This window comes from Dromiciops gliroides, chromosome 2, assembly GCF_019393635.1.
Source record: "Dromiciops gliroides isolate mDroGli1 chromosome 2, mDroGli1.pri, whole genome shotgun sequence".
Lineage (NCBI taxonomy): Eukaryota > Metazoa > Chordata > Mammalia > Microbiotheria > Microbiotheriidae > Dromiciops > Dromiciops gliroides.
Genome location: NC_057862.1, coordinates 518374981 through 518519159, shown reverse-complemented (window position 1 = coordinate 518519159; position 144179 = coordinate 518374981). Strand labels below are relative to the sequence as shown.

The following is a 144179-nucleotide window of genomic DNA, read 5'->3' as shown; positions in this document are numbered from 1 at the left end:
TATCTTTTGAAAAGAAATCTTTAGAGAAACTGGAAATAGGTATGATATTTGTTCCAGCAACCTTTTTAGATGTTAGAAACATAAAGATGTATTCTATCTCACATAGTTTGCTCACAAAATTGCCATGTTTGGTTTTTCAATTTTAAAAGTATACTTTCTTCCAAAAACTTTTTGGATGGCAAAGGCCGAGAGGAGCCAAGTTCTAATTCAAGTTCAATTTCACAACCCTTACCCTTGTCTTATTTTTCTCTGTAATTTTGTCATTTAGAAAAAAAAGAACACCTTCTCCGGATTGTTCAAATCACCATAGGAATAAATGGATGCTATTATAGGGGGCAGCATAGTAGGAAAGAAGTGGAATAAACATTTATTAAACACCAGCTATGTGGCAAGCACTGTACAAATATTATCCCAGTTTATCTTAAAAACAACCCTGTGAAGTCTGTGCTATTATTGCCCCCACTTTATAGTTGAGGAAACTAAGGCAAATAGAGATTAAGTGCTTTGCCCAGCTAGAAAATATCTGAGGTTTCATTTGAACTCAGGTCTTCCTGACTCCAGGCCAGGCCCTCTACTCCACCACCTAGATGCTGCCTCAATACACTGGATCTGGAGTCAGAGGATCTGGGTTCAAATCCCACCTTTGACACTACCTATGTGAACTTGTACAAGTTACTTTGCCTCTGAATGCCTCAGTTTCTTCATATGTAACATTAAGGAGGAAAGGGACAGACTAGCAGATCCCGGTGTCTCTTTCAGTTCTAGATCTATGATTCTATATTTTTTTTTCTCAGCCCTCTAAGGAAGGAAAAAGCTTCTCCATCAACCTCTAGAGCAAAAGACTAAAAAAACAACAACAACCCAAAAAGCATTGAATTCTTCCTTCTTTTCTTGAGAAAATGGCTATGCCCTCCTACTCCCAGAGTTAGGAATGATACATGGTAGGAGCTATACAGAGCTGCTTACCTCTGTGTGGTGGATCATCATGATCTATTACTATAGTTTGTTTTATATGAAGATTCCTACTACATACTTTCTAAATCGGGGAGGAGGAAAGTCAATGAGAAAACTGAGTAGCAACATATGAATATACATTGTGATAATAACAATATCTTAAATTCAAGTGGCATGTTATAGGTTACCTAAGCACTTTCACATGTAGCCAGTATACAGGCTGAGTTCTGTCCAGGGTCTTCTCTTTTCTTTCTCTACCCTCTCTCTCTCTCTAAATGACCTATTTCTTCTGTTGTAATTGGCCAAACTCTTGTAACTACAAAGATGACTCATAAATCACCATATCTAGCCCTCATATTTCTCCAGAGCTCTAGGAAAACATCACCAGCTGGTTGTTGGATATCTTCACTTGGATGGGCCATATGCATCTCTAACTAAACCCACTCTTCTTAGTTTCCCTCTTGCTGTCATGGGAACTACCATTCGGCTCTTCACAATAGTTCAAAACCTACTGAAGGAGTCATCTTCCATTTTCCACTCTCACTCCCCACCCCTTATCCAGTGAGTTTCCAATCTACCTAGTGTAGATCAGGCCTTCATTATGCCTTGCCCAGGCTATTAAAATAGCCTCCTACTCAGTCTCTCTGCACCTAGCTTCTCTTTCCAATCAATCCTCATATATGTGACACAGTTCTATTCTTTTTTTTTTTGTGGGGCAATGGGGGTTAAGTGACTTGCCCAGGGTCACACAGCTAGTAAGTGTCAAGTGTCTGAGGCCGGATTTGAACTCAGGAACTCCTGAATCCAGGGCTGGTGCTTTATCCACTGCGCCACCTAGCTGCCCCCAGTTCTATTCTTAAGGCATAAGTCTCACCATGTTATTTCTCTGGTCAAGACACTTCAGTGGCTCCTCCTTTCTTCTACTCTGCTTGGTATTTAAAGCCTTCACAGACTGCCTCCAGCCTATTTTTTTTCCAGGCTAATTATTCATTCCTCTCCCTTACCCACTGTCTAAGTTACAGGCAAACTGGTCTACTTGCCCTTCTTGGTTCACAACATTTCATATCCTGTCTTTCATATTAGCACAGGTAAGCAAACATCCCCATGCTCATAATTCTTGGCCACCTCATGGCTTGCTATCCTCACAGTTCAGGTCAAGAGGCCTTCTGCTCTCTCTCCCAGTTGTTAGTTCCCCTATCTCTAACATTCTCCTTTTCTTATCAAATTACTTTGTATTCATTTTGTATATATCTTTTATTTACTTACCTGTGAATAGATTCTAATTCCTCCCACCCTAAACAGAATGTAAGCTCATGGAAGGCAGAGACTACCTCATAATTGTGTTGGTATTTGTATCTGGCTTGGACTGGGATTGTTCAATTATTAATTCTCTTATTTGAGTCCTGTGAAGTACAAGTAAAATAAATTTCCCACCATCACATTTCTAAGAGTATAGTATAGTCTAAGAGAAAGAATCCTGGATTCAGAGAGAACTAGGTTCTGGTTCCCACTGGATAACTCTGTGGCCTCAGGTAAGTTCCTTCCCCTACCAGACTTCAATTTCCTCCTATGTAAAACCAGGTTTGATTTGATATTAAGATCCATCTCTAACATGTTTTAATTCTATGGATGAAAATATAATTATACCTTAAATAATTTACAGTTCTATAAATGAATGGATAGGAATCTAGAAAAAATATTACAAGAAGGTAAAAAGAATCTAGAAAGAATCTTGGATAGACCCTCTTCTGACTTTCCAGTACAGCTTTTTCCTTTATATGATGCTGCTCCATTATTAAATAATGCAAAATGCTTCTTTAAAAACAAAACAAAAAACACCCTCTGTGCCGCGCATATATATATATATATATATATATAGACATTTTTTCCCCAATTTCCCCCCTTTTTCCTAATCCAATTCCCCAATCCTCAGTGACATGTCTCTAGCCATGGCCAGTTCCGTGTCCTCTGTGGGATCCTGAGCATGAAATAACCTTTGTTTCCTGATCTATAAAGTAGGAGGAATATTATACCTTTGACAAGGGCATGGCTAAGGTAATGAATGCAAAGTGGGTGGCACAGTAGAAAGGGCCATATCTTCATAATTAAAAGTCCTGGTTTTAAACCTAGTTTTAAACTTTGCCACCTATACAACCTGTGTGACCCTGAACAAATCACAATCTCTTTTGGCCCTCTGTTCCTCCTCTATAAAATGAGGGAATTGGGTGAGATGACCTCTGGGGACCATTTCAGCCTTAAATCTATAATCCTATTAAGTGCTATACAAACATAATGTAATAATTTACAACTAGTCACTGCAGCCCCACCCATATCCCCAACCAGACCATTTTGGAAATTGCCAAGTTCAGACTAGACAAAAGGGGACCCTGGAAAGCTGGGGGGGGGGTATATTTGGATACAGATTGGGCTCCTTAGGGTAGGCCAAAAGTCACAAAGGAGTCTGATGTTTTAATAACTTTTTGAAAAGTATTTTTTTCTTTATTCTTCACCATTGATGAGATTTGATTTTTCACACATAATATAAATTCATTTTCTATGTATACTGTATATGACTCTATAGTATTGTAAATTTAAAACAACAAATAAAGGCGTTGTTAAATCTTCATAATTTTTGGCCCACCCTGTACTATAGGCAATAATCTTTTGGAAACCCTCTACTGGATCATTCTGTATGCTCCCATCACAAGGAAAAATATAGTCAAGGCACCTAGAACTTTGCAATGACACAATTTAGTCCCCAAAAGGGAGAAAAGGGGCTAGGTTCAAAGGGAAGTTTTTTCTGACTAATTGCCTTTCATGTTTTATTTCAAGGTTTCATAGCATATCACATTCATTTTGTTCTTTGGAATTCACAGCAACCTGATGACATAAAGAAAGCAAATAGTGCTATCCTCATTTTGCAGCAGAGGAAACTGGGGTTCAAAGTAGTGCCCAAGTGGCATGTCTGGGATTCAAACCAAGGTTTTCTGACTTCCCGGTTCTCTTCACTACATGCTATGCCCCTGAGGGATTTGATGATTTGGATTTGGGAATAGGGAGTTAGGCGTTCCCCTCAATGCAGTCAGTTCTTCCGAAGGAATCAAAAGCAGCCCTCAATTTGCTTGAAAATTAGGGATTTAGTATAGATCCAGAAGTGGCCTTATGAAAAACCAAATGCCCTGCATTTGCAAGTTTTTCCTTCACCTCTGAATGTATTAAGGGAAGCCCTTGCTGAATTACTGAACCACTTCTCTTATCTATTTTTCCTGTTATCTAATTCTCAGGGAATTGCTGGGAACTCTGAGAGAGCAAGGAGACAGTCTCTGCTTTGGAGCTCTCTCCCCTCCTGATTTCCAGAACACACTGGAGTCACCCTAATCCGGCCAGTACTGGATTCCTGATTTTGCACAGCAGAGAGAAGCAGCGGATCAACTTAGCTGTTAGGGTAAGCCACCTTCCTGGCTTTTCAGGAGCCACCCCTTTCCTCTTTGTGAGTCCATCCCTATAACTAATGGTGGAGACAACTGAGAAAGGAGAGAGGGAAAACACAAGGAGGTCTGAAAGAATGAAAGACAGAGTCCATCTAAGGATCACTCATGGAGAAATCTAAGTGGGTCAGAATGGACAGCTCTGTAGTGCCTATTAAATATAAAATTGAAACGTATTTTGGGATATTACCAATATGGGAATTTGTATTGCTCGACTATGCTTATTTGTTACAAGGGTTTGGTTTGTTTATTGTTGTTGTTGTTGTTGTTTTTCCCCTGGGGGGAGGGGGAAGGGAAGGAAGGAAAAAACTAATGATTTAAAATAGAAAAATGTAATTAAAAATAAAAGATCATATTACATTTTAAAAGATAAAGTTGTAAGAAAGAAAAAGAAGGAATTTGAAAGAAAGAAGGACTGAAGGAGCAATCGTTAGGCATGCTGTTACCATGCAGAGGGCCATTTCCTCTGGCCAGAACAACTTGTATTTCCAAGAAAGGAAGACCATCATCTCTGAGTCTTTCTCGATCTCTGTCTCTCTTATTTTTCTTAACAACACTAAAATGTTTTAATTTATCTTTGCCCCTGTGCGAGCTTCCCTCCCCTTATTTGATAAATGGACTTGAAGCAGGATGGTGTTTCTTTGGGAGAGTTTTTTAAAAAATACAATAAGGACATGAAATCAATAAAAAGGTCATTTCTATTTGGTCAGGTGCCCTAAGGGTGCTAGAACCTTAGCCCCTTTACATAAAAACCAGATTGTTTGCATTTTCATTACTATTGGGCTTGGTGTCAAAATCTCTTTGGAAAAGTTATATAATTCCTTTCCCCTAAAACTCCAGCCCAGCATTTCTTTCCTATGCTCTTTGTTTTGAAGACTGCTTTTTTCAAGGTAGGAGTTAGTGAGCAAGTTAACTACTTCATAACTTAGCTCTCCAGCTAGTTAATCAGTTAATTGGGAGGTGGGAGGGGGTGCTCGGGTTACAGTCTGTGTGTAGGATCTCATAGGATCCCATAGTTGACTTTGATTTTTATTAGTTCTGTTGAAAAAAGGATCTCTCTCCTACCACTACATTAAACAGAGTGTTCTTGCTTAATAATGGCAAATTTGTTTTACTGAAAGGGAGAGGAGACAAGCATAGAGTTTTCATTTTCTCCAGAGTCCCCCACCCCACCCCATTAGCTGCAGGATACTGTATGCAATAAGCAATGTGGCCAAGAGAGGCTGCACGATTCAAAATTACCTCATTTCTGTAAACCTAATATTTTTAATACTTACCTCTCAGTAGTTAATTTACCATCAATCTTCAGGAGTTCAGAATAAAATACAAAAGAAGATGGGATGAGGGATGAAGGGACTGTGAAAAAATCAGGAAGAAAACATGCACATTCAAAAACTGGTAGGTATCTGAGTTCTACACACAGCCCCCTCCCCCAGCCAATCAATGTAATATTATATTTTTTAGATGCACATGTATAAAAATAGGCAGTGGCCATAGCTCAGTACTTCTGAGACTGAAAGTACTTAAAATCCTGGGATTCTTTTTTGCCATCTGGTATGATATAGTGGGTTGTATGGTCTTCTGGATCCCTGGGCAGTAAGTACAAACCTCATTTTTGCTCATCTAAGAATAGGTCACTGTGCCCCTTGGGTTCTGCTATTCTCTATAACCTCTAGCACCAAATAGTGCCTGGATCCATTGAAGACAAAAGTAAAATATCTAAGGGGAAAACTGACTATCTGCCGTCTTTCTCCTTCCCACAGGATTCCCTATGCTTTCTCAATTGATTTTGCTGATCTTCAGAATGTATACATACACACATGCATACATACATACAAACACACATATACATATATACATATATATGTCAGAAATAAGGAAAAAAGAAAGTTCCTCATTTGGAATATCAAGAAAGTGTCACAATCTTAATTAAGAAATGATTGAGTTTTTCCTAGATCTTGTGACTAATATAGATTTTTAAAAGTCATTGTTATTAATGTCCCTTTCTATTTCAACTTGCTCTGTCGAAAATTAGGTTCTGGAAAACATTATTAAAAAAAGGAACTTGTTTTAACAACAGAAAAGCTCTGTGCTGAAACTCAACTCAACTAAATCATATTGAAATGGAAAGGAACAATAATTCAATCAGAAATGAAAAGGAATAAGAATCGAATGAAATAACGTAAATACTTCGCAAATCTTAAAGCACTTTATAAATGCTAGGTGTTATTGTTATTTTTTAAAATCTATATTAGAATGAAAGAGGCAGGAAATATTTAGCTTTTCCCATTTAGGGAATTCCTATTTCCAGTAGAGGTGAGTGGGAAGGTAGAAAAAATGCCTTAAGAGACATTAGAATGCATTGAGTGTTTGTATACTTAGATCCCTAACTTTTACTGTTCTATTTCTCAAACTACAGACCAGACTAAAATTCAATTGAAGTATTGTTTCTGGAAGATTTGGAATGTCTATGTAACCTATAGTGGACAGTGAATGTAGAACATAACATAGTATTTTTGCATTTTAGAAAGCATTTCCGTCTTCGGGGCTCAAATCGTAAGTAATGAGGCAGTAAAATATCCAGGAGGCAATTGGAGTTTTTTTGTGTCTGGGAGAAAGAAGTACCAAAAATGAGCGAGATATTTGAAGTAATTATCTAGATAATTCAAGAAGCACTCTGTTCACTGAAAAATCTAGACTAGAAAAGTTCTCTAAGTGTGGTCTGGGGACCCCCGCTCAGACCTTTTCAGGGGGTCCTTGAAGTCTAATATTTTGATAATAATGTTAAGACTAACGCAGACAAAAAAAAAAAGACTAACGCTGGCAAATATCTATAGCATAACCCACATAAACAAAAGCTGTTTGGGAGGATCCTCGATAATTTTTAGGAGTGCAAAGGCGTCCTGAGACCAAAAAAACAAACAAAAAAAGGTTTTTGTTTTTTGTTTTTGAGAATCGCTAGACGATTGAGGCAAAACAAAAGTAATTTTTGTGCTTGAATTCATTGACACTTCTCTTCACTTTGCTGCGGATCGAAAGGAAGCTTCTCTGATATTGAGGACAGGGGGGAAGGTACACTTAGAAAGGAGCTTAAAGCAGATTTATACACCCATGCAGACACACATACAAAATGTAAAATGGAACGTATATCCCAGGATGGATTCCTCACAGACGGGATAGAGGTCCTAGTGATTTAAAATCAATAAACCAGGTGGCGTCGGTCTCCCGGGTTCGACCTGGAGGTAGTTTAGTGATAAGTATCAGAGAGATGAATAGTAGGGTGAAATAAATGGGGTTTTAAATGGGAGTGGGAGGGAGACAGAGCTAGAGGATGCAATAAAACATACCTCCCCTTTATTTTGCATAGAAGTGTAAGACTATGGGGGAAGAATGTTTCATACATTGTCCGACGTTCATTGCTTAGCTGCTTTTCATTGTTAAAGCGGAGGACAAAATTGTAGAAGGCAAGAATAAACAAAACTTGATGCAAAACAAGAGACATTAATAAAACATTTCAATGCATTCTTTAGTAGCCGAGGAAGGAAGGAAGGAAGGAAGGAAGGAAGGAAGGAAGGAAGGAAGGAAGGAAGGAAGGAAGGAAGGAAGGAAGGAAGGAAGGAAGGAAGGAAGGAAGGAAGGAAGGAAGGAAGAGAGCTGTCCAGGACGGGGAATGTTGTCACTCCTTGGCTTGCTGTCTCCCCTAAAGATTCTCTAAGTTTGCTCCAACTGGGCTAGGAGACCTGGCTCTTCCAGGGAACAATTCAGAAGCGGAGAAGCAGTCCTTTAGCTGCTTTGTCTGTCCAGGCAAGCACGTCGGGGTGGTGGAAAGCTGGGGAAAGAAGATCCCAGATGTCAGACCTCTAGCTGTCCCGCGACCACGAGCTCCCAGCCTCAGTTCTGGGGAGACCCGGAGACTACAGATAAAGAGAAAAGGCAGGAACAGCCTTCTAGACGCCGCCAACAGCGCGGCGCCAGCCCAGCCCAGCCGACCCAGTAGATACTGACAGGACAGGGAGAACACAGAGGGAGCCCCTGGCTGCCTGCTGGCGGTGAAGACTAGAGCAAGTGGTCCTCAGGGAGGTGGAAGTAGCTCCCCCTAAAAAGCTCCTCACGCCCCCCAAAGAGGCCAAGAGCTTCTGCGGAATGGGCCGGGTCTTCATGAGTAGCTTCTAGTTCCCTTTCCCCAGTCTTAAGGTACTGCTAGTCCTTTAATTTCGCCCCACCCGGGCATCACCCCTAAGCTTTATCCAAGCACAACCTCTCATTGGATAAATATTGTGTGCTACATTGAGTATAGGAATGATGAATGTACAATTGTTATTTCTCCTCTGAGCAATCAGTTTGAAGTCCTTGACACTGGAAGCCTCTTTACGAAGCCTTTCAGGTCCTTACATCCTTAAAACAACCGGAGGATCATCCCAAGTCAGATCCGCGAAAGAGATCTTACAAAATAACTCGTACAACCTCTCACTTTGCAGAGAAAACGGAAACCCAGGGAAACAAGGGGAGCTTGTCGAAGGTAGCATTGCCCCTGTTTCTAAAATCTTGGTTTTCTGACTCCTAATCTCATTCATTGCCCTTTTCTTTTACCAGACTGAGGTAGACAAGACAGGCATACCCGTTTTTCAGATGAGGGGGAAAGGTTCCCCTAATAAATGGCAGTCAGGCTAGGTAGAACTCAGGCCTTCCACCTCCACTGTTATGCGGTATTGTTAAAAGAAACTAATGGGGGAGGGGATACGACGGAGAAGGAATGTCTAGTGGAAACGGGGGAGGAGAGCGAGAAAGTACTAAGGAAGGAGCTAAAGAAAATGAATGTGGGGGAAATGAATAAATTAGAGATAAACCCCGGCCTTTTCCCCAAGGGATATCTAACTAGGGACCTAACTTGGCATCTTTTCTAAATGTATTACTTACAGATTGAGACATCACGTAGAGATTTCTTTGCTCACAAAGGATGAGAACAGCTGACCCGGAAGAGCCCAGGCTCAGGGAGCAAAATGCTTGACTGACACATAGGGTCTCCCTAAGACCTTATTGAGATGGGTTGAATTGAGCTTACCTTTCACTAATGAGGCATGGTAATCATTTCCTCCTTTAGGAGGAGGATTTCCTTCTACCACTGAATGAAAGGTATGATTATGTATGGACCCTTTGGGTCATTACAATTATGACAAGGACCGGAGGAAGGAGCCAAGTAATCCAACGAGCACCTTCTAAATCAGGACCAACGTGCACTAGTTAAGGGCTATATATTCAGAAGCACTGCATTGTTTCGTTTGCTTGTTATCCTGATCTTTATACTGAAAGAAAGACAAAAAGTCTTCCGTCGAAGAAGTTAAATATCAGCTATACGACTTTAGGGGGAAGAAGTTTCCTCCCTCTGCGCCTTACTTTCCTTTGCAAAATGACATCGTTGCACGTCCTAGTTATGACATTTACTAATAGTTCTTGTGGGAATCATGGACATAGTAGGGCTTGGAGCTCGGATGGATCTTAGAGTTCATCTCTGTTTCAGCACCCTTGTTTCACAAAGGAAGCATGGCCAGAATAGCGAAGGAGTGTGATCTTCCCAGGATGCCTCGAGGAAGGGGGAGGATGTTTGCTCGTTAACTAAAATAAATTCACCTAAACTTATTATGCGGTGTCCCCTGAAAACCTTCTTAGGGAAGAAAAGGTGGGAGACCACAGGGTACAGACATCCTCTCCCCAGGAAGCCAAAACTATAGGAATGAATGGGAGCAGCCTCGACCGTGTTCTGAGGATCTTGATTTGGACTCATCGTCTAGAAATGGGTATATCCAGCCTTAGAGATAACTAACTATTCAGTCTTGTTAGAAAAAAGGAAAGTGGGGGCTAGGGAAGGGAAGTAACTTGACCCAAGCCAGACAGCAAAATCACTGAGCTAGGACTATCAGAGAAATGGTGCAGAATGCGTCCGTACCGATTCTTCTGCGGTGTTTGGACCCGGTCCTGGCTCGGAAATCCAAGGCCGCCTACCTGCTGCCTTATCGGCTCCCGGGAAATGAGTTTAGGGTTTTGTGTATGTGAGTCTTTCGTAAGTATTTCAAGAGGTCTCAGAATCCCCAGGAAGCGGCGCGGAATGGACTAGGCTCTGGGCAAGGCAGGGAAAAAGGGACAGAAGGGAGAGGTGCTGGACACGACAGTCAGGGAGGCAGCTTTGGGGCCTTTTCTCATCATTAACCATTGCTTTTTAGGATGCTAATGAAAAAATCGAGATTGAGCTGCGGTCTCCCCGGGAAAGGTGGGGCGCGAGACCAACGTTTCAGGGAATTGCATCCCTTTTCCTAGGCCAACTGCCACCAGAAAAAAAAAAATTTCCAAGGGCCACAGTCCCCACCCTATATCACTGAATTTTCGAGCCAAATTCTGGAGACATGAGTCCCCTTCTTAGACCTCTGCCGCCGGACACAAGGGTTCACCTTTCCCTCTAGGTCGCGACTCTTCCGGGGTCAAGGGACTGAGTTTAGGTACAGAATCCTGGACGTTAGTTCCGATGGAAGTGAATTCCCAGGGCTGATGTGAGCAGAGAACGCGCAATGGGTTTGGGCGAGATGAGGTTACAGATGGTGGGTCTGTGTCTTGTTCTCCATTCCAAACCAGGATGGTTAGTAGGGTCCCTCAATTGTGCCCGTCACAGCACACTATCGAGTAAAAGAAGAGAAGAAAATCTTCCCCATACTTGTTTCCAGACAGCCCTGGAGTACTTCTAGAAGCCCCAAAGGCCCGGGAACCTAAGCCATAACTGTCTCGGTCCCAGCCGGGGCTAGCGAGTGGGGAGGTCGTGCAGCAGAGGAAAGCTTCGGGGCTTTCTTAGGCTGAACTCCCGCGAAGTCGGAGTAGGGCTGTGGACAGCGCTCAGGCTCAGCACCCTTCCAACCCCCCGTGCTAGTGAGAATGAAGGAGGTACCCAGAGTTCCTGGGGGTGCTCAGAAACCCCGGATCCGAGGTGTTCGCAAAACCCAAGGAAGGGTTGTCTGCAGTCTTTCTGTGGGATAATTCGGTATTGTCTCTTTCTCTTCTCCTTAGGTCTCCGAATTTTTTTTCAGGTTTTTATCATTTTGCTCCCGTTTCTCTTCTATATTCCGTATTTCTTCTCTACCCTGTTTCCTTCCCTCTGATTTCTTTCACTCACCTGTACTTAGAGGATGGAAACTCAGTCTTTTCTTTTTCTTTCGTTCTTTTTGCCTTTCAATCCCTTCCCTCCTCCTGGTGCCTTTGTGTAAATATCCATTTTCTTCTTCCCTTTTATGTCTATATTTTCTTTCCTATTATTTTTTTCCCTTTGTCTATAGATTCACTACACTAAGTTCAGAGGCTCTCACAACCAAAAAGTATATCCCAGGATGTCTCTTGGGCCAGTGAATACATAGTTTCTTTTTAAAAACATGCAAAACAGAAAAAACAAACAAACAAAAAACACCCACGCTATTGCCTGACTCCCCCAACCCCAAGCCTGAAGTAGTTCTTTATTAAAGGAACACTGAATGCAGCCTAATCTACATACCGTGTATTATAACAGTAGGAATCCACTACTGACTATTAGTTTAATCAGTATTTTTTTAAACTGGAAAACGGTAGACCAGTTAATTTGCAGTTATGAAAACGCAGCTACTTAGCAGCCTCTCCTGGTTCCTGAGGGATTTCTCAAAGTTGTAGGTTCCACCAACCTCAAAAGAGTCTATCCCAAATAGTTTTTTTTTAATGGCACGGTCGTCTATTGAACCCGCTTCAAGAAATAAATAAATGTGTACATGCACGCACACATACACACACACACATACATACATACATACACGCATACATATGGAACCTGAAAAAAAATGAACTAGACTGTTTTCCTGCCTCGAGTTGATGATGACTTCCTATTAACTCCCGGGATTTAACAGGAAATTGATACGATATAAATAGATAACTTCCTCTTTTTTTTCCCCTTTTGGTTTACTGGCCGTTTCAGTTGCCTTCCATCAGATCAAGAGAGTTAACTATAATAATGATTGAGCAATTAGCTCACTTTTTTTTTTTTAGTGAGGCAATTGGGGTTAAGTGACTTGCCCAGGGTCACACAGCTAGTAAGTGTTAAGTGTCTGAGGCCGGATTTGAACTCAGGTACTCCTGACTCCAGGGCCGGTGCTCTATCCACTGTGCCACCTAGCTGCCCCAATTAGCTCATTTTTGATAGATGAAAAGTTTGACAATTTGTAAATGTACGTATGTAGTGTGTATGTGTATATGTAGTAGGTATACATACACCATAGATACATCCTGGGACTGACTAGAATATGCCAAAGAACACTTCTAGAATAAACTTTCTATGGCTATGTCTAGTGAGCCTAGGAGATGAGTCTAGGAGATAGCAAAGTCTTCTTATAGACTCTAAGTTTCTTGGGGATAGAACTGTGTTTTATTTAATGTTGTACTCACCCCTCACCCTTTATCCCTCCGCATACAAAGGCTTCACATTTCATTATTTATTGACTTTAAGTCAATGAATTGTTTTCCTTATGGAATAGAAGTCCAATCTGTTATATTATCTTTTTTAAAGATGTGTCTTTTGCATTCAATAAATAATTAGTTACATCGAGTCTAATTAGATTAGATAAGGAACTCTAAAGGCAGCATAACTTTATTAGCTAGAGAGCTGGTAGAGTCAGGAATACTTGCATTTAAGTCCTGCATTTGATACATCCTGAATGTGTGATCCTGAGCAAGTCACAACTTCTCAGTGTCCCCAGGTAACTAACTCAGCAACCTAATGGAGAAGACAATGTGCAAACATCCATGTACAAACAAGCTACATACAAGATAAATTGGAAAAATCAACAGTGGGAAGTGACTAGAAAGATGTCCATAGAAGGTGGAATTTTAGCTGGGACTTGAAGAAAGCCAAGAAAGACAGGAGAGAAAGATGAGGAATGAGGGACAACCAGTAAAAATGTCCAGAGTTGGATGTGTGCACCCTTTGATCCAGCAATACCACTGCTAGGTTTATATCCCAAAGACATCCCCAAAAGAGAAAAAGAGCTATTTGTACAAAAATATTTAGAGCAGTTCTTTTTGTTGTGGCTAAGAATTGGACATCAAAGGAATGGCCATCCATTGGGGATTGGCTAAACAAGCTGTGGTATATGATAGTGATGGAGTATTATTGTGCTATAAGAAATGACAAGAAATATGACTTCTGAAAGGCCTGGAAAGACATGTATGAACTGATGTATAGTGAAGTGAGCAGAACCAAGAGAACATTGTACAGAGACGGCAATATTGTTGGATGAAGAACTGTGAATGACTTGACTGTTCTCAACAATACAATGATCCAAGACAATCCCAAAGGACTATTGATGAAACATGCTATCTACCTCCAAAGAAAGAACTAATATTGGTGAAACAGACTGAAGCATGCTATTTTTCACTTTCTTGTTTTTATTTTAATCAAGTTTTCTTGTACAAAATGACAAATATGGTAATGTTTTACATAATCATAAATGTATAACCCATATATGATTGTTTGTCAACTTGGGGAGAGGGGAGGGAAAGAGGGATAAAAATTGGAACCCAAAACTATAAATAAAAGTGTTTATTATTTTTTAAATGTCCAGAGTTAGAAGATGGAATGTGTTTTATGAGGAGGAACAACAGAACAACATGGAGGCCAGTGTCACTGGGGACAGTGGAGATTAAAGGGTAGGAAAGGTAGAAAGGCAGGTTATAAAGAACTTTGAAAAACAGAGAATTTTATATTTGATCATGGAGGTGATAGTTATTCCACTCAAGTTTATTGTCACCACTTAGTGAAATATGCTCTGAGGGAAGGGTCCAGCATAGCAACTGTTCTTGTAACATAAAGTCTTGGAGAATTCCTGGGGCAATTCTGAGAGGTTAAATGGCTTACCCAGAGGAGAGGAATTAGTATCAGAAACAAGACTTCAATCTCCATTTTCCTGGCTCTGAGACTTATCCACTATGCCAGTGTTACCTCTGTGAAAGCCATTATGAGAAAGAAATTAAGCAGCTGGTTTGAGATGGTTGAATGTTAGAACTGAACGGGGATTTAGACATCTGATATAGATCTCCTTTTACAAATGAGGCAGCTAAAACCAAGAGATTTACCAAATGTCATATGGATTGTAAATGAGAGCTGGGATTAGTTTCCCAGGCTAGTATTCTGTCGGCTCTGAGAGAGAAAGCCCAGAAACAACCTGAAGGTGTCTTGGCCTTCCCTGGAAGGCCATGGAACTCCTAGGACCTACAGCAAGCCTCAGCAGCTCCTTCATTCTCCTTATCGGGATAACTTCCTTAGTAACCTACCAACTTCTTATTGTCATACTAATAGAGCACTCAGTGTCAGCTGAGGTTTTCCCCAGTCCAGATAACTTGCTGTCTCCCTATCTAATCTGGAAGGCAACATGAACAATCTATTAGACCTCAGCATTTTACAAGGGGGTGGGATGGGGGAAGAGAGAAGGAGGAGGAAGAAGAGGAGGAGGAGAAGAGGGAGGGCTAAAGGGAGAAGGAGTTGGAGGGGCAAAAAGAATGAGGATGGGGATGCAGACTAAAGCCCAGAATAAATGCCTGGCTGCCTCTGTAGACAGTGAGTGGAATTGAGTCCTGGTCTCAAAGCAGTGAAATGTTGGCTCCCAGTGTATGTTCAAAACATGTCTAATTGTATAGTGATTGTGTTTTGTTGTTGATGATGGTAGTTATTGTTATTCTATAAGTAATGACAATAATATTAACTGCTAGGTTTCCAAAGTGCTTTACAAACTGTTGCATTTGATCCTCACAACAATGCTAAGTGGTAGGTGCTGTTATTATCCTCATTTTAGAGATAAGAAAGCTGAGACTCAGAACAGTTAGGTGATTTTTTTAAATTTAATTCAATTTTTGGGTTACATTTTAAATTCTGAACTGTCTCTTCCCCCCCCTCCCCAACCTGTACTAGAGAAAGGCACCATTTGACATGGAGTAAATAGATCGATAGATAGATAGATCGATCGATGATAGATAGATAGATAGATAGATAGATAGATAGATAGATAGATAGATAGATAGATAGATAGATAGATAGATGGATGGATAGATAGATGGATGGATAGACGGATAGACGGATGGATAGATGGATGGATAGACAGACATATATGAACCTATACACACATTTGTATAAAAATATACTATGCATACTTCTATTTATCAGCTCTCTAGAAGTGAATAGCATCTTCCTTCATAGGTCCTTTGTAATTGATTTGAATATTTACAATACTCAAAATAGCTTAGTCACTCACAATTATTCTTCAAGCAATATTGCTGCTACTGTATACAATGTTCTCTTGGTTCTGCTCATTTCATTATTCATTATTTCATGCCAGTCTTTCCATGTTTTTCTTTTTTTTTTTAATGGAGCAATGAGGGTTAAGTGACTTGCCCAGGGTCACACAGCCAGTAAGTGTCAAGTGCCTGAGGCCAAATTTGAACTCAGGTCCTCCTGAATCCAGGGTCAGTGATTTATCCACTGCGCCACCTACCTGCCCCACCCCCATGTTTTTCTAAAATCAACCTGCTAATCCTTTCTCACAGCACAGTAATATTTCATCACAACCATATACCACAACTTGTTTAGCCATTCCCAAATTGGTGGGCATGCCCTCAATTTCCAGTTCTTTGCCATCACAAAGTAAGCTTCTATAACCATTTTAGAATACATCCATTCTTTTCCTCCCTCCCCCCTCCCCCCGCCAATCACCTTAAGAAACAGACCTGATAGTAGTATTGCTGAATCAACAGAAATACAGTTTTATAACTCTTTGGGCATAATTCTTTCTTTCTTCCTTCCTTCCTTCCTTTCTTTCTTTCTCTCTTTCTTTCTTTTTGCGGGGCAATTGGGGTTAAGTGACTTGCCCAAGGTCACACAGCTAGTAAGTGTCAAGTGTCTGAGGCCAGATTTGAACTCAGGTACTCCTGACTCCAGGGCCGGTGCTCTATCCACTTTGCCACCTATTACTCTCCAGTAATCAGTTCACAGTTCCACCAATAGTTTATTAATGCCCCAATTTTTCCACCAACAGTTGTCATTTTCCCCTTCTATCATTTTAGCCAATGTGATAAAAGTTAGGTGATTTGCCCAGGGACACATAGCTAGTTAAATATATGAGACAGAATCAGATTTTTTTTATTTTTTCTTTAAAATTTGTTATTTTGAATTTGACAAACATCAAAAAGTGTGAGCATTTCCATATATGCAGAAATGAGAAAGAGGATTGTACATGAAACTATTAATCTCCATTATGTCTGTTTCATTTTTAAAGACTATGATTAATTCATGTTTCATTAAATTAGTTTCAAAACTCTTCCATGACTCCTGAATCTGACTCAATATTTGAACCCAGGTCTTCTTAGTCCAGTATTCTATCATGTGTTTATTATGATATAAGCAAAATGTTTTTTGTTTTGTATTGTTGTTTTTTTTTGTGGGGTCTCATAACCATGGATGTTTCAAGGGACCTTAGCGGTCACTTAGTCCCACTCATTTTCCATTTTGCAATTGAGGAAACTGGGATCCAGAAAGAAGAAATAATTTTGCTAAGTTACTTAGCTGGTTAGGGAAAGGGAGGAGGGAAAGAAAGTCTCCTGGGTCAATGTTCTTTTCCTCCAAATACAACAGTAATAGCAGGGCTTTGGCATAAGCACTGAATTAAAAGACAAATTACTTGTATTTAGGTCTTGGTTTTTCTACTTGTTGTCTATGGATATATCATTTCCTCTCTATATGGATATCAGTTTCTTTCTTCTTGAGCTCCCAGTGTTTACCACTGTTGACCACCCCTGCCTTCTGAATAGTCTCTATTTCCTGGGTTTTCAAAACACCCCTGGTTCTTCTACCTGTCTGACAGATGTTTCTTAGTCTTTCATGCAGACTCTACCTATACTATTAAAATAACCTTCTGATTGGTTTTCCTTCATTTAGCCTTTTCTCTTTCTAAACCATGCTCCCTGAAGCCGCCACATTGATATTTCTAAACCACAAATCTAATCATGTCATTCCCTTGTTCAAGATGCTTTAGTGAGTCCCTATTGTCTCTTGGCAAACATGGCATTTAAAGCCCTTCACAACATAGCCTCAAACTACCTTTCTATTTTTGAACTATTTATCTATTACTCCCTTCCGTGCAACCTAAACCCTAGCCGAACTGACCTGTTTGTCATTCATCACACATAAAATTCTATCCCTCACTACATTTTTGCCTCTGCACAGTGATTCATGTGCCCCATAGTGGGAAAACTGTCCCACCTTAGCTCTGCCCGTTGGAACTCTCAGCTTCTTTCAAGGCATAATATAGTGCCACCTTTTTCAAGGAGCCTTTCACAAATCCCCTATTTCTTGGTGTTGTCCCCCTCCCCAAAAACTATTTTCTCTTTATTTTGTATTTATTTATCTGTATACATATTGTTCTCCCCCCCCATCCTCCCTCCCCCAGTAAGATGTAAGTTCTTTGAAGTCGAGCACCATTTTACTTTTATCTTAATTCACAGTACATAGAACAGTGTCGGACATGTTGCAGTTATCGAATCAATGTTCATTGAATTTCCTTATTACTGTAAAATGGGGGGATTAGAGCATCTCTAAAATCTCTTCCAATTCCTTCGAAGGCTCCTTGCGTTTCCAGGTTCAGTGTGAGGAAGTAAAGGCAGAAGTTCCTGAACCCGTTAGCGTCAGATGAACAACATTCATGGGACCCAGGGTAGCATTATAAACTCACTCTCTTCCTTTTGGTTCAGAGTGCCCTGGACACACTACCTGCTGTGGTAAAATAATAAGCTCAGCATTCAATTGTTTTAAAAAGAAAAGCTACAAGAATAAGCTTCCTAGACAATGAACTCATTAGCACAAAGTCAAGTCTGGGAAACCTTTGGAGGCTAATGGAATTCATATTGATTTAAATTGACTTTTCAGCCTAGTTCTTGACAGACAAGGTCCAAAGTTGGATCCATTATGAGTTTAGCTAAATGGGGATCCTCCTTTGACAGAGGCTCAATACCCCTTTCTCCCAAAAGATAGTAATACTTCCCCCTCTTCCCCAGATTTTATGAGTAAAATACAAAGATTTGTCAATGAATTTCATTGAAATACTTAGATTGGAGAAAATACTGAGTTTGAAGCTGACTACAGATAGCTGTCTGAAAAGGATGAGTGTATGTCCCTGTGTGTGTGTGTGTGTGTGTGTGTGAATGCTGCTAAAATGAGCTGTAAATAGGGGGTAAGGGGAGGAATGTAACAGAAAAACAAAATAAAATGGGAAAGAAAAACATTTTTCAAGACCTTTTCCCTTTCCTTTTCAAAACTGGAGAGGAGAAAAAGGAAGAAACAATTTACTTACAAAGCTTTTTAAATTTCCAACTCTACCAAATATGATATATTTTTAAACAAACGAAGTATTATGTAACACCTTTACATGTTCCTAAACTAAGAAAAAGCTCATAGAAGGGTTGGTTTTTTACATTTATGGCTTCAAAATTTCCAGAAGTTTTACACATCTAGTAAGAAGTAGGAGGATTTGGCCAGAATTAGGCTATGCTGAGCTTTCCAAGAAACTGTGAGTCTTTTTTTGGGGGGGGGGGGGCGGGAAAGGTGGGCAAAAATTTATGACCTTCATGGAACCCAGAATACTGAAGCAGAAATAAATGAACAGACAGAGTCTGAGACCCAGACAAGGATTTTCACAATTTGTGGGAGTGATTTTTCCACATAGAGATTTTTCTTTTCTTAAAAAAAAAAAAGCTTTTTACAACTCTCCAAATCTTCTCTGAATTTTGCTTGCAGCCTTGACTGTTTCTGAAATAGAAAACAATGGTCTGGATTCTTGTAACTTTTTCTTCTTTTTAAAACTCCCTTTTCTGGCAAGGGAGTGAGGTGTAATCGAAGGCCAGGTGTATATCCAGCTGCAGAGAAAGGACAATTATTCAGCTCTTTCCCTCCTCCTCCCCATTAACCAAACGTGGAGGAGATTAAGAGGGGCCTGTAGGGAGAAGAGAAAGAATTTACAGGGATAGCAAAATGAACAGCTTCTATGGAATAATAGAATGTTCAAACTTGAAGGGAATATGAAGGGATGGAGATCATCTAATCCAACCCTCTCATTTTACATGTAAGGAAACAGGCACAGAAAAAGGAAGACATTTGCCTCATGTCATATGGGGAGCAGAGACTTCATCTTCAGACTCAAAGTACAGGGATCTTTCCATTACTTCATGCTGCCTCAGTTGGACTTGGAAGGGGCTTCCACAGAATAAAGAAGATTTTGTGAAGATAGGGAAGTTAAACCACAAGAACAAATGGACTGACCAGAAAGAATCTAAAATGATAATAATTGACATTTATATAGCACTTTAAGTTTTACAAAGCACTTTATATCTACTAACCAGCAATAATAATAGCTAGCATTAGGTTTGTGAAGCACTTTACAGGCATTATCTCATATTCTCTCATTTGATAGAACAACCTTCGGAAATAAGTCTTGTTATCTCTATTTTAAAGATGTGGGCTCAGCAGCTTGCCCATGTTCACAAAGTTCCATAGTTCGTGTTAGAGACAGGGTTTAAACTCAGGTCTGTGCTATCTTCAAATTCAAAACTTTTCCCACTGCCTAAATGTTGTGAAAATATATTAATTAGCTAAAACAAATAAATAGCATATTAGAGACCTATCCATATATCCATCCATTCCACAAATACATAGTTCTTGCCATTTGCAGAGAATTATATAAAAGGAACTACCAAAAAATAAAAGATAAATACATTAATCTATCAATGCATCTGTGATCTCATTGATTTGGATTCTCTCTTCAGTGACACAGCTTGTAATCAACCATGTTTTCCATTCCTTTATAATTCTTGTCTGTCATTCCATAATTGGTCTACCCAATACACAAAGGTACTTCCTCTAGGACTTTTACTATTCAATAATAATAAGATCTGGGGCTTGCTATGTACCAGGTGCTTTGCAAATATTTCATTTGATCCTCACAGTAACTCTAGAAGTTAGGTGCTATTATCATTCCTATTTTATACTTGTGGTAACTGAGGCAAGCAGAAGTTAAGTGACTTACCCAAGATCACACAGCCAGTAAGTGTCTGAGGATAGTTTTGAACTCATATATTCCTGACTCCAGATCCAGTGCTCCATCCAGTGGGCTACATAGTTGCCTATTTTGTAAGTAACAGTACAGCATTCAAAGTTTCCATTTGTAGATTCATCACTCTCACTAAATGACTGGCCTGTATATTTACCTATTTCTACATTTTGTGGATAATACTATTAGTACCTCTTCTTAAGTGTGTCCTCATTAGTAATAAACCATAGGTTAATGATGTCTCTCCTGTGACCTTCTATTGCCCATCACCCATAATTTTAATTTTTTTAGAATATTGTTATATTCTATAATTTATACCATATAATATCACTTGATGATTGGAATATCAGTGTTTAAAAGATATTTTATAAGTGTTTATAGTATTTATAAGATATTTTATTTCTGCATATCTTTTATAATTTCCAAACATAATCCAGCCCATTTCTTCCTCCTTTTTTTGTTCTTACCATATATTTTTTATTTTATTTTATTTTTGCAGGGCAATGAGGGTTAAGTGACTTGCCTAGGGTCACACAGCTAGTAAGTGTCAAGTGTCTAAGGCTGGATTTGAACTCAGGTCCACCTGAATCCAGGGATGGTGCTTTATCCACAGTGCCACCGAGCTGCCCCTTGTTCTCACCATATAGAAACTTTTAGGTTCTTGACATATGCATGGGAAATAACTTATTGGAAGAGAACATTTAATGTTTTGTTTTAATCAGCAAACAAAAAGCACAGTAATAATTTGTATTTTCTACCTCTTTCAGTCAGTTGTGATCTCTTAAATGCCACAGCTGATGGTCTTTTCTTAATCCTAATCCTTTTTAATTTATTTGCTTCATTGGACCACTGCTGATCATCCTCTCCTCCTTCCCTCTGGATTTTCACAACACAGCTCTATCCTGGATCACCTCCCACTTACTCCTTCTCAGTCTCCTTTGGTGGCTAATCATCTATATCATGCCTCCTACTATGGGTATTCATCAAGGTTCTCTTTTCCTTATGCATCCCCCCTATAGGTAACCTCATTGGCTTCCATAGGTTTAACTATCATCTCCATAAGTATGACTCTCAGATCTATGTATCCTGCCCTGGTCTCTACACTGAACTTGAGTTCCATAAAACTAATTGTCTATTGAACTTTTCAAAATGGATATCCCAGAGGCATCTTAAATTAACCCCTCCCCTCTTCCAAATTTGCTTGTTAATGTTGAAAGCATCATGATCCATTTAGTCTCCCAGATTTGTAACTTCAGCACTTTTGTTAAACCCACATATCCAAACAGTTGCCATATCTTGCCTTTTCCACTTTTACTGTATATTATACATCCATCTAATCCCTTCCTTTCGCTCACACAGCTGCCACCTTACCTCCTCGAATCACTTCTCACCTAGATTATTACCACAGCCTCCTAATCTCCCTGCCTTTAGTCTTTTCTTACTCCAGTTCATTCTACATGCTGCTGCTGAAATAATTTTTCTTAAACAAAATCTAATTGCATAACTTCCTTAATTCAATCCAATGCAGTGGTTTCCTATTGCCTCTAGGTAAAAATATAAATTCTTCTGTTTTGTTTTTAAAGCCTTACACAGCCTGGCTGTACCTAACTTTCCAGTCTCTTTGGACATTACTTTCCCTCTCACATTCTGCAATGTAACCAAACTGACCTCTGTATTCCTCACATACATTTGATCTCCTATTTCCCTGGCTTTGTACTGTCTTTCCTACATTCCTGGGAATGCTATGCACTCTCTCCCTCTCTTCCTCAAAGATGCAACTCAAACACTATCTCCTACATGAAATCTCTCTGGATCCCCTCAATTTCTAGTGCTCTCTTTCTTAAACTACCTTGTGTTTAACTATTTTGAATTTGTATTCATTCTTTTCATGTTTATGCCACACATACTTTTATGTATGCGTAAAACATATGTGTATTTATTTATGATATTTCTTTCTTGTTTCCCCTATTGGAATATTAGCTCCTTACAAGTAGGGATTATTTCTCATTTTTAAAAATTTAGGGAGATAAAGTAAGTACATATAGATTTGTAGTTATGGAATACTTTTTGAGTAATAAAAATATTGTGATTTTTTTCTCATTTCTCTGATGTCTCTTTCAGAGATCTTAAAAATCGAGCCTTGGATTCAGGGGGACCTGAGTTCAAATTTAGTTTCAGACACTTGACACTTACTAGGTATGTGACCTTGAGCAAGTCACTTAACCCTCATTGCCCTGCCCCACCCAAATCTATGCCACAGTGCTTTCAAAACTGTATTTTGCCTAGCAGAAAATTTCTTCTATATATATTTGCTATCATCCACCTGCTTTGTCCAGTTGCAGTTCTTGCTTTTCCATTTCTTCACATTGGATATTGAGATATTAGAGTCCAAATGTGGTGTTTCAACTATCATCACTTATGGAAATAAATCACTTAAAAATATAATCACATTTTTTCAAAATTTTTTGCCTATTTATTGTCCTTTTCCTAATTAATCTGTAAATGCTTTGGAATGATCTTGCTGAGTTGAGTTTCACACTAAGTTTTCAACAGATTCTTTTTCTCCTGTCATATCGCTTCACTATTTTGGGAAGTGTTACTTCTTTTTTTTTTTTTTAGTGAGGCAATTGGGGTTCAGTGACTTGCCCAGGGTCACACAGCTAGTAAGTGTTAAGTGTCTGAGGCCAGATTTGAACTCAGGTCCTCCTGACTCCAGGGCCGGTGCTCTATCCACTGCGCCATCTAGCTGCCCCCGAAGTGTTACTTCTTACAATATTCTACCGTTTTCCTCCATTTGAGGGTGAGGAGGATTCAGAATTGTGCTTTCATTGATGCAAGGAACACCAAAAAAAGAACTCTACCAACCCAGATCAGCAACTATCCTATAATTTTTTTTTGGTGGGGCAATGAGGGTTAAGTAACTTGCCCAGGGTCACACAGCTAGTAAGTGTCAAGTGTCTAAGGCTGAATTTGAATTCAGGTCCTCCTGAATTCAGGCCTGGTGCTTTATCCACTTCACCACCTAGCTGCCCCTAGCCTAAAATTCTTTTAGGGAGTTCCCTAGGGCACTGAGATGTTAAGTGACTTGCCCAAGGTCACATGATTGGTGAATTCAAAGACAGTACTAGAATTATGTCTAATTGATAAAAAGGGGGGCAGCTAGATGGCGCAGTGGTAAAGCACCGACCCTGGATTCAGGAGTGCCTGAGTTCAAATTTGGCCTCAGACACTTGACACTTACTAGCTGTGTGACCCTGGGCAAGTCACTTAACCCTTATTGCCCTGCAAAAAAAACCCCAAAAAACCAAACTAATTGATAAAAAGACAGGTTTCCTATCTAGTATACCAGACTGCCTCTTATCCTCCTCCATAACATTTTTGCAAATGAGTATATTCTGAACTTGTATTATTAATGGCTGCCTTGTCTTACCACTTGGCAAGGAAATTATGTTTCTATCTGAGATAGTTCCTGAACACTTTATCAGGGTAATTGCTTTACATGAGCTGATCTTCTGTAGGAAATGATGATAACCAGAGTTAATGCCTTTATAAATATCTATTTTCACTACCAATAGTGTGCTTGAAAAGGTAAAGTTTGAATAATAGTATTAGTATGCCATGTCTTCACATTTTTATCCTTCTAATTTGGTGCTGATTTTAACCTTTGCTCTATGCAGTCAATGGTTTGATTGCCTACAGATAATTGAATTCAAAATCACTCCAGTCTTATCCTTCCTCTTAAAACACAACCAATTTTTTTGTGTAATGTTGTTTTGTACTCATCATTTACAGTCCCTTGTGATTCTTTTCTGGAGGAAACTATTGATATTATATAGATGTGAGCATTCTACAGGCCTTTGACCTTTGAGTTTAATTCCAAACAATGTTTTGCAGTATATTTTTTACTTTCCTACTTTGTGCCTACCTTTGCATTGGAGTCACTGGACATCAATGTACATGTTGAACTGGTTTGCAAGATTCTGTTAAGTTATTCATAGAATTTATCTAACTTTTGATCCTTTGCAAGCGATGTTAGAAAAGACTTCAATAATCCCCATTGTGGTGTTTTTTGGTTGTTTTTGTTTTTTGTTTCTATATATGATGAACAATTCAAGGCAGGATAACCTTTTGCCCCCCATGAAATTATGTTTCTTGTAGCATTTGGGTATATAATAAAAACAACTTATTTATTGGTCTCTCCAACATTAGCTATAAGCCACTGCTCCATTTGCCTGCAACTTCCTTATGTCTTCTGGTGTCATTTAAAATGAAAACGTCAATAAAAATGTGATTCAGTTTTTCCAATACCATAACTCATTGGTTGTTGGATAAGGTTCTAGAATACCAACAGAGGAGTGTATGTTTATAAATATTCTAAATACTTTTTGCTTCTTAAGAAAGTCTGGTCCCAGGGGGCAGCTAGGCAGTGCAGTGGATAAAGTACTGGCCCTGGATTCAGGAGTACCTGAGTTCAAATCTGGTCTCGGACACTTGACACTTACTAGCTGTGTGACCCTGGGCAAGTCACTTAACCCCCATGGCCCCGCAAAAAAAAAAAAAAGATATCAAGAAAAAAAAAGATATCAAGAAAGTCTGGTCCCTGGTCCCCTTTCTACCATTTTGTCACTAACTCCAGGGAGTTAAAAGAGATGCTCAAAGGATTAAGGGCCATTTTGTGTTTTTCTCTGTTTCATGGATTACTTCTATTGTTCAGTTGTTTCAGTTGTGACTAACACTTTGAAACCCTACTTGGGGTTTTCTTTATTTTTATTTATCTATCTATCTATTTATTTGTTTGTTTGTTTATTTTTGTTGTGGGGCAATGGGGGTAAAGTGACTTGTCAGGGGTCACACAGCTAGTAAATGTCAAGTGTCTGAGGCTGGATTTGAACTCAGGTCCTCCTGAATCCAGGGCTGGTGCTTTAGCCACTGTGCCACCTAGCTGCCCCTTGGGGGTTTTCTTGATAAAGATACTGGAGTGGTTTGCCATTTCCTTCTACAGAGGATATACTGGATCCATTTTGTCAGGCAATCAGAGATAAAATGACTTTCCCAGAGTCACACAGTCCGAAGTTGGATTTGAACTCAGGTCTTCCTGACTCACATTGCTCTATCCACTGAACCACTGAGTGCTTCTCATGGACCACTATAGCCAAAGAATGTATTGCCTGGTGATAAGCCTCTATGTTCTTAGCCAGATTTTTCTTTAATCTGACACTAGAATTTGTTCATGATAAATTAATAAGTTTTTAAGTTCAATGTTATTCCAAACCATGGAATTATGGACTGTTCAAATTTAAAGAGACCTTAGAAATCATCTAGTCTAATATCCTCATTTTATGCATGAGGAAACTCAGGTCTGAGAAGATAAATAATATATCCAAAGTCATATATCTAATGTGAGAAATGACCAAAATAATTTAAAAACTTTAGTTAAAAGAAACTTCCTAGAAACTGACCAAGCCCATTTTTATGATGATTTTAAGCAGGTTAATAAGTATACAGGCACTGTTTTAAACACAGTCAAGTAAATGCTTACACTGGTTTATAGATATAGCTGGTAAGTAGCAATAGAGAATTATTCATCTCCTATTTATCTTCTAGTCTCTTCAAAGTGTTAGTAAAAGGTGAAATAAATGCCAATTTAAAGGCCTCCCAACATGTAATATCAAAGCAGTTAACCTCAGCTGGTTTACAGAGCCATAAATTAAGAAAAGCAAACATTTTTAAGGTTTTAAAAAATTTAATAGAAATCCCACAAATTGGAAAAGTGAAATACATTTTACAAAAAAAAAATTCTTATATAGAGCCGTATTTTATAAACTGTGATCCGCAGACTCCCTTATTCATTCATTCATTCATTCAAGTATTGAGCAATTATAAAATTATATAATATCAAGAACACAGTCCTGAGAATCCAGACCTCTGGATTCAGGTCCCAATACTGGAATTTTCTGTGTGGCTTCAGGCAAGTCACTACCCCTCCCTAGAATTCTATAAAATGAGGAGATTGAATTATCTCATCTCCAAGTACCCACGATCCCTTCTAGAACTGTCCAATATTCTTCAATTTAGGTCCACCCCACCCCCGCCCCATGCTAGCCACTACAGGAGACATCAAAAAGTAACAGACAGGGGCAGTTAGATGGCGCAGTGGATAAAGCACCGGCCCTGGATTCAGGAGTACCTGAGTTCAAATCTGGCCTCAGACACTTTACACTTACTAACTGTGTGACCCTGGGCAAGTCACTTAACCCTCATTGCCCCACAAAAACAAAACAAAACAAAGTAACAGACAGCATCTAGTTGAGGAAACAAGATTGATCCACATCATTATCTTACTTTCAGTAAACTAAGCTAGCCATTCCCTGAAAAACTACTCAGTTTACTCAAGTGGCATAATAAAATCAGTGAGTAAAAGGACTCTGTGTTGGGGAAGAGGAGACATTAATGGACTACAGCTTCTCACAGGCTAGTGAACCCACAAGACTCACCATGCACTTGAATTGGCCCCATAATCAATTTTTTTCAATGGAGTTTAACAATTAATATGGTGTTTTGCAAAGACCAAAGGCCATTTACCAACCTGATGTATCCTCTAGACACCAAAAATGAATAGAATTAGTTTGCCCCTCAAAAGCTAGATTCTGTACACCCAGCCCTGCCAAGTGTTGCTATGCATCTACAGATGACTAAGTCATCATGAGACTAATCAACACAGCTATAGAAGAGGCCAGCAGGGTACAGTAGAAGGGTTGGTAGATTTGGAGAGGACCTGTGTCCTCTTCCTATCTGTGTGATCTGAAATAAATCATTCAACCACACTAAGTCTTAACTCCTCAGCAGTAAATTGGGATTAGACCGGATGGTCTTCAAGATCCCTTCCAGCTGTAAATCTCTGATCCTCAGAATGAATCAGCTTAAAAAATAATTTGTCTGAGGACAAGTTTTAATGAACTTTATAGCACCCCTGCTTTACTCAGAGTAACTGATGGTACAATTCCCATTTTATGGATAATGAAACTGAGATACAAAGTTCAGTGCCTATTTTTTTTAAGTGCAGTGGATCATCTAATAAAAGGATTAGTTCACAACTGCTTGGACAAGAATCCTTAAATAGAAAGGGGTCTTGGGAAACTCCTGATTCCAAATAGTTCTAACTCACCTTTGATCCCTGACCTGTTCTGTGTCTTTAGGCATAAAATTCAATTCCTTGGGCCTCATTTTCCTCATTTCTATGGTGAGAACCTTCACTCCATGCTAGCAGCACAGATCTAGCAAACACATTATACATCAATTAAATTGATGCCCTCATTCTACACTTTGACAAAGCTGAAACTTAGAGAGGTAAGTGACTTGCCCAAGGTCTCACAGCTGTCTTGTGGCCAGGACTCCTGACCTCCATCTTCTAATCTTCCCATTTTACCTTGCTACTTCCTGGACAGTTGGGAAAGTATCCAATTAAGGAATTTTAAAAGCCATTTCCTGGATTTATTCTTTTCTTTGTCACAGAATAGCTATTCATTTTAATGTATGTTGCTTAAGATACATTACATACAAATGTTCATCTTCTCAAGTGGACTTAAATCCATTGTTTAGAGTTTCAGAAATCTAAATGCAGGTTTTATTTCATAAGATAACTTTACCCAAATAACAATTGCCCGAAACAACCCTGGGTAGTAGGTTATTCAATTATCATGATCCCCATTTTATAAATGAAGAAACTGAGGCTAAGTGAAGTTATGGTTTGCCTACAGTCATGGGTTTAATAGATGTAAGATGTGGAACTTGGCCACAGGTCCTTTGACTCCTGAAACCAGGGTTCTTTCCACTATACTCTGCTTGCCTAATCTCAATTTCTGTCACCTTGGTGATTGCATCATTGTGAAGTAAAGACAGTCTTGGGATTGGAGTTAACAGAGACATGGTATTGTCTAACCAAATAGACATGATATGCTAAACAATGATTTGCCTTTTCTGTTTCACCTAAAAGCCAGAAAGGCATGCCCTGGGCTTCTGATATACGGAACTTGGGAGTGAAGGGAGGAAAGGGTGTTGGAGACTTTTCCATGCACCAAGAGTCTGTATAGGTGCAGAGCTGAAGAGGCAGTGCCAAACCAGCCTTTTCAATCATATCAAAATTCATATTAATTGGCCAGAGCAATATAGCTTCTCCCAAGAAAGAAAAAAAATGATCTGATGATTTCAGGAATAACTTTGATAATTCTATGTTTTCTCTGGGCAAGTGGTTTGAAGTTTTTCAATCTGGAATTCAGATAGTTTTCAGATATATAAATTTCAGAAAGTATTGAGCCTGTTCAGACTGCCTTACTGTGATGGATTCACCTGTAGAAGCTGATTCACGCCCCTACCCCCACTCAGCAGTTTTCTAACTTTCCTCTGTTAAGACCTGGCTAGAGTGAATCTTCCTTTAAGAGAAAACAGAAACGACTTGATTTGTGATAGAGAAGGAAATATATATGGGATATCCCAAAAGTCTTAGTGTAGTTTTAGGTACTTTAAGCATTAAGACTTTGGTGATATCCTGTAAATCTGTCTTGCCTCATGGGTTCATATGTGTAGGCTCCTTGAATACAGAGACAGTTTTTTTTTTCTTTGTTATCCCCAGTTCCCAGTAAAGTTCCTGACAAAATAGTGGATGCTTATTAAATGTTAGGTATCGCAGAATTTTAGAGTGAGGGAAAACCTTAGAGATATAGAAGCATAGCTTTGAAAATAAAACAGGTGGGGCAGCTAGGTGGCACAGTGGATAGAGCACTGGCCTTAGAGTCAGAAGGACCTGGGTTCAAATCCAGACTCATATACTTGACACTGATTAGCTGTGTGACCCTGGGCAAATCACTTAACTCCAATTGCCTCACCTAGATAGATAGATTAATAAATAAATGAATGAACGAATAAATGAAACAGGTGATAATCCTACTATGTTATGTGTTGCATGAGGCTTTTCCTAGTCCCCCAGTGGCTACTGCCCTATTAAGCTGAATCTGTTTTGTATGTTCTCTATATACCTCTATATGAGCATGTGATCTTCCTTCAAAAGAGTCCAATTAAGCAATTTCAAAGCCCATTACAAATATAGAGGCACCGAATAGCCATCTGTATGCATTTCCCAACTCGTACTGTGATTTCTTTTGTTTCCTTGGATCTATTCTTTCATTAGTCACAGATTTAAGAGTTGAAAACAGGTTTGAAAACAGCTCATTTGAATGTTTGCTGCTTAGGGTATATTACAATTTCATGTTCACTGGGGCAGCTATGTGGTGCAGAGGACACAGCACTGGCCCTGGAGTCAGGAGGACCTGAGTTCAAATTTCACCTCAGACACTTACTAATTGTGTGACCCTGGGAAAGTCACAACTCCAATTGCCTTAAAATATCCAGGGAGGATTCAGGAGGACCTGAGTTCAAATCCAGCCTCAGATACATGACACTTACTAGCTGTGTGACCTTGGACAAGTCACTTAACCCTCATTGCCCCGTAAAAAAAAAAAATTAAAAAAAAAACCCAAACATCCAGGGTCATCTCCATTCCTCCTGATATATATCTTGGTACTGGACCCAGATGGCTCTAGAGGAGAGAGTGAGGTTGGTGACCTTGCCACCTGCCTCACTTAAATTTAATTCAGTGCAAGTTGTGACATTACCCCTTCTTCTACAACTAAGGACAAATGACAACCTCATGTTTACCTTCTCAACTGGGTCATGAGCCATAGATTGTACCCTCCTTGAAGACAGGAATTGTATGGCTTTTGTCTTTGCATTCCTGGCACACACAGAACTGTTTGACATTAAAGAAGTACACAATGCATTGTGTTTAACATTAACGACTCAGTAGGTCCTTAATAAATGTTCATTGGCTGGTTGCTAAACAGTACCTTTCTGGAGTCCAGGGCACTACCTGCAGCCTTTCCTCTGTACAATCCATATTCCACAAGCTGCCAAAATAATATTATTGAGGCCAAGGTCTGATCATACTAACCCTGGTCAAGAAGCCTAAGTGTCTCTCTCTGTTGCCTCTAAGACAGATATTGCAAATGCCTCCACAGGTCATTTAAAGTTCTTTACAGGCTTGCTCTAACCTACCCTTCCAGACATTTCACATTATTCTCCTTTATGCAGTTTACATTCATCAACCTGTCCTACTTTCTGTTCCCCATTTCCCTATTTCATTTCTTGTCTACATGCCTTTGCACAGGGTATCCCAAATGCCTGAGATCTCTTCTAATCCCCCCCCCCCTCTAAAAAGCCTTCATTTCTTTCAAGGCTCATTTCAATCACCAATTCCGAGGAAACTTTATTATGCCTAGTTGTTAGTACTCTCTCCAGTTATTTTGCACTTATTTTGGCATGTAAATCTATTTCTCCATACTCATTCTTAGTAGGAGATAAATTCTTTGAGGGAAGGGATTAATTTTCATTTTGCTTTTCAGCATCAAGCACAATACCCTGTACATTTTTTGTTGTTCAGTTGTTTTCAGTCTTGGCCAACTCTTTGTGACCCCATTTGAGGTTTTCTTGGCAAAAAGACTAAAGTAGTTTGCCCTTTCCTTCTTGAGCTCATTTTACAGATAAGGAAACTGAGGCAAACATGGTTAAGTGATTTGCCCAGAATCACAAAGCTAATAAGTGTATGAGGCCAAATTTGAACTCAGATATTCCTGATGCCAGAACTGACACTTCTATCCACTGTGCCACCTAGCTGCCCTTTCAACTCTAGGATTAATAACAATGTACTCCTGGGGCAGCTAGGTGGTGTAGTGGATAAAGCACTATCCCTGGATTCAGGAGTACCTGAGTTCAAATCCGACCTCAGACACTTGACACTTATTAGCTGTGTGACCCTGGGCAAATCACTTAACCCCCACTGCCCCCCCCACAAATATATATATATATATACAGAAGATATATATATATATATATATATATATATATATATATATATATATATATATATATATATACAGAAGAGTTCTTTGAGGGCCTAAATGACTTATTGAAGGTCACTCAGCTGATTGGTAACATAATACAAATTGGAGTCCATATTTCCAATGCCAAACCCCAGTGCTTTTTCTATGTATATACTACATCTGATAGCTCCTTGACCTTTAAAATAATATAATTTTAATTGCTCAAACCTTTGAATTTGTCTTTTCTTTTTCCTGACAGTATGTTTCTCTTCCTACACACATATACGTACAAACACACATACAGATTTCTCCCCAAGGCAACATGCCCAAAGGAAAAGCGATTTGCACTTATTAATTATATAACAACCAAAGGAGAATCAATTAGTCACTCAACGAATTAAGCACCTAATATGTTATAGGCACTGTGCTAGGCAATTAGGCATACAAATATAAAGATTTAGTTCTTTCCTAGATGTGTCTTTGAATCTAAGTTGTAAAAGCCTAACAGTTATTTTTAATTTTTAAAAAATTGTTTTCTTGCTTCCCTTCCTTTAAGCTCAGATTATTTTGCAAGTGAAGCTAGTGAAGCTTTAGGATTCCTTAGAATAGCCTTAGAGATAAGTGGAATATCACTAAACTAATGAAATGGGGACCTAAGACAGGGTTGGAGCAGATGACTTGATCGAGTTGCCTTGTTTGTAAATCAGCTAGAGCCTCTCATGGAACCCAGTTCTCCCTTCTCCCATTTCTGGATGGAAAGAAAAAAAAAAAGAGGAGAGACAGAGAAGTATTTAGAATCAACAAAAGAGAGAGAAAAAGAAAGAATGCTGTATCCACTTTATCCAACTAGACAGGATTCAAGTCCTGTATTCCAAAGGGATTTTTAAAAAGGTTTCAACCTGCTTCCGCTAATACTTCAAATAGGATGGCAGCTTTTAGAAATGAAAGTTCTTTTCTAAGGGAGAAAAGACAGCAACTTGTAACTGTTCAAATTATTTACAACTTGCATTTATTTTGTGCAATAACAAAGAAAAATACTGAAAGCCCGTGGAAACAGAGAATCATAGGATTTTAAAGTTGGAAGTGCCCTTGGAAATAACCGTTAAACCCCCTTCATTCGCCAAAGAAGGAAACTGCAGCCCAGAGAAAAGTTGATTGACCCAAGGTTCCATAAATAGTAAGTAGCAGCAGGATTTGAACCCGTAGTTTTTGGTGTACACACACACACACACACACACACACACACACACACACACACACACACACCCCACCTTCCCCAACAGCTATAGTTGTCTGCCCGGAACCAAGAGACAAATAGAAAGGTGTGATGGCGGTAAGAAAGATGATTGTGAATGGGATGGGAAAAGAACCGAGGGACATGAATGTATAGATAAAAGGCCAAAAGAAAAGAAAGAAGGAAAAGAGAGCAATAAGAGTTAAAAGATGCTAAATCGGAAACGGGGCGGGGGGGGGGGGGTTGCGCTGGAATAAGCAACTGAGAAAATAGAAAGCAGGAAGCAAGGAAGGAGAGAAGACACTGTTGGGGGGAAAAAAGTCAGATGAGAAGAGCAGGAAAGAAGGCAGGAAAACTCTAATCTGCTTGGTAAATTGGACTCCTAGCATGGGGCTGGGGGGCGGGGTTTTCCTGTTCCCGGGCTCCGGGGCCCGTGCTGCCCCGGGCCGCCTCTTCCCTCCGGGTTCCCTCTCGGAGTACCGGCCCGGAGACTCGCAAGGGAGGGAGGGGAGTGGGTGGGACTCAGGGTGCTGACCTCGCAGCGCCGTGCAGTCTGCGCCGGGGCCGGCAGCGCCGCGCAGGCGGCCCCTCCGCCTTGCCTCGGGCCGCCTCGGGTTACGCAGCGGCCGTCAGCGCGCACCTCATTAATAAGCTCTGACAGGCCTCCAGCCGGGGCCGGGGCCCGGGCCCATCCATCAGGCTTGGGGCGCGCTGTAAAAGGGCTGCGCCTGGGGAGCCGCGCTTTGACGAGGTTAAGCTGGACTTGGCGCACGGCCCGGGAGGCCGTGGCTGGCCAGCAGGATCAGCTTAGAAGCCTAGCGGAGGCTTGGGGCATTCTCTCTGGTCTTCAAGAGCCAATGAGCCGCCTTCGCTCACTGCACCTTCCGTTTAGGACTAGGGAAGAGTATTCTCATGGTGCCGACAGTGAGGCTTCCTGGGGGATGAGCCCTGCCTTGGTAGGGAGAGAGAGAGAACTATCCCTGCCAAGGGGCACCGGTCTCAGGGCCTCGAGCTCCAGGAGCCAGCCCCAACCAATCTCGTTTAGTCCTACTGCCTGTTTTTTTAAGCCCTTATTTCAGAACTGATCATGGAGATGTGTGTGAAAAGATTGTGTGAGGTTAGATGTATGTACCTAAAATATGTTTAGTTAGGGTCTTTTGATTTGGTTTATTTTTCAATGTAGATGATGGTGGTGGTGCTGCTTCTGCTGGCGGTGCTGCTGCTGCTGGTGGTGGTGATGATGATGATGACGACAACTGTAACACGTCCCTGTATGTTGCAGAAATTTCCCACCTACCAAATGCCTCAAAAGACAGGATTAGGATGGTCAGAATTTTAGATCAGAAGCTATCTTTTATAAACTAACAGAAGATAAATCCTCATACATGTATACATAATACAGATCTCAAACTGCTCTTGAAAATTCAATCAATAAACTGTTCTGAACCTAGAGAACTCTTATAGATAAAACTGTTGCCCACTATGGCACAGACATAATACTGATCATAAAAACAACAACAACAACAAAAACCCCACGATATTTCAAGTAGATTCTGCCACATAGAATACTTATGTCCAAATTATGTGGAATAAAAAGCTTTCAAATTATAGTTAGTCGAGGAAATCACAACCATGTTGAAATAGGATGAGGAAAATAGCATCCCCTTCCTCCTGTCTCTTTTTGAGCTATTACCTAAACTAAGCGGATTTACAGAAGATAAATTTACCTCTCAATAAGTTTTTTAAAATTTAAAATAAACATTACTTTTATCCAACTAATCAACAATCATTTATCAAACACCTATTATGTAGTGAGAATCAGCTTGGTCATAAAGTATCATACTGGCTTCTGACCCTGGGCAAGTTACTTTGACATATCAATGAATTGATATTCTAGGTTACTTTCTTAGAATCTAAGTTGTAAAGAAGGTACCTATCTGCACTAATAGATGAAGTTTCCTCACTTGGGACTTCCCTTAATTAATGAAATTACAAGTCCTGTTTCTATCTCTATATGCTAGACACTGAGCTAGATACTGAATCTAGAAAGATCCAAAAAAAAAAATTCTCTCAAGAAGTTTATATTCAGTCATGGGGGAAGGTTTTTGGTAAAAGAAATGATATGTACATATATCAACATATGCAGAACATACAGACAATACCAAGGTAATAGAAGAATCTTAAGTATAAAATAATAATATTTGTCCCTGAACTATTTCTACCTAAAATCCACCCCCTTAAAAAATGAATTCTCATCATAAGGAATAAACAACAATGTCTTGATATATTATCTCATTTAATACACTCAGGACTGTATATACATAGAACTCACAATTCCTGATGACCACCTGTCTCTCTTCTTCAAGAAAAGATAAGGTCCTTTCCAAATCTTAAGATTCAGTGATTCTGTGATGACATGTAAGGCAGAACAGAAAGTGTGAAAATAATACCCACAGGTACAATTATTAGGTTCCCTCAAAGTCATGCAACACCTTTTCTCCAAGGAGTATAAAGCAAGCTTCATACAGACACCTCTGAGTTGATCATTCAGGTTTATGCCATTTCCATTCATTGCTTCTTCCCACTTGCCTTCTCATGATTTAATAAGTACACCACCAGAGAGGATGGCTAGAAAGAGAAAATACTGGAATCTAATAATCTGTTTATTGTGGATAACATTATTTTCTTGGTTTGTTTAATGGAGGAAATTAAAACCCTTCCCCTGATGTAGATTTTGAATTATCCCAAAATCTCCATATGTATGCCTCCAGTACCACTGAAACGACTGAATATTATGATAATGTCAATAGCCATGGGAAGGGTCCGGTATTATTATTCCCATCTGACAGTGAAGACAGTGGCTTTTTTGTTGTACAGTGAAAACAGTCACAAGCAGTCAGTGGCAGAGTCATCAAATAAATAAACAAACAAACAAACAAATAAATAAATAAAACTGTTCACTAGAGAGGGTTTTCTGTAGGTACAGCTACAAAATAATAACTCCTCCTAAACTGTGCATGATCTATCTGGCTGCTACCAACAGTGACAGCCCTTTGGTGATATAACTGAAATAAATATCATCCCACTTTACATTTTTATCATTCACTAAAATTATCCTTTGATGTCTTATATAATTTCACAAATACAGCAAAACCCAAACTCTGCCTGATCCTGCCAAGTCGAGAAGGTTCTGAGTGTGGTCAAGGAAGAACCAGCCTAACTAAGAACCTAGGGAGTTGGCTACGAAGATAGAAAACTTTCAGCCACCACAGACCCAAATCTGAATAAGTTCCTTGAGGGCAGGGAGTGCTTCATTTTTTGTCTTTGTATTATGAGAACCTAGCAGAGTGCCTGGCATATCTGTGACCTTGAGGTTTGTAATACTTTCAAAGTAAAAGTTTGTGGTTCTTTAAAATTTACATAGGTGTCCTTGTCACATACATTATCTCATCTAATCTCATTCCCTTTGTCCCTTAGAAGAGGCAGCCTAGCTATTAGGAACAGAACCACTCCCTCTTAGAAATAGGCCAAGGAGGCCATAGTCCATGCCAACTGAGGACCAGGAGTTGGAATTAAATTGGTCCCATTAGCCTTCTGTATGCCACCCTTTCCATCCTTTCCCCTAATTCAACCAGCCTGGCAGAACAAGTTTTGTTTATATCAGAGAGCCTCCCCATGGTTGCATATCAAGGTAATTGTTCATTTTCTGAAGTATTTCTGGGGTAGATTCACTTTTGGGGGGGGGTGGCAATCGAGGTTAACTGACTTGGCCAGGATCACATGGCTAAGTAAGTATCTGAGTTCAGATTTGAACTCAGGTTCTCCTGACTCCAGGGCCAGTACTCTGTACCACCACTGTACACCTAGCTGCCCCGGTATTAACTTGTAAATGTTAAAATACTTGATCGAGCACAAAAGCACACATGCACCCACCACCACCACCAGCACCACCAGATTGTAAATTACCTACAAGGCTGTAAATTTCTGAAGGCGTGGCAGCTATAAATATGAGAAAGCAATTCCTAGATTCAGGCTCCTAAAGTCTTATGAATCTCCTAGTCTGTAAATGGAGGAAGGGAAAGAGGAAGGGGGGGGGAAGAGGGAGAGAGAGGGAGAGAGAGAGAGAGAGAGAGAGAGAGAGAGAGGACAATATCCTGTCAGATGATCTTTGTCCTGCTTGCATGTAGGGCTGCAAGTATTTATGTAGGTTTTGTGATTTATATAGTCATACCATGTCTAATACTATTGGTTCTGAGGAAACCTATTGCCCCTAGATGAAACAATGTTATAGGAACAGTTAGTACATAAGGAAAGGTGTTAAAAGTGGGCAATGAGTCTAAAGATGTTACCAGGAAAGTTTTGCACATTACTTTAAGGCTTGGCTACATATTATTAATAATTAAAATCATGAAATCAGCTTTATAATTTACAAGGTACCCTCTTTGCAAGAAAGGATTTGAGACAGATTGTGTAAATATTATTATACTGTGATATAAAAATGAGAGGCTTCAATTAAAACCTATAATGGTCATAAGAACTAGAATGTAAGAAACTTTAGGGTGGGGACTGCTTTGCTTTCTTGTCTTTATATCTCCTAGACTAGGACCTTGTACATAGGAAGTGCTTAATATATTTTATGTTCAATTGCATTGAATTAAAACCTAAATTGTACAACTGAAGGCATTTAAAATTTTCCTGACATGGGAGTCAAAAACTGTAAGTACTAGAAATGGTAGGTCAGAGGGTGGGGAATGAACACAGTCCTGCCACAGTCTCAGATGTGTCTCTCTTTTTTTTTTTTCGGGGCAATGAGGATTAAGTGACTTGCCCAGGGTCATACAGCTAGTGTCAAGTGTCTGAGGCTGGATTTGAACTCAGGTCCTCCTGAATCCAAGACTGGTGCTTTATCCACTACACCACCTAGCTGCCCCAGATGTGTCTCTTTTGTATGTTGGAGCAAGGCTTCCTCACCTTGTTCATTTTGTGACCTGACTCTCCATTTTTGGATTTATTTGTTGTTGGGGGTGGTAATAGGAAGTAGGCAACTCAGTTGGAAGAGACAGGTGAGCAGTCTCATAATCACTGATAAAAACTTGAGACAAGGAAGGAAGAGGAGGAAATGCATCTGGAACTTGAGAACCTGTGAGTTCCTTGAGATCAGGGACTCTTTCCCCTTTGTATCCTCAGCACTTAGCACAGTACCTGGCACACAGTAGGTGTTTAATAAATACTTGTTGACTGTCAAAAAAAATTCTAGTAACCTTTGACCCAGCAATACCACTACTAGGTCTGTATCCCAAAGAGATCATAAAAAAGGGAAAAGGACCCACATGTACAAAACTATAGCAGCTCTTTGCGGTTGGCAAAGAATTGTAAATCGAGGGGATGTCCATCAATTGGGGAATGGCTGAACAAGTTGTGGTATATGAATGTAATGGAATACTATTGTGCTGTAAGAAATGATTTGCTGGAGGGCAGCTAGGTGGTGCAGTGGATAAAGCACTGGCCTTGGATTCAGGAAGACCTGAGTTCAAATGTGACCTCAGACGCTTGACACTAGGTGTGTGACTCTGGGCAAGTCACTTAACGCTCATTGCCCCATGCAAAAAAAAAACAAAGAAAGAAAAAAAAATAAAATAGTAAAAAAAAAAAAGAAGAAAGAAATGATGAGCAGGCAGATTTCAGAGAAACCTGGAAAGACTTAAGTGGACTAATGCTGAGTGAAGTGAGGAGAACCCGGAGAACACTGTACACAGTAACAGCAACACTATGCAATGATCAACTGTGATAGACTTAGCTCTTCTCAGCAATACAGTGATCCAAGACAATTCCAAAGGACTCATGATGGAAAATGCCCTCCACATCCAGAAAAAAGAACTGTGGATTCTGAATGCAGATGAACCATAATGTTTCTGGTTTGGTTTGGTTTGGTTTGTTTTTTTGTTTTTTTGAGGTTTTCCTCTTTTGTTCTGATTCTTCTTTTACAACATGACTAATGCAGAAATATGTTTAATGTGATTATACATATAGAACCTATATCAGATTGCTTGCTGTCTTAGAGAGGGGGAAGAGAAAGGAAGGAGGGAGAAAATTTTTGAAAATCTTGCAAAAATGAATGTTGAGGGGCAGCTAGATGGCGCAGTGGATAGAGCACCGGCCCTGGAGTCAGGAGTACCTGAGTTCAAATCTGGCCTCAGACACTTAACACTTACTAACTCTGTGACCCTGGGCAAGTCACTTAACCCCAATTGCCTCACTAAAAAAAAAAAAAATGAATGTTGAAAACTATCTTTCTGTCTTGGGGAGGGAGAAGGAAAGGGGGAAGGGAGAAAAATTTGGAACTAAAAATCCTATGAGGGGCGGCTAGGTGGCGCAGTGGATAAAGCACCGGCCCTGGATTCAGGAGTACCTGAGTTCAAATCCGGCCTCAGACACTTGACACTTACTAGCTGTGTGACCCTGGGCAAGTCACTTAACCCCCATTGCCCTGCAAAAAAACAAAAAAACAAAAAACAAAAAAAACAAAAAAAAATCCTATGAAAACAAATATTGAAAACTGAAAAACATGCTCGCTAAATCTTTGGGGAACTTTCTCCTTTCTCTCTCTCTTTTTTTTTTTTTTGCGGGGCAATGGGGGTTTTGTCCTCAATTTTATTCTCTAAAAATTGACAATAATAACACCTGTACTTTGTATTTAACAGGAGCTGCTGTGAGAGAAGTGATTTGCAAATTTTCAAACACTATTTCAATGAGTGGTTGGTGGGAGGCAGATTAGGATTGTCTGTTTAGCATCTTAACCTGGTCAACTTTATACCTATCTTAGACATGATCACTTTCTACAAAGTCTAAGCTATTGGCCATCTTAGAGAATCTCTATTCAAATTTTTTGTTTTGTTTTGGTTTTTTTAATCTCTATTCAAAAATGCAATTTTACCTCCTGGAGGAAACCCACATGGTTCCTATGGGGTGTTCTAGGGGCAAGTAGGTGATGAAGTAGATAGAGCACTGGCTCTGGATTCAGAAGGACCTGAGTTCAAATCCATCCTCAGACACTTGACACTTACTAGCTGTGTGACCCTGGGCAAGTCAATTAACCCCGATTGCCTCAAACATTGGGGCCAACTCCATTCGTCCTGATGTATAACTTGTCACTTGACCCAGATGGCTTCTGGAGGAGAGAGTGAGGCTAGTGACTTTGCACAGACCTCCTTCACTTAAATCCAATTCACTGCAAGTCATGACATCGCCTCCCCAAGTCATAGTCCTCTTCAAAAATGAAGGACCACCAACGACAACAATGGGGTGTTCTGGTGTGATTACCAAAACCACTATGAGTGAAACATCTACTCTCTGTACTCTGAGTACCAATTATTCAGTTTGAGGATTTTCCAGACCTTTTGTTGCTCCTATTTTACTCTGCCTTTTGGCTAGTTCACAGCTCATTTACACCTCTGCCAGAGAGGGCTCAGGGAGAAATAAAAGAGATAAGGTTTGGGCTAGACCACTTTCCAGCTCTTAGTAGCCGCAGTTAAATAATAATGATTAGGTCAAGTTAAAGAGAAAGTTGGAAAAATGAAGTTTAATAAGGTTTCTGGTGATTTCACTTATTATTTGCAAATATCAAGTGCTTATCTCTTGAGTAGAATTTTATAGAGAATGGGATATAACCACTTTGTGTTCTGGGTGTATTTTTTGTTGGTGTGAAGGGGAGGAAAGTTGCTTGTGTGTGTGTGTACACATACATACATGTACACAGACATACATAATATATATACACAGAGAGACATATGTAATACATATATATACATACTAATAACTAATTACAAGGAATGCTGTCACAACCTTAGATTTAAAATTCCTTTCACGGGGAGGTTGGGTGGGGGGAGAGGAGGTGGAGGGAGGAGGGAGAAAAAATAAATAACAATAGCTAACATTTAAATAGCAATTTTGTAAAGAGCTTTATTATCTCCTTTAATCTTCACCACAACCATGTAAGGTATATGCTATTATGATCTTCATTTTACAGATGAGGAAACTGAGGCTGAGAGAGGTTAAGTCATTTGCCTAGGTTCACACTGCTAGTGTCTCATTCATGATTTGAACCCAGATCTTTCCGACTCCAACAAATCCAACCTGTTTGAATAGAGGAGAAAGAAAAAAATCTAAATCCCTTCAGCCTCTTTCCATCCTCTTAATTTTCCCACAACCTCCTGGCAGACAAGAACTGTTTTACAGTGTCCTTAACACCTTTCTGCATTTTCTCCTCTACTATCCCAACCCCAGGTTCTCAAGTAGAAAGGTAAAGGTGTAGTTCTGGACTGGTCTGCCGCCTTTAATTAGGTCCCCTGTGGCCAAGGCAAGAATATAGAACTAATGAGATAACAAAGCTCCTTGGAGACAGCTCCCCTAAATGAGGATGGGGAGAAGGAACCTAAGTGAGTTCACAGCCACAACCTGGGTAATGGAAAACGTCTTTGAAATGTTTCCCAGGTATGTCTCATTGAATTTCTGAGTAGAAAATTCATTCAAATAAACTGATCAAAAGTCCTCATCAGTAAAAAGAAAAAGGGGGGGGGGCCCGCGGCAATAACTCTCAGGGTTGAGTGAGGATGAGATAACTTTTTGTAAAGCACTTTGCAAACCTTAAAGTGTTATACAAATATTAGTCGTTGTTGTTATTGTTGTTGTTACAGTGATGATGACCCACCCCGTCCCCACCTTTGCTTCTAAGTCAGGTTTCCCAGAGATGTTCTATAGTTACCGACCATACATAGAATCATAGGATTACTTCGATGCTTTGGCCTGTTTCCTCGTTCTTACTAATCTTAGAGTTTGCCTTCCATTCCCGAATTCTAGCTGAATCCTGGTTGACTGTACCTTTCCCCTCATTCCCTTCACCTCTCCCCAAGCATGCACAAGACTGTACTTATTTTCTCAGCCCGCTCCACCCTCTGCACCACCCCACCACCATCTCCACTGCTCCCCGCCCCACCCTCCCCACGAAACCAAGAAAAGGCTCCCTTAGACCAAGCTTTGGCATAAAGTTTTACTTTTAAAATATAAATTTGTCGTGGTAAATTATTTCTCCCGTTAGTTAGACATCAGATCATCCCTAGATTTCCTTTATGGTAGAAATTTAGACTGCCAAAATCCACTACAAGTGGAACAAGGATAAGGAGGAAAAGAGGTAGGGGGAGAGGAGGTCGGTCCATTTTTTTTTTTAGTGGAAACTGGTCACCCAGTATTAAGGACCCTTTCTGTCAGTCCAGTCCCCCCGTCAAGCATTAGAACGAGGTGTAGTTTCCCGGCCCTTGTTTTTGGCAAGATTTCGCCTCCATGCGCACCTACGGTCTGTTTCCTTGCCTCCCAGAACTGTGTGTTCCTGGATCCCGGGGACAAACCTGAACCTCAATTCCTCAGGCTTGCTTTTAGCCCTTCATATCCGCCCTCTGCCCTCCCACACCTCCCCATCAGGGTTTCTAAAGAGATTCTTCTTTGGGTAGGGGAGGTTCCTTCCTTCATTCTCCCGCTGCAGTGAAATTATCTTTTTTCAAAGATTTTTAGTCGATAAAAGATGCTCTGCGAAATATCGCCATTTAAATCATCGGGACTATATAATCAAAACGATTTAGATCCCACTCTACTACTTCCGTGTGACCTTGAGCAAATCACTTCTCCTTTATTCGCCTCAGTTTTCCTATTCTGTAAAAAACGGAGATTGGACTACATGATATTGAGGTCGTTTGCAACTCTAAACCTTCCATCTTATGACAAATCCAAACAATACTTCTGCATTACAGGAATGCCTGACAGAACAAATGCTTAAAAGATTTTTTTTAAAGAGTTAGGGCTCTAAATCGATAGGGATGGGGGAAGGGAGGAGGAGTGATTTATTTCTAAAAGTCGTGTGCGTATGTATATGTTTGTGTCCATATTTTGTCTTCACTGATGTAAGAAATTCTGTCTACCAGGACAGATGGGCAACTCTTCAGTAATTTAAATGACTTGCCCAGTCAGTCAGCATATGTCAAGAGGCAGGACTTAAACCCGGGTCGACCTAATTTTGAGGTAGGCGTCTTCTATCCGTTAGACCTCTCATTTAAATTATATAAATTATGTAAAAGGTATATAGGTGTTCTTGTTGTTGTTGTTTTACAAATTATTTGGGGCACCAAGTAAAAGAATCAGAAAATCCAGGGTTCCAGCCTTAGCGCTGCCATGTACAACTAGCTGTGTGACCTTGGGCAAATCACGAACCCTAGTAAGTAGATTTTCCCAGAGTCGCCCTGCCTCCTTTAACAGGCCACTGCAGGGGCAGCTAGATGGCGCAGTGGATAGAGCACCGGCCCTGGATTCAGGAGTTCAAATCCGACCTCAGACACTTAACACTTACTAGCTGTGTGACCTTGGACAAGTCACTTAACCCCAATTGTCTCACCAAAAATAAAAAATAAAAATAAATTTTAAAAAAGAAATTTAAAAAAAGGCCACTGCAAGGACCAAACGAGATAATTCACATGAGAATCGCTAGATACACAGGAGTCATTGTGGATTGTTTGTGAATACGCGAACTCGGCAACTGTACCACTTAGAAATGAACCAGCCCACACGTCTTCCACCTGGACAAGGGTCCCAGGCCCTGGGCTAACTAAAATCTTCCCCGACTCAGATTCCTAATTATTTCTCCTTTTTAACTAGTACTCTACGTAGTGGCTCTCGAGGGGAGCAGGTGTTGACCCAGAAGGTATCCAGGTCCATAGTCTCAGGCAAGTAGGAGAGAACCGAAGCCCCTTTCTCCTTTTCTTCCTTCCTCCGTGACAGTAGAAGCGGGATTATCTCATTTTCGTTTCACTTTACCCGAAGTTAGCTCTGTTAGTGGGAGTCTTTATTGGCGCGAGGAGAGAGCTGACTCAGCAGTGACAAGAACCTTCGATGCTGCCCCTGGGTATCCAGGGAGCCCAGGATCCACTAAGGCGGAAAAAAGGCGTCCTCTATTTCTGTTCTTTCGTTTTGAATCCATTAGCAGCAGCTTGCCCGCTGGTGTTGGGATTCAGTAGAGGCCACTTACTAGTCGATGGTGTGATCAAGAGGCCGAAACTGATTTTTGAGCAAGATACACAAGGCAGACCAGACCCCTCTATGAAGTTGAAAAGGATCAAGCAGTCAAGAGCCATGGAGAACCAGTCCTGGGCTTTGCGGGTTCCATATCCTAAATGTTCTCTCTCTGGAGGTGACTTTAGCCACATAATTCTTCATAGCCTTATCCCGAGCAGCAAAAAGGTTCTCTCAGGGTACTTCTAGCCCGGGGCGGGGAGCGGGGGTTCCCAGGCCTCTGAGTTCCGCTGGGTTCTCTGGGGCCGTCTGCAAAGACTTGACCCTTTCACTACCATTCTGATCGCGTCCTTGTCCTTTCCTGCTTTTAAATTTCTAACTGGAGACGGACATCCTAGGTTTGTAGCCAAAAATGGGCGAAATGCAGGCAAATCTCAGCAAATGCCTTTAAAAAAAAATTACAAGAATGGAGCTTTTGTGCCCCCAGGGTGACACCGCCAGTACATTTCTTCATTTGTCCCCAGACTTCTTGTAGGTTCTTGATAATAGGTCTGACTGAGTGGCTGTGAGTCACAGACAGGCACTAGCACATAGTAGGTACTTTTTACAAGTTTGATGACTTGAATGGAAATGCAAAGACCATGAAACGGTGTTACATGTTATTTCAAGCTTGTCTTGGAGTTTTCCCCAACTAAAGCCAAGTTTGTTAAGAGCCCCCGTGATTTGATAATTGGACTATTTTAGGTACTTAATTAAAGCCTCCTTTTGGATAGAATTTTATCATTTCGTCTGCTCCAGTCAATACTCGAGGCAAGGGTTGTTGGTGAACCAGAAAGGCACTTTACGACCCGCGGAAAGAGCACTTCCTAGGTTTTTCGAATTCCTCAGTTACTTTTCTGGGGACCAAGAAAAGACCAAACCTTTCCCCACCCAGAGCCTCCAGGTAGTAGATAAAGCGAACGCGAAGTCCTTGAAATGTTTCCCGCTCCTGGCAACCGCCTCGAAATGTTTCCTACAAAGGAGGGGGGGGCGGGGTGGTGGTGGTGGTAGAATGGGGAGATGGGAGTTAGGCAAAGCAAAATCTAAGTAGTACCGAAATCGGTAGTCCAGCTAATCACCTCTAACCTCTTCCCTTCAGTGAATTTTAGGCCATGGAGCTGCTCTCTGGCATTCAGGTATGGGTGTCCCGGGTACTTCCTTTCTCTAGATTTGATCAAGAAAACCCTATAAGGCAGCCCCCAGATTCCTTCCTATCTCACCCGCAAGTCGCAGTCTTCCTAGAACCAGGCATGGCTTACAGAACTCTCTGCCCCTGTGCACATAGCCTTTATCCTCACCTCTCACCTACCCCTATTGTGGAGGGCATGGAGATAACTTTACCACCGCTGCTACCAATGAATTTAGAAAAGATCATCTTCCAGTCTGATCCTGAGAGTTACGTGATTCTTGGAGAGCTCCTGGCATTTTATTACATAAATTCATAGAATACTAGAGGTGGAGGGGATAGTTGAAACCATCTTGCCAAACTTCTCCTATGCCCAAGTTTCTGTGTGCTGCCTCTCCTGCTTTACAAATCATCTTTTTCAAAAAAAGTAGTTAGCCCCCTCCCCCATGCTCATTCTCCTTTCTCCATCAACATTTCTCTTTTAGTCCCCAGAATTTTGTGTGGGGAGGGGAAGTTGAAGGCCATGAAATAATGGTGCAGCATTTTGGAATTCTCTCCACTAAGAAAAGGGGGGCAATAACTCCCTATCCCCCCAAAATTCAACAGTTCTAAAAGTAAGCCTTGGTCCTTTGAGCCGGCTGCTCCCCACTTCCCTTTCCAATCTAGCAGCACTGAAGTGACTATTCCAACGAGTGTCTTCGTGGCCAATGCCATCTCGAGTTTCTGGGCCTGTCTTGGTCCCAGGGTCCTTCCCCCTTGCTTTGGCTTGACCTGATGGGACTTGGCAGGGAGTCAGCGGCATGCGCCCATCTACATCCACCCTTCATTCAGAGTGGTGAACTGGCTTGGGTAGCCCGACTCTGCTCCACTCCAGCTGGTTTCATTCTGGGTAGGAGTCCTGTCTTCCATTGTACAAGGGCAGACTCCCAAGGCTGGACCTCCACCTTGCTTGTCCAATCTCAGCCCAGGCTGTCAGTTCTGAACCTTGCAAATTGCCAGGAGCTGTGCCAGCAGTGTTTTAACTTGATCTGAGAATTTAAACACTTGCCACTGTACTCATATTGACAGGGTTTACAGGAGTGTGAAGAGAGGTATGATCAGATTTCGAAGGAGAATACTTAAACATCGGGAGTTTCGCTTTAATACATGAACGGGGGAGGGGGGTCATCTAGAACTGAATATCCCTTCCCAAACACACAGTAACCACACACACACACACACACACACACACACACACACACACACACACACACCACGGGAACAGGAGTGCTTGTCCTTAACTTCTCGGCCGCCCCCCCCCCCGCCCCCCTTGGGTAGTTTTGGAGATGAGCTGCATAGAATTTTCCACCCGCCCCTCAGTCCTTCTCTTCCTTCCTTTAGGGCCATCCAAGAATTTAAATGAATGAACCTACTTTGGGTTTGGGAAGTTGTGTCTCTCACCTCAGCCTACACTGAGATCCATAATCCAGATAAAAACTCCAAATCCCTAGGCGGGACTCTTTTCTGTGGGAAAGTTTTCCAGTGTCCGGACTTTTTCTGCCCTAGTCGCTCCGGGACCGCACTGGTCTCATCTGGCTTCCGCACTTCCTGCCTTCTACCCACAGTCCACCCTCCAGATACAGCCCACCTCAGAACCTGTTCCCCTCTAATCTAGGATGCTGCGGGAACGGGGGGAGGGGAGGAAGAATGGAAGGGATGCTGTCCTGGGTAGGAGAAATATATTGGGGGGCGTGGGGGCGGGATACCACGCTGAACCAAAAGCGTGAGAGCCTGATCTGCGTTATCTGGGGCCGAAGGCTGCGGGCTAATCGATGGGTTATTTTTACGCGGTAATCCGGCCTTGTGATTGCTCTATTAACCTTTAGACCTGTCTGAGGGTACTATTCAGCTCTCCGCCCCTAAGCATAGAGGGCCTCCATATCATTGACACTTACGGCCGCAGCGTGGACAAAACTTACCTGGAGACAGGGAAGTGGGAAGCAGGGGGTTGTGGGGTGGGGAGGGGAAGCCATCCTTCCTCCGAATCCCCACTCACCCACTACCCCTTCACAGGAACGCTGCCTCCATGTGAATATTCTGCAGCACCTTTTTGGCTGGTGATAGTGGGGAACACACTGGAATCCAAGGGGGAAAACGTGGAGAGAGAAAGAGGAAGACTGGAAGGGGCTCAGGTTTTGCAAATCTTATCAATAAATGTGTACGAATATAAATGTATATATGCACACACGTATATTCACCTTGATGAGTGTGTGTGTGTGTGTGTGTGTGTGAGAGAGAGAGAGAGAGAGAGAGAGAGAGAGAGAGAGAGAGAGAGAGAGAGAGAGAGAGAGAAATTGCGGGGGGGGGGGGGGGAAGCTTTGGTCCTCGGCGAACCTATCAGCCCCGGGATTGTCTCCCCTCCCTTTCCTCCTCCCAGTCCAGCCTTCTTCGAGTCTCTCCACCCTGCTAGGAAGAAAGAAAAAAGTTTTTCCAAGGCCCCTCCGACGTTAGACACATTCATTCCTCCCTTAATCCCATCTTCATTCACGATCAGTAGGAAGCCTGGGAATATATAGCTGCCCTCAGAAACTATTCAATTGGTAAAGATCCACAGACGCGCAACCCCGAGAGTCAACAGCCCCTCCCCTTCCCCCCCCCCAATCCCAGCAGGCTGAATAGGAGAAGCCAAGGGACAGGGACTATATTTGAAGAGAATGAAGGTGAGGATAGTAAGCATAATCAACACTAATAATGACCGTCTTGGCGTTGAGTGTAAGCCCCGTTGGTCCCAGGCACATATTTGAGTTTCCCTCGGAGATCCCCCAACTGGACTTTGCCTGCTGTGTGTATTTTTTAAACAGCCTCACAGTCCGGCGCCAGCTGACTGTGCAACCGATACTAGGCACCTCCCGCCCCCTCCCGCCACGTGACGAGACCAAACCAGTCACAATCTGAGAAGCAGGGAGAGGGGGAGTGAGGAGAGGCGGAGAAGTGAAGGCGTCGGAAGCCCTGGGCTAGGTACTCTGAAGAAGCCTGCAGGCTGACAGCTAGAACCCTCCATCCCCCAGACTTCCAGGCCTCCCACTGTCTTGGGCTCTCACCGCGAGCCACGAGAAGACCCAGGCTCTCAGCTCTCCAAAAGCAGCCAAGGGGTGCGTCAACCAAGAAGAAAGATCTCACCCTTCACAGGTCGGTAGAGTTTTCCTAATCTTCTTCCGCGCCCCTCCCCCCCACACACCTTTTTTTCCTTCAAAAAGCTAAAGTTTAGTCATAACGAGTTTTCGCTGTGGGTAGAATGAGACTCGAAAGGTAGAAATGCACACTTGTCTAAGTCACTTGCTATTCTCCTCCAGTCTCTCCTCCCGCCTCGGTAAATCCCCCCTCCCAAAGTGCCTTCTAAACCAACCAGAGTTTGTCGAATGTTATTTGCGTTTTCAATTCGAAATTTGAGAAATAAAGGGAGCAATTCTGGAGGGATATTTAAGGTCCCTTTGTGCGTATTTCAATGCATAAAACGCCCCCCATCCAGGGCTCAGATTCCCACTTCCATATTTGCCCTACTCAGCAACAACCCCTGACCGACGCCCAAACAGACGTGTAGAGAGAGCACACATATGAATTTGGTTGATAAATGCACACGTAGACATATGCAGACGTGTGCACCCTTTGGCTATGTAAGCTACCTCCTTACAGAAGCGCACCCCGTCGACTCCAACATATGCAGAGCGATACGCTCACATCCTCACCATAATGAACGATCACACACAAATGGGTGCCTTTGCCCTAGTGTGCTAACAGAAATTCTAACTGATATTGGTGGAGTGGGGATATCTCTGTAGCCCCAGATTTGACAGGATGCCGGTGGACGCTTCTAGTCCCCTGGTCTTCCCCACTTCCACACCACCCTACTTGACAGTTAAGATAATATGAGACATGCAAAAAACCCAAAAGAACAAAAAACAAAACAAAACAAAACCAAGCACCCCACTTCTCTGCATAAAACTACGCTTGGGCGAAACTGAAGGAGAACTAGAGGTGGTAGATAAGAGGAATTTTCACGCACATTCGCCCCCACTCACCTCCACTCTCCGCTCCTGTGGTTATCTGCTCTTATCCCTGACGTTATCTCCCTTGGCTTTGGGCGGGAGATTCACTCTGGTAGGGAGCTGGAGTGAAGCAAAAAAGGGCTGTGTGTGGGTTCCTTTGGCTGGGCGCTAGGGGAGTGAGCAAGGGAAGAGAAACAAGCTTCTTCACGCTGAATATCTGACGTGTTCCTACAGAAAGGACTGACTTGGGTAGTGGTGGCGGGTTTTTGAGGGGGAGAGGGCACGTATGACAGGTGGAATTACAGGGACAGCACAATCTTCGAATCTCAGGGCTGTTTGCTCTCGTGTGTATTTGTGTAGCTGGAAGCAGCTGTTTGTGTAAGCCTGAGTATGTGTGCATATGCCTTTGTGCCCTTATGGCAAGAGTAAAGTCATTTCTTGGAGAGAAAAGGGAAGACGAGGAAAGGAGAGCGTCAATGAGAAAGACCCAGGGTGCTTGCTTTTTTGAGTAAGTACTAGAGATAGTGTGAAATAAAGTGATCACTGGTGTAACTTTGGGCAAAATCACAACCGCTCTGGGCCTCAGTTTCTACATCTTAAAACTAAGAGGGTTGAATTCAGGGGTTCTAAATTTGAGGACCGTGAACTTTTTTGAGAACAGATTTTGATAACTATTTCAAGGTAATTGATTGCCTTTGTCATCCTTTGTATTTCATTTTATGTATTTAAAATTATTATCAGGAGAAACATCTGTAAGTTTCACCAGACTGCCAAAGGATCCATGATGAAAAAAAAAGCTTAAAAGCTCCTGGACAAAATTACCTTTAGGGTTCCTTTCAATTCTAAATTTCTTATCCTTTAGCCCATGGGGGGGGGAGGGGAAGATGATAGAAGAAATCTTTTAAGTGCTAGAGAAAGAAAGTTTATTTTTTCCTGAATTTGGGGAAAATGATTGCTTCAGGGAATCAGAAAACAGGAGAGAAGAAAGCTGGCACCAGCACCATTCTTCCTGCTTCCTGGACCAGACGATGTTCACACAACCTAGCTTCAGGCACTCTTATGCTGATTTCGCCTTTCTTTTTCTTACCCCCCTCAACCCTCCCCCCCCCCCCCATTTAGAGAGAAATATTTATTTGTTTGCTTTTAAAACAAATATTCCTCTCTAAATGATCTGACGGGATAAAATGCAAACTGATTCCGACTTTCCCTAGGCAATGGTTGAAAAACCCGTAGGTGTGGTTCCCCTCCTTGTTCTTACTGTTCCAGTAATCCTCCTTTATGAAGCCATGTAAGAATAGTTACATAGGAAAGGTAAAGACAAAGACCTGGGTCAGTTTATTGAATTATTTATAGGTCTTCCATAAATAACATTCACATCTCGGTGTATAGATAAATTGTGTTAAAAGACAATGGAGGAAAAGGCCTTTGCTTTTCTACTCATGATCTGAAAATTAATCTCTTAAAACCATAATTTCTTTTAATATTGTTTATCATGAATGGAATGTTTCAAGAGAATCGCCCGAATAATTGAGGTCTTTTATTTAAAATTTAATGAGTGGATGAGAATCTCACAGGATGAGAGAGTAGAGGGAGAAACCGCCCATACAGAAAGGATCACGGATGCAACGAAACAGCCAAGTGCCGGAAGGTCCATCTGCCCTCAAGTTTATTCCCAGAGGTCATTTATTTCCCTTCTTCGTTTTTTTTCCTTCATTTTCAAAAGGGGGTAATGGTGTGTGTGTGTGTGTGTGTGTGTGAAGACCCCAGATCAAATTCTTAGTACCTATCTTCTCAACCAAACTTCTTATACTTTGACACCCAAGAGACAGTTTGCAAAACACTAATGAATTGAAAGACTGCTTTGAAGGAAAGCCATAAACAATCCAGACCAAGTGCCAGTAAGTTGCTAGAGCTACTCCATTTTCCCTAAATCGCAAGAGTTATCTTTGCAAGCAGCTTTTACAAAGCATTAGGGTTTCCATGTCACAGATTCTATTGCCATATCTTAGAGTAAACTAATGATTATTTAAGTAGCACTTTATATCCGACGCAATCAATGTACACGCTTCCTAGGATATCTTTAATCATGTTCCTACTAGTTCATATTTTTAGGAAATCTATTATTGTACTTAAGATGATAATTTTTGTTTGTTTGTTTCTATCCCCAGAGCCTAGCACTGTATTTGTTCGCTGATTGAAAATAAATGAGGCTTTATGGAGATTGTTCTATTATTTGTTTGTGGAATTAAAATAGTATCTGTATAATCTTGGACAAGTCAAATTAACCACTCTGGGCCCCAGTTTCATTATCTCTGAAGTCTGTTACAGCTATAAAATTCTACATTAGTTGATATAATACAACAAACAAATTAGTGTTGTAAGATTAAGTACTCCTCTGTGTGGTCTTTTACAACCAAGAGAATTAACTGCACTTTGGAAATTAATAATTCTAATCCTAGATCGTTCGGGCCCGTCTAGTTCAAGTTCGGACCACAAACCTAGTTAGCGTTAGCACCACACATCTCTCAGGAATTTAGTTTCACAAATGCCTCTGTGCCCCGTCCCAAAGCTATCATGGAGCCTTTTCTTAATGTACAAGGGGAAAAAAAAGTTTTACCAGGGCTGGCTGAGGCCTGGGGCTGGGGAAGTGACACAACGGGTACTCCCGAAGTCTGGGAGCCCAGGGACTGTAGTCTGGCCCCCCTCTCAACTAGACTCTTAGAAGCCGAAAACACAGGAAGCTTACCTTAGCAGTTTTAGAGTGGGGCAAGAATAAAAATCAGAAAAAGAAGTGCCTTTAAATAGAAATATCAAATAATGGAGTAAAACCTAAAATTGTGAAGTCCAATCCTTTCTCCATCAGCCAGTGAAAAAATGAAGTCCTCAGATCAGACTGTGGCTCGCGCCTGACCCCAAAGATGTCCCTTTGGATGCTGAATCGGCGAGGTCCGGGGGTGGGGATGGGGGGTTGGAGCTGGGCACCATAACTAGACAAAAGTCGCCGCTCCCGCGTCTCCGGGATGCCGGGGCTTGGACTTGAGACTGAGAAATTGGGGGGTTTAAAAATTATTATTCTTTCTATCTTTCTGTATTGCTTCGGAGGCCGGAGGAGGAGGGGAAGGATAGTGCGCAAAGATGATGATTTCCCCCTTGCTTGTTTCTCCCTCTGTTATTAGGGGAATCCTGTTGGCGGCAGCGGTGAGAACACCTAGAGACAGCCCAGGCATCTGCATCGGACACGAGTTGGGCAGAGGGTTGCCGCCGGCCCCGCCCAAGGCGGGAGTGCTGCACTCTTTAAGGTCAGAAGACCAGAGGCTCCAAAGACCCTCACCCAACTCAACAGACTCAACAGAAAGAATCGATCTACACTCCTCCCCTACTCTCACTTTCTTCTCCCTTGGGTCCCCCCCCCCCCAGCAGAAAGCTCTACTAGCCGCAAACCAGGAAAATCTTGAAGGCACCTTCCTCATCCTCAGTCCCTCCTGGTCAGTTTGTGACAAATCTTCAATTTGCTATTGAATTCATAAACGAAGGCACTCTAGTCCTAAACTGGATTTAAATTTCGTTCTAATATCATAAAAATATTTTTTGTTGTTTTTTGAACTTTGACCACCGTAGCTTTTTTAAAACATCGTCTTCCCCTACTCTGTGGGTTCTTTTTTGAGGGGAGATTTGACTCTCAGAGGAAAAAAGAGGACTTGGACAGGGGAGGGCTTAGACGTCACCGAAATGTACCAGAGCCTGGCCATGGCTAACCACGGTCCCCCTCCCGGGGCTTACGAGACCGGAGGGCCTGGAGCCTTCATGCATGGAGCCGGGGCCGCCTCCTCCCCAGTCTACGTGCCCACTCCCCGAGTGCCGTCTTCCATGTTGAGCTTGTCTTACCTGCAAGGCGGCGGATCAGGGGCGGCCGGATCCGGACCGGGAGGGAGCAGTTCTAGTAGCAGCGCAGGGGCTGCCCCGTCGGGGAGCGGGACCGCTGCACAGCAGGGCAGTCCGGCTTGGAGCCAGCCTGGGCCCGAGGGCTCTGCTTACACGCCTCCACCCATGTCGCCCCGCTTCTCCTTCCCAGGAGCCACTGGCTCGTTGGCAGCCGCTGCAGCAGCAGCCGCAGCCCGGGAGGCAGCCGCCTACGGCACCGGTGGGGCTGGAAGCGCAGCTGGCCTCGGAGGCCGCGAGCAGTATGGGCGGCCCAGCTTCGGGGGCTCTTATTCTAGCCCCTACCCCGCCGCCGCCGCAGCAGCCGCTGCAGCCTACATGACAGCTGCAGACATGGGAGCATCTTGGGCTGCAGCCGCAGCAGCTTCTGCAGGGTCTTATGACGGACCAGGACTGCACAGTTTGCCCGGCCGGGCCAACCCAGCTACAAGACACCCCAATCTAGGTAAGTGAAAAGTGGTGGCGCCGTCAGCATTCTGGCCCTAAAGTTTCCACTGTACCCATTCTGTGGATTAGAGATTTAAGAAACCAGGGCTCATCTCTCTCCCAGTTGAAAGGGAGAACTAGAATGGATCTAAAAATTGGTGTCCAATTTTCATCTTGCTGAGAAGGAAATTAAGGCCCTCTAGAGAGATTAGAATCTGATTCCACTCTGGGATCAACGCCCTCAGGGAATCCAATCCCTCATTCTACAAGGGTTTGAGAGGCATGGGGAGAGGGGTAATGTCCACTACCTGGGTTTGCCAAAAACTGACCCTGACCCGGAATCGAAGGGCCACTTGGTATCTAAGGACTATAAAGGAGAGCTGGAGAAGGAAGCTTCTTTTCTTGGGATGGGGAGGAAAGTTTTCTGCAACTGTTTTGATTTTTTCGGTAAGGGAAAGTTGGGGTTTTACCTTTGGGGGAGGAATGGCTGCCTGGACTCCATGAGTGTCATACATGAAAAAGGGACACTTGAATATGTCACCTCCACATTCCCTTACCTCGGAATCCTATAGAGCACATTTCATCTTCCCTAAGTGACTAAATATAAGGAAGGGGATGAATGGGAAGAGATTCTTGGGGTATTATGAAAATGTATCTGAGGCATGGTTAAAAAATTATTATTATTATTATTTTAAAGAGGACAGGACTTGCAGTAGAAAGACCCTCTCCTTTGATCTAGACCGATATTATATCTTGACCCACCCAGTTCAGCTTCCCCACCCCCAGCCCAGTGACACTGGACAAGTTGCTTAATTTCACTGAGTATGCTTCCACCTTCAGCAAAATGGGGCTATTACATGTCATATAAAACTTTATTAAGCGCCTACTAAGCGCCAACCCTGTGCTAATAGTATCTATATGGCTAAGGAGTATAAATTGGGCTGAGCATCTCCAAGGTAACTCGCCAACCCAGAGAGCTTTAGGAAGGAATAAAGGACTGGAATGAAGCACTCTTTAAGAGAAGTAAATGGGACGGCGAAGGGGAAGTTCTTTCTATCCAAGATGCTGGGAGTGGCAGACTTAGAGGGGCCAAAAGATTAATGCTTCTCACCTAGCAAAATTACCACCCGTCCAGAGAGGTGTAGAAGCTTTTCTTTTGATTGAAACACAGCTCCTGGACCACGGGTCGTGAAGGTAGTATGGGAACCTGGACTCTGTTGAGATTATTTTACTTGTGCCTCAACACTCCCCGACGCCGGCTACTGATTATATAACTGGTACAGCCTTCCTGGCCTTTCTTTCTATTGTTCTTGCCTCGCAGACTGGACTCCCTTGGAAACTTTGGCGCGGGCGGGCCTGGCGGACGTCCTTCTCCGCCATTTGGTAAGGGGCGGGGAGGGAAGATTGGCCAAGTTGCCTGGCACGTCTGTGTGGCAGCTCCTTTTCCTGCCCTCGAATTAACACGGTCTTGTGGGGAAAACGCCCTCGGATAGAAGGGAAATCAGTTTAAGAACCCTATGCTAAAATCACAGCCCTGAGGGCGTTAAACTTTTGGATGCAGTCAGGGATAGGGGATGTCGTAGGATTCAACCGCTGAGCTCATGCTAATTACTGTGACCTGGGGAAAGGCCTGCCCTCCTTCTTTACCTTAGTTTACCCTAGTGGTGCTGGAGTATATCTGTGGTGTCAAATAGAAACGGGAGCCACTAAACTGTACATAAAGATCCTTGCAGACCACACATAGACTTAAAAACCATACATTAACCTTGTGTTCTATTGTATTTTTATTTATTTTGTTAAATATTTCCTACTTGCATTTTGGGAGTGTTGGATACCTCTAGAGTAGATGATAAGGGGCTGCATTACCTGCTGTGCCATCAACAACGTTCACATTTCCCACCACCGTTTACCCTCCACCTGCAGTCCAAATAGCCCACGGAAAAAGTAGTAGCCGCGTTCTGCAGATGAAGAAAGCAAAGCGCTCTGAGGTACAGAGACACTCCAATTATACGGCTAGGATACAGGAGTTAAGATTAGAACCCAGGTTTTGAGGAGTTGGAAGCTCTTTCGACGGTGCTCCACCTCTGGTTAAGACACTCTGGGACGTTCCTAGGGTTCGTTTTAGTCGGTTGTTTTAAGGCGGGGGGAGGGGGGGGCGGTAATAGTAGTGGTGGTGGCTGAACGAACAATAAGTAAATGGTTGGGTGCTGTATTTCAATCTGGAAAACAAAAGAAACGCGCCTGAAGTTAATTTATTTGGTGAATCGCCTTCTGCAGAGAATCTAGTATCTGACAGATTGCCTTTTGCTTTGCAGGTTAAAAAAGCGGGGATGGATCCTTTCAAAATGGAGGTGTCGATGAGAATTGGTATTTGAGACACACTCCCCTCCAGGCATTTATATGTAGACTAAGATTTGTTTCGGGGATATTGTTTCTTCGACGACTGGGGTTGAATTGACCATTTAGTAAGGGAAATCCTTTCAGTTTCTCTCTTGCTCTACCCCAACTTTCACTGTCGCTTTTTAGTGCACGAAACTACAGAATGAAGTTGTGCTAATTGCCTGGGGGCTCCCTTGTAAATTGCAACTCTCTTACTTTGGTTGTGATTAGGATAGAGAACGGGTCCTGGCCTGGAAAAGGGCTATAGGAACTCAAGTTCAAGTGAAATTGGCCAAAACCTGGGCTCTGGCGGTGGCATTGGAGGTTCTGCTGAAGAGGAAGGCTCAAGATCAGATCTTCTGGTTTAGGGGGAAGCAGGGACTTTGAGACTCGCATTCCCAGCCTGTCAACTAAACAAGATTTGGGGTACGGTTCTTCTGGTCCAGAGTGAGAGGAAAAAAATCTTTTCGTACTTCTCCCTCAAAGCTTTATCTGGGGAAATGGATTATTTCGGTAGTGTCGGTAAATCCGCAGGCTCGGTAAATGGAGGAAAATGTATAGTTTCTGGTCTGCTGTGGTGGCTGGGCTGAAGCCCTCCCTTCTGTATTCTACTGTCCTCAGTGTGAGAAGGCCAAATTCCTCCCTCCTCTGCCACTTCCTCCTTACCCACCCTGTGGGCAGCTGTAGGACTTCCGGCAGATTGGCCTTGAAGTAGGTAGGGTTTGAAACCTCCTGTCGGCCTCTTTTGACAAATGGATAGCTACAGCTGTGTAGTTTCTACTCGAAACCGTTTCTGTTCCTCTTCGGTATGTACAATCTTACCTTGAATTCGAATACCTCCAAAATGGAAAGGAATCCCACCTCCAGCACTCCTTTAGTATTTAGTTAGTATCAAACCCACACACCCAGGAATTAGAACGCCAGCAACGGATGAGGAAACTCTAAACTGTGACACTAGGATAGGGCTACTGAGATCTACAAAGTGTCCAGAAAGCGCCCAAGGGTCTAGCCTGTGACCAAAAACTGTTCACCAGCTGTGTGCAGGTCCATATTACTCTGAAGTAACATTTCCCAGTATTTGCTATTGGAAATGATTATCCATCCTTGGAGATTTTCTCTTGATATGTGGAATGTGTCATATTTTCAGGCTTACATAGGGTACTCTTTACATAAGTACATGCTTTAGGAATGCCCAGCATCATCATTTAAGTGCAGTGTCCTGAACTGGTACCCCTGTTTTGAAAAGCAAATAAGGATTAGTTTTTTTCTTCTTTTTTCTTTTCTTTCTTTTTTAAAAGCACAAGTGTTGGGGGCAGCTAGATGGCGCAGTGGATAGAGCACCGGCCCTGGAGTCAGGAGTACCTGAGTTCAAATCCGACCTTAGACACTTAACACTTACCAGCTGTGTGACCCTGGGCAAGTCACTTAACCCCAACTGCCTCACTAAAACAAAAACAAAACAAAACAAAACAAAAAAACAAAAAAAAATAAAAGCACGAGTGTTATCTTCTTTTGTGTTTGGTGAAATGCACAGTTCCCCGAACACATCAAGGGCTTACTAGATGTTTGTTGAATTGAAAGCCCTAGCCATTGTCTTTCAGATCATGAAAATTGTTGGAATCTCAATGTCATGAAATAAAACATGTAAGCCCTGTGCAAATAAGTTGGAATAGACACCTTCAGTGTTATTGGGACATTATTTAATATTTGTGACTGGCTGCCTCCCATTATTATTTATCTTTTCAGATGCATGTTCTATCTTCTTATTGAATTATAAACTGGAAAGCAAGAATTTAACTCTTGGTATCTATCTCCAACCTAATTTGAGTGCCTTGCAAATATTGAGTACTCAGTAAACGATTGATGATAAATGTCTCAAGATAAAAAATAGATTTTAAGGACTTTGGATTTCATCAGTTATGTTGTTCCAGTATAAAACCACATTTTGTTTTAAAGAACCTGTTACCTTTACACAATAGTGACTGTGATTTAAGTTGATTTGACAGTGAAGTTTATTTTTCTACATGTAATTATAATCAGTGACAGTGGCTACCTAGCCAGTTCAAGGTCTGCCTTTGGGACTCTGGGCAAGTCATGGAACCTCTCAGACTGTAAATCACAATTGAGTTGCCTACCTTCATTGGTGGAGGGAGTTTCCATACAGTGATGAATTACAACACCAAAACAACAACAAAACAAACTTTTGGCCTCCTGATCATAGCGTTAAATGTGAAAAGGAAAAACAAACAAAAGATTTTGACAAAGCAACAGATGTTACTATCATCATCACCAACCTATTGTTATTTACACTTTAAAAGTTTACAAAGTTATGTGTATGTATATACATATATATACTCATTTGATCTTTAGCTTCAACCTGCCTACACTTTGAATGCGAGATGAGACATTTTTTAATACACACATGATGGGGAATAAGTTGTACACCACCACACATAATCAACATATATGCCAGTGTAGCTGTGTGTGAGATTAAAATCTGATCTAAATTTTTTAAAAATTAAATTCAGCAGAGATAATTATATAATTATTCATGATATTTAGCCTGGAAAAGAGACTATGGCAGGCAAGCATGGGGGAAGGGTTGTGAGAATGAAAGAGGAGAAAGCTGTCTCTGCCTTCATATATATATATTTTTTTCTTTTTTTTGCAGGGCAATGGGGGTTAAGTGACTTGCCCAGGGTCACACAGCTAGTAAGTGTCAAGTGTCTGAGGCCAGATTTGAACTCAGGTACTCCTGAATCCAGGGCTGGTGCTCTATCCATTGTGCCACCCAGCCACCCCCTGTCTTCAGATATTTAAAGAGCTCTTATATGGGGAAATAACTAAACAGATTTTATGTAATCCCAGAAAGCAAAATTGGGATCAGGAAGTGAAAGTTTTAGGAAAGCTTATTTTAACTTATTAGTCTTGCCCATCCATTTAACTTGTTGCCTCACAAGGTCCTCAGAAGAATTCTGAGTACTAACTGGCTTGATTGACATCTGTGAAAGACAGGAAATCTTCATTGGAAGTTAGGTTGAATTAAAATGACCTTATATAAGTTTATAATTCTATGCTATGAATTTGCTATAGGAAACTATTCAGTTAACTTATAATAGATGTGTAAAAAACACCTTTTAGGTGTTTTATAAAAATATATTTTTATAAAATTTCATGGGAAAGTAAAAATGGGATTTTAATATTTCAAAATGTAGAGAATTTTATCAGATTTGGTGGGGATGGTTAAAATAAATTGTGACACTACTAGCAATAATCCGTTGTGCAATGTAAGTATTCCAATGAAATAATAAAACTCCTTTGCATATAGGAAAACATAACAATCAACCCTCCAAGGATCCCAAAGTGTCATAGAAATATTTAAAGTATCAGTTAAATTGATTATATGTTAAGGTATATTTGTATAATTAGTTAGACCCTGTCTTAATTAGGCAGTTAGGTGGCAGTCATGAAAACCTTAGTTCAAATGCAGCCTTTGACACTTAAACTAGCTGTGTGACCCTGGGCCAGTCCACTTAACCTCTGTTTTCCTCAACTATAAAATGGGGATGATAATAATAGCACCTACCTCCCAGAGTTGTGGTGAAGATCAAATGAGATATTTGTAAACCATTTGACACATAATAGGTATATAATAAATAAATAATCATTTCCTTCCTTCCTTAATCATCTGAGAGAAGCCTTGTTTAACTAACAAAATGCTTTTCCATATTGGTCATTTATCCATCATAGAATAAATCTCTCAAATGTCATAGAACCATAGTACTTTAGAGCTGGAAAGGACCTTAAAGCTTATCTGATCCAACTTCCTCACTTTACAGATGAATAAAGGCCCAGAGAGTAACGGCCATTTGCAGCTTTGCACAGCTTGTTAAGGGAGTTACCGATCATACCAGAAGCCTATTGGGTGGGATAGCCTTATTCCTGCAGATCAGCCAAAAGCCTCCGTCTTTCCTTAATTCCTTTCTTAGAATGGCTATCACTCAGCCTAGGCTCAAATCAATCCCATCTCCCAGAACCTTTCTTTGATTGCTCTCATTCTAAGGTGATTTTTCCCACTTTGGAGAATTCATAGGCCTGACTTACTTTATTAGGAGGGTAGTAATTACCTGGAAAATGGCATGAGAACAACTGAGTGGCTTGCTTGGTTACAGCAGGATTTGTCCTTATGTCATTTGTAGCTTATTTAATTACAAGTTATTTTGCTTAATGGTTCAAGGCATCAATGTTCATTTATTTTGAAATATTGAAGGATAGTACTACCTTCCTCAGTTTGGTGCATTGTGATAGCTCTAAAGGATATAATTTCCACATATAGCTATTTTAAACTTTAATATATAATGATAATCCCATGTGTTTTTTTCTAAAGCCTTTTTTAAACTTTTAAAAAATTCTATAGGCAAATGTACTGAGGGAAAAAACACTTCCTGTATATGAACCAGCTCTCTGGGAACTTTTTTTCTTTTGGGGGGTGGGGGGTGGGAGCTGAGCCATACATAACCCTTTTTCATATCCTTTAGTTATCTTAAACTTTTGGATTCTCTGCCTAGTGTTTCTTAGTAAAGGAGAACTGGTCTAGAAGATTAATTGTCTATTACTTGGCTTTGGAAGTTTTTGTTTATCCATCAGTGGATTCTTTTATTTACCAGAGGTTTAAACTTTTAATCTATCAGATCCTGGACTCTATCAATCCTTATTTTGATCTGAAGGTAAAATTTGAAAATAACAATGTTATTAATTTACATGGTTTTATTGATTTAATCTTTTCAAGGTATGTTTTTGTTGTAAGTACAATGATTTTGCTTTCTCTTGGAAGTAGGGCAAAGCTCACAAGCCCTTTTCAGTCTTTTCTACCCAGGCCAGCTTCTATTATTTTCATGGAACACAAGGGACATGATGGGGAAATTGACATACCTGCTCACCACAGTTAAAAACCATTGCACTTTTGCTAATTGAAACCTTTGCAAATGATTCACCCAAGCCAATGGCACAAAAGGGATTAAAAGGTATTTTCTGACCTTCATTAATATGAATTACACTGAGGGAACCCAAAAGACAGAGAGAATAGTTTAAAAGATGAGTATAAAAATGCCCAAAGGCTTCTCCAGTTATGTGGTTGTGGTGGAACGGACTATGGGGAGAGGTTGCTAAGAGCTAAACAAACTAAAAAAACTGGCAGTTCTCTTTTCCTGAACTCACATGGGAGCCAGAGATCAGGAGATGGTAGCATAGAGAAGGAAAAGTTGTAGGAGGATACCCCCAAAGGAGCAATGAAGGCTTCCAGTAAAGAGCAGGGACAGAGGGAATAGAACAACAGGGGACTTCGTTCATGGTCTTCATGACATCATCAGATAACATGGTTCTGCAGTGTTAGAAGCATAAAGTGACCCTAGAGATGTTAGTGTGTGCTGAGTGCCTAGTGCTTTGGGAGGATTCAGAGATACATAACATTCTGAAGGAGCTTGATATTAAGGTATATTCTTTCTAGGAAAAGGTCACTAATAAGGACAGAAAAGTGTCCCACATGTGTGTCCAGGACTCTAAGTAATATAGACAGGAAAGACTAACAATTCTCCAAAGTGGGAAAAATCACCCTCAGGCTGGGAATAATCAAAGGAAGCTTCTGGGAGATGGGATTGATTTGATCTGGGTCCTAAAGAGAGATAGTCTTTAGATAAGAGACGTAAAGGGAAGAAGAACAGCAGGGGAGCAGGGAAAGGGGAGATCATGCCCATTATGTTGTAATTTCCTCCTGCAAGGGGAGAAATTATGGTCATCTTGAAAATAGGGGGCCTATCGTCCTTTCCTAATCTTCAATCTCTAGTCATTGACCTGGGATTGTTCTCTCCTCAAACTCGAATACTCTTTATTGTTCTAATGTAAGCAGTTTATAAGCAGAAGCAGCATGCTGGAGTGATAAAAGACATTTATTCTGCATTCTTTGTTGGGGGGGGGAGGGGAGAGGAACAATCTTTTTTTTTTTTCTGTGTATTTGGGGGGATTAAAATACACTTTCTTTTTGGTTATGTTTAGTCTTAGCTAAAGGTAACAAGCTCAAATGCAATGCACACTGACTTTCTTTCCATAGAATAGAATGTATTAAAGAACTCCAGAAACCATATCTGCCAGAGTGTCTTGAATATTCTATGATGCTCTGGCCACTTAATAGATGCCTGATAATAATTATCATGACTTGGTAGGAGACAGCAAGGCTTGTTTAGTGAATAGAATGATGGACTTGGAGTTGGGAAAGACCTACCTTCAAGTCATTTAATCTCTCTGAGTCTCAATGTCTTCATTTTTAAAGTGGAGGAGATAAAGTATGTAAAGTCTTTACTAGGATTAAATATAAAATTCTTTGTTTGGCATTCAAAGCCCTTTATAACACCCCTCACCCCCAGTCTTTCCAGTCTTCTTATATCTCGACCACTCCCATACTTGGCAATCCAGTGATCCAGTGACACTGACCTCCATGCTCTTTTTGGAACAAAACTCTCCGATCCTCAGCTCCAGCCATTTTCACTGGCTTTCATACCTGGAATTCTCTCCCTCATTTCCTGTTTCTTGCTTTCTCTGGCTTCCTTCAGGACCCAGATAAAATCACACCCTCTAAAGGAAGCTGTTCCCCATCCCTCTTTACTATTCATGGCTTCCCTATTTTAATTATCCCTAATTAATCCCGTCCGGGTCTGTATGTTTATGGTTGTTTCCAAGTTGTCTCCCCATTGGACAGTGAACTCCTTAGGAAAAGGAACTATTTTTTGCCTTTCATTGTATCCCCAACATTTAGCATAATGCCTGGCACATAGTAGGCACTTAAATTCCTGTTGACTGACTGTAAGTTTTAGGGTGCTGTGTATCAATTATACTCAGGGGGTTGACCTACAAGGTTTTTGAGGTTCCTTCTAGCTTTAACATTCACTTCTATTATTAAGCCCTTTTCTCAATCTTCATTCTCTTCTGCCTCTCTTCAGGTCTTTGACACACACTCTTGATCACTCTTCTCTTCCTTGGTACCCTCTACTCTCTAGGTTTTGGGGACACCCCTTCTTCTTGGTTTTCCTCCTATGTATCTGACTGCTCTTTCTCAGTCTCCTTTACTGGATCTTCATCCAGATCATGCCCTCTAACTGTATGTGTCTCACAGGATTCTGTCCTGGGCCCCCTTTTGCTTCTATACTGTACTATACTGGTGATGTCATCAGCTCCCATGGATTTAATGAGCAATCTCTGTGCTTAATGATTCTCAGATCTACTTATCCTGCCCTAATGCTGAGGTTCAGTCTTTTATTTCTAACTGCTTTTCAGACATCTTGAACTGAATGTCCAAGAAAACAGCTAAAGCTCAGTATGTCCAAAGCCAAATTCATTATCTTTTTCATTAATCACTCTTCTCCCAACTTTCCTGTTACTGTTGAGAGAAATACCAGTCTTCCCACCTGTCATTCTGCTGTCATTCTGGATTCCTCACCATCTCTCACCTCATATCCAATCTGTGGTCAAGGCCTGTTAATTTCACCTTTGCAACATCTCTCCTTTATTCCCCCTTCTCTCTGACACTGTCACCACTCTGGTGTAGTGCCTCATCACCTCATGCCTAGAGACTGTTTCAACAGCCTGCTGGTTCTGCCTGCCTCGGCTCTCTCCACTCCATTCCATCCTCCATTCTGCTACCAAAGTGATTTTCCTAAAGCATGGGACTGGCCATGTCTCCTCCCTACTCAATAAACTCTAGTAGCTCCTTATTGCCTCCATGATCAAACACAAAATACTCTGGCGATGAAAGCCCTTCATCACCTACTACCCTCTTATTTTTCCAGTCTTCTTACTCTTTTTTTTTTTTTAGTGAGGCAATTGGGGTTAAGTGACTTGCCCAAGGTCACACAGCTAGTAAGTGTTAAGTGTCTGAGGCCAGATTTCAACTCAGGTACTCCTGATTTCAGGGCCAGTGCTCTATCCACTGCGCCACCTAGCTGCCCCCAGTCTTCTTATTCTTATACCTTACTTTCCAACAAATATTCTTCAATTCAGTGACACTGGCTTTGATATTCCCTGAATAAGACATTATCTTTCTGCTCCCAGGATTTCCCCTAGCTATCCTTTATGCCTTGAATGCTCACCATTCTCATCTTCACAGACAAGTTTCCTTGGCTTCTTTTAACTCCCAATTAAATCTCATTTTCTGGAGGAAGTCTTTCTCAACCCCTGTGGATTCTAGTGCCTTCCCTCTTTTAATTATTTCCTATCTATCCTTTATATAGCATGTCTGTGAATATTTATTTGCTTGTTGTTTCCCATATTAGATTGTGAGCTCCTTGTCTTTTGCCTCTTTTTGTATCCCTAGCACTTGGCACCATGCCTGGCATATAGTAGGTACTTAATAAATGTTTATTGACTATTACATATCTGTGGGACAGATTATTCATTCCATCCACAGAAGGTATGATTGCTAAGTTATTATATAAAGTCATTTAATGAGATAGTCCCCATTAAAATAACTCCCCATGGGATGTCCATCAGTTGGGAAATGGCTGAACAAGTTGTGGTATATGAATGTAATGGAATTCTCTTGTACTATAAGAAATGAGGAGTAGGTAGATTTCAGAAAAAGATTTAGAAAAAGACTAGAAAGACCTATGTGAAATGAGTAGAACCAGGAGAACATCATACATAGTAACAGCAACATTGTGCAGTGATCAACTATGAATGACTTACCTTTTTTTTTCCCTCAGCAATACAATGGTGCAAAACAGTCCCAAAGGACTCATGATAGAAAATGCTATCCATATCCAGAGAAAGAACTGGTAGAATCTCAATGCGGATAGAAGCATAATATTTTCACTTTTCTTTTGGTGTTTTTTCCCCCCTTTTGGTCTGTTTCTTCTTTCACAACATCACTAATATGGAAATGTTTTTACATGATTGCACATATAATCTATGTCAAATTGCTTACTATTTTAGGAAAGAGGGAGAGGAAGAAGGGAGAAAAATTTGGAACCTAAAAAAATTTTTTTAAATGAATGTTAAAATGTAATTGCAAAAAATTAAATGCTATTTAAAATATGAAATAATTCTCCAGTACCACAGTTTGGGAACCACAGACCTAGAAAAGGTACAGAAAGATAAAAAGATGCACACTGACCATAATGATGGATCTATGAGTACCAGAAAGGACCACGGCAAGATTCCTTGTTGGGGTTTTGTGTTTTGTTTTGTTTGTTTTTTGTTGTTGTTGTTTGTTTTTTGGTGAGGCAATTGGGGTTAAGCGACTTGCCCAGGGTCACACAGCTAGTAAGTGTCAAGTGCCTGAGGCTGGATTTGAACTGAGGTCCTCCTGACTCCAGGGCCAGTGCTCTATCCACTGTGCCACCTAGCTGCTTCAGGTTTGTTTGTTTTTAAGAGTAAAACCCAGACTCCACATGTCTCCTGGGCATTTCCTCAACCGTAGGGTGGGGTAATATTATGGAACTTATGGAAGAAGATAGTATAATTGACCATTATGACTGTCATTTCTTTTTTCCTTTGCTTTGACCCTGACCCAAGCAGTTCCAAATGAGCTGAAGTGAGAAACAGGTGAATTTGGGGATTAAAGGGAAGTCACTAGAAACATTTGTTATGTTCCTGTGGCCACTCTGATATTGTATGGGATTTTTTATAAAAACACCTTATGTGGCAAAAAACTAAAATTTAATTAATTGCAAAGGGTCCCAGAGAGTTTGCTTTTATTGCTTAGTCAAAGTAGGCTACACCCCAGGACAGATAGTCTCATCTGGTCTTTTTTTTTTTATGTTTAATTTTTCTCAATTACATGTAAAGATATTTTTGAGGTCCAAATTTTTCTCCCACCTTCTCTTCCTTCCCCCCTCATGAGGCCAGCAAGCAATTTGATATAGGTTATACATTACTACCATGTTAAACATATTTCCACATTAATCAGAACAAAAGAAAAAAACACAAGAAAGAATAAACAAGAACAATAAAGAAAGCAACAGGGGGCAGCTAGATGGCGCAGTGGTTAAGCACCGGCCCTGGATTCAGGAGTACCTGAGTTCAAATCCGGCCTCAGACACTTGACACTTACTAGCTGTGTGACCGTGGGCAAGTCACTTTACCCCCGTTGCCTGCAAAAAAAAAAAAAAAAAAGCAACAACAAAAGTGAAAATAGTATGCTTCAGCCTGCATTCTGACTCCATAGTTTTTTTTTCTGAATCCCATCTGGTCTTGAATACTGAAGTCTATTTGACAATGTGACTGAAGGAGTGGACATGGATAAGAGAGTGTAAAGTTCCAACCTGGTAAGGAAGTTGCAGCCAAGATGATGTCATTCATGCATTTAGAATAAAGATAATGTAGGCAAAGCTTATTAAAGTTTTAATATCTAAGGATTTTCCATATTTTCCTCCTCAATATACCTTGTCTTGTTTGTTGTTGGCATCTAAGTAGAACATAAATAGAACACCTGCCATCGAACACAGCCTCAGAAACTTAACTAGCTTTGGGATCTTAATCAGGAAACTGCCTGCTTCAGTTTCCTCATCTATAGAATGGGAATAATAATAGCACCTATTTCTCAGGGTTGTTGAGAAGATAAAATGATAATACTTGTAAAACCATTTGCAAATCGTAAAGTGTTTTATTCATTTGTTTGTTTATTCATTCATTCATTCATTCATCTCCTACTCTTTTTGTTCCTTTCATTATGCATTTTGATCCTTTTGGCTACAGTTTAGAGCCCAAACTTTTGGAGTTGCTGACCACAAAATTATGGCTCATCTTGACTTATATTAAGGTGAATCCCTTTGCTACCTCCTTAGCCATGGCTTGTGGGAACATCATCATTCATCAGAATCCAGGTGCTTCACAAATAAACAAATTTTGTTAATACAAAGACAATCTGTCTATGGACAACATAATCTGATCCTTTAAAAGAATCTTTCTCATTGCCCCCAAAACAAACAGAAGTATCTTTCTGTTTATAATATGCTTGTAATATTATAATGCTTGTTATATCAACTAAATGTTCTTCTATTGAAGGTTTCAATACATTCTATCCTTTGGAAGGTGAGAGAAAGGATAAGGATTATGATTTTCCTTCAAGATAAACACTATACCACTAGTATGAACAAAGTAAAGGAGGACATCAAAATAGTTCATCAGTGAAGGCTTTTTTCCTGTTGTTTCTGGCAGTTGACCCTTTCGTTGTATCTTTTATAACATAGATAGGATTTTAAAAAATACTATGTAATCAAATTAAGCCAGAATGTTCAGCTTCTTATCTGAAAGAAGGGAATTTAGCTTTCTGGTGCTCAGCACTGTAGGGGAGTGAGAATCACCTTGACATTGTTTTAAAAAAATGAACTCTTTTTTCATGTCCTTATAGACAAATTACTACATACATTACGGAAATAAAGTTATTTTAAAGGCATCTCTGCAAGTGAGATGGAGGTTTTAGCCACTGTTTCTTTTATATTGGATAGGATCTCAACATTCTTTACTTGAGAAAATGAAAAGAGATGTGGGGGAGCCATGAAGCCTCCTGATCTCAGGTCCAATTTTGGTATTTGAATTAAATTCAATTCAAGCACTATTTATTTATTGATCATACACTGTGTGCATAGTCCAGTGCTAGAGGCTCATTGCATTCTCAAAATGTATTCAGTTCTTAAATATTTTCATCTTTTTTTTCTCTTTTCCTGTTCTTTTTTTCCCATGCTACCCTCCATTCTACCTCTACAAATTCAGTCAGACTTTATCACCCCTATTCAAAACTGATCGATAGCAACTGGTGAGCAGGTTAATTATAATCGCAAAATAAACGCTGAAGTCTCAAAGTTCACCCACTTTTTCAGTGTTTCAAAACTCCAGAGGGGACAATGCCAAGAGACACTCATTGATCCATTCAGGGCAGGTGTGGGAGTTTGAACCAGGGGCATACAATCTGATGTGATTCAAGACTGCTCAATTTGGTTCCTTATCTGTAGCTTTTCCTATCTTATAATGTCTGTCATTTCAGATAAAAAGTCCAATCAATTGAGTTTGAAAAAATGGCAAGTTACATTTTCTTCTGATAAAAGTTTTGTAGTTGTTGTTTTATCGGATTGGGTTGGAATTGTATGTGTTTCTGTCAAGCGCTGAATTGACCTTTTCAGATATTTTATCAGTTTATTAGAGAGAAAAATTCTTTTTCTTCCTAGAGAAGAGTGACCTGACTTCCAGGCTCATAAATCAAGCCAAGTACAAGAGTCAGTAATACAGGTTATCCCCCAAAATGAATGAGGCAGTATGGGAACAGAAAAAACAAATGGCTCCTGTCGTAGATAGAGCGGAGACTCAAATTGCACTGGAAAATGCTATGATTTTATATAAAGTATAAGGTTTTTTTCAATTGTATTTTCCTGGTTTAAAAAAAATTAAATTCAACTGCATTTATTAAGTACTTACTATGTATGTGTCAAGAACAGTGCTAAATGCTGGTAAGAAAAAGACAAGAATGAAATCAAATGGTCCCTGCCCTCAAAAACCTTACATTTCACAAGGGCTGGATGGGGAAAGGGGAATCCATCATATACAGATAATAAAAATCTACCCAAAAGAGATTTTGAAGGTGTAGAGGAGTGCCCTAACAATTTTGTGATCCCAAACGGGGAAATATGGAATCTGCAAAGACCTCAAGTAGGAGATGGCCCTTCACCAGACCCTTGAAGGGAGCTAGGAATTGTAGAAGGTGTGCATTGCAGGCATAGGGGACAGTGTATTCATGTAAAGGCACAGGAGGCAAGAGATGGAAAGAGCCACACAAAGTAAGTTTTCATTGAAAACAATGGAGTAGGGGCAGCTAGGTGGCACAGTGGATAGGGCACCGGCCCTGGATTCAGGAGGACTTGAGTTCAAATTCGGCCTCAGACACTTGATACTTACTAGCTGTGTGACCCTGGGCAAGTCACTTAACCCTCATTGCCCTGAAAAAAAAAAGAATGAAAGAAAAGAAAACAATGGAGTATTTCAGTAACTAAGCAATCCTTTATATAAGTTTAGTACCCTGTCCCCACCCACACTTCAACCTAGGACTTAGTTTGAGAAAGATCTGAAATCTTAAATTTTTCATATATCATCCAATAGAGCTGGAGGACACCTTAGGATTTGTCTCATCTAGAGATTCTATCTTGGAACCTTTTTGTAAGTCTGATGGAGCCTATGAATCCCTTAGAATAATATTTTTTTTTTAATTCATAATAGAAATTCTATTGCTAAAGGTTAGTAAAAGGAAGTAATTTTCCCCCATCCAAGTTCTTGGACCCACTGTGGCCTCCATGTACATAAGGTTAAGAAGCCCTGCTTTCTTCACAATCATTGGGAAATGCTCATTGAAAGCTGGGAGAGCTGAATCAACATTAGTACAATGCTCATTTTTCAGATTGAAAACCTGGGTCCAGTTTGCCATGGGCAAGTCCTTTTTTCAACAAAAGTTCCCTCACATATAAAGTAAGGACTTTGAAGAAATGATCTCTAAGATTCATACCAATTCAAACCTCCTATGATTCCATTAAATAACAGAATCATATAATTTTCAGTTGTTCATCTAAAGCCATTAGAAATAGTTTAAATCTCTGTTCCCTCTCCTCAATTAAAAAAAAAAAACAGCTTGGAATGGTTTTGTTGGTGGTCCTCATCTGATAATGAATAAGATGTTTCAGATAAGGAATTCACTTTGGCAAGATTATCCGAAATAGAATAATCAGTCTACCCTTGTTTTCTGACACATGTAGCCAAAGACACCTGAGATTAAGTAACGGTTGATAATAATAACGATGATTATAGTTATCATAAATATAATACTAATAGGTAAGATTTGTATATCCCTTTAAGGTTTGCAAAGTACTTTACATATATTCTCTCATCTGGCCTCGGTCCATTCCTATCTAGTCACCAAGCCAGGATGAGTATGGAATATGTTGGTGTGACGTGTAGATTTATATCTTTATTAAAATTTCATTATAACATGGGTGTAAGGGCTATAGTGATCACACAAAAGAACATTAGAGGGGGCAGCTAGGCGGCACAGTGGATAAAGCACTGGCCCTGGATTCAGGAGGACCCGAGTTCAAATCTAGCCTCAGACACTTGACACTAGCTGTGTGAACTTGGGCAAGTCACTTAACCCTCATTTCCCGCCCCCCCCAAAAAAAAAGAGCGTTAGATTTGGACTTGAATTGGGTACCAGTTCTACCCCTCACTACATGTGTGAGTCATTTAATCTTTCATCTGGAAAATAAGGAGGTTATATTAGGTGACTTCTGAAGGTCTCTTCCAACTCCAAATTCTATGAATAATAGAATCATAGACTCAGTCCAATTGTCTCATTTAAAGACAGGAAACAGTGATCTGCTTTTTGCTATGCATGTGACCTTGGCCAAATCACTTAACCACTGTGGGATTCTGTTCCCTCATCTGAGGATGTTGGGTTTGGATTAAACAACCTAAGTTTCCTTCTAGTTCTAAGTCTATGAGCTAATGAGGCCCAGAGCTTTGCCCAAAGTAACAAAGAAGTCCTAGCAAGTTAGTAGGACTCAAGTCCTGTAACTCCAAAGCCAGTACTTTTCCTAGCACCATTGGGCTACTAAGTAATTTACCCAAGACATACAATTAATATATGGAAAATGTATTATTTATTCCTATGTTATATAAGGGAAATGGGGGGGGGGAATGAGAGATCTATGAGACATAGAGAACTCTCCATGAGAAAACTGGTTCAAATCAGGGGGGTTTGAGGGATGAATAGTTGAGTGACTTGCTTAGGGGCACTAAGTATGTGTCTGAGGCTGGATTGGAATTCAGGTCATCCTGACTCCAAAACCAGTTGCCTATCCTTGTGCCATCTAATTTGACTTTTAAAATCTGTTATGATAGTAGTTCTAGCGGTGAGATGGTTGGGGAACAAGGGACAAGGAAGAGCAGAGCATTTCATGATTTGCTAGGGCTACTATTTTACTGGTTTTCTGTGCAGTTAATAAATAAAGGGTATGAGAAAGTCTGGTGCCCATCTTTTACCTTTTTTGATAAGGTATTTTGGCCAGTCCAGAGTGAGCTAAATCAAGAATATAAGCTATATAATAGGCGTGCTTTCAGAAACAAGCAATTTCCAGGGGCTGACTTACTTAGCATGGCTGGTCTGTTCTTTGTGCAAAGGGTTTGTCATTCTTGTTATTGCTCCTATTTTAGTTGGCCTCCACCCCAGTTTTTGTATGGAAATGGCAAGGTACCTGTCATTAACACTGCTGCACGGTGGGAGCAACCCTGGGACCTTGTCATAATCCTTCCTCAGTCAGTCAGTTAACAAGCATTTGTTAAGCACTGTGTGCCAGGTACTCTGCTATGTTCTAGGTCTACAAAGTAAGGGGGAAAGCAGGCATATACATACATTCCACGGGGCTTGGGCAGGAGTGGAGGTGGTGGGGGGGGGAGGAATGTCCCAATTCAAGTAGGTAGAAGGTAATGAATCTTCAAAGGAAAGCACTAGCAACTCAGGGGACTAGGAAAGGGCCTCCTGTAGAAAGAAGGTGAGGGAAATCAGAAAACTTGGAGGCAGAGGTGAGGAGGGAGACCATTTTAGCTATAGGGGGTAAAGGCACCAAGATGGGAGATGGGATATAATGGGAAGAACAGCATGTAGACTAGTGAATTGCAGAGTTTATGGAGGTGAATAAAGTAGCAGAAGCCTGAACATGTAGTTGTGAAGAGTTTTAAATGCCAAACTAGCATAAATGGCAGCCACTGGAGTTTAGTGACTGAGGGGTAAGGGGAAGGTGACATATTAAGACCTGGCACAGATAGTTCCCTTCCTAGTTAGACCTAAGTTCAAATACTACCTCTGACATATATTGACTGTGTGCATGTGGGCAATTTATTTAACTACTTACAGTTTATTTAACTACAGCACTCTAAAATTATAAATCACAGAGGACATGTGAGTTTGCATTGGTAGAGGTAGTCTCTTCAACTGCCAGTTCCCCAGATAGCACTGAAATCACAGATTCAGTCCCTAGTCCCTTTTCTGCTTTTCAAAGATAAAGAAACTAAAGTCAATAAACTTTTATTAAGCACTCACTAAATTCTAGGCACTGTTTAAACCCTAAGCCCACCTCCACCTGCACAATAGACAAAAGACCATTCCTGCCTTCAAGGAGTTTACGATCTAATGGGAAAAGGCAGCACCCAAAAGCTAGAGGGCTAAGGTACTGGTTGGAGAAGTTAGAGGTGTCCTTAGAGTAGTACAACAAGTGAAAAATGAAGAGATGACCCTGCTGAGCTCCCTCCTCACATGTAGGTTAGGAAATTCATGGCTTTGCCCTCCTATCAGAGAGGCAGAAGGTAGTGAATGGGTATCAAGTATCAAGGCTGATGAATCTAACAGAGGTTTTCCCAGTAATGAGCTTCCAGGGCATGTCAATGGAAAAGTCAATCAGAGAAGTCCCAAAGTAGTGCTGCCAGGTAAGAAATGAGAAATAAACTTATATTAAAGCTGGAAGAGATTTTAGAGATTTTCTCATACAAATCTCCAATTTTTCAGATAAGGAAACCAAGATTAAGAGAGACTAAGAGAATGCTAAAAAATAATGAGGATGATTCTGCAAACATTCACTAACTGTACCTTCTGCAAGATGAAAGGTAATATGGCATAGGAGTTATGGTCCGAATTCAAGAAGCTAGCTATATGACCCTAGATAAGTCACTTGCATTCTCGGTGACCCCAGGAAATTTTCTAAGGATATAAAATAATTATTGATCTGAATGGGGTGGGGAGGGATGGTGTCTCTCTGTTGGAGATTAAATCAAACAAATGGACAAAAGAAAATGTTCATGGGTGAAGAGAGTTAAAACCATTCCTACCCCCACAAGGCTTACCTACCACCAGAATAATATAAGGAATAGTAAATAATTAATTTCGCATGGCTCTTTATGATTTCAAAGGTATATTTGGGGCAGCTAGATGGCGCAGTGGATAGAGCACCGGCCCTGGAGTCAGGAGTACCTGAGTTCAAATCCGGCCTCAGACACTTAACACACTTATTAGCTGTGTGACCCTGGGCAAGTCACTTAACCCCAATTGCCTCACTAAAAAAAAAAAAAAAAGGTATATTTGAGGGAGGAATATGGAACAGCCAGTGAAAAGTGAAAAAGTGTCTGGAGGTGGAGAGTCAAATACCCCTTCTTACCTTTTCAATCTTCTATTACTTAACTTCCCCCCATATCCTCTGAGATGCAGTTACACTGGCTTTCTTGCTGTTCCTCCCACACCACACTCTAGCTCCTACTCTGAGCATTTTCTCTGGTTGTTCCCCATTCATGGGATGCTCTCCCTCATCTCTGCTGCCTGCCTGTCTTCTCTGGCTTCTTTCAGGTCCCAGATAAAATCCCCCCTTCTGCAAGAAATCTTTCCCATTTTTCCTTAATCTTGGTGTCTTCCCTCTGATACCATCCCCAACTGACCCTGTATATACCTTGTTTGTATACAATTATTTGAATATTATCTTCCCCATTCGACTTTGAGTTATTTGGGCAGGGATTAGTTTTGTTGTTGTTGTTACCTTCTTTGCATGTCCAGTGGCTTACCACAGTGTTGGACACAGGTCAAATGCTTGATACATGCTAGTAGACACTGATTAGAATAGGTGGAGGTATGCAAGGTATAAGAAGACCAAACAGGTAGGGAGGGGCTAGGCTATAAAATACTTTAAAAAACAAAATGCATTTTATATTTGATCCTGGAAATTACTATAGAGAGCCACTGAGGTTTATAAGAGTAGGGAAAGTGACACTGTGGAATGAATCAACCTTGGAGGTAAAAGGTTCTTCTATTCTTACTTCTCAACAAGGATTAAGACCGAGGTACACTGACTCCCAGCCAACTTTGTTTGTTGTCCCTCCAAGTCACCAACACCACTGGGGTGTTAGTGGAATTCAGATAAAATCTGAAATCTGTGTGATAGAATATTACCGTGCTATAAGAAAGGACAGGCAGGATGATTCCAGAAAGGCCTAGAAAGACTTGTATGAACTGATGTATAGTGAGGTGAGCAGAACCAGAAAAATGTTGTGCACAGAGACAGCCATATTGTTTGATGAAGAGCTGTTGAATGACTTAACTATTCTCAGCAATACAATGATCCAAGACAATCCCAAAAGACTAACCATGAATCATACTCTCCACCTCCAAAGAAAGAAATGATATTGATTGAACACAGACTGAAGCATGCTATTTTTCATTTTATTTCTTTCATTTTATTCTTTTATTTGAATTTTCTTGTACAAAATTACTAATATGGAAATGTTTTACATAATTGCACATATATCCCATTACTTGCCCCCCTTAGGGTGTCGGAAGGTGAGGGAGGGAGTTTAGAGCTCAAGACTTTAAATTTTTAAAAACATATATATATATATATATATAAATATATTTAAGAAAGTGACATTGTCAGGCCTGTGCTTTAGGAAAATCAGTTTGGTAGCTGAATACAGAATGGATTAGAATGGGGAGAGACCTGCGGCAGGGGCACCAGCCAGAAGATTATTACAATAATCCAGGTATGAAGTGATGAGGGGTTACACCAGGGTGGTGGCTATGTGAGTGGAGAGAAGAGGAGATTTATAAGACATTGTGAAGGTAAAATGGCTAAGTGGTAACAGATTTCAAGATTTCATTTCCCCTGCTTTTCCCATTCTCCACCTCTATCTTTATTTAAGAGTTGCTTTTGCAAAAGATGGAGTTTTTGTTGTTTTGGGGTCGTTGGGTTTGGGGGTTTGTTTGGTTTTTTGTTTTTGTTTTTTTTTGGTTCATCCTTCCTTTGAGTAGATCTCCCCAACCCCCTGTCCCTTTTAAAAATCACCTGCAATCCTTCTTCAGAGGGGCCTCAACCCTAGGGAGGGAATTTTGTATACATCTGTGCCTGCCTCTCAAGTCTCATCATAACAAACCCAAGTTAAGAACCTCGGTTCCTCTGCAGAAACAAACTCTCCCCTCTAGAGCTGTTTAAATGATGTAAGTATCTTACTGTTCTTTCAGAGTAGTCTTTTTTTGGCTAAAGTGATTGCTGCTTCACGGAGTTGACAGGACACTTTCCTTTGGGGGATGTTGATATTAACTTTCCCACTCTTATGTAAACACCACTCTTGTGCTTAGGTAAGCAATAGGAATCATTTTCCCCGAGGCAAACAAGAAGGTGAAAAGAAAGGGATAGTTTGGGGGGGGGCAGGGTGGGGAAGGGAGAGGATAATTAAAAGAATATGGAAGCTAATTTGTATATTTTGTTTTTAAAATAATAGTGCAATCAATGATCAACTATCTGTTTTGGGCAATGTAGATTGCCCAAATCTGGTAGATTCCCAAAACTTTTGGACATTTGCTCATAAAGAAGTTGGTCAATAAACAGTTATTAAGTACATACTATGTATGACCAGGCACTGTTCTAAGAAGAGGCTTGATTAATTGTTAGAAGCTGTGGTCAGGGTTTTGGTTAAAGAGAAGACTTCAGGGTTATCACAATAGCTAGCTTCTTTAATTCCGACTCCAGTTAATTCCACCAAGGTCTGAAATGGGAAAGGGGAAATGGTATAGATTCCACCCTACCTGAGGCTCTAAACCTGCCTCCCTAAAAGTCTGAGAGCTGAGTCCTGAGTCTTCAAGCTTAGCAAACATTCACTAAATACCATGTGAAGATGACAGTGCCAGGTACTACTCTTTGTAAAAAATGACATGATCCGGCCCTCCTTCAACTCTTTTAGTTCTCAAATTCTGTGATTCTATGGGCAGGGGAAGAAATCCTATCATCACAAGGGATATTTTGTATCAGGCATTTTTCAATCATGTATGAGTCATTGACAAAGATACTAGAGTGGTTGGCCATTTCCTTCTCCAGCTCATTTTACAGATGAGGAAACTGAGGCAAACAGGGTTCAGTGACTTTCCCAGGGTCATACAGCTAGTATCTGAAGTCAGATTTGAACCCACGAAAATTAGTCTTCTAAATTCCAGGCCCAGCATTCTATCCATTTTGCCATTTAGTTGCCATTTCACAAGGAATGAACTGATTTAAACTCCCAGCCACACAAGGGGGGAAATCCCTTAGCTACCCATCTGCTTGGCTTACTAAATAAGTTCTAGCTCTTAGAACCTTCATGCCTTGACCTAAAGTCTAGGCCTTTTTACCTACAAACACTTACATTCCTGCTCTCTTGTGCACCATCAAGACTAAGAGGGAGTGCTGGGTCAGAACTGTATTCCTATATTTAGATATGGTTAAGGTAGAGTGGTTGTAAGACCTCTACATGTACACATGTTCTACATCAACCATATATGGTCTAACTAGTACTAACTAGCAACAGTAGTTACATCAGAAGAAGTTACCCTATATCTCTCCTCCCTTTCACAGTCAAACTCCTAGAAAAAAGAAAAATGTTGATACTCCTTGTCTCTACTTCCTTTCCTCCTACTCCTGATAGTCTGGCTGACCCTAGGACTTGCCTGAAACTGCCGTATCTAAGGTTACTAATTATCTCTTAACTCAGTCCTCATTTTCCATTCTTTTCTTTTCTCTCTCTTCCTTCCTTCCTTCCTCCCTCCCTTTCTTTCTTTCTTTCTTTCTTCAAGATCACACAGGTAGTAACTGGCAGAGTCAGCACAGCTAGGTAGCAAAGTAGAGTGCCAAGTCTGGAGTCAGGAAGACATGAGTTCAAATCCAACCGTAGACATTTATTAGCTATGTGACCATGGGTAAGTAACTTAACCCTGTTTTTTCCAGTTTCCTCATCTGCAAAATGAACTAGAGAAGGAGATGGCAAACTCTTCCAAATATCTTTGCCAAGGAAACTCCAAAAGGGACCATGAAGAGCCGGACGCAATTGAAACAAGTGAACAACAGGATTAAAATCAACAGTCTTGTATTAAGTGCTTTCTCTATTCCAGGTCCTGTGCTAAGTGTTGGGGATACAAAGAAAGGCAAAAGATAGCCCCTGCTCTCAAGAGGCTCACAGTCTAGGAACATGTGAACAACTATGTACAGACCAGATTTATACAGAATAAAGTTCTTTGATTTGAGATCCAGAGTTCTTCCCACTTACCAGACTTCCTCTTTGTGGCTGAAGAGGGAGAGAGCAACATAAAATGAATTATAAAGGAACAAGAGTTAGTGGAAAAGTTAGTCAAAGCAGGTCTTCTTTCTAGATTTTTCAATCTCCAACCCTGAATGTTTGAAAAATCCTTTTTCCTCCTGAGACATATGGGCTTTCATCTCACCTTTCTCATTGATAGTCCTGATGGTTTCTTGTGTTCCATGATGCTGTATTTCAGTGAAAAACTTGGCTTATTCAGTATAATTCTCCTGTTTGATTAGAAAGTTATCACTTTCATACTAAATGTGACTTCAGAGGGTATTTTCATGATGTTACCAGAAGTTTGTTTTTCCCCACTCTCTGGGAACACCAGACAATGGAACTGTGGAACAGAATGAGGAAGTTTAAAGAACTTGGGCTCAAACCCCACATCTGCCCCATATTACCTGTGTATCCTTGGGCTTGTCACTTCTCCCTTTTGCCCTCATTTCCCTCTAAATAAGATGAGGAGGTTGGGGGGCAGCTAGGTGGCGCAGTGGATAAAGCACCGGCCCTGGATTCAGGAGTTCATGAGTTCAAATCCGGCCTCAGACACTTGACACTTACTAGCTGTGTGACCCTGGGCAAGTCACTTAACCCCCATTGCCCTGCAAACAAACAAACAAAAAAAAGATGAGGTTGGACTAGATTGCCTCTAAGGTCCCTTTCAACTAAATCTAGGGATATATTTCTGACATCCTAATGTAAGTCAGCAGGGAAGTATGAGCCAACCTTTACTTAACTTTTTTCCATCCCTAGGAAATTGAGCCACACTTTGTAAAATAAAGGAGATGAATTAGAAAGATGGCCTGCGCTCTTCTCCAGCTCTAATAAATAGTCTAGATTCAAAGTTCCCTTCTGGTTCTGACCTTCTGCATTCTGAATTCAAAAGCTCTTGGGCTTTAGTGACATTCTGCATTCTAACTACTAAGATCTCATTTGGGTTCCATGTTCTAAGGGCCATTTTCAGCTCTTATTGTCTAATTTCCATTTTCTACAATCCTGATCTTCTCTAACATTCTGTGTGTCTCTAACTATTGCACAGAGTGAGTGTATCTGCATCTTCAAAGCTGGGCGACTTCTCTCCGCCTTACTTGAACTTTAGGAGATTTGTCTAAAGGCATTGGGTTAGCAGTGATTTGCATATGGCACAGTTAATTTAGGAGGAGTTCTCAACTGCAGGTTGATCATGTGGGGGCTTTTTCAATATTTTAATCACTATATTTCAATATAATTAGTATCCTTTGTAATTCTGTGTATTTAATTTTACATTTATTTATTTATTTGTGTGTGTGTGTTTGGTCAATTTTATTTATTTTAAAGCATTTAAAACATTCTGAAAGGGAATCCCCAGACTTAGAGAGGGATCTATATCATGCAAAAAAAGGTTGAGTTCTCGAGTTTAAGTATAAGGAACACAGGTTTTAGAGTTAGAAGAACCAGGTTCAGATCCTGCCTCTGCATACTTATCTACCTGTGTTTTTCTGACCCTCAATTTCTTAATCTATAACTCAATTCAGTATAATTAGTACCTACTATGTGCCAGGCCTTGCAGTAAGTGCTGGGGATATAAAAAGGCAAAAGACAATCTCTTCCCTCAAGGAGCTTACAATTTAATGGTAGAGACAATATGCAGATAAATATATTCTAGAATTAAAAGGGGTTGGGAAGGCTTCCAGTAGGAGGTAGGATTTTATTTGAGACTTAAAAGAAGCCAGGGAGGTCAGTAGTCAGAGTAGAGGAGCATTCTAGGCATTGGGAGCAGCCAGAGAAAATGCCCCAAACAAGAGATAAAGCATCTTTTTCACAGAACAGCCAGGAAGCTAGTGTCAGAGAAAGAATGAGGACCCCTCACCCAAAATAATTTCCATCTACATGTTGTAACGATTGGAATAACGCCACCTGCTGGAGATTTACTGTAGAAGAGTTCCGCCCATGAAGCGAAGGTCTTTGAGGGCAAGACCAGGAGTCTTTTCTTTGGCGTCAGGAAGTGATGTGGGCTAGTGGGAGGAGGAAGGAAGAGACTGGCGCTCAGTCTCACTCTCTTTCCTTTGGACTCTGGTGGAGAGCGGAGCTAGAAACGTACTCTCCCTTTAATAGATAGGAATCTAGGCCTTTCTCTTTACCAAATTCTTATTTTCCTTAATAAATGCTTAAAAGTCTAACTCTTGCTAAAGCTTATAATTTATTGGCGACCACTCATTAGATGTTTTAGACAGTTTAGCTAGAATTTTAGCCCTTAACAATGTGGTTGCGCAGGCCCAAATCCTTCTAGACAAAAGGATCTGAGGATCTGTCTTCACACAAGGCCCCTTTGTAAGTTTGGCTTGGGCTTGACCCAGATGAAGACATTTAATGGAATCTCTCAAGGAGAACTTGCCTTTGAGTGGAGGAGAGGGAGAAAGGACTGAGAAAGAAGGGGAGAGATCACTGAGTCCCCCAAAATGTTGATTATTAATTATTTCTAAATAATTTATTCCTCTTTCTTTGAGTAGAGGAATTGGAGCATAAAAACCCAGGATTTTAGAAAATTGGATACTAGATTCAATTCCCTAAAATGAGTCAATAATAGGCGAAGAGCTGGTTGGTGAGACATAAGCAATTGGAAACTTTGTGACAATATCATCTTATATCTTCTAATAAATAACCCTAATGTGTAGTTGAGACTTCAGAAGGGTCAATTTTTTAATCAGTCAATAGGTATTTTATTAAGCACCCATCGTGATTCCAGGAAAATCAGAGAAGAGGTTGGCATCAAAGTGAAAGACTTGGAAGATGACTTGAGATTGGAGGTTCTCTTGACTGCAGAATCCCAGTTGATTCTGATAAAGTAGAGGAGATGGCATTAAAAAACCTAATCTATCTGGACAGGAAGCTCTCTGAGATCAGAGTTTGAAAGGACATGGGCAGGGGGCAGCTAGGTAGTGCAGTGGATAAAGCACTGGCCTTGGAGTCAGGAGGACCTGAGTTCAGACACTTAATACTTAGTAGCTTTGTGACCCTGGGCAAGTCACTTAACCCCAATTGCCTCACACACACATACACACACACACACACACACACACACACACACGAAAAGGACATGGGCAAATGAATAAATACAAAAATGTAACTTAAACCTATGAGAATAGTGACAAAAGATTAAACAAGCCTAGAATGTGTCGGAGAACCCAGAAGGCTCTCTGTCACCCCTCTGACTGAGTTCCCCCATCCCATGCTTGGGCCGTGGTCACTGAGGCAGCAAGAGATTCCAGAGACAATGCTTGGCTGGTCTCCCAGGGTCTGAAGAATCAGCTGTACAAACCTTCCTCTGTTAAGGCCTAGAACAAGTTCTGCGGCCAGGTCAAGGCTGAAAGGTTGAAAAATTACTCTTATTCTCCCAGAATTATTCTTGCAGATACTTTATTTGATTTCTTTGTGGTTTTTTGCTTTAAATACTGGGCTATTCTGAATAATAAAATGCACATAGCTATTCACACATAATGTGGCATTGATGTGTCAATGATTGTCTCTGATCCTCAACCATCGTCAAGGGATTGAACCCACAACCCTGACAAGAATGAACTGAGGATGATGGGAGAAAGCCTTTTAAAAGTATATTTAGAATCCCAATTGTGAAATGGTCAAAGGATATGAACAGGCAGCTTTCTGATGAAGAAATCAAAGCTATCTATTCCCATATGAAAAACTGCTCTAAATCACTATTGATTAGAGAAATGCAAATTAAAACAACTCTGAGGTACCACCTCACACCTATCTGATTGGCTAATATATCAAAAAAGGAAAATAATAAATGTTGGAGAAGCTGTGGAAAAAATGGAACACTAATGCATTATTGGTGTAGCTGTGAACTGATCCAACCATTCTGGAGAGCAATTTGGAACTATGCCCAAAGGGCTATGGGACTGCTCATACCCTTTGACCCAGTGGTACCACTGCTAGGTCTATATCCCAAAGAGATCATAGAAGAGGGTAAAGGACCTACATGTACAAAAATATTTATAGCAGCTCTCTTTGTGGTGGCAAAGAATTGGAAATGGAGTAAATGTCCATCATTTGGGGAATGGCTAAACAAGTTGTGGTATATGAATGTAATGGAATACAATGAGTAGGAGTTCAGAGAAACCTGGAAGGACTTACATGAACTGATGCTGACTGAGAGGAGCAGAACCAGGAGAACATTGTACACAGTAACCGCAACATTGTGTGATAGACTTGGCTCTTCTCAGCAGTGCAATGATCCAAAACAATTTCAAAGAACTCAAGATAGAAAATGTTCTCAACATCCAGAAAAAAGAACTGTAGATTATGAATGCAGATTGAACCATACTGTTTTTACTTTGGGGCTGGGCTTTTTCGCCCTTTTTTTGAGTTTTTTTCCCTTGTGTTCTGCTTCTTCTTTCATAATACGACTAATGCAGTAATATGTTTAATGTCATTGCACATATATAACCTATATCAGATTGCTTTCCGTCTTGGGAAGGAGGGAGGGAAGGGAGGGTAGGAGAAAAATTTGGAACTAAAAATCCTATAAAAACAAATGCTGAAAACTATCCTTACATGTAACTGGAAAATAATAAAATACTTTTATTAAAAAGGAAAAAAATTGACTAAATAAATCATGGTATATGAAAAAAATAAAAGTATAGTTAGAGAAAAACAGAGATAGAGACAGAGAAAAGGAGACAAAGAGAGAAAACAGCCTCCAAAGCAAACTAAGTAAAAGTAAAGAAAACTACATTCAGACTTGTCAGGTGACTTTTTTTTTTTTAATGGTGATGTAAGTGCAAAAAATCCCAAGCCAACTTCAAGACCCAATACATAGAATAGAAGTACCTTGAGATCAAAGACAGTTTTGCTTTTTCTTTGTATCCCTAAAAATGAGTGCAGTGCCAGGCATATAGTAAGCTCTTAATACAGTTATCCTTTCCACATTGCAGGGGTTAGGAGTGTGGCCTCCTAGTGATCTGGAAACTCCAATCCAAATTGTTTGGTTCTCCCCTCATACCAGAGGAGAAGTCTCATTTTTTTTTTCTTTTATAGGGGGTATACAATACCTTATTTTAAAAGTTGGGTTAAGTATTTGGTCATACGTTGGCCTTCTCCAGTCATCCTACAATATATTGAAACTATGATGGAAAAAGTGTCAATGTGGAAGGGATAACTGTAGATATTTGTTAACTGACTGGCTTCTATCTTTTCCGCTAAGGAGAATTCCAGGCCACAATGATAGAACATAGTTGAGGGAATAGAAGCCTCCCAAAAGGCCTACGCTAAATGAATCAAGCTTTTTAATTTCTGGGTTTAAAAATTTTATTTTTATTTAGAATATTATTTTTCCCCAAATTGCATATAAAAACAATTTTTAACATCCATTTTTAAAATCTTTGTGGTCCGAATTCTCTTCCTCCCTCAATTGCTGTTTGTTTTTGCAAAGGAAAATTCAGCCTCATTTTACAGATGAAGAACTGAAGCCCAAAGAGCTTAAATGATTTGCCAAGGGTTCTCTTTCAGCTACTAAGTGTCTGAGGTGTCATTTGAACCCAGGCCTTTCTGACTTCAGGACCAGTTCTCTATTTCTTATGTCATACTTACTGCCTTTCCAGGATCTGATTTCTAAATCTTAATCCAGTCAAATTAGGTTTCAAAACACAGCAAGAACTTGCATGTGTGATTACAGAATCTTTGAATACTTACTATATACAAAACACTGTGCTGACTCTCTGTGGGGATAGACATCGTTATAATATAAAGCCCTGCCCACAAGCTGCTTATAGTCTATTGTCTGATTGCAAAAAAGCTGAAAGAACCCATCAAGACGATAATAAAATCATGATGCAATTGGATAAATTGTTTTGACCACAATTGCTCTCTGAAGAAATTACTTTAGGTTTGAGAAGAGAGGATTTGAACTAAGTCCTGAGAGATGGGTAGGACTTGTTATTGTTGTTCGCCCTTATTTTGTAGGTAAAGGGCAGTCATCAAAGGTTCTTGAACAAGAAAAAGGCCAGAATTAGGGACCTTTGGAGCTGTGTTTCATCTGTTTGCTTCTTTTGTTGCTGTTGAGTCATCTTACTCTTAAGCAAAGATACTGGAGTAGTTTGACATTATCTTCTCTCTAGCTCATTTTACAGGTGAGGAAACTGAGGCAAGCAGGGCTAAGTGACTTGCTCCGGGTCACACAGCTAGTAAATGTCTGAGGCTAGATTTGAACTCAGGAAGATGTGTCTTCCAGATTCCAGACCTAATCACTCTGTTCAGGTAGTGAGATGGGAAAAGTCAGTCAGGGTTAGCCCACAGTTACACTGGATATTAATCATAGATTTTCCTGGCTCCTCCTCCCTACCCTTTAGCTAGAACCATTAGACCCCAAAGCTCCTTAAAAAGGTTGTTGAGTAACAGTCCTGAATTAGTGTGATGAGAAGATGTAAAAGGCTGGGAATCCCAGCTTAACCTTGTTTGGTTAAGTAATCCCCCAAGAAACCCTCAAGTGGGTGGAAAACACATTTTCATTTTCCTTGTCCCCACAACACCCTCAACGCCACCACACCCCGACCCCCCTTCCCCAAGAGAATGTAAATCACCTCTGAAATACCTCCCTGGCATTCAGAGTAATAAAGAGGTCACATCATTTCTCCATAAATCTCCCTGCTGGCCTGTGGTTTTGCACTGTGAAAGGAAAATTGTTTCCCCTTGGCAGTTGCAGGACTTCAAGGAAAAGCCTTTTCCCTCCTTGCTCATTGTCTGGCTCCCTTGGGGAGCTGTTCAGGCAATTTGTTGCCTGAATTAGTGTTTCCTCTCCACCCTGCCAGCCTGAGGCAAGGGAGGAAGGTGGGGGCAGAGTCAAGCAATCACTTAATAACTGGATTGAAAACTCCAGCAAACAGCCTTCAAGCAGTGAAAACATTTAGCTAGAGCCTAAGGATTTCTTCTTAATCATTCTAATTAACATAAAAAATGAGATTATACCACTTCTCGGTGAGCATATGCAAACCAAAATAGTCCAGACTTCCATGTGGAGCTTCCTGGAGCATCGTGGCTCCCTGTGGCATGGACAGCTAGCTATAAGCTTCCCTGATGGATCTGGGCTCTACAGAGAGATGAAGAAAAGCCTAAAGGACTCAAGGAGATCCAAAAGTGCACTTCAGACCATGCTCCCAGAGGAAACTACTAATATCTATTCCTCCCCATTTAGATTTTGCCTCTTTTTGTAACCCCAAAACTTAGCACAAAGCCTGGTATATAATAAGCTCTTTTTTTTTTAAATAGTAGGCTCTTAATAAATGCTTTTTGACTCTCACTGTAATCCCCACTTTGTAGATGAGGAAACTAAGGCTGGAAAAAGGGTATGTGGCTTCCCTAGAGAGCTCATAGATGGCAAGTGTAGGAGACAAGATCTGAAGCCAGCTCATTCTGACTCCAAGTCCAACACTGTCCCAACTGTGCCACCTGGATGTTTAACACCTCGAATTATATTAATTTGTATATATTTCATGGACAAGAGCCAAGATGAGAGTATGTGGGTAGGTTGCCATCTACATCATTAGAGATACCAGATCTATTTAAGTAAAGTATACCTCCTTTCCCCCTCCCCTCCATGTAGATTATTAGATTATTGAGGTCAAGAATTACATCATTTTTCATCTTTGTATTACCAGGGCCGCACACAGGGACTTCAACATTTGTTGAAATAAAATTAATCAGTGAGATGAGCATCGTGGTACACAACAGTTATCCAAGGTACCAATCTGAAGTTCAAGAGGGGCTTATCTGATCTGGTGTCAGCATGGGAGTTTGTTGCTGGGGGCAGGATTAGGTTGTCTAAAGAGGGTCAAACTGATCTAGATCAGAAACTGAGCTGGTCAAAGTTCCTGTGCCAATCAGTGGGGGACTAGGCAAGTCTCTACACCCTCAACCTAAGTGAAACAAGAAGAATCAATCTTTTTTTTTTAAAAAAGAAAAACATGGTGAACAAAAAAAACCATATTAAATGAGTGTAAGCAACAGGAGACTAAGTCAGTGATAAAGTTGCTACCTTGGTATGTATACCAATCCCTATTTCTGGTGCAGGGAAAGAAAAAACCAGATTGTTCCCAGGCTTAAGTTGAGTGTGAAGTTCTAGGACATTTTCTGGTAGGAATTTCAAAATTGATTCAGACTCTTCTCTCGTATCATGATTTTAGTCTCAGAATAACTTAAAAACTCACCTTCAATATGACAGATAGGAGGAAAAGAGAGAGAATAGAACAGACCCAGGGAATAATTCCTGACTCTGCTTTCATAGATCACAAACCAAGATATGAGGGTTCAGCTGGATTAAAAAATATCCTTTTTAAAAACTATTCCATGGACATATACTAGTATCCTAGAGCTAAAGGACAAGGACCCTGGAATGGGCTAACTATTGTTTTGTGCTTATGCTGACCTGGGTGAGGCTGACCCAGAGGCCTTGGGAAAGGACCCTCTGTTCTATTCCTTGCTGCCTTCCTTATTTGTTGTATATAGATATATGTTCAAGTAAATGAATATAATAAGTACTCCCCCAGCCCCACCCCTTTCCACATACAGAAGTGCCATTGGAATGGTGGGAGAACAAACCTCTATTCACTTGAAAAATCATGTGAAAAGCTTAGGAGGGGCTCATTTGTTATTGGACTATGGTCCTGTAAGAACCCCTGAAGTACAGGGTCTAATCTTTCCCATCCCAACAGGACCCAACTACCAACACAAATCAGTTTAATAACCAAGTCTTTGATTCTAATCCCAGCTATCACATTGAATAGTTGTTTGACTGTGAGAAAGCCACATTACTCTTTTGGGACTGTTTCTTCATTCCATAGGAAATTAAAAAACAAAACACTGAGAATCTTATTTTTTGCTGAAAAAAAAAAACAACAAAACAAACTAAGGCCAGTTGTAGAGAGCTCCACCTTCTTCCCTTTTTCTTATCTTAGCCTTCCTCCACTATCTCATTCCTCATCACGTGAACCTTGACAAAGCAAACCCTTCTACATGGACCCTTGATCCAATTTCATCCCATCTTACCCAGAAGATTGCCCCCCTGTATCATCAACACTCTCTCACTCAATTCTTCTGCCTGCTACTAAGTTACTTCTGCCTACAAACATGCTCACATTTCCTCTGTTCTCAAAAAACCCTTATTTGATCAATCAATAGCCAGTAGTTGCTGTCCTATATCTCTCCTCCCTTTCATTACCAGATTCATTAAAAAGGCCATTTACAATCTGGTGCCTCTACTTCCTTTCTCTCATTCAACTCTGTAGTCCTCCTTCTGACTTCATGTGAAGTCAGAAAAGTTACCAGCGATCCTTTAATTGCCAAATCTCAGAAGTCTTTTCTTAATCCTCATCCTTCTTGACCTCTCTGCATCCTTTGATGTAGTCATCACTTCTTCTTGATCCTCTCTTCTGGTTTTCATGATACTGCTTTCCAGTTTGACTACTCCTCAGTCTTCTTTGTATATATTATACTATTTCATATGGTGATCTCATTAGCTGCTATTTATTCAATTATCATCTCTATACAGATGATTCTCAGATTTATTTATCCAGCCCTAACCTCTTTCTTAATGTCCGGTCTCACATCTCCAATTGCCTATGAGACATCTCAAAGTGGATTGCTGTAGACATTTTAAACTCGTGTCTAAAACTGACCTCATTATGTTTCTTTCTGAGCCCTCCCTTCTTCCTTATTTTTCTACTGGTACTGTTGAGAGTACCATCATTCTCCCAGTCATTCAAATTCAAAGCCTAAATATCATCCTTAACTCCTCACTATTTCTCATCCCTCTCTTGTGGAGATTATTGCAATAGCCTTATGGTTGGTCTCCCTGCCTCAAATCTCTCTCCACTGTCATTGATACTGCACTCAGCTATCCCGCTTTCCCTATATCAAAATGAAATTCCTAAAGAGTAGATCTGACTATTTTAGTCCTCTATTCAGTAAACTCCGGTGGTTTCCTATCACCTCCAGTTCCTCTATTTGGCAGAGACCTTCATAGCCTGGCTCATCTTACCTTCTTAGTCTTCTTATACCTTACCCCAATGTACTCTTTTATACATTGACAGTGGTCTCCTTACTGTTTCTCCCACAAGACAGTCCATCTCCTGATTCTGGACATTTTCATGGATTGTAAAGCAAGAAATGTTTAAAAATTAAATAAAAACTCTAGAGAAAAAACCCAGAAACAGTTCTTTAGAATAGAAAGTGGTAAACTTTACCCACATAATGGATTCCCTGAAAATAAGAAGAGACTAAACAGAAATCAAAGACTCCATGAGACAGCAAGAAATATTAGAACAAAATCAAGACTGGAAAAATAGAAGAAAATGTAATGTATCTGCTATCAAAAACAAGTGACCTAGAGAACAGATCAATTTTTTTTAATAAAAGTATTTCATTGTTTTCCAATTTCCAATTTTTGGGGGGGGGGGGGCAGGCAATGAGCATTAAGTGACTTGCCCAGGGTCACATAGCTAGTAAGGGTCAAGTGTGTGAGGCCAGATTTGAATTTTTTTTTCCTTTATTTTTTTAGTGAGGCGATTGGGGTTAAGTGACTTGCCCAGGGTCACACAGCTAGTAAGTGTTAAGTGTCTGAGGCTGGATTTGAACTCAGGTACTCCTAACTCCAGGGCCGGTGCTCTATCTACCAGATTTGAATTCATACTCCTGAATCCAGGGCCACTGCTTTATCCACTGCACCTCCTAGTTGCCCAGATCAATTTATTTTTGGTTGTTCTTATTTTTGGGGCAGGGAAATGAGAGTTAAGTGACTTGCCCAGGATCACACAGCTAGTAAGTGTCAAGTGTGTGAGGCCGGATTTGAATTCAGATACTCCTGAATCCAGGGCCGATGCTTTATCCACTGGGTCACCTAGCTGCCCCCAAATCAATTTATTTTTAAGAATCATTGAATACCCTGAAAAACCATGATCAGGAGGGGAAAAAAGCCTGAATACTATATTTCAAGAAATCATAAATTAAAAATAGCCTGATCTATTAGAAATAAAAAACAAAGTAAATACAAAAGACTCCACTGATAACCTCCTAAAAGGGCCCCAGAAGGAAAAGTCCTGGGAATATCATTGGCAAAAAAAGTGTCCCCTTCAGAATTTTAATATCTTCAAAGGGTGTTAAATAGGACAAAGAACCTGGGGGCAAATTGATTCTGTTTTGGTGGTTTTAAGAGGGGGAAAGAAAAATAAGTGATTTGGGACACCTCACAATCAATTTGATCAATTAAACCCACCCCCACATCAAAAAGACAGCACTAGTGTATAAAAGAGAAAGAAGGGAGTAGAACTTATTTAGTTAGAGTGTTCAAGAAGAAAAGTATATGAACATGTAGGAAGGGATGGGGGAACCAGGCATAAGATGAACCTCACTCATTTCTGAATCCAACAAAGGATGTGAATATGTGAATACACATATATACACAGAAAGAGTTTGGTGTAGAACTTTATCAAATTCAACAGGGAAATAAGTGGGCACAGGAAAGAGAGGGTTAAGTGGATCCTCAGAAGGAAATCTGAAAAAGGAAAGTAAATTTAAGAACCAGTGCTTGGGGTCTGACAGAAGGAAATACTCAGTTTTAAACCCTGGTGTCGACACACTCCTCTTACCACTTTTTCCCCCCCAAAGGGGAGAGAGGTAGAAAAGGCTGCTAAGAGAGGAAATTGTAAAGGGGAGGGGGACACAGATCTTTGCAGCTAGTTTCTCTGTTAATGGACTCAATGACTCAATGTGCAGACTACTATACTTATTTATTTTGCTTAACTATGCTTATTTCTTTCAAGGCTATTTTTTTGTTTTGTTTTTTTAATGGAGCTAAAGGGAGGAATGGGAGCTAACAATAGTGATTACAAGAACAGAAAATTTGTAAAACAAAAAAAAAACTTAAATATTTTAAAATGTTTAATTTATATTTAATTTAAAGTGCACATAAAAAGATCAGAAGGACTTTCGGGGGAAGCACAAATAAGCAGTAAAGCTTTGATTATTATATACTTTTTAAAAAGCAAGCTATATGGAATAGAGGTTCATGGTTTCATAAGTGATTCTTTTTATATTCTACTTTGTATATGGAAGTGTTTGTATATTTGGGATGCTAATTATAGAGCAAAAATAAATTTTTAAGCTTTCTAAAAAATGAAAAGAGGGCTCTTATACTCTGAAATATTGATACCTTTGTCTTTCTTGGTGCTACCTAGCATATAATATGACTTACTGAAACAGTAATAGTCAACAAGCATTTTCCCCGGGGGGGGGGGGGGACACAATGAGGGTTAAATGACTTGTCCAGGGTCACATAACTAGTAAGTATCAAGTGTCTGAGGCCAGATTTGAACTCAGGTCCTCCTGAATCCAGGGCCAGTGCTTTATCCACTGTGCCACATAGCTGCCCCAACAAGCATTTTTAATAGTGGTTTATTTTTTCCAATACATATAAAGACAAATTTTAACATTCATCTTTAAAAAATTTTGAGTTCCAAATTTTTTCCTTCTCTCCCTTCCTTCATCCGTAAGACAATAAGCAATTTTATGTAGGTTATAAACATGCAATCGTGTAAAACATTTCCATATTAGTTGTAGCCGTGAAAGAAGAAGTAGACCAAAAGGAAAAAAAAAACCACACTCATAAATAAAGTGAAAATAGTGCCCTTTAATCTGCATTCAGATTCTATCATTCTCTGAATGTGGGTAGCATTTTTCATCATGAGTCCTTTGGGATTGTCTTGTATCATTGTATTGCTGAGAAAGTTAAGTCATTCATAGTTGATCATCGTACAATGTTGCTATTACTGTGTACAGTGTTCTGGTTTTGCTCATTTCACTTTGCATAAGTTCAGATAAGTCCAGGTTTTTTTTTTCTGAAATGTGTCTGCTCATCATTTCTTACAGTACAATAGTATTCTATTACATTCATATACCACAACTTGTTCAGCCATTCCCCAGTTGATGGGCATCCCCTGAATTTCCAATTCTTTGCTACCACAAAAAGCATGGCTGTAAATATTTTTGTACAAGTAGGTCCTTCCTCCCCCGCCCCCAACCTTTTAAAAATTTTTTGGGGATACAGACATAGTAGTGGTGTTGCAGAATCAAAAGCTCTGAAGTTTGTTTGCCCTTTGGGCATAGTTCCAAACTGTTCTCCAGAATAGTTGGATCACTTCATACAACAGTACATTAGTGTCTCAATTTTCCCACATGCTCTCCAATATTTATCATTTGCCTTTTCTATTATATTAGACAATTTGATAGGTGTGAGGTACTACTCAGATCAACTGGCATTTGTTAAGCATCTATTATAGGCAAGTCACTGTGCTAAGGGCTTGGGATACAAGGAAAGTAAAAAAAAAAAAATAGTCCTTGCTTTCAAGGAGCTCAGAGTGTATTGGAGGTAGACAGAAAACTGGCAAACGACTTTGTACAAACAAGATAAGGACAGAATAAATTGGAGATAAACAACAGAGGGAGAAACTAGAATTAAAAGGAATCAGGAAAGCCTTCTTGTAGAAGGTGAGCTTTTTAGCTGGAACTTGAAGGAAGCCAGAGAATTGAGCAGGCATAGGTAAAGAGGAAGAAAATTTTAGGCATGGGAACAGCCAATGAAAATTCCCAGCAATCAGACAGGTGGGAGAACTAAGTGGAGGATGGAGTGGTGTGGGAAAAGACTTGAGGCAAAGAAAACAACCAGAAGACTATTGCAAAAATCCAGGTATGAGTGATTGAGGGCTTATGCCAGGGTGATTGCAGTGTCAGAACAGAAAAGAGGGTATTTACAAGAGATACTACATAGGTAAAATGGGCAGGACTGAGCAATACATTGGATATAAAGGAAGTGGGGAGAAAGGGAGTGAGAAGTCAAGGAGGACACCTAGGTTGTGATCCTAGATGAATGGGAAGATGGTAGGGTGACTTCACCAGCAATAGAAAAAATGTGAGGAAGGGCTTGTAAGGAAAGATAGTGAATTCAGTTTTGCATGTATTGAATTTAAGATGTCTATAGTACATATAGTATTAGATGCCTAATGGGCAGCTGGATATGCAAGGCTGGCAGTTGGGAGAGAAGTTAGGATTGTGGATCTGAGAGTCATCCACATAGAGTTGATAACTGATTCCACAGGAGCTGATGAGTTTACCATACAATCTAGCATTGAGGGAGAAGAGAAGGTGGTCAAGGACAGAGTCTTTGCTGGACTATGTCGTTTGCCTGATCTGGCTGAGGGTTTAGTGAACCCTGAATGTTTTATTTCTGCTATTTTAGGGATGACCTGTGATGTTGGTATTTTTGTACCCCAGCTTCAAAAATCAAAGATTTCTTAAGCTTCTTTTACACATAAGGCCCTGTACAAGATGCTGGAGGATAGAAGAACAAAACTGAAACATCCCCTGCCTACAAGAAGCTTACATTCATGGAGGAGATGAGAATTAAGTTGAGCTTTAAAAGATAGGAAGGAAGTCAACAAATGGAGAAGAGATGGAAATGTGCTACAGTCATAGGCGCATGGAGGCAGGAGATTATTGCTGTGTTTGGGGAACAGTTTAGTTTGGCTAGGGTGTAGAGTGTGGAGGAGAGTAATATAAAATAAAGCTGGAAAGGTCAAGTACCACTATTGCTGAAAGCCTTGAAAGCTAGGAAATGGAATCTAAACTATACTCATGTAATAAGAACCATTCATAGTTAATAAATTCCCACTGGCTCCCTATTACCTCCCAAATCAATTATAAAATCCACTATTTACCTGTTGAAGTCCTTTATAACCTGGCCGCCTTCTACCATTCTGGTCGTCTTCTACTTTATTCCCTTCCACAGACTTTATGGTCCAGTGACTCTGGTCTCCACACTGTTCCTCACCATCTCTCAGCTCTATGCTTTTTTTTTTTTTTTTACTGGCTATACCCAATGCCTAGAATATTCACCCTCCTCATCTCCACCTCTTTGGTTCCGTGGGTTCTTCCAAGTTCCAGCTACAATCCTACCTTCTAGAAGAAGCCTTTCCCAATCCCTCTTGATGCTAGTGCCTCCCTTCTGTTGATTTATCGTGAATTATATCTTATTTGTGCATTGTTGTCTGCATGTTGTCTCCCTCATTAGATTGTGAACTCCATTGAACTCTTATTGAACTGGTATTTTCTAATATACACTGACAGCCTCAGATAAAAACTACCAAAAATTGAGCTCCATTAGATTTTTTTTTAAGTGAGGCAATTGGGGTTAAGTGACTTGCCCAGGGTCACACAGCTAGTATCCATTAGATTTTAAAAATGTATATTCTCTATTTACTTCTCTGTGAACACGAGGTATTCCCCAAGTAAGCTTTTTATCTTTGTATTCTCCATGCTTAACAGGTTTTTTTGGACTAGACCTATGATTTGATTTGTTAGTGTAGAGCCTAGCTTCTTAAACTGTGAGTCATAACCCTATGTGGGGTCCTGCAACTGAATGTGGGGGGTTGAGAAAAATCTACCAACAATAAAAGGCTATGTATAAACTACTTTATATATCTATATACCTGGGCTTGAGTAAAAATTTCTCAGGTGAAAAGGGTTCTGGAGTGGAAAAAGTTTAAGAAGCCCTGGTATAGAGAATTCCTGGCTAGGAAACTCCCTCTAAAGAGTAGCTTGGGAACACTGAGAGGTTAAGTGACTGGGAACCAAGTCTTCCAGACTTAGAGGCCTGCTTTCTATGCACTATGCCATATGGCACATAGTAGTTTTGTTTTTTTTTTTTTTGCGGGGCAATGGGGGTTAAGTGACTTGCCCAGGGTCACACAGCTAGTAAGTGTCAAGTGTCCCAGGCCGGATTTGAACTCAGGTACTCCTGAATCCAGGGCCGGTGCTTTATCCACTGCGCCACCTAGCTGCCCCGCACATAGTAGATATTTTTTAAATGCTTGTTGATTGGTTAAAACCATCAGGAAACAATTTCTTGGGCCTTACAGGTAGGAATTATCAAGATTTTAATCCCCTAGTAATCAACAAATAGCTGTTGAGCCCAGTGCAGTATGGGGTATATTGAGAAAGATATGTAGGCATAGCCCCTATCCTCAAGGAGCTTACAGCCATTTAAGCCCAAACACCTGGTATTGGAAGGAATGGAGTATATGTTTATCCATTAGGTCATCCAAGAAAACAGAATCACTTAGGGGTATGTATTCCAGGTGGGTGAAGCCTCACAAAAAGAAATGTATCTACTAGCTGTGTGACCCTGGGCAAGTCACTTAACCCCCATTGCCCCTCAAAAAAAATGTACCATTTTATTATTTTAAATAGTGGTTTTTTTCTGATTACATGTAAAGATGGTTTTCCACATTCATTTTTGTAAGATTTTGAGTTCCAAATTTTTCTTCCTCCTTCCCTTACCTCTCCCCTCCCCAAGACAGTAAACAATCTGATATATACTATACAATACAACCATGTTATATCCACATTTGTCAAAGAAGAAACAAAAACAACCCCAAAAGTGAAAAAAGTAGGCTTCAATCTGCATTCAGACTCTATTGTTCTTTTTCTGGATGTGGAAAGCATTTTCTATCGTGAGTCTTTTGGGATTGCTGAGAAGAGCTTAGTCTATCACAATAGATCATTACACAATGTTGCTGTTACTATGTACAATGTTCTCCTAGTTCTGCTCACTTCATTCAGCATCAGTTCATGTAAGTCTTCCCAGGTTTTTTCCAAAATCTGCCTGCTCATCATTTCTTACAGCACAATAGTATTCCATTGCAGTCATATACCGAAACTTGTTCAGCCATTCTCCAATTGATGGGCATCCCTTCAATTTTCAATTCTTTGCCACCACAAAAAGAGCAGGTATAAATATTTTTGTGCCTATGGGTCCTTTCCCCTTTTTTATGAACTCTTTGGGATATAGATATATAGGTATTGCTGGGTCAAAAATATAGCATATTTTAAATAGACTATCCTGTGAGTGAGGAACTGTAATATGTAATGATGCTTTATGGTTTGCGAAGTACTTTTCTTTCAAATTCTACAAATGTTTATTAAGTACCTACTATGTGCAAGGTAATATAATAGTAAATCCATCTGTTTTCTTGGAAAATAGTCCATTCTTGGCTTCTTGAAAACACAGAGGTCACCTTTCAACTCTATCCTTAATGTGGTGTGTGTGTGTGTGGTGTGTATACATACACATTTATAATGTGTTGTTATAGTATTAACATTCTCAATTATGTATGTAAACCATATTTAAATGTTATTTACATATTTGATTTGGACCAATGATTTCTATGGTATAGGGACTCCCCAGCAAGGAATTCCCTCTACCTATGCAGATGAGCACAGTGTTAGCATGTTGTCTGGGACCCTGAGAGATAGAGTAATGTGCTCAGGGTCCTATAGATAGTATGTGTCAGAGGGAGGATTTAAAACCAGATCTGTGGTGCCTGGGAAGAGCCTCCCAAATCCCTTTCTATCCACTACACAACTCTGCCTTTCTCATTAACCAATTTTTTTTTAAGCATTTTATCACAAAAGAAACAAACACAGAGGTCAGGATGACCTAAGAATGGGAAGAAAGGGCACAAGTTCCATTGGTTTCCAATTATCACTGGACTCTTGGCAGCTGGTAGTAACAACTACAAGTTACATACAAAGTATTTTCCCCCCACAACAGCCCTGTCAGTTCTATAGTAGAAGTATTATTATTTTCACAGGAAGAAGTCTGGGAAAATTGTTCACGGTCGCATACAGCTGAGCTAGGATTTGAACCCAAGTCTTCTGATTAAATCCAATATACTTTTGCTATACTAACTTAGTAGGGATCCTATTACTTCTATCATTTATTTCTGCCTCAATTGCTAAACAAACTTGGCCTTTGTGTCCCTGAGTCTGGAGAAAGACTGGTCTCCCTCCCTAGACCTCTTTCCACATCTGTCAAATTCACTGCCACCTCTATTCAGCAGCCAAGCCCCTGGGTAAATTCCTCAGCTTGTCTGTCAATCTGCAGAGGCACAGTGGTAAAACGCTCTGGCTGCAGCCAAGCTTGCTCGTAGTAGCTTCTGTTTGGCAGCCTAGGGCTTCTAAAAAAATGTGTTTTTATCAACCCATGTCTGGGCACTGTATGTGCTGTCTCCTCCCTCCCTTCACATCACACACAGCTCAGAGCCCACGCAGCTTAGAGCCTGTATGACAAAGCCCAGAAAACTAAAACCTCAGGGTTGTAGAGAGGTTTTTCCAGGACCAAAGGTCCTACAGAGTGGGTTGTTCTGACACTCCAGGCTCCAGTTCTGCTTCAAAGATTCGGCTCTGGCTGTCAGGCAAAGGATTCAGAACTCGAAGGAACTGTCTAGTCCAATTTTTTTCATTATGCTGTTGACCCAGGCAAGCTACGGGATTTTCCTGAAGTCAGTCACACAGGTAGTAAACCTCAGAGGTGGGATTTGAAAGGAAGTTTTCTGACTCTTCTTTGTCTCCTTTATTGTTTTATCATCCTCCAGTTTGATTTCATATCTATTTTCAAGAAGCTTTTGGTCCAATAGCAGACAATCAGCCACACCAAATTCCCAAGTAAGCATGGCTCAAAACCTCAGAGTAATCTTTGAATCTTCCTTCTTTTTCACCTCCTCCCCAAACAATTTGCCAAGTCGTATCAGTTCTGTCTCCACGACATGACTTCCATCTGGCCTCTTCTTTTAATATACCCAGCCAGTCTCCTGGTTCAGGCTTTCATCACCTCTAGCCTAGCCTATTGGAGTAAGCCTCCTCAGTTTCATTCCTCTCTAGCCTCTCTAATTTTCCTAGGGGACAAATTTAGCTATAACATTCCTAATTAGAAACCTCTAATGCCTCCCTGTTGCTTTTAGGATAAATTCAATTCAGCAAATGTTTGTTAAATGCCTACCATGTGCAAGACCCATTGTAAAGCCTGGAGATATAAAGGCCAAAAAAATTCTTTTTAATTCCTGCCTCCAAAGAGACTTTTCTATTGAAGATATGTATTAGTAAGTAAATGTAAATATATAAATATAAATACATACAAAGTAATTATCAAGAGAGAAGGGGTGATGACAACTGGGGGGGAGGGGGGAGAGCAGGAAAGGCCTCACATAGGAGGTGAGACCTGAGCTACACTTTGGAAAAAGCTAGCATTGTGAATTTGGTAGGGAGAAGCAAATACAATTATCTTTACTTTTTTTTTGGGGGGGGGCAGGGCAATGAGGGTTAAGTGGCTTTCCCAGGGTCACACAGCTAGTAAGTGTCAAGTATCTGAGGCCGAATTTGAACTCAGGTCCTCTTGAATCCAGGGCCAGTGCTTTATCCACTGAGCCAGCTAGCTGCCCCCGCCCCCCCTTTATCTTTACAAAAACATGGAGTGGGGGGGGGGGAGATGGATTGTCGTGTATAGGGATCACCCAGCAGGCCAGTTTGCTTGAATAGAGTGCCCAAAGTCACTCTAGGATTTAATTCCTCTATTTTTTTCTCCTTTCTTCTCTGTTACCTTCTCCCTCTCCCTACCTATGACTACCAGAAGTATGCTTCTACCAGAAGCAGAGTGAATGTTGCTTACTACAGCTGGCCAACCTGGGAGTGAGAAGATTGTGGGAAAGTATATGGGAGCTATATAGATATGGGGACTAATGGGTTTAGAAGGCAGGGTGAAGAGAATGCCTCAGACCTTGTTTTTGGAGAAGGTAGCTGGCAAACACTTCCCACAGACAGAGGTTCTGGTTTGTTCTATAGTCTTTTTCAGATCTTTGCACAATCTGCTAGTTCCTTCTCATCCCACCTTGTGTGTGTGTGTGTGTGTGTATACATACACATACATACATATACATACATACCACATAATGTACACATATACGTGTACATAGGCTAGAGTAAAACAGTCCCTGTTTCACAATGTATATAGCATATGTATGGTATATGCCTCTATGCATGTTGTCTCCCCCTATATAATGTAATCCCTTGAGGGCAGGGATGTTTCACTCTTGCCTTTGTACCCTCAAAGTGGGTACTTTGATGTGCACCCAGCACACAGTAGGCACTTGATAAATCTGTGTGGATTGATTAACTAGTTACTTTATACCTCTTGTCTTCTAGGTATCTGTGTACATTTCTTATGCTGTTGTTACATCTGAGCTTCACGAGGGGTAGGGATCACATGATTTACCTATACATCTCCCTAAGCTTCAAGCACGGGATTCTACGGAAATTCTTGGTTAATTGGACATTGAGGTGGGGTGGGGTCCCAGTTGGGGAGGAGGCAGAAAAAAGCAGTAAATGTCTAGGGGGAAATCCACATCCTGAGGGATTAGGTGGTCTGGGTCCAGTAAACTTACTTGGTGATTGATTCCTTGTGAGCCCTTCCCTGACCACTGCAGTGGTCATTAATTAACATTCTTTGTCAGTTGTGCCTCTGTGACTTTACCTGTGTTGACTATCAATTGCTGGTGCCTATTCCCTGCCTACAATCTTGTATTAAACAAACACAGACGGGGCTTTCTGGTGGTGGGTCATAGGTCATAGGAATGGGTTGAGAAAAGGACAGCTTCCTAAATCTCCACCCCTCTTTCTTTTCCACCAGAGCACAAAGGTCTATCAGGTGCCCCCCTCCCCCAGCCTCCTAATTATAATCCATCATTGTTATCGAGTTTGATGTTTGCAAAGCACTTTATTGCCATTGTTGTAAGTTTTCCCTTCTATTTGCAAAGCACTTTACAAGGCTGGTTATGAGTCCCACCCCCACCCCCACCCAATCTGGGGGTAACGTTAACCCAACTCCAGGGCTAGATGGACTACCTCCATAAAATAGGCCGAGCAAATTCCCCTGATGCCAAGCACTTGGCAGAAGCTTCAGGGAAGAAAGGTCACAGCTGCTTACTCCTTTCTGCCCTAGAAGAGTGAGCTCACAGGTCACAGTGAAAATATCAGCACCCTCTGGAAAAACTGAACTACCATGCCTCTTACGAGGCAGCCAAGTCACAAAAAGGTTAAGTTATGTATGACATCATGGTTCAGGCCAGCACAACACTTGCAGAGCTTGGGACCAAAGGCTCACAGTCCTCCCTAAGTAGGCTTTGGTTTTCAGGACCCTTCTACACCAGCTTTCTAGTTTGTGGCATGCATCAAAAGGGTAGTCACATTTTATTTAAGGAAAATTACAGTTGGGAGGAGAAGTAGATTGTGTGTGAATAAATCACGAAAGTTTCTGACTAGACTCAAAAATAGACCCTACACTGAGACATGGGACCCACTGGGACTTCAGCTTACTTCTAAAGGCCTCTAATCTAATTTAGTCATTATCAGCCACCCATTATGCAGATACACTTCCCTCTCCTCTTATTCGCCCCCTTTCCTCTCCAGGGCAGTAAATTTACATTATGAAATCCATCCCTTTCTGATTATAGTTCCAAGAATCCCTCCTTTATCATTGCACCTCTCCCCACCCCCAAATTCCTGTGAATCCTACAAAGTCTATGTCCAGGACCTAGCTTTGACTTTATTCAGTTTCTGTCTCATCTACCAACATACCCCAACCATAAAAGAAAAATTCCATTTTTCAACCCAATCATTTCTGAAAAACAAGTATTTTTTTTAATCCCTAATATGCTGAAAGTTGGGAAATAATGTTTATAGTCAGTATTTCTGATAAAGGCCTCATTTCTAAAATATATCAGGAACTAAATCAAATTTATAAGAATGTAAGTCATTCCCCAATTGAGAAATGGTCAAAGGATGTGAACAGGCAGTTTTCTGATGAAGAATTCGAAGCTATCTATTCCCATATGAAAAAAATGCTCTAAATCACTATTGATTAGAGAAATGCAAATTAATCAACTCTGAGGTCCCACCTGATACCTATCAAATTGGCTAATAATGACCAAAAAAGGGAAATAATAAATGTTGACGCTGTGGAAAAAAAATGAAACACTAATGCATTGTTGGTGGAGCTGTGAACTTATCCAACCATTCTGGAGAGCAATTTGGAACTATGCCCAAAGGGCTATAAAGCTGTGCATACCCTTTGACTGAGCAATACCACTATTTGGTCTTTCTCCCAAAGAGATCATAAAAAAGGGAAAAGGACTCACATGTACAAAAATATTTATAGCTGCTCTTTTTGTGGTGGCAAGCAAGGAATTAGAAATTGAAGGGATGCCCATCAACTGGGGAATGGCTGAACAAATTGTGGTATATGAACATAATGGAATACTATTGTGCTATAAGAAACGATGAACAAGCAGATTTCAGAGAAACCTGGAAGGATTTACATGAACTGATGCTGTGAGATTAGCAGAACTAGGAGAACATTGTACACAGTATCAACAACATTATGTGTTGATCAACTGTGATAGACTTGACTCTTCTCAGCAATACAATGGTCCAAGATAGCTCCAAAGAACTCATGATGGAAAATACTCTCCAAATCCAGAAAAAAAGAACTATGGAATCTAGATGCAGATTGAACCATACTATCTCTATTTTTTTTTCTTTTTTTGAGGTTTTTCCTTTTTTCTCTGATTCTTCTTTCACAGCATGACTAATGCAGATATGTTTGGTGTGATTGTACATATATAACCTATATCAGATTGCTTGCTGTCTTGGGGAAGGGGGAGGAAGGGAAGGGAGGGAGAAAAATTTGGAACTAGAAATCTTATGAAAACAAATGTTGAAAACTATCTCTACATGTAACTGGAAAATAATAAAATACTTTTATGGGGGAAAAAATCCCTAATATGTGCCATAGGCACTAGGAATAGAAATATAAAAAGCAAGACAGTCTCTTTTCTTGAAGCTTATATTCCACTATATATATATTTAATATATATATAATTTTTGTTTTGTGTCATAGGATTCCTTTGGCAGTCTGGTTAAGACTATCGGCCCCTTCTCAGAGAAGTAAATGTTATATTTCAATTAGAGATAAAAGATTATTTTTTCCCTGTCCAAGTCCACAGACACCCTGAAGTCTATCCACAGAGCCTGTGGGCATTTATGAACCCCAGGTCAAGAACCCTTTTATTAGCTAAATTACACCATATTCACAAAGAAGTAAATAGAAGATATAAAATGGATAGGAGATACAAAGTAATCTTCAGGGGAGGGGGGTGGGAGAGGGTACTAGCAATTTGGGTAATCAGAAAGTAGCAGTTCTCAGAATCAAGACTCATTTTGGTGATAAACTTAGCTTATTCTTTCCTGTATTGTGTGGTCTCGCTCCCCAAAAAGAGTGTGGGTTTTGTGGGGGGGGGGCGGGTTCTTCCTCCCTCTTCATTGTATCTTCCTCAGTGCCTTGCATTTAGTTGGTGATCACAATTTTTTTTTCTTATTGAAGTAGAAATAGTCTTGACTTAAGGGTTTATGAAAACCCCTTGTACCCAAACCATTTCTAGGCAGTAGTAACAAAGCATGACTTTCATGTAGACTGTAGGGTCCTAGCCGTAGGGCTGGAACAGACCTGAGAGGCCTTCTTATCCAAGATGAAGAAATTGCGGCTCAGAATGGTTAAATGATTGGCCTGATGTCCCACCGGTTGTGTTAGAGGTAAATTTTGAGCCCCGGGCCACTACCCCATTTCGCCGAAGAGGCTGCAAGTCTTAAAAGGATATCTTAGTGGAGTGAATTCTGAAGGGTCAGTTGGAGGTTGCTGTTTGAAAGTTGTTTCTTTGGGTGTGTTGTTTAGGGAGTCCAAGGAGATTATTTACAAACTATGAAGAATTTGTGCCATGTTGTACCAGTTTAGTTTATTGTGATACGGGAATGTTATTCCCAGCCCACAGAACTCCAGGAAGGAGAAAGCTGAAAGGTGTGAAGAGAAGGGAATCAGGCAGCTGGGCCGTGAAATGTTTGCCCAGAACTCATTCCTTTCTGGTACAGCCCAAACTCTGCCACCGGGGACAAGCCACTTCCCCTCGGGGTCTTAGTTTTTCCCTCTATAAAATAAGAACGTTAGAGTAAATCAAAGCTTCTTAAACTGTGGATCGCGACCCCATATGGGATCACGTAACTGAATGTGGGGATCACGAAAAATTTGGCTATTTGATATACCTATATACCCGGGTCGATAACAACTTCTTGGGCGAAAAGGGATCCTGAGTGGGAAAATCTTAAGAAGCCCTGGAGTGAATTACCCCAAAACTCCCAGCTCCGAGGTTCCACGATTCTACGAATTTCTCGTTTTGTGGCTCTCTTGAAAAGAAGTTTCTGTCCTGGAGAGAACGCCCGGCTTATTCATTTCTGTGGTCGTGGCGCCCTCCTGTGGCCAATGCCGCCACGGCTAGTTTACTGGCTTTAATGTGTAGAATCCCAGTCAGAGAAATTGAGAGTTTACAGATCATTTACCCGTTTCACAAGGAAGAAAAACGAAGCTTAGCGAGTGACTTGAAAGATTTCAAGTCTCACAGAGAGTGAGCAGCAGAGCCTGTATTTGAGAGTAGGTTCTTAGACTACAAGATCAGCTCTTTCAACCACATCAGTTTAGTTTACATGGAAGGAGCCAATCAACAATCATTTATTAAGCACCTCCCATTGGAGATGTTGGGAAAAGAAAAGCAAAACAAAAAACAACAGTTTCTGCCCTCAAGAAACTTACAGATAACAGAGGAAATAACAGGTATAGTTATAAGTAAACATAGAGACAAAATAAGCCAGGTAGAAGTGGGAAGAGCAGCACAGGCCATGTAAGTAAAGCCAAGTGATGGAGGTAGGGATGAGAATCCATAAGACTGGTGGCTGGTGCTCATCCTATGCCCACCCTTCCCTCCCCCCAACTCTTGCTACCTTGGGTGAGCTGCTTCCAAGGTTAAGAAGCTTGGTTCTGGGAAGCTATCGAAGTGCTGGCTTCTGGTGAGTTGCCTCATTTCCTGAAAGGGTAGCTGACCTTGGTTGAAGAGTTCGAAGTGTAGTACAGGTGCAAAAATAGCCAGCCTTGTGACTGTGATGTGCACAAACAACATGAGCAAACAACCATTCACACCTGCCCTTTGTTTACCTGGTTGGGACACTGACTGACTTGGTTTGCAGGTGCAAATGACTGATTCTCTACCCAGAATTAGTACCCAAGCATTTTCTTTTGGATGAGCCAAACCTTCCAAACTGCTGGCCCTGATACAGATAGATGATAGGATAACCATACAGTCTAAAAGAACAGTGATTTTTTGTTTCTATGCTTGGGTTTGAAGGAACAAAAGCAGCCTGTGGGGGTGGGGTTGGGGGTGGGGGTGGAGCAGAACTGAGACCAGGAGTGGTAGTTAGAAGGAGGCAAATATCAGTGCTATATAAAGAGTTTCTCAATAATTACAGTAGTCTGTAAATAAAAAAACATACACACCACCAGTATAGTTTTGTCTATGTTTTTGAAGTTTTGGTGGCTGCTAAGCTGAGAATAAATAAAATAAGTTAACTGGAAAAGAAAAAAAAAGATTCTCAGAGCTTGAGTGCCTGGCCAATGCAAATAGAGCAAGGTGCCTCAATCTCATTGAATTTTATTTTGGGGGAGGGGCGTGGGGCAATTAGGGTTAAGTGATTTGTCCAGGGTCACACAGCTAGTAAGTGTCAAGTGTCTGGGGCCGGATTTGAACTCAGGTCCTCCTGACTCCAGGGCCAGTACTTTAACCACTGCACCACCTAGCTGCTCCCTGTCAATGAATTTTTAAAAGATAATTAGCCAAGGGCAGCTAGATGGCACTGTGGATAAAATCCTGAGTTCAAATCTGAGTTCAGACACTTGACACTTACCAGCTGTGTGACCCTGTGTGCCCAGACCAAAAAAAAAGAACCCCAAAGCAATGCCCGGAGACTGTTTATTGGGAATGTTTAGAGAAAAACATTTTTAAAAGTTTATTAATTTAATATATCATTTTTGACACACAGTATGTCTAAGCAAAACAAATCAACGCATTGACCATGCCTGAAAATCTGTGGCTCATTCCTTATTTGTGCTTTACCATCTAGATCTCTGCAGAAAGGAAGGAGGCATGCTTCTTCATCAAGGTGTCAGAAGTGACTGCACTGATCTGAGTTATTATGTAAATTTTTCTCTTGCTTCTGTTTACTCTGATCAATTCATGCAAATATCAAGTTTCTCTGAATTTTTCATATTTACAATTTCTTAGAATACAATATTACATTAACATACTACAATTTGTCCAGCTATTCCTAAATAAATGAGTAAACACTTTGTTACTACAAAATACTATCAGTATGTTTGTACATTTTGTCCCCTCTCTCTTGGGGTATATGCCTAGCAATGGTATATACTGGGTTTTAGGTATATATTTTTGTGTATGTGTGTATTTATATGTGTATATATGTGTGTGTCTGTATATATATAATATGTATGTATATATACATATACATGTATATATACATATACATGTACATATACATATATATGTACATATACATATATATACACACTTCTACTGTGACACTTGTGAATATTTTGTGTGAATTTCTGACACTTGGAAGTATAGCAATAGCAGTAGCAGCTCTCAGCAGCTTGTGCCTTTCTTTATCTTATAGGTAGGCATTGAGGGGTGTGTGTAATATGTAAGTTGTCCACCAGGTGGTGCTATACTCAAGCCACCTGCCAAATGGTATTTCAAAGTCTCTGTGTATGGGCTTCATGTAGCTTCTAGCATTGTCGAGTTGAGCAGCTCTAGCCAGCTGGACAACTTAAAAACCACATTAGCTGGGTCCTGAATTTAGGCCAAGAGGTAGAAGGAATTCAAGAGATGAAACATTGCTGGGAAAGAATTTTTAAAGGAAAATCTATGGTTATGTTTCTACTTTACACCTGGACTTTCCTTTACTATGAATATTCTTCCTCATTCACAGGACAGGGTCAGTCAACATATGATGGTTACAGAGTTTATTAGACATAGTCAGACTAAAAGGAAAAATGATTAAGCACACTCCAGATGGTGCCCTTTCCCCAACCATCCCCAGCACCTCCAATCCTTGGAGTGCCTGGGAAAGGTTCCAGTGGAACCCACACTCATAAATCCTAGAGGAGAAATAAAGAGGGATATACATGTACATGTGTCCTTGGTCCCAGCTCTGGACTTCAGACTTTAACTCCATGGTTTGGGCATTGCTATTCTGTTGTCTAAGACGATAAAATATTGATATGTTGTTCCCTCTATCATTTAGGATCACTGTATGGATGAATGAGATTGTATTTAAAGTGCTTTAAATTTTTGGAAAGAAATCATATTGGGATTATGCTGCTTAGGTTCTTAAATATAAGCCCAGGTAGGGAGAAAAATTAATTTCGGTATATTCTCTCCACTTATTTCCCAATAGATATGTTTGATGACTTCTCCGAAGGTAGAGAATGTGTCAACTGTGGGGCCATGTCTACCCCTCTCTGGAGGCGAGATGGAACAGGTCACTATTTATGCAATGCCTGTGGACTCTACCATAAGATGAATGGCATCAATAGGCCTCTTATAAAGCCACAACGTCGTCTGGTAAGCAACCCCTCCAGAAGCCCCTGCCATGCTTCCTAAGTCCAGCCCTCTGGGGAAGAGCCATTGGTTCTGTGCTTCCTAGGTTTCTAGGGCTTTATTTTTGTAGCTTTCACCTTTTGTAGGTTTCACCTGTTGGAACCTTTTCAGAATTATTATCTGGAACTTGCGTTTCTCTATTCTTAAGAGTTTTTCTTAGGTCAACCTGGTTTTGAGGGAATAGGATATGTAGAGAGTCAAAGGGAACTATTTATGGACTATTCATGAGTTTGTACCACGTTAAACCAGTTTAGTTTATTGTGATATGTAAAGGGGGGGATGCTGAATGGAAAGACAAACTATCTTTTAAAGTTCTGCTTTGATCAGCATCAATATTTTTAACCTAATATAGATTCACTGTGGAGTCTTTTTCTGGCATGGAATGGACTTGACCTTGGGTTTTCAAAGACTAGGCCAGGGGTCAGGTCAGCAAACTACTGGCCTGGCCAATTCAGCCCACTTTTTGTACAGCCAGGGAAGTTAAGAATTGGTTTTATGGGGAGGAGGGGTGGGATTTGGTCCACATCCTAGTTTGCTGACCTCTGGGCTAGGTCATTGAAGCTCTGGAATGTCTTACCAAGATTTAAGTATTTGTCTTTTCTAAGGACCAACCTAACCAAGCAAAGGGTTGGCCTCCCAATGATGAAGACTCTTAGCCACAAAAACCCAGAAAAATTGTCTGCTAATGCATGAGTATTACAATATGTGTCAGTGCTGGATGGACCAATACTGATGAAATTCTAGATTCTTTAAGTATGGATTCATTCCAAATAAAAACTAGAACAGGAACAGTAACCAGGGAATATGTGGTAGCTCCTGATGTATCCTTCTCCCCATCTATTGCCTCATTTAAAAAATATATATATATATATATATATTGTAGTCCTAGCTCCACCATGGGATGATTGTTTTTGTTTTTGTTTTCAGCCAAGGGGCTAATTAATTTCCTTTCTAAAAAAAAAATAAGTTGCATTAGTGCCTTTTGTTTTTGTTTTTACATTGTAGTCATTTTTGGATATACTACCTATTCCTTTGCAAACAAAGAAAAACAGTTAATTGGTGATGTGTCATCATATACATTATTCACTCATAGTCCCCACCTCTTCCAAAAAAGGAGAGGTCACAGGGTCACTTTGAAAGTAGAGACAAGTCTTTTACATATTGCCTACTTTTGACCTGGTCTGAAATCTTTTTGAACACATTGGAGGGAAGGTGACAGAAGTCCAAACTGGTGGGGACAATTTAAATTGAAAGTTAGAAAAAATGCAAGTACAGTGTGACTAAAGCCTCACAAGAAGAGCAGACTCTCAATTCCAGCATTTAGCCCAGTCTGAAACCAGCAGCTTCAGATATACAACAGAATAACTGCAGTTTTATCACCTTGTACCAGCAAATCTTCCTAGCTGACTAACAGAGACTGTCCAGAATCCATCTACTATTGCTTGTACTTAAACCCAGGTCAGGAACTTGCAGAATTCAGACCTGGGGTTCAGTGATCAGACATTGTTTTGGATGTCCTGGATCAGACTACTTTAGGAATACTGAAAACTTGCAGGTCTCCAGCATGGGCTGTCCCTGAGATCCTAGAATCACACAATACTCAATATATCAAGAAAACAGCAGTTGAACCAGCCTAGACATTCCCTCCATAAGTGCAAAAGGGGCTAGCTCTAACATTAAGACTGAAGTCAGCTTTTTATTGTTGTTTTTTGTTTGTTTGTTTGTTTTTTGCTGAGGCAGTTGGGGTTAAGTGACTTGCCCAAGGCCACACAGCTAGTAAGTGTTAAGTGTCTGAGGCTGGCTTTGAACTCAGGTCCTCCTGACTCCAGGGCCAGTGCTCTATACACTGAGCCACCTAGCTGCCCCTCGAAGTCAGCTTTTTATGGTGACTAAGAATTGGAAATTATGAGGATGTCCATCAATTGGGGAATGACTAAACAAGTTGTTGTATATGAATGCAATGGAATACTATTGTGATGTTAAAAAATGCTAAGGCAATGGATTTCAGAAAAACCTGGAAAGACTTACATGAATTGATGCTGAGTGAAATAAGCAGAACCAAGAGAACATTGAACACAGTATCAACAACATTGTGTGATGATCAACTGTGACTTAACTCCAAGACAATTCCAAAAGACTTAGGTTGGAAAATGTTCTCCACATTCAGAAAAAGAACTATGGAGTCTGAATGCAGACTGAAACATACTATTTTTTGTTGTTCATGTCGCTACTGTTTATTCTTTCTTACGATTTTTTCCCCTTTTGTTCTGATTCTTCTCTTACAACAAAATGAATGTGGAAATATGTTTAACATGATTATAATATATAACATATCAAATTGCTTGCTGGCTGCAGGAGGGAGGGAAGGGAGAATGGGAGAAAAATTTAGAACTCAAAAAAATCTTTACATGTAATTATAAAAAATTTAAATGAAATAAAAATTTGAAAAAAAGACTAAAGTCAGGAAGTAAGCTTGAAAAATAAGCAAACAAAATAAGAATCCCATCATTTTTTAAAAAAAGGTATTATGGTGATAAGGATACTCAAGAGATAAACACAGAAGAAAATTACTTTAAAACATCTCAAACCAAGCCTCAAATAAAAACACAACTTAGACATAGATTCAATTAGAATTTCTGGAAGAGATGAAGCAAAGTTTTGGGTTTTTTTAAAGTAAATAGTGTTTTTACAAATAAAATGAGAGCACTAGAGGAAAAATTTGGAAAAGTAATGAGAGCTATGGAAGAAAGAATTGGAAAATAAATTAACAGATGGGCACAGAAGGCACAATTTTTTTTGCCCAAGCAATAGTCTCCCAGAAAATTAGAATGGATTAAATAAAAGACAATTATTCTAAGAGACAAGAAAAATATTATAAAGTTAAAAGACTGAATCAATAGAAGAAAATGCAAAGTTTCTCAGAGCAAAAACAACTTACCTGGAAAATATACAGAGGGGGAAAATATTAAGAATCATTGGATTACTTGAACACCATGACCAAAAAAAGGAGCCTAAACATTATATTTCAAGAAATCATAAAAGAAAACTCTCCCCCCCCCCCAAAAAAAAAGAAAAAGAAAACTTCTCAGATCTCTTAGAACAAGAGGACAAAGTAGATACAAGAAGGATTCACTGGTAACCTCCTAAAAGAAACTTCAAAATGAAAACTCCCAGAAACATTATGATCAAAATCCAGAGCTTCCAGGTCAAAAAAAAAAAAAAAAGAATAATACTGGAAGCAGCCAGAAAGAAACAATCCAAGTACAAGGAACCACAGTCAGGATCACACGTGATTGGGCAGCCACCACTATAAAGAAACAGAGAGCTTAGAATATGATATTCCAAAAATCAAAGGATGTAGACTTAAAACCAAGAGTAACATACTCAGCAAAACTGAATATAATCCCACGGCGGGGGGGAATGGATCTTTAATGAAAAAGAACTTCCAAGCGTTCCTGATTAAAAAAAAAAAAGAGCAGAGTTATGTAGAGATTTTGAAGTTCAAACATAGGAATTAAGAAAAACATAAAAAGGTAAACATAAGGGGCAGCTAGGTGACACAGGAGATAAAGCACCAGCCCTGGATTCAGGAGGACCTGAGTTCAAATCCAGCCTCAGACACTTGACACTAGTTGTGTGACCCTGGGCAAGTCATTTAACCGTCATTGCCCCATCCCCCCCAAAGGGAGGGCCGGTGCTCTATCCACTGCGCCACCTAGCTGCCCCTTGACTATACATGTTTTTAACAGTGCTTTTCCTTTCAATCTCGATGACTGGGGAGGGGAGAAGATGGATAGTGATTATGGGGTAGAGAAGAGATTTTTGCTGATTGAAATATATATATAATCTAAATTATATATGTATACTTTTTTTTAAAGTGATGGATTTAAAGTATAGAATAAGACATATTTTTATATAGCCATTGAGAATATATTTTGCTTAACTATCAATCTGTTACAAGAAATTTGTTTTTCTCTTTTTTTTCCCAATGGATTTTGGGTGGGAGGAGAGAAAACAAATTTGTTAATTTTTTTTTAAAATAGAGAAACGAGGGGTTGCTGCAGATGTGAAATGTTATATGCACTTTCAGATGAGATCACTGTATCATTTGTTTTATTTAAAACTTACTTTTTTGTGAGACCTCTCACAAAGTGGGAGTAGTCCCATTGAGTGTTCTCTAGAGATCTATCATATCTAACTTTTCTAAAATTCTGTTTATCTCCTTAATGTCTTTCTTATTTAATTTACTTTGTGGTTAGATTTATCTAGCTCTGGGAAGGGAAAATTGAGGTCCTACACTAGTATAGTTTTACTGTCTATGTCCTCTTGTAATTCATTTAACTTTTCCTTTAAGAATTTGGGTACTCAAAAAAAAAAAAGAATTTGGATACTCTGCTGTTTGGTGTGTATGTTTAATATTGAGATTACTTATTTGTCTGTGGTATGGGACTTATCTGTAAATGTTTGTAATGTAAAAATAAAGCATAACAATACATTTTTTACAAAAGGGTTGGGGTTCATAGGCTTCATTCACCAGACTGCTAAAGAGCCCATAACACAAAAAAAGGTTAAGACCTGCCCCCCCCCCCATGAATCTTTGTGGGAGAGTCAAGTGAAACAGGTATTACAAGTACAATTACAAAGAAAAGACTAAGGGGGCAGCTAGGTGGTACAGTGGATAGAGCACTGGCCCTGGATTCAGGAGGACCTGAGTTCAAATCTGGCCTCAGATACTTAACACTTACTAGCTGTGTGACCCTGGGCAAGTCACTTAACCCCAATTGCCTCACAGAAAAAAAACAGAAAACAAAAACAAAGAAAAGACTAAATAATTTTAAAATTACTTCATGTTTATATCTCATTTACATGTTTATGTTCTTTTAAAAGAGTTTGTCTATGAAGTAAAAGAAACAATGAAGGGGGTTCATTATGGGATATAAAGAACCTAAAGGGCTAAATCTTTAATAGTAATGTAGAGATTAGGAGAAGAGAAGGGGAAAGAGTTGAATTAACACTAAATCCTCTAAGTTATAAGTGAATCCTTATCTTTTTGTAGGATGGAATATGAAAGTGGGAAGTTATAGAAATGAGGAGAAGGGAGAGAGAGAGAGAGAGAGAGAGAAACACATCCCACACACACATATGGGAGGGTTTCACTCCTACCAACTTGTGAATCATTGTTCTTTCAGGCTCTCAATAAGTGTGGGACTTATAGGAGAATAGGATAAAGGCAATGGGATGATTGAGTTGAGGGTGGGGGGATTCTCAACCCATAAGAGACAGGAACCAGAGAGTGAGTTTCTTCCAATATGTAGGGGGAATTTGTATGTCAGGGGATCACCTTCTTTTAGAAATTATTATACCACCTTGAATCACACACCATCCCACAGAGAGAGGATGTATATGTCCCCAATGACAATCACTCTCATAGTTAGGGACACATAGAATCAGAGCTATGATACCACAGTCTTAGAAGTCACACCTCCCTCTAAGCCCAAAGTGGGGGGAGGGGAGGAAGGAGGTGGGAGGCTGTGCTCAGACCCTTCCCCCCTTCATGATATGTACCTTTGGGCACAAATTCTTGGGGGGCGGGGGAGGGCAGGGGATCACTACAAATATTGTCAGGTTGATTTAAAGATGTCAAGGGGTTGCTGGCAAGAGTTGTGCCACCTTTTTTCTCTAGTGTCCCTTAATGCCACCCAGACTTTGGCATTCTGAATTGCTACTTAAATGATAGTTTTGAAGTGAACGCCAACATTAAAGTGACATGACTCCCAATGAAAACGTGCTGGAAGTATATTACACACAGTGTAAATTTGTCAAAATTTTGTGATTAAATATAGACAATATTTTGAGTTGGTATTTATTTGCAAAAACATATATGATCTAGAATGCTAAATTGTGGGCTTGTTAAGTAACTTTGAAATTCAAAAAGGAACCAGGGGAAAGAATAGTTATTACTTGAATTTAAGAATATATAAAATAAACAACTGTTCACATCTGATAAGCGTTTCTCATAATGCTTAACTAGCTTATGCCAAAATTTGCCCTGTGCCTGAATCATACTTCAATGATTGCTATTGCCTGATATGTCAAATTATTTAACTGTAAAATAGTTCATTGCATTTTAAATTGTAGTAATTAACTATAAGTGAGTCCTTTTTACATGCAGGTCTATGGATCATTTGATTTCATTTCCTATTTGATTTGAAATATAAATCTTAGACTCTTAGTTCTCTTTATAATCCAATGGTGCTGCTGCCAAAGGAAGAGATTTAAACATGACTAAGGGAAATTGCACTGAAGTTGTTATTTGTAAAAAGTCCTTATTTCTGGCACTAGAGGGCCCACTAGAAAATCTAAAACCCATTCTAGAAAATGTATTTTGTTTAATATTTCAAAGAAATCACTTGTTAACTGCTAAACAGCATTTTAGCAGCTAGACTTTCCGTTTAACTTGCTTAATATACTTCCATAAGAATTTCCTATAGAAAAAAACATGCCAAACTAGCGCATATGTATATAAGCCACATAAATATGTCTGCCAAACTATTTAAAAATCAGTATTTTTTCTATTTAAAATGTTGTCATATGAGACTTTGTAAGTGTTTTTGTAAAAGCAACTCAGATCCAATAAAGATTATGATTAATTTTTGTAACAGGAGTTTGTTTTTACAACTGAAATTCTATTTTAGTTAAACAAAATATAGTGTAACGGTGAGTATCCTGGCCCCCACTGTCTGAGAACCAGATGTTATATTTCATCCTTCCCTCAGGGTTTTCCAGTATTCCTAGGTGGCTTGGGAGTATCTAGTCTCTGCCAGTGGCTCCATCCCCCACTGATTTGTTTACCCAATTTTAGGAGCCCCCTGCACCCCAGTTCCATTTATCCACTTAACAGTCAGATTAGCTTTCACAAAGAAATATTTGCTTCAGAAGTATAGCAGGGATACAAACATCTCCCCTCCCCAAATCTGGTGAGCAAAATAATCCCCTACACAATCTCAGTCTCCAGTAAAAGGAAGGCAATGAAGTTCTCAGCTTAATTCAATTCAGTATGGGTAGATACCATAGTCCAAGCTCCCCCTGGGCTTGAATCCTGGTCACTGACTTCTCAGGGCTTCCCTACTGGGCTGGCAAGAACATCTGGCCTGGCATCCTGTCTCCAAAGTTACCATGGTCTGAATACAAATCCAGAGACTCTATCTAGCTCCCGTGCCTAGAACTGAAAAGGATGGACAAAAAAGATCAAAATTCCAAGTCCAATTCTTGGGGGTGAGTGATGTGGGGGTACGGGGTGGGGAAAATGTTGCCATCTCTCCCCCAGTTTAGCTCATGGCTCCTGTGCTGTTGGTAAACAGGACCTTCATGCCTTCGGTGGCAGCTGGAAAGAGCGAGATTGTCCCAGTATGATAGTTTTAAAGACACAGCCTGTTCCAGGTACCCAACCAATGAAAAGACTGCTTTTACCTTGGTGATAGGGAAATACAGAATGTTTCTCCTAGGAGCAAATCCCTGCTTTCTCCCATCTTGATGCTTCTATCTTGGATGACCTTGACATGCCTCAGAGTCCCATTAAAAGAATAATTTGATCAAAATTGATTGTGCATAATTTTTTAAAGTTTTATTTCTTTAAGTTCTAAAAAACTATAACATTGTAATGATAAAATATTTTAAGTAAAATAATAAAAATAATAATAAAACATAAAATAAGTTCCAGCTACAGGGCTGTGGCTGTGCAGCCAATGGAAAAAACATTGTTCCCATGCATGTGGCTGTGGAGTACAATGTCTAGAATACTCCAGGATCCTAGTCACCCAGAAGCAAGCTTCGAGAATCTTCTGCAGGAATGACACCATCTTTGCAAACAAATGACATCTGCACACAGACTCCAAACCCCTATTACACATTCTTCAAGCCACGCTCCCTTTCCTATTTGGTCTCCCTCTGCTCTCATTAGTAACACTAAAGTTCTATCTTCCAGCTTTTATGAATTAAACTTGTTTTTGTAACTTCCCAAGTTTCCTTTTTATCTGGAAGGTAACTTAAGTATCTACTAGGAGATTCTGGCTTCATAACTCAATGAAATAGCCTGGTGACTGATAGATTAAGGTGTAGAAGGGACTTCAGAGTTCACATAATCCAATTCTCTCATTTTAGAGATGAGGAATGGGAGTGTAAATCACATAAGTGGTAATTAGCACGACGCAGACCCTTTGACTCCAAATCCAGTAGTCTTTCCACCTACCATACTTCCTCTGAAGACATTATATCCTTCCCTAGAACCTCCCACCCATGTGACATGTCCTACAGGAAGTTGTTTCATTGGATTGGACATATTTATTGGCTGTTTTTGGTTCCATGACAGGAAATTGGCTATCTCAGGGAAGTGCCCTCCCATTGATCTGATCAAGAAGATTGGCTTTAGGGACAATCTCTCTTTTGCTGAAATACTAAATAAGCCTTTTGGCCTTGCCTTTTCAGTCTGCCTCCCGACGGGTGGGACTCTCCTGTGCAAATTGCCAGACTACAACTACCACGCTATGGCGCCGCAATGCAGAAGGGGAGCCTGTCTGTAATGCCTGCGGCCTTTACATGAAGCTGCATGGGGTAAGTTAAGACTGGGTCCCCAAACCTTGCCAATGAGGTGACTGTTCATCTCTCTATTTGTCAGGTTTCACATCCTTTTAATTGTCATTTTTATGTTGCCACTGAATGTAGATATGTCTTCTTCTGATATCTTATCCAGTGTTCTTTCTACTCTTTCTTGATTCTTTTTCTTATCATTCATCTAATCTTACACAGTAGAATGAGAGTTTCTTGATAATAGGGGCTATGTCATATTTCATCTTTATATTCCTAAAATTTTGCATGCAGTAGGCAAATATATGTTGAATTGTACTGATTTACCCTTCGTGCTAGCTTTAATTCCTTCAAGAAACTTTTATTGACCATTTAGCAAGTGCAAAGCATGGTGTTGAGCACAACAGGGGAGGGGAGGCAGACTATATTTTGGAAGATCAATCAAATGGGCAGATCTATTGTGAATTAATTTATTAAGCATTGATTATGTACCGGGCACTGTGTTTAATAATAAATAACATTTAAATAGTGCTTACTGTGTGCCGGGTACTGTGCTAAGCACTTAACATTTATCAACTCATCTAATCCTCACAAGAACCTTGGGAGGCAAGTGCTATTATTATCCTGACTTTACAAATGAGGAAACTGAGGCAAACAGAGGTTAAGTGACTTGCCCAGGGCCATACGATCTAATTCGAGATTAGATTTGAACTCAGTTCATGGAGGCTAGTTTTCCCAGGTTCATACTATTACACCTTTCTCAATCCTTTCTCTCTGTCCTTGCTCATCTAGAGAAGAAGAACAAATTTGGGCATAAAAAGGAAGAATTCAGTTTTGGATATGATGGGTTTGAGTTAATGATCAAACATGGAGAGGTGAAGATGTTCTTTTAGCTATTTGGGACTAGGGCTTCAAACAGTCAGTCAATAAATGGGGCAGCTAGGTGGTCCAGTGGATAGAGCACTGGTCCTGGAGTCAGGAGGACCTGAGTTCAAATCTTACCACAGACACATACTAGCTGTGTGAGCCTGGGCAAGTCACTTAACCCCAATTACCTTAAACATCTGGGGCTATCTCCAGTTGTCCTGATGTATATCTTGCCACTGGACCCAGATGGCTCTGGAGGAGAGAGAGTGAGGCTGGTGACTTTGCATAGCCCTGACTCACTTAAATCTAATTCATCGCAAGTTGTACTATCTGTCATGGTCCTCTTCAAGAACAAAGGACAAAGGGGGCAGCTAGGTGGCACAGTGGATAAAGCACCAGCCCTGGACTCAGGAGGACCTGAGTTCAAATCCGACCTCAGACACTTGACACTTACTAGCTGTGTGACCTGGGCAAGTCACTTAACCTCCATTGCCCCTCAAAAAATTTAAAAAAAAAGAACAAAGGACAAACGACAATAACAACAGTCAATAAATATTTACCAAGTACCCTAGTATGTTTCAGGCACTATGTATTGGGATACAAAGAAAGGTAAAAGATTGTCCCTGCTCCCATTGAGCTCACAGTCTACAGGGGGAAACAACGTGCAAGCAATTATATACAAACAAGCTATATACAACATAAATTGAAAATTATCAACAGAGGTAAGACACTAGAATTAGGAAGGATAAGGAAAGATTTCTTGTAGAAGGTAGTATTTTAGCTAAGACTTGAAGGAAGCCAAGAAGCAGAGATGAGGAGAGATAGCATTCCAGGTATAAGGGAAAGCTAATGAAAATGCTCAGAGTTGGCAGATGAAATGTCTTAGGGATTAGAAATGTAAATGATAATTCTAAAATTCTAAAATATATAATTGTAACATGAATCATATATATACATATATACATACATATATATGTGTGTGTGTATATATATATTTGAGTCCTTAGTATATAGATGGTAGCTTTAATTGTGAGACAAATCAGTTAACTAAGGGAAAGAGTAGATCCAGAGAATAGAAGGCCAAGGATTGAAATGAGCAAGTTGGAGGAGAAAGTGAAGGGGGAGAGGTAAACTATGAAAGTAGATAGGAGTTGTCAGAGAGGTAGGGGAAAGTCAGGGGAGAACACTATTAAAGCAGTTAAAGGACGCATTTTGGGAAGGAGTAGCAAAAAGTATAGAATTCTGAAGAAGTGCTCAGCAGGAAAAAATCTGAGTAAAGTCCATTTGGGCCATCAGCAGCCTTCAAGAATTATGGTTTGGTGGTAATGGAGTGGAAGCCATATTGCAGGAGGGTAAGGAGAACCAGTAGAAGCAGTAGATATAGATCACTCTTTGAAGAGGTTTGACAGTGAAAGGAGATAGAGAAATAGAATAGTGCTAAAGGGAAAAAAGCAGGACCAAAAGAGAAAAAAAAAAACATTTGAAGATGGAGAATTCATATGTATGTTTGAAGGCAGTGGGGATGAAGCCTGTGCTGAGGGAGAAACTAAAGATATTGGAAAGGAAAATGTAAGACAAAGATCCCTTAGAAGAAAGGAAGAGATGAACTCTAGGGTATAGGTGGAGAGGTTAGTCTTAGGAAGAAGGAGGGACAATTTTTCCCCTAGGACTGGAGGGATGAATGAGAGAATAGGTATAGAGGTAGGTTGTGTCATTCATGAGGAAGACAGCCTCTCCCCCAATATTACTAATATAACAGGAAATGAAATTATCTTCTCAATATTGTTTTTTAAAATAACTTTATATTAATGATTTTTTTACATCACCATGATTTCTCCCAGTATTCATTTCTCTCCCTCACAGAGAGGCATCCCATCCACCAAATAGTATTTTTCAGAGGACAAAAGAGAAAGAGAAATAGAGAGGGAGAGAGAGAGAGAGAGAGAGAGGGAGGGAGGAAAAAGAGCCTGACTTACCAGTACTTAGAAAAAATGAAAAATCTGTACAATGTGCAATACTTGGGAACTTCCAACTTCTGCAAACAGTGGAGTAAGGGTACCTTATTATATCTCTTTTTTTTTTTTTTTTTTTTTTGCGGGGCAATGGGGCTTAAGTGACTTGCCCAGGTCACATAGCTAGTAGGTGTCAAGTGTCTGAGGCCAGATTTGAACTCAGGTCCTCCTGAATCTAGGGCCAGTGCCTTATCCACTGCACCACCTAACCACCCCATTATATCTCTCTCTTTTTTTTTTTTACACATCAATCCCTTATATCTCTTTTTAAAAGCCATGTTTGATCTTTATAATTTTGTGACTTTCTATTTTATTGTGTGTGTGTGTCTACTCTTTCCATTTACATAGTTGTAGTCTTTGTCTTGTTTTCCTGACTCTGCTTACTTCCTTCTGCATCAGTTCATATAGACTTTTCCATACTTATCTGTATTCATCATACATATCATTTCTCATAACACCACAATATTCCATTACATTCAAGAACCACAGTGCTTAGCCATTTCCCAATCAATGGGCATCAACTTTGTTTCCAATTCTTTACTATCACAACTGTTGCTATAAATATTTTGGTGTGTTTGGAGACTTTCTTCTTATCAGTGGCTTCCTTGGGGTATAAACCTAGTGACAGAATCTTTGGGTTAAAGATGGATACTAGTCACTTTATTTTTATGATTCCAAATTGCTTTCCAAAATAGTTGTACAGACTCACAAGCTACATCAATAATACATTAATGTGCCTATCTTCTCACGACCCCTCCAACATTAATTATTCCCATCTTTTGTAATTTTTGTAAATTTTCAGCGTATAAGGTAAAACCTCAGGATTGTTCTGATTTGAAGCATTCTTTCATGTAATTGTTAGACCTGTTCCAACTTCTGACCTAATTTCCATCTCTGTCTGTAACTATTTTAATAATCTTTGTTAGTCCCATAATAAACTGGTCAAATTAAGAAACTGAGAGGAAATCGGGATGTGGGTGAATGACAATTTTAATACAAAAATGGAAAAGAGAAACCTCAGTACTGCTCACAATGACATTATCAAGTTTGGGAAGAGTTTGCCACAGTTTTAAAAAAAGAAAAAGTAATTGATTAACAACTTCTAAAATTCCTTTGCAAGTCTGATTTCTCTCTAAATGCCTTCTCATGAAAATTTCCATTCACATTGCTCAACTACATAACTATAGCTACTTGTTGAAGATGATTCCCGGCATCTCTCTGCCCCTTGGTGTGCATTAGAAAATAGATTACATATGGGGGCAGCTAGGTGGCGCAGTGGATAGAGCACCGGCCCTGGAGTCAGGAGTACCTGAGTTCAAATCCGGCCTCAGACACTTAACACTTACTAGCTGTGTGACCCTGGGCAAGTCACTTAACCCCAATTGCCTCCCTTAAAAAAAAAATAGATTACATATGGAAACTTGTGTTTGCTTACAATATTATTTTTGGTTCCCTAGGTCCCAAGGCCTCTTGCAATGAGGAAAGAAGGGATTCAAACAAGGAAACGGAAGCCCAAGAATCTTAACAAAGCCAAGACAACATCAGGTGGGCCTCTAATATTAATGATGTGACATGTAATTATGTAAACAAATCAGTAAAACTCTGGGCTGTGAAATAGTTGTTCTTCATGGTTAGCTAACCCTGCAATAATAGTAATGATAATGTCAGTTTCTTCCTTTGTATGTGAGGATCCATGATGTGCTTTATGTAAAATCCTTTGAGGTCCACCAGAGTTTCTCTACTTCATACTGTGGTCTTATTAATACTAATTATGGTGAGGGTGAAGGTAAGTTGTTTAGGAAGGCTGCAAATGTTGCTCTACCTTTGCTCAATCTTGTAAGTCCATGAACTCAACTTGGTCATTTCTTCAGATATAATCAGACTAAGTCACACTAACTGAGATCACAAGAAGTCAGTTTATAAACTAAGGTACCAGTATATGGATTTACTGTGGAAGCAATAGTTTCCTGTCTTGCCCCTTATGCTAGACACTCCCTTCTCAGTACTGAGGTACCTAGGAAGTATTTATTCATTCCAGTCAATATCGATGGCTCGTGAGCTTGCCATTAAAGAAAGGAAATGTATTTATCTTCATTGACTTTCATCCAGGCCACAGTACAACTAAATGAGTTACCCATACCACTGTTCCTGTGCCCTAATGACAGGATTGACCAGTCTCTTAGGAGAGTAATGGTGGGGGGGGGGGCAGCTAGGTGGCACAATGGATAAAGCATTGGCCCTGGAGTCAGGAGGACCTGAGTTCAAATCCAGCCTCAGACACTTGACACTTACTAGCTGTGTGACCCTGGGCAAGTCACTTAACTCTCATTGCCCCGCAAAAAAAAGTAAGAAAGAAAAGAAAAGGAGAGTAATGATAATAGCTCACCTATATCATGGCATTTTCTAGTATGCCCTTGCCCTACATAAATTAGTTCACAACAAGCCTGTAAAGTATCTTCATTTGACTACATGTATCTTTACTACATGTTCTAGTAAATGTGGCCCAGTGGCTAGAGAATTGCCCTTAGAGTCAGCATTAAAGTGTCCTGGCTCTGATACATTGTGGTTCTATGAACCTAGGCAAGTCACTTAACTTTTCAGTGCCCCTAGGAAACCCTCTAAGTTTAAAAATTGAAGAGAAAATGTTGGGGCAACTAGGTGGCGCAGTGGATAGAGCACTGGCCCTGGAGTCAGGAGTACCTGAATTCAAATCAGGCCTCAGATACTTGACACTTACTAGCTGTGTGACCCTGGGCAAGTCACTTAATCCCAATTGCCTCACTGAGAGAGAGAGAGAGAGAGAAAAAGAGAGAGAGAGAATGAGAGAATGTTGTTCTCCCTTGGCAGAGTGAATTCCTTACCATGAACTCTATACTCCAACAAAATCACAGGTCTGGTTAAAAACACAAACAAAAAAACCCCACAATTAAGTTCAGGTTAAGTGACTTGTCACAACTAAAGAGTACCAAACAATGGGATTCAAAGCCAGGTGTTTTCCTCACACTGAAAACAGCAGTGCTTCTACAATATTATACTGCCTCTTGTCATGTGATGGAGACACATTGGCAAAATCTTTTTTTGCAGGTCTTAACTCTATACTGATATAACCGTCATGATTTCTGTTTTACTTGTTTCCGGCTGTAATCCAGCCCATCCTTCCCTCCCACAGTCATCAAGTCTCTTTCTTTCTGTAAGGAGTAATCACATTGTTATCTGCCTCCTGGTCTTCTCTGAATAGTTCTATCCCTCTTTGGTCTCTGTCACTCTGCCCAAGAGTCAGTGCTGTACATGCCTTCTTTCCAGGTCCCACAGGCAGTGAGAGTCTCACTCCCACCACCAGCACTGCCAGCAGCTCTAGCAATACCACCAGCACTGAGGAGATGCGTCCCATCAAAACAGAGCCAGGGCTCTCCTCCCATTATGGCCATACCAGCCCCATGTCTCAGGTAAGTGTGGCAGGTGGGATGGGAAGAGGCTCCCTGGTGGGCAGATTCCTAGGGGCCCAGGATGAAACATAGCTTTGAAGGCAATTTAACCAGAAAACTTTGACCTTGAGCTAGAGTTGAAGAAAGTCCTCAGTGAGTGATGGGCTTGCCCTGTGGTAAATATCCCAAATATCAAGGCTCTTTGTTTTATAGTACAAGGTAGCTACATTGGGACTGTGGGGAAATTTGCTACCTGGGTTCATCATCAAGCTTATTTTCATTTTAAGGAAGCAGTATGGTGTATGACTACCATACAGTATAGAAAGACTACTGGATTTGAAGTCACATGACCTTATTACCAATATAAACAGGGGCCAGTCTGAGCCTGAAATTCCTCTTCTAGAAAATGAGGGTGTTGGGATAGATAGGGATCTTCATGGTGCTATAAATCTCATGTTCCATTAATGCAGGGAGGTGGACCTTCAAAAGGTGAATTGGCCCCTTTACATTTTATTGTCCAGCTATTTTTCAGTCATATCTGACTCTTTGTGACCCCATTTGGGGTTTTCTAGGCAAAGATAACCAGAGTAGTTGGCCATTTCCTTCTCCAGCTCATTTGACAGATGAGAAAACTGAGACAAACAGGGTTAAGTGACTTCCCAGGGTCACATAGCTAGCAAGTGTCTGAGGAAAGACTTGAACCCAAGATGAGTCTCCTGATTTCAGACCCAACACTCTATCCACTGCACTACCTAGTCCTTCTCTAATAACATGGCCTTTACCATTACTTCAGAGGTGTCCTGTCCCTATTCAGGACTGCCCTAGGTCTTCTGGAGTCCTTAACAGCCACTGTGAACTGGTTACCTGTTTCATCTTGGGGCTAGAGTAGGTGATGGAAAACTCATCTTCCTCGTGGAATCTACTTTCTTGCTCTTCTCTTTGGATTACCTGAGGGAGGGTTCAACATTCCTAACTACCTTTGTATTCTTTGGGTCAGTGGGGCTTTGGTGCCCAAGAGTGAGAAAAGCCTTGAGCATCTTACATAGGAATTTAGGAAAGGTTCCTCACTGTGAGGTGCATACATGCTGGAAGTTCAGTTGTCTTTCCCTGTGGCCAGATGACACGATGATGATGACAATAATGTTAATATTTATATAGCACTTACTATCTTCCAGGCATTGTGCTAAGCACTTTACAAATATTAGCTCATTGTATCTTCACAACAACCCAGGAAGGTAGGTGATATTGTTATTCCCATTTTATAGCTAAGGAAACTGAGGCAAAGAGGTGAAGTGACTTTCCCAGGGTCACATAGCTATCTGAGGTCACATTTGAACTCAGTTCTTTTTAATTCCAGCATTCAATCCACTGTACCACCAAGCTGCCATTAGATGTCGCTATATACCTAATAGCTGGATTTGTTCCTTCCCAGAAGTCCAGATTTTCCCTTTGTCACACAATGCTTATCCTGCCATGGTACCATTTGATACTCTTTTTCAAAGCAACATGGTGTGTATGAGATTATGGATTCTGGAGACTTAGTTTGGTTATTCAATAACTATAATCTGTGACATCACAACCTCTTACCATCAGCTTCCTCTCCTGTGAAATGGGCACAGGTAACACTTATTCTACATCCTTCATAGACTTGTTATAAGGATGAAATGAGGCAATTCAGGTAAAAACTCCTTGTGGCCCTAAAGAGTGTCATACTCCAATGTTGAAGATCTATTATCCAGGCCCTTTGAATTTCTGATTTCTTATAGAATCATAGATTTCTGTGCTAGGAGGAGACCTTAAAGGTCATATAGTCGAACGCCCATCATTTTATAGATGAGAAAACTGAGAACCAAAGAGAAGTGATTTGCCCAGGATCCCACAAGCATCAAGTGCAGAGTTGAGATTTTAACCCAAATTGTCTGACTGCAAATCCAGCCCATTGTCCACTGGAGTGGAACAGGCAGGGAAAGCAACAAGCACTGTACCAAGCTACCTCCACTCAATGGACCAAGCTAGGAGAGGAGCTAATTGCTTTGCCTGTCATTTTTCCTTTCCTCATCCTTTTTCTTTAATCCACTTGGCAGAAGCTTGGGTCTGCCCAAGCATTTTCAGATATGATAATTGTCTTAGAATGAAGGGCTCCCAAAGAGCAATATTTTAAGCTACAACACAAGTTAGGGTCTCCATGTGACAGTGGCCCTGTGATTAAAATTCCACCTTGAACTCTCCCATCCCAAATACTTTGTAGCCTTCTGTGATGAACTCCCTTTCACTTCATCCTTTCACTTTTTGTTTCTAGTCATTCTCAGTCAGCTCGATGTCAGGCCATGGGGCCTCCATCCATCCAGTTCTCTCAGCCCTGAAGATCTCTCCTCAGGGCTACCCATCTCCAGTCAGCCAGTCCCCACAGGCTGGCACCAAGCAGGACTCCTGGAATAGCCTCGTCTTAGCTGAAAGTCATGGGGACATCATCACTGCATAATCTCACCTCTTTCTCCACCTCAAACTCCTCACATGGACTCTGGGATTTGGGAGGCCAGGGGAGAAAAGAGATTTGGGACTTTCTGTAGCCAGAATTCCCAATTCTTCCCCTTGATGAGACTGACTCCAGAAGAATGATTTGGAAGAAACTTGAAGGCCACTTGGGTAGGAAAACTGGAAAGAGCCTGGATCATCGAGTACAGAGACCCACCCTCCACAGACCAAATGGGGAAAGCTTCTTCATTGTAGTCAGAAACCATTTCTCATGTGACTTCCTCCTGCAAGATTTCCTGATGGGGAGATCTTTTCCTTTTAACCATTTCACTCCCATGACCTAAGACTTGAGGCTTTGCTTGGAATCCAAAGCCACACCAGAGAAGAAGGTCTGATTGGGCACTGCCCCTAAGCTGAGCTCAGTGACTTTGGGATGGCAAGGTTTTGGAGGTGGGAGGAGGATCTTTCCAGAAACCAGTGATTCTTATTCCCATACTCTCTGAACCTTCACTTGTGATACAACTCTCATGCATAACATAAAATGTGTCTTCCTTGCCTCCTCTCTTGGGCTATTTCAAAGGTTGTGGACCAAGTTATATGTATGATGATGAGATATTAACTGGCTTAAATGTTTGACTGATTTTTTTTTCTAAATGGAAATCTTCTACCTGGCAGGTAAAAGCCTCAAGAGAGTTGGAAAAAAACATCCCATAGAGGAAAGCACTGAGTGTGACCCCTTGGAAAGCCACCACTGTGAGCCTCTCTGGAATTGGTCTTTTTTCCTTCCCTGCTTTGCCCCACTACTGCTGTCCTAAAATACTGCTGATTCAAAGAGGGCCCCAGGGCCCCACAGAGACTCTTCACCATGATCTTTTTTCTTTCTCATAAACAGTGCTGTAACTGTCTATGACATTACCTACCCCTGACCCAAAAGAATCTAACAGTAGTGAAGAGCATCTTTAAAACAAGGTTCAATTTTCATCTCCTATTTTGTTCCCTTCCATGAAGGATGGATGCCCACACCCTCCCTAACCCCACAGACCCGTTAACGTTGTCTTAAGGTGAGGTTGCTGTAAAATCAGTATTTAACTAATAAATTTTATCTCTGCTAATCTTTCTATTCTCTTTCCCTTTCAGAGGCCTTTATTTTGTAATGTTTGCTGTTGCCATTTGGCAGGGAAATTCCAAGTACAGAGCCCTATCCTTACAGTTTCTGCACAAGTTTCTTCCTTTATAACTCTGACAGAGATATCCCCTTTACATATGGTACAATGTAGAAAGATCCAAGGACCAAGAGTCCAGAGACCTGTGCTTTTAGTCCCTGTTCTGCTGCTACTTGGCTGGTTTGACCATGGACTATTCCTCCCCCTTGGTTGACTTCAATTTATCTACTGTAAAATTGGGAGAATTGGACTAGACTCCGCCATAACTAGGACAGAATGAGCAACATTCAAGGGACATGCTTCCCGATGAGAACTCCATACCTTGCTGTAGCAGCTGCCCTGATTCTGTCTTCTGGCCCAAGGTGGCCATACCTCTGGAGGTTAATCCCTCCTCTCTCCCATGGTCCACCTTCTTAACACAACCAGGGTAAACTGTAGGCACCACCTTAATTCACCTCAACCGAATTTGCCTTCGGAAACAAACTTACTTACACGTGTGGAACTAGATGACCTCTGAGATCTCCTTCAAATCTAAAATCTTATGATTTTATGGAGAAGAAATCTTATGTTTCACTTAACTTTCTTAGGGTCCAAGCTTTGGAACACTTTAAAGTATGGATGTGGGCAACACTTTTTTTCTCTAAAAAATATGGAACACCATGAATTTCTATGTCATTCTTGAGCAGAGATCATGCTTGTCTCCTCTTTAACATTCCAATTTTAGTACATGCTGCTGAAGCAAGCACATGGACACATTTTCAGACACTTGACAGAAACCCGGATTTCCTTTTTTTTATTGCTTTGTTCCCCACGCCCTACAAACAAACAAATAAATCCACCATGGTTCTTGCTTTTTTGACTCATAACTATCATGGCTTGATCCAAATGAACAACTACTACAAAGCCAAAGAGGTGGAGAAGGGGAGGAAGGGGAGAACCATGACACTATTCATTTTACACATTTTGACTTAACCTAAATTTTTTTTTTTGACCCATTCTAACTGACCCCATTTGGGGGTTTTCTTGGCAAAGATACTGGAGTAGTTTGCCATTTCCTTCTCCAGCTCATTTACAGATGAGGGTTAACTGACTTGCCCAGGATCACACAACTAGTGTCTGAGGTCAGATATAAACTCAGGTTCTCCCGACTCCAGGGCAGGTGCTTTATCCACTGTGCCACCTAGCTGCCCTGTTCAAGTAAAAGAGTAGAATCTATAAGTCATAGTACAGCAAGCTTAACTCCAATTTCTGGCATATTTCTAGAATGTATTACTAAAAGGGAACATCCAGAAAAGGAAATGGTGTTCAATAAATCAGCATGGTTTTATCAAAAATTGTTGATGACAGATTCTCCTCCTTTCCTGTTTTGACATGGTTACTAGACTGGTAGATCAGGGGAATACTATTGATGTGTAACCTGAGAAGGGGTACCACAAAGACTTTACTTATATTTCAGCCAAGCATTTGTCAGATGCTTTGTTATCTTATGTTATCATCCTCTTCATAAGAAAAATATCTACACCACATATGCTAGGCTATTTCTTCCTTTCATAGGATTTATTGAAACCACCCCGAAGATGCAATTAGCCCAGAGAGCTAAAGCACAAACCATTGACATTACTTCTGGTGGTACAAAAGTCAATGTATAGGGCAGCTAGGTGGCACAGTGGATAGAGCACTGGCCCTGGAGTCAGGAGGACCTGAGTTCAAATCTGGCCTCAGACACTTAATACTAGCTGTGTGACTCTGGGCAAGTCATTTAACCCCAATTGCCTCACTTAAAAAAAAAAAAAAGTCAATGTATGAGAATTTGGGAGCTCCTCCTTCTGTCTACAGACCCACCTCTGACTAGCCCTCCATCATAACCAACAAAGAAGCAGGGAAGGTGTGTCCAACCGAATCAATATTGTATCTGTGTTGAATATCCTTTCTATGCTGTGGCTAAGTAAATTTCGTTTTATGAACTCTTAGATGGTCTATGAGCATCTCATTTCATTCCAATCCTGAAGCTTAAACACTGGACAAGCCTGAATCAGGCCTGGCCTATAACATTTGGTGTTAATTGGCAGGATCGGATAGGAATGACTTTGATGAAGTAAGGGAAGGTCAGTACAAAGGAAGGTGGGTCTTGAGTAATCAGAGACCCAGATACAGAAGACTGGTACCCTCTCCCTTCCATGGTTCTGGCAAAGCTTCCGGAAATGCTGGCTACATATAATGGACAGGGTGGATATTCAGCAACTAAAGACAGAACCATGCCCTGAAGATGACAGATGTTCTAATTTTCATAACTTATATTTGGAGGTAACAGTGATCTCCAGGACCTCTAGCTGTTCTAGGACTGGTCCCTTCCTAAAGACTTTAGTTTGGGGATTGTTTGGAATCAATGCTAACGGATTACATGGAATATCTTGCATAACCTTTGGGAGGCCATTGAGAATTGTGCTACATGGATTTTTGGGGGACTCTGGTAAAAGATACTGGGGCAGGGAGGTACCTGAGAGGACAATACTGGATTCTTCCTAGTACCATGGGAAATTCTGTAAGAACAAGAGGGGAAAATGTTGCAAATACCCCAACTTGATTTGCTAAAGATGGGAGGGGAGAAAGGTGCTACATCTGATTAAAAGGAGAGACCACTGCTCTGGTTCCTTTCAACTATGACTCTTGGGGGGACTTCCACTAAGGGGTAAGCGAGGAGCCACCAAAGAGTGAGCTCCAGAAGAGGCTCTAGGCACACTCCACACTGTCAAAAAAAAGCAACTGTTCCCACATGACATGTAGAGCACATGTCCTGGCCTAGAAGATACCAGATGCCGTCCCCTCCCTAGTGGAGGTAAGTAATGCTGAAATCAGTAATAGTCTTGGTGGCAGCTTGGTGAGTTCAAGATAGAAAGAGTTCCTGGGTTCTTCAGTCAGATCACTTAAGATAACTACTAATAGAGGAGCTCAAGACCTGTTAGGCTAACCAGAAAACCCCTTGGAGTTGCCTGAGCCATCTCTGGTGGCCATTTCTGACCTCATTAATGTGGTGGACCAAACAGTTATCACAGTAATAACCATCCTGCAGCACTGGAAGTGGGTAGCATAACCTTGGCACAGAGAGACAATGTTCAGCCCAACAAGAAGGATCCTTGGTAGCCCCTGGCCCCAGCACTCATCTAGGCACAAGGAAGCAGCAGCAATATCCAGTTCTGTCCCCAGCACAGGGGAATAGTAACAGTGTCTGCAGAAGTGCTCCTGCCCTGGCACAGGGGGCAACAAAAGTGTCCATGCAGAGAACAGGAGGGCATTTCTTGACCCTAGTACAGGGAGTTAGTGCTCCAGCCCTAACTCATGGAAGTGCTTTGCCCTGGCACAAGGTAGGACAATACTTGGGCCCCTAGCACAGGGCTCATGGTTCAGGGCCTAGATCATATAGTAAACAGGGGGCAGTGCTCACATCCCATCATAAAAGAGCGATGGCAGTACTTTGGCCCAGGCACAGAAGAGCAATGCTCAGGCCCTGGTACAAAGTCAGCATCAGTTGAGTGCTAAGGCCTCAATAGGGGAAGCACTTATGCTCTGGCACAGGGTTCATTACCTAATCCTAAAGTAGCCATCAGTGTTATAGCCCCAAATAGCCATAGAACCAGCAGCTACAGTAGCAAGGGCCCCAACAGCAATGGAGAAAGTCAAAACATGGCTCCAGTTGATTGGGCATTGACATGAGCAGCAGCTCAGTCTGACCATAATAGTCTTTTGCTTACTATATACAGAGCCCCGCCATATTGCTTCCAGTTTTGTACCTACTGGTCAATGGACAATTTCTCAAGAAGGGTTTGGAAGACCAAGGGGTAAAGTTGTTGGGAGATGCCTTGCTTTCTGATGAAAGAAAGGAGATGAAACTAGCTTCCCAAACTCTGCAAAAGGAGGGAAGACCCTAGCAGAGACCTCCAAGGGGACAAAGGTTTGGTATCTCTTCCCCTTATGAGGGGATTCCCAGCGAGTAGGGGTGGAATGGTACAGGATAAATTTCTAGACCTTGGCACTTGGACGCATTGTATGCAAGAGAATAATGTCCTCTTAAGCTACTTAAGATCCTGGCTGAAGATGAGCATCAATAACTATGCTGAACTATGAATTATGTTCTCTTCTATGCTGTGACCCTGAAGTTTCTGGTTCTGTTCCAGCTCCTTATATCAGGAGATAAACTGTGAACAGCAAAGATGTGGACTAAATCATTTGCGATTCAATGTTTTCAAAACGTTCAGTTGAAGCCTGAAATGTCTAGTCTCTGTTCTCCATATCCTGTCACTTCTTCGCAGGGCTGTTGCTTGTTATATTTTTTGCTTTCTGTTTTCCTTTTCCTCATCCAGCGTTGCCTTTGCCAGCCTCTTCACCTCCCCAAAGGCAAAGCTGTCCAGTAATAGACCCAACACCATTGAAGTGTTCATAGATTCTCTAAAAGACATTTAGGACCTTACCACCAAGGAGTGGTATGTGAAAGGAGCAGCTCTCCTGGAGACTTAATTAATCCGGGGAGCTAAGGTTCAAACCATGGATGTTACTTCCTGGTGATCAAAATACAAAAGCCAATGCAGAAGAAGTCAAGGATTTCTCCCTCAGTCTACCCACATGCTTCTGATCAGTCTGCTAGCAAACTCAACCACAAGGCAGGGAAGCTATGCCCCACTAAATCCATAATGTATTGTTGATTTGAAAATTAAGGCAGACTGAGAGACGATTGTTCTAGCCTGATCAACTTATTGGTTAGGTTAGCAGTAACCAATAAATTAGGTCAATGGCTTCTCTCAATGACCCAAGGCCCCAAGGTAGGGCTCACCAGCCTCCTTGTTGTTTGTCTTTCCTTCTTGAACATTAAGAGTTGATGTCATGACTTTCAGTGAATTGAATTGAAATGAGGGAGGGCTGTGTAAAGTCACCAGCCTCACTCTCTCCTCCAGAGCCATCTGGGTCAAGTAGCAAAATACATATCAGGAGGACTGGAGATGGCCCTGGATGTTTGAGGCAATCAGAGTTAAAGTGACTTGCCCAGGGTCACACAGCTAGTAAGGATCAAGTGTCTGAGGCTGGATTTGAACTCAGGTTCTCCTGACTCCAGGGCTGGTGCTGTATCCACTGTGCCACCTAGATGCCCCACCAGCCTTCATAATGTTTTGGGGAGTACAGAGTTGGGTAGATGGGGATGAGGACAACATGATTGGTTACATCAAGAAGAGCCAGCTAGAACTCATGTGGGGCTAGCAATCACCCCTCTCAGTTATAGAGGAATGCTTGATTGATTTATGTGACCCATCTGCATATTGCAGACCTTGTTAGTGGACCTGAGTTAGCAGACTCTCTGCTAGAAATGTTTGTCAAGGAGATAAGACTCTCCTTAATTGTATAAGGACAGGCTAGGATAGGTTACATGCCTTTTGGGGATGATAATGAATTAATTTGTAACGTTAACTCAGAGGAAAAGCTAACTCAATTATAAAAATAAAACAGCATAAAAGCAGTTAAACATACAATAGAAACTAGAGGTAATATTCATTTTGATATTTTCATTCTGCTGAATGTCCTTTCCATGCTCTGGCTAAATAAACTTCCTTTAAAATTTTTTAAAAATTTATTTTGTCAAATATTTCCCAATTGTGCATAATTTTTTTTAACATTTATTTTTTTAAATTTTGAGTTTCAAATTCTATCCCTCCCTCTGCCCCCCCTCCCCCATCGATAAGGCTGATTATATATGTGAAGTCAGTAAAAACATATTTCCATGTTAACCATGTTGCAAAAGAAAACACACACACCCCAAACCAAAAGAAAAATAAAGTTTAAAAAATATGCTTCGATCTACACTCGGAGTCCATCAGTTCTCTCTCTGGAGGTCAAAAGGATTTTTTTCAGCATGGGTGGTTTTCACAGGGTCATTTTCAACGTGAGTCCTCTGAAATTGTCTTAGATCATTGTCCTGATCACAGTAGCTAAGTCTTTCATAGTTGATCATTCTTAAAATATTGCTGAGTAAACTTCCTTTTCTGAGCTGTTAGATGATCTATGAGTGTCATTTCATTCTATTTCTGAAGATGAACCACCATACTGGCACAAGTCAGGCTTGATTTGCAACACTTATGGACAAAATAAATGCAGGCTAGGTGATGGTATAACTATATATGAGGTGAGTGAATAGAGCCAAGATTTTATTTCAACTTGTAGTGAGTTATAGGAAATATAATGAATATTACATTTCCAGTAGATGGTCTGTTCCTAACCTCATATTAATATTTTTTAATGACTTGCCTGAAGACCTAGATAATAATAGCTAACATTTATGTAGCACCTAAAGCCAAAAAGGCCAAGCCAGATGCCATATCATTTGACCCTCACAATAACACTGTAGAATAGGTGCTATTATTATCATTTTACAGAGGAGGAAACTAAGGCTGAGAAGTTAAGCGATTTGCTCAGAGCCATATAGCTAGTGTTTAAGGCAGGACTTGAATTCAGGTCTTCCTGATTCCAACTCAGATGCTCAACCCACTGCATCACCTACCAGCCTAAAGGGCATGTTTATCAAATTTGATAGAAAATGAAGTGAGTTCAAATTCACTAAGCACATAACAAGTAATACATACTTTTAAATTTTAGTTTATTTTTAACTTATGGAATAAATGAAACATTTCTATAACAGTATAATGATTATTAATCAGAGTAAGCAAAGGTCTAGGGGGATTGTTGTGATCTGGGACTGACTCAAGAAGAAAACTGACTGAAATATGATTGTAATTTGTTGCAATTTATTGTTGTAATATCTTTATAATATTCTTGATCTTGCATAATATTTTATATATGGGATAAGCAAAAGGTGGAAAGTTTTGGTTTTATAAACTAAAAATGATTTTTAATATACTTGCCTTATTATGTACTGCTACCACCAAGATTGTAAGCTTTAAATATATCATAGGTAACATCAAGGCAACAAAAGCTTTGATTTAATTAACAAATGGGGTAAAGAAAAGGCATTTTGACTATTAAAAGTCACAAATGGGGAGGGATAGGAAAAAATTTTTTAAATAATATTAACATTTTAACATTATGAAACTTCTGCTGGGCCCAAAGATCTGGGGCACTTGACCTTCTTAATTCTAGACATTTGAACTGGGTTCAGTTCTGGGGAAAACTACCTCTCATAAGAGGAATGAGGTTCCCTGTTTTCAGACTCTATTATTAATCACACTATCCTGGAACCCCCCCACAAGGGATGATTTTATGTATGGTTCACATCTAGGGCCTCCTCCAGAAAGAAGTAAAAATGATACTCAATGTTCAAAAGAATCATGTATGAGGCAGCTAGGTGGCACAGTGGATAGAGCACCGGCCCTGGATTCAGGAGGACTTGAGTTCAAATCCGGCTTCAGACCCTTGACACTTACTAGCTGTGTGACCCTGGGCATGTCACTTAACCCCAATTGCCTCACTAAAAAAAAAAAAAAAAGAATCATGTATGAGACCAGCAATTTATCTCTATACATAAGAAGTGCTAAACATAAAAGATTCATAAACATGCATGATCAGAATAGAATTCAGTTACTTAACTTGTAACTACTGTTACAAATTTTAGGGAGGCTAATACAATACACAAACCTCATGAAAACACAAAGCAGATTGCAGGACTGCTCATTTTACATCTCACCTTGGCACTGAACTATACAAACTACACCCAGTGGCTAGCAAAACCACCGGGCTTCAGGTAATTTTCTCTTGGCTTTACTGCAATCTCCCAACCTCTCAGGACTTCCAGACTTCTTGAATTCACAAAATCACCTCCTAGTCTGGACAATTCCGCCTCAGGAATGATGTTCAGTCACCTACTTAAGAAAAGAAAACACAAAAGTGGACAAGGGTGTCAGAGATCTGGGCACAAACCCAACTAGTAGATGCCTTACTCCACATGGAGTTGGGGGTGGGGTGGGAAAAGGATAGCTACCTAATTACCCCACCATCCTGTACAGAATAGCAAAGATCATACTGCTTACAACATTGAAGAGTTAAAGCCAAAAAGGCCAAGCCAGATGCCATTTGTTATTTTAACCCATATAGGTGCCCTCCTTTACCTCCTCCAGTTGTCACAGAGGAAGAGGTTGACCAGAGTACTGCTCATAGTTTATCAAATCATATTAAAATGCAAAGTTCTTTCAGGGCTGGGACACTACACAGATGGAATCAGGACCTAAAGGACTCACATGGTCAATGGAACCAGGAATGAAAACTCTGGGCATGCTCCATGGTGGGGAATGAAGGTAAGGGGTAACAAGCCTTTATAGGCTATATTTAATTTTTTTCTTAAAGTAACAGAGGATCAAAAAGAGAAATTTCATTAAGAATATTGAAAAATCAGGGCAAGGGAAGGGAGCAGGGAGTCTTAAAAGTGACACTTGTATCTGAGATAAATGAGGCAGGGATCATGTGACCAACAAGGTGAAAGACCAGACATTTTTCCTGATCCTCATGACATCTCAAACCTTTCCAAAATGAGAATCATGAACAAGAGATAAAGCAATTTCAACTGTCTGCAAGGTCTTATTGTTGTTCTTCCATAAGAGGACCAACAACATCATGAGGGTGATGTTTTGACTTGAGGGTGAATTGGATTTAAGTAAGGCATAGATGCAAGTTATAAGATATGAAGAACTTCCAAGAGTTAAAAACCTGATGAACTAGAAAAGGAGAGAAGGCCAGTTTATGAACAGGGTGATGTGCTTTCTCAATACTACCCCCCTAACACTCATCAGGCTCTGTCAGAGCTTCACAAACCAATCTAGTGACTTAAACAGTTCACCTCTGCCCTGCTTCCCCCACCCCACCCCAAACTGCTCCCCTCATCAATCAGCCCATTTTCCATCGGCCATACCAACATTTGTCATTTCCCTTTTTTGTCAATTTTGCCAATCAGATGGGTGTGACAGAAACACAGAGTTGCTTTAATTTGAATTTCCCATATAAGGTAGGAACAATATCCTAAACCTTTCCTCCATGAAAGTTAAGATCATTGTTGTGTAAGTATGATTCTTGTTCTTTTGTCATTTCCTAGAAAAGAGACAAAGTTGTGCTTTGATTGGCTCAGGGGGATAACACTCAAGCTATTCCTGGTAGTTTCTGGCCTTATAAATGTGGCTCCATGGGCAGCTAGGTGGCACAGTGGATAGAGCCCTGGCCCTGGATTCAGGAGGACCTGAATTCAAATCCAACCTCAGACACTTAATACTTACTAGCTGTGTGACCCTGGGCAAGTCACTTAACCCCAATTGCCTCACCCAAAAAATAAATAAATAAGTAAATAAATGTGGCTCCCTGATCACCTACAGGCATGAAAAGGCCCACTTATATGGCATGGGGTCATTCGGGTTTGGCAAGATTTAGGCCAAAGTGCTCTTCTTCAATCTCCCCCTCCAAGCAATTCCTGAAGCATTTGGGCCAGAACTGCTCTCTCCTGGCTCAATAATTACTCAACTCTCTCTTGGTTACAGAATTGACTTTATATTCTATAGGCAACCTCAGCCAATCCTATGCAGTGGAACTTCAATTCATCTGATGACTTTCAAGGACTTTTCTCGTATGGTCTGCAATTGATTGATTAACATATTTTCTCATGTGTTAAAGATATCAGGGAATTCTCCTCTCAACTGACCCCCACTGCCTAAAGACTAGATGTGTTATATCGTACCCCAATTGCCAGTATTCTCCATTGCCCTTGTTAAAAGAAATCTTGGTTCAGGCTTCACCCCATTCAATCAGGCAAACCCAGGAAAAGAAAGGTAAAAGTATATTAGCCAGGGGCAGCTAGGTGGCTCAGTGGATAAAGTATTGGCCCTGAATTCAGGAGGACCTGAGTTCAAATCCAGTCTCAGACACTTGACACTAGATGTGTGACCCTGGGTAAGTCACTTAACCCTCATTGTCCCACCAAAAAAAAAAGTATATTAGCCCACCAAGGCAGCAAGCAATTGGATGTACTCAAACTGCACTGCCCAGAAGTAAACTACTTCCACATAAGGCAAAAGTATGCTGATTAGTATGTTTCTCCCGAGGGGAAGGGGTTTTGTGCTCTTCAGCTTCCCCTCAATACCCATGTCTAAGTGCACATGTGCAAGGGTATTTCCACTGCAATCTCCTGTATGCTGGTTGTGAATGTGCCTAAGGTTTATTATATGTATTATATATAATACATATTTTATAAATGCATATTCTATGTTTTTTGGAGGGGCAATGAGGGTTAAGTGACTTGCCCAGGGTCACACAGTGTACCCAAGTTTTAAACAAGGTTTTAAACATGGAAGTCTTTCAGGCTGACTGCAGAAACAGATTTTGTAAACTATTAAAGGGATTTGGGGGTGTCTGCCATTGGCTCAATCTCCCACTGGTTGTGTTCCTAAGGGTCCTTATTGACCCCAATTCTATTTAGTCATTTCACAGTCATCTTCACTTTTACAAAGGATATTTACTTCAAAGATATTACAAGAACAAACAGAAACATTCCTGCCCAATACCTGAAGAACATAATCCCTCTTATGCCACCTGAGTCTTTTGGGGAGGGGAAGAGACTGAGATTCACAGTTTAACTCGGTTTCTACATAACATTGGTTCTACCTGGTTCTAAGCCCAATGCCTCTCTGTGCTCAAGTCAGAACACTCAGGCTTCTCGGGACTTCCCTGCCGGACTGGCAGCAGTATCCCACCTAGGATCCTGCTTCTAAGGTCACTATGTCCAAAGTTTGGGTCTGGAGACTCCACAACTGAATAGGATGAAGCAGACCACAACCCCAAGCCTCATTTTCAAGGTCACGGGACCTAATAGGACAGAGCTAGGGGAAAGGTAGCTCTTTCTCCCACCCCACTCAATGCAGGGTACCTAAGCTTTCAGTGGATAGGACTTTCATCCCTTGGACAATGCCAGAAAAAGAGAGAGAAGGACCATCCCAGAAAAGGAGAGGGAAGAACCATCCCAGTCTTCTGGTTTTAAAGATGAAGTTTGTTCTAGCTACAAAGCCACTGGAAAGAGGCTGTCTCATCCATGTGGTAGGGGAATGCAGAGTGTCTTTTCCTGAAAGCAAGTCCCCGGCATCTCTTACATGGCTGTCCCCATCTCAGGTGATCTTGACAATATAAAGCTCCATTTCACTCTGGTCTATTTATTTAGCCCTAGCTTCTCTTCTAATCTCCAGTCTTACTTTTCCAACTGACTATAGGACATCTTGAACTATGTCCTATGGACGGCTTAAACTCAACATGTACAAAACTGAACATAAAGAAATCTGGAAAACTTGATAAAAATAATGGCTAGTGTTTATGTAATACTCTAAGTTTTGCACTTTCCATATGATCTCATCTGATCCTCACCACAACTCTGTGAGGTGGATGCCATTCTTCTCATTTTACAAATGAGGAAACTAAAGCTAAGAAAATGCCTTGCCCAGTGCCATACAACTAATGAGCAAGTTAGGGTTTGAATTCTGTCCTTTCTGCCTACAAGTTCAGTGCTCTATCCACGGTACTACCCAGCTGCCTATTATGAAATAATGCTAACCAAAGAAGCAAGAACCTGAAGATGTGAAAACTTCAGTCATAAAAGTAGAAAAGTATATGGGAATAAGTGAACAAAGAAAGACACTAGCAAGCAGTCAGAGACAACTTTTGGTTGAAGTTTACTTATTCAAATGGAAATAGTGTAATATACATTTAATGGATTTTGTTGATGTTTCATATTAAATGCATAATAAAAATTTTTTTTAAAAAGACCACACTGCCTTTGGGTTAAGTGGGCTTAAGTTCCCTGGAGAGAAGAGCTCTGTGAAAATATAATAGAGGAGCAGCTAGGTGGCACAGTGGATAGAGCACCAGCCCAGGAGTCAGGAGGACCTGAGTTCAAGTCCTGCCTCAGACACTTAACACTTACTAGCTGTGTGACCCTAGCCAAGTCACTTAGCCCCAATTACCTCACAAAAAAATAAATAAATGAAATTCATTTTAAAAAGATTTATAGAAACCATAGCCTTTAATTGTTGAAAAATGTTATGGCAGGTCCTAAGCAGCTCCAGGGGATTGGTGACCATACTGTTTATGTCAAAGTATCATATCTGAACCATCCTATAGATATGTAATATAAGGCCTTGGTTTTATCCCAAGAGATAGTTCTAATAATGTTAGGAAGCAGTGTGACGTAACTGTTACCTACAATCTGGAATCAGAGACCTGACTTCCAACTTTGACTTGGACCCAGACTTCACAAGTCTCTTAATCTCTCAATCTCAGTTGCCTCATCTGTAAAACAGGGACAATCATACTTAGATTACACTCCTCTGTTAAGACAGCACTTTTCAAACCCTTAAGTGCTACAGAAATATTAGTTGTTATTACTAGTATGTTAGCAAGAACACAAAGGAAGCAAGAAAACAGCACAGTGACTATGACTTTGTGTCAAGATTGTCTTGAGTGTCTTACAAATCCCAGAAATGGCTACTGTCTTCGCTTGCTGAATGGATCTTCATGGACAAAACCAAATCAAGGGAGAGGAGAGAACTTCCCAGCTCCTGTTCCTTCTCCATGAAGACATTCAAGGGAACCAGAAAGACTGAAGATTGTGATAATGTAATAAAGGTGTGCCACTGCTTTAAACAAACCTGACAAGAAAATCTGGATTTACAAAGCAGACAACTTGCAGAATGCAGAGGGAGGGGTGAGGGTGAAGGGAGATTATTTATAGAGTTGCTATAGATGCAGGAAGAAAATGACAAATACACCTACTGCATTAATGGTATGATTTGAACATTCGCGCACAACCTTTTGGAAATACAGTTCGGGTACTAAGGAGAAAATTAACTGGATTACATTTGAATCCCAAGCTACTTCCTAAAAGAAGCACCTCTTATTAACATCTAATGACACTGTAAGCCTATAAATCATATAACACAATGTCCAAAGAATCAAAATTTTACATAACCCAAGGGCAACAGTGGTGACTGTAAATTGGCTACAACATGTTACCAATTAAGACTGCATGTAGAAAGTAGCAGAAGAGAAATATATGATTAGAAAAGAATTTAAGTCATTTTGGCTCTGCTTTTGGTGGACTTTTTGGAGTTCTCACTCAAGAGACTGGAGAGAGACAATGCTGAAAAAGGAGGGGCCTTGGGCCTTTTCTCTGAGATCAAAATGTGGCTCAGTCCTTTCCCCTCAGTATTTGTTCTTTCTTGTAACATGAAGGAGATTAATCTGTACATTTCAAAGGGTCAAGAGTGAGCCTACAGGAGTCTAGAAATCTTGTAGTTAGTCTGGGCCTGCTTCTGCAGACAGCCAGCACCAATGCTCTCTAGGGTATAAGGAGTGACCTTCTAGACTCAGGCCAGTGGGATTGCACATAAACTTGATGAGACCAGTGTTCTATAGGAACTGAGTTAAGTTGAATCTGTTCCCAGAAAGACTGAAGTACTTCAGGGAAGAACACTGGGGCATGAGGGAATGTGGTCGATTTTGATACGTTTTTGAAATAAATATCCTTTTGTAAAAGATTAAAAAAAAAAAGGATGTAGAGCTGGTCATATAGCAAGATCACGGGATAATTTGTATGGCCAAAATGCTACACTACTATCCACATAATATTGTTATTTTTAAGAGGTCCAAAAATTATTAAGCAGCATGTTTACTGATCTATATCTCTTCACCACATGGAAACTTCAAAAAAAAATCACCAAACATAGAAAAGGACATTTTTTGTGTTCTTTTAAAAATTCATATTTTGGAGTTTATAATGGGGAGATTTGGCAAGAAGTTAAAAGCCTAATTTTAGGTAGCCAAGTAAAATGATGGATAGAGCATTGGACTTGGAATCAGAGAGAGTGTACAATTCCTGCCTCAGACAATTCCTGCTGCTGGGCAAGTCTTTTAACTTCTATTAGCCTCAGTTTCCTCATCTGTAAAAGGGGGATAATAATAGCACCTACTTCCTAGGGTTGTTGTGAGGATCAGACGAAATAACATGTGTAAAGCCCCTTGGCAAACCTTAAAGTATGATCTATATGCTGGTTTTGTTTCCCAAAATATAGGTAATCATATAAATATATGACACTAAGAGCCATTCCTCCAATAGATAAGTTGTCAAAGGATATGAACTGTTTTTATATGAATAACTTCAAGCGAAAAGGGAGCAAATAAAAGTATACTTCAAATTATGAAGAAAAATGCAAAATAAAATAACTCTGAGGTTTCTCCTTGAACTATTCAAATTGGCAGAGTTGACAAAAATGAAGTAGTTAATATTGAGGAATGATCAGAAAGTAGGCACACTAACATACCTGTAAATTGGAAATTATTCAAGAAAAGTGTTCAAATAGTCCATTACTTTCAACTAAGTAATCCCACTATTGGGAATATTCCTCAAGGAAGTCTAACATAATAATTCTATTAATAAGTGCCAGGGATCCTGTTAAGAGCTTACAATAAAGAAAAAGGAAAAATAACTTCTTTCAAGGAGCTTATATTTAAATGGGGGAGACAATTCATACATATGTAGACACATATGACACATATATAGTACAAAATTACCTTTAAAAAGGGCACTAGCCTTTAGGGGGATCAAGAAAGTCCCCCTAGGGGCAGCTAGATGGCACAATGGATAAAGCACTGGCCCTGGATTCAGGAGGACCTGAGTTCAAATCTGGCTTCAGACACTTGACACTAGCTGTGTGACCCTGGGCAAGTCACTTAACCCTCATTGCCCCACTAAATAAACAAACAAATAAATAAACATAAATAAATAGATAAACAAACAAAGTAAAATATAATAATAACAATAAAGACATTTAAGCTGAGTCTTGAAAGAAGCCGTGGACTAGGAGGGGCAAAAGTGCACTGAAAATCCAAAACATATGAAAATATTTTTGGCAACATACTTTGTGGTAACAAAAAAACTGAAAACAAAGCTACTACCCATTGATTGGGCAATGGCAGTCTGAGTTAAAATCCCATCTTTTACAGAAAGCCTTTCCCATTCTTCTTTAATTCTAGTGCCTTCCTTCTATTGATTATCTACAATTTATCCTGTATGCATCTTCTTTGTACACAGGTGTTTACATGTTGTCTCTCTATTAGACTGTGGGTAGCTGAAGGGCAGGGACTTAGCGTGGAACCTGGTACATAGTAGGTGCTTAATGTTGACTGATTCACTTGATGGTATTTGGATGTAATGAAATATTAATCTGCAGTAGGAAATTATGGCTATAAGGAACACAGGGTACATACCAAAGGAAGATTTACATCAATTGATGTAGAGTGAAATAAAGCAGAGCAGAGAAAACAATCCACATAACAACTAGAAAAGATCACAGAGAAGAGGTCAGAGTAATTTTTTAAAAGGAAACAACTGGGGGCAGCTAGGTGGTGCAAGGGATAAAGCGCCAGCCCTGGATTCGGGAGGACCTGAGTTCAGGTATGACCTCGGAAACTTGACACTTGCTAGCTGTGTGACCCTGGGCAGGTCACTTGACCCTCATTGCCTCACAAATAAATAAATAAATAAAGGAAACAACTGGAGAATAGGTAATGAGATATACTTCTTGATTTAAGAAAGAGAGATAGGGAAAGACTAAGAGACCATATAGCATATTGTGTCACAACACAGTATACAATGTCAGATGTGGTCATTATATACATGTTTTTGCTGAACTAATTTTCACTGTCATAAGGAAAGGTTTATTCTAGAAGGGGGAGTATTGAAATGACTATATTTTTTATATTTTAAGATCAATAATATTTTAATGGAAACATAGCCAAATAAGAGTGGCATCTGGCTCAACAGGAAGATTTGCAGAAAAGGCTGGAGAGAGAAATAATGTTTTAAATCTCTTTCCTTTGTTTTAGTAAATAATAATAATAATAATAATTTGCATTTATATAGTGATTTATAAGGAATTTTACATGTTTAAGTTATGTCAAAAAATGTACCTAGGGAGATGAATTTGAACCAGTGAAATGTAACATACTTAGCCTTTTTCTGAAAGGCCTTCTCATCACAATGTCAACCCTTACCAGAATATAAACCTATAAATCTCTTGTGGTGAGGGTGGGGGCATAGAGTGACATAATAAAATAGCCAGGAACAACTGGAATTCAAATCCTGATTCTGACAACTATGTAAACCCGGCCTTATCTACTAAGGAAATGACTGTATTTTAAAAGACAGCAAACATCGATAAAACATATTTAAGTTGACAACATCCTTCTCCTGTGACAACTGCGTGTCTGATATTTACCTGCCAGCCATGGACCCCAAATGTAACTGTAAGAATGGTGGCTCTTGCACCTGTTCAGGCTCCTGCAAATGCAGATCATGCCAGTGCACCTCCTCCAAGAAAAGCTGCTGCTCCTGCTGCCCAGCAGGATGTGCCAAGTGTGCCCAGGACTGTGTCTGCAAAGCTCCCCAGAACTAAGAGTCGCAGCTGCTACCATTGATGTTCCCATGTCCCTTTTTGCCTGTAAATAGAAGAATTTGTACAGACCTAAATTATTTTCATACACCATGGATATCTTCTATTGTTTTTCTATGAAATGTATTAATTAAAATAAACTTGATACATACCTTTAAATAAAAAAAATTTTAAAACATATTGAAGTCATTCCCTAATAGATAAGTGGTCAAAGGATATGTACAAAGAGTTCTCAAAAGAAGAATAAAAAACTATCAATAACCAGAAGAAAGAATACTACAAATCGTTAATAATAAGACGAATGCAAATCAAAATAGCCCTGAAGGTTTACCTCACTCCTTGCAAATTGTCAAAGTTAATAAAAGATGGAAATAATTAGTGTTGGAGGGGTTGTGGGAAGACAGGCATGCCAGTACATTGTTGGTGGAGCTGTGAATCAGAAGAAACATTTTGGAAAACAATTTGGAGTTATGCAAATAAAATTACTAGAATGTCATACCCTTTGACTCAGAGATTCTACTACTAGGCACATACATGTCATTGACAAGAAGAAATATAGGGTATCCCAAAAGCCTTACTGAAACTTTAAGCTTTAATAACTTCAGAAGTATAAATGCTACAAACATTAAAAAAAAAACCATTCATTTAAATGTCTAATTGTTTAAATTTCTTTTGCATTCATTTAGTTTTGTGATTTTTAAATAATACATTTAAAATTTTAATTTCAATAAAACTGATATTCTATATTGCTTGTGTGACAGTTTCTGGATGATACTTTCTTTTTTTTTTTTTTTTTTAGTGAGGCAATTGGGGTTAAGTGACTTGCCCAGGGTCACACAACTAGTAAGTGTTAAGTGTCTGAGGCCGGATTTGAACTCAGGTACTCCTGATTCCAGGGCCGGTGCTCTATCCACTGCGCCACCTAGCTGCCCCGGATGATACTTTCTTAAACCAGTGAGGAGGTTCTTTTCCTTGGCCACCTCAGTTACCTGATCAATCTCTATTAGTCTTTTTCTTGTGGAGTCATGTCAAAATTGTCATGTATTCATGAAAACTTTATATTGGAAGGCGTGGCACCAAATGGGGGGGTGGGGGAAAGGGAGGTGGGTACAATGTGACTTCAAAAAAACCCCAAAATCTACCGAAACTAAAACACAGGGGCAGCTAGGTGGCACAGTGGATAGAGCATCGGCCCTGGATTCAGGAGGACCTGAGTTCAAATCCAGCCTCAGACACTTAACACTTACTAACCATGTGACCTTGGGCAAGTCACTTAACCCCAGTTGCCTCACCCAAAAGAAAAAAAATAGAAACTAAAACACAGGAACAATGAAAGTTAAAGGAGAAAGCCTTTAGGTGAAAAATCGACATTCCCCTCCCTAGAAAGGGGTGTTATGGGGTTAGGATTAAAGTTTAAACTGGCCAGCTAAACTGAAGGACAGGCACACCTTGAGAAGCAAGAGAGATAAATCCATTAGGCATGGCTTCTGCCTGAGTGTTGCCAAAGGGACAGGTAACTCCAGAAGTCAGGACCACCTCCCCTTATTCGAGCTTCCCCCGCCTCCAAAGGGAACTTTCCACAGTCAGATGATCACCCCATCTGTCCCTCCACCATCTGTCCTCTACAAAAGCTTTTGCTTTTCTCCTGTTTGAGGAGACAGATATCTCAGAGAATCAGGTCTCTGTGCTATCTCCCCTTGAGAGAAGTTTGACTTCTTTCTTGGTTCCTTTCTCAAGTGCCCAAATAAAAGATTATTTTATTCTAATTGGATTTGTGTGCTAGAGGTTGTAATTCTTTAAAGAAGAATACCTAAGGACCCCCACAACCCATTTCCCCAGAGACAGGGGGGATGGGTTTTATAACCTTAATTGCAGATGAAGAAACCAGAAAGAAACTGAACATGCCTCCAAAGCATGAATGGCATTTACATACTTGTACCTAGTCACTCATCTATATAAAATTCCCAAAAAAATACTGGGAGGAGAGATGAAAAATACTGATCACCCTGAGGAAACTTAAGGAAGGAAGGATATTTTGACTTTGTCAAAAAACAAAGGCAAATCTTCCCCTATTTCCTTCCCAAAAGGGATAACCCCAGAGCTAAAACCCTGAGAGTCAAAGAAAAGAAGCTTCTATGGCTACTCAGCTAAGGGTCATTGCTCCATCTGAAAGAACTTTGGTAGTACTCCAGCAATAATATTAACTGAAGAGGACACAACCTATCCAGAGGCCGAAGGAAAAGGACTGTAGCTGCCCATGGAAGAGGGAGCACAAGCTAAGCAGAGTAGCCTGCCCTGCCCTGGAAACACGCCTATGGATATAAGCTGGGGGTATATTTATGAGCAAATGCACACCTAATGTTGGGGGGATTATTTGTAGTTACTATTCTTGCTATGCCATTTGAATAAATTGCCTTTGCTAAAGATGTGACTTAGTCACTAAACGTTTCTTTTTTTCTTTTCTTTTCTTTTTTTTTCAGGGCAATGAGGGTTAAGTGACTTGCCCAGGGTCACACAGCTACTAGGTGCCAAGTGTCTGAAGCCGGATTTGAAGTCAGGTCCTCCTGAATCCAGGGCCGGTGCTTTATCTACTGTGCCACCTAGCAGTCACTCACTAAACATTTATTAAGCACCTATTATGTTCCAGGTACTGTGCTAAGCTTTGAGGATGCAAAAGGGGAGAAGGAAATAAGCACCTAGGTAGTACCTACTATGTGTCAAGCACTGTGCTAAGCACTTTCAAAAGACAGTCCCCTGTCCTCAAGGAGCTCACAAACTAATGGAGGAAACATGCAAATGAATATGTACAAACAAGCCGTATAGAGGATAAATAGGAAATCAATAACGAGAAAGGCATTCGAATTAAGAGGGTTTGGGAAAGGCTTCCTATAGAAGATGACTGGCTAATTTTTACATCAATAGGGGCTGGTGAGTTAGTGTTTTCAAGGATAGTCCCCGCCCCCCATATCCCCTAGAACTCTGCAGTACCCTATTCAAATTCAACTAGCCAGTGGGGCTGAGTCCCTTGAGTGAACCCTAAGGGGGCACTACACTAGTTTCACAAAATACAATAGTGAATGAATCCATTTATCCAAGTAAATAGCAAACAGAAATCAGAGAAGTTATACAGATTAGACTATGCCAGACACAAAATGAATGAGCCCTCCACTGAAAATGAAACATCTCAGCCCAACCAAGAAGAAAATGCCTAATTTTACCAAAGGGGAAATTTCACCAGTCTCTAGAGAGGCAAGTTGGAAATCAAGGGCATGTTGAGGTGCCAACTCCTCTACATTTCTGCTACTTTCCAAAGTTTTTTTCTCCTTTCCGGGTTTCTCCCAGAAGTGAGTCTAGAAGCAGGAATGCAGTCTCTCAAAGCTGGAAGAAAATATCTCTTTCTCTTAAGCCCTTTTTGCCAACTCCACTAGTCATACAAGTTTGCAATGATGAGTCACTACTCTTACACCAATGAGAATCACATATATAGACATAGATAGCTAGAGAGGGAAAGGGAGGGAGGAAAGAGAGAAAGGGAGGGAGAGAGACAGAGACAGAGAGAAACAGAGATGTTTCATGCTTTAGGCCAGAGTTACACAGGCAAAGAAAACATTGAAACATGAGTGTGGTCCAGGGAAAAGAGCACTGGACTCTGACTCAAAGAAATTGAGTCAATTGTAGCTCTGCTACTAATAATCTATGTGATCTTGGGCAAGTCATTACAGCTAAGAGTGTGCTGGTAAATGTTTAACTATGGCTCTTCAAAAATGCACAATGGGCAAAACCTCAAAAAAGAAAAACAACAACAACAACAACAATAGAAATAGTATGGTTCGATCTGCATCCAGATTCAACAGTTCTTTTTTTTTTCTGGATTTGGAGAGCATTTTCCATCATGAGTCCTTTGGAACTATCTTGGACCATTGTATTGCTGAGAAGAATCAAGTCTACTACAGTTGATCAACACACAATGTTGTTGATACTGTGTACAGTGTTCTCCTGGTTCTGCTCATCTCATCATCAGTTCATGCAAGTTCTTCCAGGTTTCTCTGAAATCCACCTGCTCATTGTTTCCTACAGCACAATAGTATTCCATTACATTTAAATACCACAGCTTGTTCAGCCATTCCCCAATTAATGGGCATCCCCTCAATTTCCAATTCCTTGCCACCACAAAAAGAGCAGCTATAAATATTTTTGTATATGTGGGTCCTTTTCCCTTTTTTATCATCTCTTTGGGAAAAAGACCTAATAGTGGTATTGCTGGGTCAAAGGGTATGCAAAGTTTTATGGCCCTTTGACATAGTTCCAAACTGTTCTCCAGAATGGTTGGATCAGTTCACAGCTCCACCAACAATGCATTAGTGTTCCAATTTTCCACAGCTTCTCCAACATTCACTACTTTCCTTTTTTGTCATACTAGCTAATCTGATAGGTGTCAGGTGGTACCTCAGAGTTGTTTTAATTTGTATCTCTCTAATCAATAGTGATTTAGAGCATTTTTTCATATGGCAATAGATAGCTTTGATTTCTTCATCAGAAAACTGCCTATTCATATCCTTTGACCTTCACAATACATTTTAAAGTTTAATCTGCATTACGAATACTTTCTCAAGTCTAGACAATCAACAAAACAATAACTCAAGCCCTGATTTGTAGCACATGCCAATTTCCAAGGTGTTAGTGCTTACATTGAAAATTTAACAATCAGCTTGTGATCTCATAATCTGGCTCCAGCACACCCCTGAACTTTTCTGGGATTTAGTTTGCTCATTGGTACAAGATAACTAGAAGTAC

At 40.4% G+C, this 144179-nt stretch overlaps 2 protein-coding genes and 1 pseudogene across 2 annotated transcripts; 2 read left to right on the top strand and 1 right to left on the bottom strand.

Annotated features, from left to right (window-relative positions):
• Positions 1–47994: 47994 nt before the first annotated feature.
• On the top strand, positions 47995–123569 carry GATA4 (GATA binding protein 4). Its single transcript, XM_043986121.1, has 7 exons — positions 47995–48137; positions 52171–53378; positions 104192–104358; positions 112879–113004; positions 117314–117401; positions 119160–119302; positions 121581–123569. The coding sequence occupies exons 2-7, from the start codon at positions 52724–52726 to the stop codon at positions 121761–121763; spliced, it is 1362 nt and encodes a 453-aa protein (XP_043842056.1). The 5' UTR covers positions 47995–48137; positions 52171–52723; the 3' UTR covers positions 121764–123569.
• On the bottom strand, positions 123563–123663 carry LOC122745009 (annotated as a pseudogene).
• A 15557-nt stretch (positions 123664–139220) lies between these two features.
• On the top strand, positions 139221–139388 carry LOC122739230 (metallothionein-1E-like). Its single transcript, XM_043981038.1, has one exon. The coding sequence runs from the start codon at positions 139221–139223 to the stop codon at positions 139386–139388; it is 168 nt and encodes a 55-aa protein (XP_043836973.1).
• The last annotated feature ends 4791 nt before the right edge of the window (positions 139389–144179 follow it).

Excerpts from the sequence above, each read along its gene's own strand:
- LOC122739230 (XM_043981038.1), top strand. The coding sequence starts at position 139,221 with ATGGACCCCAAATGTAACTGTAAGAATGGTGGCTCTTGCACCTGTTCA.
- GATA4 (XM_043986121.1), top strand. The coding sequence starts at position 52,724 with ATGTACCAGAGCCTGGCCATGGCTAACCACGGTCCCCCTCCCGGGGCT. Across the intron at positions 53,379-104,191 it reads TACAAGACACCCCAATCTAG|ATATGTTTGATGACTTCTCC; the intron begins GTAAGTGAAAAG and ends ATTTCCCAATAG. Across the intron at positions 117,402-119,159 it reads CAAAGCCAAGACAACATCAG|GTCCCACAGGCAGTGAGAGT; the intron begins GTGGGCCTCTAA and ends CCTTCTTTCCAG.